Source organism: Pelophylax lessonae, assembly GCF_965119305.1.
Source record: "Pelophylax lessonae genome assembly, chromosome: 2".
Taxonomy (NCBI): Eukaryota; Metazoa; Chordata; class Amphibia; order Anura; family Ranidae; genus Pelophylax; species Pelophylax lessonae.
The window spans coordinates 421,222,895-421,367,073 of record NC_138769.1 but is presented as its reverse complement, the minus strand read 5'-3'; the positions used below and the strand labels follow the sequence as shown (position 1 = coordinate 421,367,073).

Below are 144,179 nucleotides of genomic sequence, written 5' to 3'. Positions count from 1 at the left end.
CTTCTCTGTCAGCAGGGGGAGATTGCGAGTGGCCGGCGGCCATTGGAGCCGCCTGTCACACGCACTGGCTCCTCGGCTGATGAGCGGGGGCGGGAGCGCTGTAACGTTAAAAAACCATACCCCGTAAAGAAACCATACCCTCGTCACTTCCTGTGTGAAACAGCTGAGCAGCGCAGCAGTGCGCATGCTCAGAGCCCCGGAGACGTAAGTGAACAGCAAAGAAGATCACAAGTGCGCATGCTCAGAGGGTAGGAAAAACTCACGGCACTGTGTGAAATGTCATACTTGCGGCGGTATAATTAAAACAGTTCGGCTGCAACATTAAACATCTCCTCTTCTATCGCTGTGACTTCCCTGATCTCCCCTAATAAATATAAAAGCGGCGGCGGGTGTATGAGATGAAAATGACGCCGATCTCGGCTCAGTGATCCGCTTTTATATTTATTAGGCGAGATGAGGGAAGTGACAGGGGAAGGAGCGGAGATGACTGATGTGTCAGAGGAGCTGTTTTAATGTAACGGTGGCAAGTGTAAGTACCGTGAGAAATCCATACCCTCCGTAGCAGCACCGGAAGTGACGAGGGTATGGTTTTCTCACGGGTATGGTTTTTTCACAGAACAAGCGCGCCGCCGGCGCCGTGCGCTCGCCCCCTAGAGTCTTCCTAGCGAGCGGCGTAGTATTACGTCGGTTTGCGCAGGAGTGGCTTCCTGCCGCAGTAAATCTGAGGTGGGTGGTCGTCAAGTGGTTAAGCTGATACTACTTCCCACTATTTTTCAGATATGTAAACCAAGTTTATTTTGTTTACAGTTTATGGTATTTTTTTGTGCCTGACTATAAGTCCCGGTTCACACTTGTGTGATGCGGGAACGCTGCGAATATGCAGCGTGTTCCTGCATCGCAAACGCACCTCTGGCAGTTCACACTGCCATATGCGATACGCAGGGGATGTCAATTAAATGTTAACGACACCCCCAGTTTGATCGCATATCGCAGTGCGATCTGACAGTTCGCACAGAATCGGATCGCACAAGTGTGAACCACTGTGCGATCCGATCCTGATGCGGCTGGAAAAAAGGGTCCCTGTGCGTGTTTGGTGCGGATACAGTGCGAATTCATCCATACAAAGTGTATGGCTGAAATCGCATCCGCACATCCGATCGCATGTAATGAAGGAGCAGTGCGCTCCAAATTACATGCGATCGTCGCATAAATGTGAACTGGCACTTAGGCCTCATGCACACTGGACGTTTTCACAGCTGTTGTTTTTGGCGTCAGGCGTTTTTTTCTGCAGCCAGTAAACTCCCCAGCATGTTATCCTATGTGTCATGCACACACAGGCTGTTATCAGCAGTTTTTGGCAGGGGCTTAAATTCTGGCTGAAAAAAAACCCCCCAGAACTAGTGGGTTTTAGGATACATTTTTTAGCTGTAGAAACGTTCTAACTGGCAAAAACTGAAAAAAGTTTAAAAACTTGGCTATTCTGCATTTATCAGCGTTTTTGAGGCATACACTTTTGTGGGAGTATAATTTTGTTTAAAAAAAGCTAAAACATGCTACAGTTAAAAAACGCTGAAAAACACCAAAAAACAGCTACTGCATTCTACAGCTAATGCTACTGGCGTTTTTATGACGTCCAGTGTACATGAGGCCTTAATATATGATTACTTTGCTGTTTCTTCTTTATGTTTATATTTTTTACATTTTTACAAATAAACAACTACTACTATTATGTTATGAAAGAAATTGCCTTTAAAATCACATTAAGAATTCGGTTTTGCAAGGGCCTTCTGTAATGCGTGTGTGTTTGCTTCAACAGATTGTATTTTGCCTTGCCTACAAACCCCGGGGAGCAGTTTTTTATGTTTTGCACACTTGCAGCATGGCTGATAAACAAAGCTGGACACCGTTTTGAACAGCCACAAGAATACGATGACCCTAATGCTACCGTTTCCAAAATCCTCACTGAGCTACGGTCATTTGTAAGTTGCATTTTAAAGGATTCATCATATGAGAATTGATTCAAAGGTCAGTCTGCCTAAAACTGGAGCTTTAGCTGTGGGCAGATTCATCCAGTGGCTTTGTTCATTATATCTCTCAAGGACTCCATGCTGATTCGCTCTATTTCCCACTGCCATTGTTTATTACTCCTCTAATACAGCAGGATGCATTATGTATTATAAAATATAAACTGCATTGGAATACTAGGACCCTGCTGTAATGGACAGACCTGGTAGCTTAGATTCATTGATTTTGCTGCCAAGGCATATAAAAAGTTAGACGTAACCACTAAAGCACTGAAAGAAAGGAAATGCTTGGGCTGTAATTCTTTTCCTTCTGGTCTCTCTCAGGGTGGCACAGCTGACTTCCCTCCTTCCAAACTAAAGGCAGGCTATGGAGAACAAGTGTGTTATGTGCTTGATTTCCTAACAGAAGAAGTTTTAAAGCACACAGGCTTTACCTGGAAAAGGTAAGTGATATATGATGTGATGATCGCATCTCTTATTACCCAGACCTTAATAGATTCATTGCACTGAAATAACATACGGCAAAGCAAGTGATACCAGACGAATTAAAAAATCTGTTATTTTTATTGATTGGCTGCTCTGGAGTATTGCACACTACTGGAACAGAATGAAGTAAAATAAACTTGTATAGGTGAAAATAACCCTTCATGTAGTCTTTGTGGACACCAAATTTTTGTTGCTTTTAGGCTGACTGTGCCAGCCAAAATTCTAAACATGGGTGTGCCTGTTGGCACCACTTGGCTCCACAAAAGTTGACTAAAAAATCATGTGGAAAGTTGTAGGCCAGTGACTGCATCCTATCACCTGCACTCATTGTTCAAGTATTCAGACAGCCACGAATGCTGTGGCTGTCTGAATAAATCAGCCAGCAGGAGAGATTTCTTTATCCACACTGTTTGGGTTTCTATGTTGAATCAGATTTTGCACTCTCCAGTTTTAGTAAATCAACCCCTATGACTAGCCCTATTCATTACAGTGATTTACCCTGAAATGAACTCGTTTACTTAAACGACAATGAGGAAAATGTAAAGCTAACCCAAACGACAATGAGGAAAATGTAAAGCTAACCCAAATGACAATGAGGAAAATGTAAAGCTAACCCAAACGACAATGAGGAAAATGTAAAGCTAACCCACACTAACTTATCTGGGTGCTGACAAAATGGCCTTGTTACTTCACAGTGTGCAGTGGTACTTTGCTGTTACTTTTAATGCCTTAAAGGATTAGTTCACCTTTTGTAACATGTTACTTGTTACACCCATATTCAGAGTGTATAATGTTACTAACACACCAGCCCCCACTCCCCGATCCCCCACACTGACAGCTAGCGGGGATCTTCTCCCCCTGCTAGCTGTCACAATTTAGGAAAAACGCAGCCAGGCTCTGCCCACCTGGCTGCGTCACTTATTCACTGTCCTCTGTGAATGGAAAACTACAAGTCCTGACATCCTTTGTGGCCGTTGGCTTGTAGTTTTCAATGAACTACCATGGCGTTGTGGAGTGGTGTGGTAGTTCATTGAGTCTTCCTGTCAGATTGTATCTGCTTGCTCATACAGTATGCATGGGCACACAGATACACTGACATGTCTGCAGAAGACTTGCATGGCGCCAGCGATCTGCTGATCACTGGTGCAATGCCTTAGGCTCCAGAAACCAAAAATAATAAATGCACATTTTTTTTATTTACCTGCAAAAATTGTGCATCCTTTTTTTATTTTAAAAGGTGAACTTATCCTTTAAAACTGCTTTTGTCACTTGACCTGCAAAAGTACAATATTGTATGTTCCATAATGAAATTCTCATTACAAATTTAAATAGCCATGATTTAGTTCACTGGGAGAAGAATGGTAACTATTTTTAAATAACTTAGTTTTCTTTATGAATTATATAGGTAAATATCCAGAAATGGGGCCTAAAAAGCAACTTGATTGATCATAATGGAATTTCTTGTGCCGTGTGTTTTTTTTTTTTTTTTTTTTTTTTTCTTTTTATCTTTTTTAATGCTGCGGTACCCTTTTTATTCTATGTTTTTTTTTTTTTTTTAAATTGTGGCTTTTCCATTTCAGGCCTACATACCCTTCAGAGGAGTTAGATGAAGAGGTTATAGTGGAGGATGATGCAGAGTTAACATTAAATAAATTTGAAGATGAAATTGTTGTGAGTATTATGAATTTAATAAGTATCGGCATAGTAAGCTTCCACTCGGAAGTGGTTAAGCTGAACTGATCCCAAAATGTGGAGACTATTAGAAGGACAACATGTATTAAATGTAATTGTTAGGCAGTAGGTCTGAATAAAACCCTTCTTAGATAAACTGTAATAATTGGGCCAATGTTTTTTTATTTTGTTTTTTTTTTGTTACTGAAGGGTCAGTATCTGTTTTTTTTTTTTTTTTTTTTACAATAGTTTTTTATTAAATTTCTTCTCATTAAAAAAAATAAATAAAAGAAATACAAACAGGTAGGATGATAAGAATACATTGGTACCTTCTGTTTTATAGTCACAACATATAATGTAAGGTTGCATATATAAGAACATTGCCAAAGAGGAGTCACAATCCAACCTGAACAGTGAATGTTAGTCTTATTGTAAGAGCATTGACCGCCCTGCCCAGACAACCCCCAATGGGAACAAACTGTGTCATGGGTGGGGGCAATGCAACCTATTTCAACTTAATACTGTTTAGTATAGGGTGGGGCGGACAAAAAGAGTTTCACCATACAGAGAGCCGAAGTCCCGAAGCAAGCGTTTAAAAAACAACAAAATTATGGAGGGAATAGAAATTTTGAAGAAAAGGGGTAGGGAGTAAGGAAGGAAAGAGAAGGGAAGGGAGGAAAAAAAAAAAAAGGGGGGGTAAGAAAGGGTATCGGGGGAAGTAGAGGAAAGAAGAGGTGTAGGGGGTGGAGGGAAGAGGAAGAAGGAAGAGCGAAGGAGCTGATCAATTTAGGGTTGTAGTGTAGGACCTGATGGAGGTAAGGGGGGGCACTGTGTGCAAGATGTTTTTAGACGTCTAGCCTTCCCACACCCCCACTTAGGAAAGTAGTTGATGTTCAGAGAAACATGGTATGACTATCTGGGCAGTCTGTATCCCGCATTTTCAAGTGCAACGGGTGAAGTAAGTTGATCACGGGGAGTCAGTTTGAAGCCTTCGATATTCTGGCGTGGATTGGAAGTAAGTCCAACAAGACCAGGTGTAGGTGAATTTGGAGGGGTTATCCTGCGCGGTTCGGATTAGTTCCTCCAAGTCTGCTACTTTCCGGATACGGGAGAGCCAGTCACGGACAGTCTGCACGCGTGTAGAGCCCCAGAAGATGGGTACGCAGAGTCTAGCCGCATTTACAATATGCATGGCCAATGACTTGAAATACAGTTTCCTGGGGAGGGAGGTGTGTTGGAGTAAGAATTGGGCTGGGGTATAGTCTAACTGAAGGGTGGAAACTGAGGTTGTAATATGATAAACCTCAGACCAGTAAGTCTGGATCAGAGGACAGTCCCACCATATGTGTAACATGGAGTCTGCTTCCGAGCCACATCTTCAGCAGAGATTGGAGGCTGAGGGAGAATACTTTTGGATTTTCGTCGGGGTCCCTTACCAGCGTGATAGGATTTTGTATTCGTTTTTTTGGGTTGTGATGTTTGAGTCCTTTGTGGCCGTAGGTATAGATGCATTCCCATTCTGTTTCTAACAGATTTAAGGCTAAATCTTTTTCACAGGAATAGCACATTTTGTTTATTTTAGGTGAGTGGGTACTAAACATTTGCGAGTAGTTAGTCGAGATCAAATGTTGTTGAGGCGTTGATCTATCGCAGATGGATTAAAAGGGGTAAGGTGGCGACTCCACTGCTTTAAGTAATCCGGGCATTTGAGAAAGTGATGGATTTGGGTGTAAGTCCATAGAGGAATGGTTTGTCCTATCATGGTAGAGGCCAGTGATGTGTGACTGAGTAGAACGCCCCTAAGAAAGAAGTGTTTGGCAAGAATACAGCGATGAGGCCATATACCAGCAAGGAACTGTTTGGTCATCCCCAGGGGTTTAAGGTGAATAGCGGTCAACGGACCTGTGGAGGAAGAGAGAGGGATGGCTTTGCACACTGTTTTGAAACATTTTACTGTTGGTCCTATGATTGGGTGGTCATAGGTAGTCTGGGTAATATGTTTGGGATTAAGCCAGAGTATTGATGCAAGGGGCAAGTGTGAAAAGGAATCCTTCTGTCTAACCCAAGCCTTAGTAGAGCAGTGGACATTCCAATGTACTATCCTGGAGAGATGGCATTCCCAATGGTATTTTTGAAGGTCTGGGAGTCAAATTTCCCCCTTTGGATTATGGCAGTATCTGTTTTTACTGTGTGTATATACTGTCTTTTTTTCATTTACAAATAACCATTTTAACATGACCAATGTTTCTTAGAGCTCTAAGAGTTAGCTATCAAATCTTTAACTGGTTGCTATGTTCTATTGACCGTCCTATTTCTTAGCCCTGCTTTATCACCTGGTTCTCGGGTTGGTTGGAGTTTTCCAGTGATACAACATTTATTTTACTAGCTACTGTATAAGAATGTCCTATATTTTTTCATGCTACCATTTACATAATCTAATGTTTGGATTTGCTATTCATAGGTAACATGAAAAGTAATAATACTTAGGTAAAAAGTACTAATACTTTGGGGAATATTTATAAAGCGATGATCACTTGACTGATCTTGTTACTGATGGGTATAAAACATATTCACTGATGTGTTTGCTCACATCTTGGTTGCTGCAAATCTGGTTTTTCTGTTCTTCAGTAGCAAATCCAGGTCTTATTATCAGTGTTGGAACTGTTAGGCCCAGGCTTTATATTGACATTCACCATCTGGAGAGGGCAGACCACCAAATGTAGCATATACTGTATTCACTTATTGATTCCAAAGGAGGACCTGAAACACAGTTTACTGCTTGCTACTTTACAACTGCATTGGTGGAGATCTGATGTCCTCCAAATGTGGCTCTTCATTTCATCAACATTTGCCCCGTACAGCCAAATATGTGGAAGGTGAATTAATTTTGCTTGTTGTATAAAATATGTCCACCAGTGTGTGTATATTCCCACCAGTGTGTGTTTTATGAGCTTTTGCTTCAAATGGAGACTAAAGCCCCTTACACAGGATTAGAATATCGTACAGTACAGTCTTTCATCCAAAAATACATTACATCACTACATTTCTATTCTGTCGTACGAGAATTTTCTTACTTTAGTAACTTATTCGTTTTTGATATGGAGACTAGCATGCAAAAAGAAACAGACGATCATTCATCCGATAATGTCATTGTGTGTACTAGGTTAAGGTCTACTCAGCAGAATGCATAATAGGGCTTTTTGCCCACTTTTATTCACCCAAACCTAAAAGTACCAGTGCTATTTAGTATAACAGCAAACAAATGTATCTCAGCTCCCTGACTATTTTGACACTCAGCTCTGTCTATTTCTGATTAGTATAGAACTACCCCAGTCTCAGACCCCCTGCCGGACTGGTTCCTTCAGTCGCCAGACTGGACCTGCTGTCTGTTCACATACAGGCTGGTACTTGCTTGGCTCAGACACACCAGTTTTTTTGGATTTGGACTACCTCAGTCCCATCAGAAACTTGGCAGCCAGGCTGTGTAAAACCAGTCAGGCCTGGACATGCGCTTCCCATCCCTCTTAGATTGTAAGCTTCAACAAGCAGGGTCCTGATTCCTACTGTAATAAATTGTATTGTAATTGTACTGTCTGCCCTCGTGTTGTAAAGTGCTGCGTAAACTGTTGGCACTATATAAATTTTGTGTAATAATATTATTAGTGTCAGGCTTCAATATTCAGTATATTTGCACTGCACATATTACATAATCCTTTTTTTTTTTTTTCACTTAAGCCGAATCCAAGTACATAATCTGTTGTTATTTTTTTTTTTTTCCCCAGGAAGAAGAATCTGACAATGACGAGGAGCACTTAGTAGATCTAAACATTCTGAAATCACAAAGTAATAAAATGGCAAGTACACAAGTACTGTTTTGTTTGCAACCAACCAAATAATATAAGCTCAATGCAAATTAAGGAAAATTACTAGCTTTTCTGAAAAAAACAAAAAAAATGAGTATTGGTCTAGTGATGTGGGTGGACCAATTCTCCCTGACTTGAAAGGGCAACAAATTGCTTGTCTGGTTATTAGAAAATGAGTGAATCGATATAGCTACACACTCCCATCTTTAGAAATTGAGGTAAAATCATTAATAGGTTAAGTTTAGCGATCCTATCTATTTTCATATTAGAAAATATTGCCAAGATGTTTTCTTTAACTATAAAAGAGAAATTTTAAGCTAGAAGAAAGGCGCACTTGAGATATTACCCTTCCTCACTTCCTCAGCTATGCTGAATGAATTGTTTAGGTTCCTGTTTCTAATATCATTCCTTGTATGATTGAAATGTTTATCCTCCTGCGTTACAGTAGTAATTCCCCTTGTGGTGGGACTTTAAAGGCACAAATACATTTGATAGACTATAATCTAGTCTATCAAATGTATTTGTGCCTTTAAAGTCCCACCACAAGGGGAATTTCTACTGTACTTTCTATTAGGGATGTGGCACATTCTGGAGTGACCCAACATGAGCACACACTATGCATCCTCCTGGGTTATTGCTCCATGAGTCGCTGGCTTGAAACTAGTGGGGTGTTCTAATATCTCAAGTTGCATTCTTGTTTTTGGTCAGTGACTTAAAAAGCATTACACGGAGCGGATCAAAATTATAACCAGGCAACTCCATCAAAGACAACCTTCAGATTTCACTCAGCACATGTTCCTTCTATTGGACAACATTGCTAAAACCAATACGAACCAAGACTTGAAAGCTGGATGAAAGATGAAGATATTATTTGTTTCTTTTTAACTGCACAAAGTATTAGAGAGGGTGTCTACCTGTTGTAAATAAGTCTATTAAAAAAAAAAATAATTTCATTCCTTTAGAATGTTGGGGAAACATCTAAACCAGAGGAGATTTTGGAATCTAAAACCGATGCAGCAGAGTGGTACCTGGAAGTGGAACGAGTACTTCCACAGCTGAAAGTCACAGTGAGAACTGATAATAAGGTGAGTTGTTATTTTTGTCACTTGTACTCAACAACAGTACAGAGTGTGGTGGTGAGTTGTAGAATCTAATACACATATCAGCTAAAGCTTGGCTATAGATGGATTGAAATTTTGTAGGTTCAAAAGGGCCTCCCTAAATTTCGACTCGTCTCTAGCTGTTCCTGTTTGTCAGAAGTCGATCCAATGATCAACTACTCGCGAATGGGCTCAATCAGTGTATTCTGTCAACCAAAAGCCTGGTATACATACACTAATAGCTTTTTTTTCCGCTCAACCCAACAGATTAAACAAAATAAACCTGAAAGCTCTGGTCAGAGCCACTGTACTAACAGTCCGACCTTAGTGCAGCGATCTCCCCTGCTGAGCTGTTGTGTTCTGACAGGGGAACAGCCCATGTTGAGAGCACTGATCGCGAGGCGGTCGGTTGCTAGTTTTCCAGCATGCTCATCTGACAGAAGCTGGCCAAACAGTCGGCTTGTGTCGGGCTGACTGCCATACACATGGGCCTAATGTTTGCCAGTTTTTTTGAACCGGCCGATATCTCCCTACATTTGGCCCCTGTGTACTAGGCAAAAGAGTCCCCACAGGCGGAATAAAATAGCACAAAGGAGGATAAATCCGTTTTGTTCTTTTTTTTTTTTTTTCAATCAGCCGGTTGGCTGATCAAAAAAAAACTGATCCATGTATGGGCTGATAATGAAAGCTGATTTCTGTCTGCTAAGGTTTAATGCATTTTACTGCACTTTATATTTTGTAATATATGAGGACTGTTTATGTTGGATGGTCTACTGTACAATATTTAGGATCTTCTTTATAACCTTTTCAGTTTGTTTCAGTTTATATTAAGGTGGAGGCTATGACATCACAAGTTTTAGCAGTAAGAACAGTCTTTAATGTATCAAACATAATGTATTTCACCTTGTAACAAAAAAAAAGATTTTGTTTCTTTTTTTAGGATTGGAGGATTCATGTCGATCAAATGCACCAACACAAAGATGGAATTGAAACATCCTTAAAGGAAACAAAGGTAGGCTAAGTTTAAAGAAGAGCTCCAGGCTCCCCCCCCAAAAAAATAGCAGCTACAAATACTGAAGCTGCTGACTTTTAATATTAGTGTACTTACCTGTCCAGGAATCCAGCGGTGCCCTCTCTGTCGGCTCTCAGGTGCTGGCGCTGCCATCTTACTAAGGGAACATGGCAGTGAAGCCTCGCGCCTTCTCAGCCAGCCTCCTAATGCGCATGCTTGAAGCGCGATGTGCTTCGTGAATGGGCTGGCTGCGGAGGAAGGAGGGTGAGGGCGAACTTGTGGGAGTGGGTACTTGGTAAAACCAGGTACCCCACTCCCCCTCAAAAGGCACCAAATGTGGCAGTCGAGGGGGGGAGGCTTATAAGTGAAGCTTCCTCTTTTAGGTGGACCTTCACTTTAATATTAAGCAGCTGTTGTGCAGGGGCAAATGACAATAGACTCCAGGTTTCTGTCTCTGCACTTTTGGTTTCAAAATTTTCACTAATCCCCTCCAGGGGCATAGTCAGGGTATCTAGATGAGGTCCTTTTGATATTGCCTTAGTTGTATTAACTTTCATCGCATAGGAAGATTGCGGGATTGGGGGGCAAGACAAAGGAGGATTACTGTACTAAAAGAAGAGGACTCAGCACAAGGGACACATCCCACTGACTGTAAGTTATGTTCCTTGTGCTGATTATTCTGTTTTTGATTTGGGCTGCACTTAGGCTTTAAGACTTCATATAATGCAGCTCATCAAATTGTGTTCTGTCAAGCAGTAAGTAAAGAAAACTGTATTAATCATTACTTGATTTTATGGTCCTCTGCAGCAGCATTAAAGGGTTAGTTAAAACTGTGTTGATGTAAAGTTTTATAAATAAAAAAAAAAAATACAATAAACAGAAAAGCCAACTAATAAAGCCTTCTGCCATATATGTGTTCTGTGTATAAGAGGGGTGTTTATATAACGTATATGTACATCTAGGAAAGCCTTAAGGTAAATTTACTGCTGTGTGGCCCTAATCCCCTATTGGAAATCTAGTTTTTGAAATAAATACACATTATGTTTTGCACATCAGTTTGCACTTGCTTTGTTACCAATGTTTAACTGTCTGGTCTGTCTAACCAAATTTTGCTGTGTTAGTGGAGAATAAATAACAATACCAATTTAATACTGACCCAGAGGTTCTATATAATTTTCTCTTGCTGCTCATTATAACTGCTGGTGAGCAAACATATTTTAGAGAAGTGCATTTTCTTCATTAATTAAGTGTTCACAACTTGGCTAGCTTAAAGCGTTTGTTATTTTTTTTAAAATGGACTTTTACAAACATGTTATACTTACCTGCTCTGTGTAATGGTTTTGCACAGAGCAGCCCCGAGCCTCCTATTCCTGGGTCCCCTGCTGGTGCCCCTAACCCCTCCCCCCTGCTGAGTGCCCTCACAGTAAGTTACTTCTGTGTCTATGAGACACACAGAGCATGGCTCGGCCCCACGCCCTGCTCCCTTCTCACTGGCTGTGATTGACAGCAGTGGGAGTCAGTGGCTGTGTCTCAGCCAATGAGGAAGAAGAAACCTGGGAGAGCTTCTGCTCTGGTGCACATTGCTGGATCAGACTTCGTCGAGTAAAAGGAGGGAGCTGCACACTGAAGGTTTTTTACCGTCATGCATAAAATGCATAAAGGTAAAAAAAAACTTCCAGCCTTTAGAACCACTTTAAAGGAACCCTTTTACTTTTCTCATGCATTGCAAAATAACAAAGTCATATAACGTTTACCTCCCCAGCAGCATTGACTCCCCTTTCCTCATTCTCCTGCCACTCAGCTTCCGTTAGTCGAGGAAAAGCCCTGCATATTATCCAGACTGACTTCTTAGAGCTTACATAGGGCTAATGAGGACTAGCTTGCTCCCTTCTATGTGACAATGCTGGAGAAATAATCAGTGCTGTTACGTGGGAGAAGGGTCCCAGAAGTACCAGGTAATGTCTTTCACTTCCTGATGGTAAACCGAGCAGTGGGGAAGCAAAGATAAAGTGAGTTTATGCTGTTGGGAGGAAGGACATTTGGTGACAATGTTTCCCAGTGCATGCGCAAGGTAAAGGATCACATTAACATTCCCCTAGAATCCCCTGACTTCACCAACTTCACAGTGACATTGAAGAGAGGGCTCTTGTGTACAATTTTGTTTTTGCTATAAGGATTCTAGTTCTACTTTAAGCGTTATCATGTGAAAAATCCTTTACCTGTTTCTTTCTGTGCTCAGAGGGTTACACATCTTTTGAAGTTTATCAGAGCCTAGCCATAACTTTCAATTGAAGCATTTTCACCTTTTTCCTCATATGTAAAATGCCTCAAAAAGGGAAGAGGAGATAATGTAAATTCTGTAAACATATATTTTTGAATTTCTACACTGTTTACCATAAAGTAATTTTAGCGTGACTTTCACATATTTTCATGCTTGCATGTTTTTAGTTTTGTGTTAAATGTAGAAACTGGTAAATTAGCCTTTAGAGCCCAGTAGGTTGCATGAGTAATAACAGTATTCTATATTATTAAGAATGTCTCTATTATGGTAATCATTTTTTGCACATTTGCTTATAAAAACATTATCCCTTATAGCAATGATAGTGGTTAAAGCGGAGTTCAAGGCAAAATGAAACTAGGTCTAAACCAATCGAGCACTCCACCCCCTCGTTTTTGGATACCCTTTTTTTTTTTTTGTCCTTTTCTTCCTTTTTTTTGCTCATTCTCAGGACTTCTGTCCTACCTCACAGTGGCAAGATAAATCATCTCCGCATTTACATCGCCCCCCCCCCCCCCCTCCGCGGCCTTCTGGGACCTGTGTGTGTCCCAGAAGATGATGGGGCCATTCAGAAAGTGCAGCATCACTCGCGCATGAGCAGTAGGAGACCGGCTGTAAAGTCTGAAGGCTTCACTGTAGGTTTGCTTTAGTTGCAATGCCGGCACCTGCACCCGAGCGGATGGACAAATCGGCTTCGGGGGACCGACATCTCGGGATCCCTGGACAGGTAAGTGTTCGTATATTAAAAGTCAACAGCTACATCATTTTTAGCTGCTATCTTTTACATTTTTTTTTTTTATAGGCTGGAACTCCACTTTAACTGTAACATCATCCTATGCTTTTTGATGTTTATTTCTAATGTTTTATCAGGGTTTTCTGGACAAGCTTCACAATGAGGTCAGCAAGACCTTGGAGAAGGTGACTAGTCGGGAGAAATATATTAACAGCCAGCTGGATCCTCTGGTTCAGGAATATCGAGCAGCACAAGCCCAGCTGAGTGAGGTGAGCTTCTAAGTTTATTATATTTATCTTTAGGTGATTTTCGGAAGTATTCCTGAGCCCATGCAGGGCAGAATATAGAATATTTGACACAGTCCTGACCTCAGTATCTGAGGAAAGGGTTTTAGGAGTAATTATTTCAGAAGACTTAAAGGTGGGAAGACAATGTAATAGAGCAGCACGAAATGCCAGCAGAATGCTTGGATGTATAGGGAGAGGTATAAGCAGTAGAAAGAGAGAAGTGCTTATGCCGCTGTACAGAACACTGGTGAGACCTCACTTGGAGTATTGTGCGCAGTACTGGAGGCCATATCTCCAGAAGGATATAGATACTCTAGAGAGAGTTCAGAGAAGAGCTACTAAACTAGTACATGGATTGCAGGAAAAAACTTACCAGGAAAGGATAAAGGACCTTAACATGTATAGCTTGGAAGAAAGAAGAGACAGAGGGGATATGATAGAAACATTTAAATACATAAAGGGAATCAACTCGGTAAAGGAGGAGAGCATATTTAAAAGAAGAAAAACTACCACAAGAGGACACAGTTTTAAATTAGAGGGGCAAAGGTTTAAAAGTAATATGAGGAAGTATTACTTTACTGAGAGAGTAGTGGATGCATGGAATAACCTTCCTGCAGAAGTGGTAGCTACAAATACAGTGAAGGAGTTTAAGCATGCATGGGATAGGCATAAGGCTATCCTTCATACAAGATAGGGCCAGGGACTATTCATAGGATTCAGATATATTGGGCAGACTAGATGGGCCAAATGGTTCTTATCTGCCGACACATTCTATGTTTCTATGTTATGCAGTGATGTCCATCACAGAATCATGCCTGTTTTTAATACAGTGATGTCTAAGGGCCCAAAGATCACAGGTGTCCAATATTATGTTTCAGCCTTGTCCCTTTCCAGATTCCCAGAATCTTTTGATGATATGTAATGATGATATATTTGTCTTTGCAATTGAACATTATTCTGAAATTATTTGCCAATTTCTATACACGGCTTTTTACAGATTGGTGAACCTCTGCCTATCTTTACTTCTGAGACACTCAGACTTTCTAAGATGCTCTTTTTATACACAATCATGTTACTGACCTGTTGCCAATTAACCTAATTAGTTTCAAAACAGACTTCCTGCTCTTCCCCGTCAGTACAACCTTCTTTGCCAGCTTTTTGTTGCCCTGCCCTAACTTTTTTGAGACCTGTTGCTACCATCGGTTTAGAAATTTCCTTTTTTTTTTTTTTTTTTCCCTTAAAATGATCCATTTTCTTAGTTCAACCATTTGATATATTTTCTATTGTGAATAAACTATGGGTTTAATAGATTTGCAAATCGTTGCATTCTGTTTTTTATGTAATCTTTACACAGCATTCCAACTTTTTTGGAACTGAAGTTGTATGACCAGGAGGGCTTTTAGCCATACTTCTCATAATTGGAACAGAAAATCTGTTTTTCTTGTTTGGGTAAATTCTAGGGCAGACCTTATGTGTTTTTCTTTTCTTCTTAGCTAAAAGAACAATATCAGCAATTAACAACAAAAGTAACAGAGAAGACGCGAATTCTGTCTGAGGTAAAGCACTGGAATATTATTTTTTTTTACCTTAATGTAATTTACAGCCATTCATAAACTCTTAATTTATAGGTTAGTCTATTTGTCTCTTGAAGAAGAACTGCAATTAATATAATGGAAAACAAAGTATAAAATAAAAAACCAATGCGCTACCACGTGAGAGGCAATCACTCAAAATAAAAACTATGTATAACGAACTGGATAAAGCAGTCAATCCTTATAGTGTCACCGCATAAAAACAGAATGAAAGGATATGAAGCAGCGCTATATCAATAATAGTAAAATAATACAAAAGTGAAACAATAATAAAATGACATAATATAAATCTCAAGCTTCAACTCATAAGATCATGCATCTACAAATGATACTATGATGAAAAAAGTGCATGTGCAAACAACCAAATCAACAACAAGTGTTAACACATTAAACAATTATATATAGTAGAAAGCCAGAGGTGTGAACCTAAAATGGCTGAGCCTACATCCCGGTAATAATTGAAGAGAAAAAGGAAAAGTGACCCCCTCTATGGGATTTTTAGGGGCTCTACTGTAATGATATATATAGAAATTTTATAAACAAACCATTTTATTGTACAAAATAGTAATAATGGATGCAGTATGAATACATAATAAAAACAAAATGGTTGTGGCAATAAAAATACAGTACAGTATCCAGAAGAGCCAAAAACAACCGAATGGAACCCACCCCCTTGGGATACGGGGTGGATGAAGCCCAACGCGTCACGAATATTAGAGAGATGATTCTATCTTCTTCAAGGGCACAGCCGTTGACAAGTATTCTGAAAGTACGTGTGTGTGTGTATGTATGTATGTATCCCAAAAGGTGTGTGTGTGTGTGTATGTGTGTGTGTGTATATATATGTGTATATATATATATATATATATATATATATATAATCTCCTGTGGAATGCTCAAAAAACATTCCACAAAAAGAAAAATGTGTGATAACACTGTTTAATGGTGATGAGTCAAAAAAGAAAAGTCTGTTGATTTCAAAAATAATGTGATCCAAACAGTGATAAAGTGTGTTCTTTTCCCCACAACCGATATCCAACAACATTGACTGCAATGACCACTCACCTTAAGAGGAATGGTATTGCATTTTTATGGGGGTCAAATGTTGGCTGAAGAGGATCACTCCATAATAGTTGAGCTCATATAAAATAAAATGAGGAAGTCCATAGTGTAGTAGGTAAAATAAGGCTTTATATATATAAATATATATATATATATCTTTATTGGTTAATGTGTTAACACTTGTTGATTTGGTTGTTTGCAAATGCACTTTTTTCATCATAGTATCATTTGTAGATGCACAATCTTATGCGTCAAAGCTTGAGATTTATATTATGGAATTTTAATATTGTTTCACTATTGTATTATTTTACTATAATTGATATAGCGCCGCTTCATATTCTTTCATTCAATTGATATAATGGTAAGTCCGTAAACCTATGAATTGTCAGTATTTGCAGTTTGTGGGATTAAAAACCTATTCTTAAAAGATTTGCAGTCAGAAGTATGGAGAATGTGGAGAGGTTCCACCTTTTCTTCAAATAACACGTTGTCGTACACAATGGTCGTTGTAGTCTTCTCCCCAGGGCTTCCATTACACAGAGCTCACTTCGACAACAGACATTAAAGTGGTTGTAAATTCAGAGGGTTTTTTTTTTTTCTTCTCTTAATCCATTCTATGAATTAAGATAAAAAACCTTCTGTATTCAGCAGCCTCCAGCAACCTCCCTAATACTTACCTAAACCCATCTCAATCCAGCCATGTTGCAGCAGACTCTTGGCTGCCTGAGGCTCTCCCTCCTCATTGGCTGAGACAGCAGTGTGGCGGCATTGGCTCCCACTGCTGTCAATCAAAGTCGGTGAACCAACGAGGAGAGAGAGGGGTGGGGCTGAACTGCAGCTATGTGTCTGAATGGACACACAGAGCAGCGGCTTGTGGTGTCCCCATAGCAAGCTGCTTGCTGTGGGGGCACCCAGCAGGTGGGAGGAGCCAGGAGCACTGAAAAGTGACCAGAGAAGAGGAGGATCTGGGCTGCTCTGTGCAAAACCAATACACAGGGCAGGTAAGTATAACAGGTTTGTTATTTTTAAATTAAAAAAAAAAACTGAGACTTTAGTATCACTTTAACCACTTGCCGACCGCCGCACGGCTATCTACGTCGGCGGTCAGCCCCTCACAGGCAAACTAACGTAGGGCTACGTTGCTTGCTTGTGAGGGTCTAGGGAGCGAGCGCGCGCGCCCCCGGAGGCGCGCTCCCGCGTGGTCACGGACTCCCCCCCCCCCCCCGCGCGTGTGACCAGCGGACCCGATGTCCGCCGGCCACTCGGCGATCGGCGGGGGAGAGGGAGAATGTCAGGCAGCTTGTGTAAACAAGCTGCCTGTCATTCTCCTCGCTGCAAAGACACTGATCACATGGATCTACTATGTAGATCCGTTGATCAGTGTCCTTACAGCTGAAGCCACAGCCAATCCCAGTAGAAAGCACGCCCCTAGGGACACACACAGCCCCTCCCTCCCAAATAAAGTTAACCCCTTCACTACCAGTGTATTTTTACAGTAACAGTGCATATATATAGCACTGATTACTGTAGAAATGTCACTGGTAACCCCAAAAGTGTCAAAAATGTCAGTCAAGGGTCCGATCTGTCCGCCGCAATGTCGCAGTACCGCAAAAAAAATCGCAGATCGCCGCCATTACGCGTTAAAAAAAAAAACAACAAAAATGACAAAAATCTTTCCCTTTGTTAGTAAACGCGATAACTTTTGCGCAAACCAATCAAAATACGCTTTTTGCGATTTTTTTTACCAAACATAGGTAGCATAAAACAAATTGGCCGAAAATGTTAAATTTTGATTTTTACATTTTTTTGGGGGGAATTTCATATAAAAAAATGTGAAAAATATTGTTATTTTTGCAAAATTGACGCTCTTTTTTTGTTTATAGCGAGTGATCAAAAAATCGCACAGGTGACCAAATACCACCAAAAGAAAGCTCTGTTTGTGGGAAAAAAAGGACGCCAAATTCGTTTAGGTACAGCGTCGCACGACCGCGCAATTGTCCGTTAAAGTCACGCAGTGCCGAATCGCAAAATACCCCCTGGTCGGAATGGGGGTAAAATCTTCCGGGGCTTAAGTGGTTAAATGCATTTTGTACAACTTTTTATATCTGAGGATTGGAGCACCAATTCTGTCAGGTGAAATGTCAGTTAAAGCGGGAGACATTTTATGCAGGTGTTGCACCTAGAAAGCAACACCTCCCTGCCTCCAAGCCCTGCACCATTTCCCCCATAGGTGGTATGACTTGTGTAGCAAGCAGTGTTCATTTTGTTGATGAAATTAACACAGTTTTTTAGTCAATCAAAATACGACTAAAACTAAAACAATTCAGATGACTAAAATATGACAAACTAAAATGGCACTTAGTCAAACCACTATGACTTAAACTAAATCGAAATTTGACGTAAAAATGAACACTAATTATATGTCACAAGGGCTAAATCTGTGTCTGTAGTGCATGTTCAAACCTTAATACTATAAATAATGACATGTTATTAGATTTTTACTCCAGGAGTATATAATAAGTTTGGCCATGCCTAGAGAAATGATTAAATAATGTATTCCAATTTACCTAAACCCATTTGATTTTAGTCTACTAAAATATGGCTAAAACTAAAACAATTCAGGTGGCTAAAATACGACCGACTAAAATAGCATTTTAGTAAAAAGATTATGACTAAAACTAAATAGAAGTTTAATCAAAATTTACACTGGTAGCAAGATATCCTGCTCTAGTGTATACAGGGCAAAAGAACAAGGTATTAAAGATTCTTCTTTCATGTGCTTCTTTTTGTACAAGAATAACAGCAAACACCGCAGGATGGTGTTTCAGGTACACTTGGTTTGGCTACAGCCCCATGCTATTTGTTCAGCATTACTTTTTCTATACAGTCTAATCAAAAACAGATACAAATCAGCCTCTTCAATGCAACCAGGTTCATATAAGGCTTCATATACACATGCATCAAAAAATGGTGCTGCTCCTAGTGCTTTCTCAGTGTTCTCTGATACTTAGACTAAAATTGTGCATTGAATTGAAAAACCAGTAAAAAAGGAGATTTGTAACAATATTGGTACCAGAAACACAAAATGAGGAATATTGGCCGAAGTTGTTTCGACCACCCCAATGTACTTGTCTCACTACTCAATGTAAGTTTTCAGGATGTTTTATTACAGTATCTCCAGGTATCCCTCTATACTAGCCGATCATACTATAGAACAGGGGTCTTCAAACTACGGCCCTCTAGCTGTTACGGAACTACACATCCCATGAGACATATACAGACATGACTAGGCCTGACGGGAATTGTAGTTCCTCAACAACTGGAGGGCTATAGTTTGAAGACCCCTGCTATAGGATGTAAACAATATAAAAAAAAACACACACACAGGTTTAGAGAAGTCTAAAACCAGCAGCTTACACTAATATTTATATATCCTGTATCTGGATATAGAGTGGTGCTCTAACCTGGTGTAAAATTCAGAAAATGTCACCTAGTATGATCTAAATCAATACAAATAACAAAAATAAATGAGGAAAATACACAAGTGTGAAAACAAATAATCAAAATCTATGTGCAGTAATCACATACAGATAAAATATAATGCAAACAACAAAGTCCATACATAGATTTTATACTGTCACACACAGGCCCTTCCTCTAGTGCTGGTAAAAGGAATATCTTCTCCCCAGACATTGTGCTGCACACCCGACACTGTGCTCAAAGAAGCTTGCCGGATAGTTCTGACCCTAAAGAGTGAAGCGTGACCCTAGAAGAGTGCTCATGAGAGGCTCTTGTAACACTTATCTTTAAGAGCCTTTTAGGACCACACTTATGACAAAGATGTGTTTCTTTTTAGGTTACTGAAGAGCTAGAAAAAGTTAAGCAGGAAATTGAAGAAAAAGGGAGTAGTATCACTGATGGCGGTAAGTACCAAAACTTGTTAATGTTATACGCAGAACCAAAAAGATTTGGTTAAATAATTTTTTGCTTGAAAATGATAATTCAGTCCATGAAAAAGATGAATTTGGTCTCATTTGATTGAAGTTTCCACCATGGTCTTTTCAGTGAATATGATCATTTATTTATCAAGCTGTTTAGTGCTGTTTATTCCTTAATGAAACTTTTTGTTTTGTTGGTTACAGCAGTGGTCCTCAACTCCGGTCCTCAGGACCCACTAACAGGCCAGATTTTAAATATTACCTTGGGGAGATGCAGACTAGAGTACTGCAATCACTGAGCAGCAAACGAGATCACCTGGGATGTATTTCAGTTATCTTGCAAACCTGGCCTGTTAGTGGGCCCTGAGGACCAGGGTTGAGGACCACTGGGTTACAGCACTCAGCTGGCTCATTCCATCAGCCATGATCTGTCTGCATTGCACAGAGAAGCATATAGACCCAGTGATGGCACCACTAGGTGTAAAATAAATTATGCAATTAAAACTGCATATTGATAAGGGGTGAAGGAAGAAATTGCATAACATACAGAAAAAAATGACTAAAGTGATCGTTCTCAAATGATTCTAAGGTTACATGTATTGCCAGTTTCCACATTAGCACCAGACAGTCATTCGTGTACACCTTTTTTCCCATCTCAAACCCAACTTCAGCAATTGCTATTACACTGAACTAGTGGAAGTCAGATCTGTATATTATTATGCAATATGGCAACCTTGCTTTGTCAATGCATCATTTGGCAATTCCTAGCCCTGTTGTCTGCATGTGTATTTTGACTTTTTTTTTTTTTTAATTAAAAATGGTTCTTTACATACTGTCAATGCAGGGTATTGTTATTTGTATTTCAGCTCCACTGGTGAAGATGAAGCAAGGCTTAAACAAGCTAAAACAAGAAATTGTACAGATGGATATCAGGATCGGTGTAGTAGAACATACTCTGCTTCAGTCCAAACTAAAAGAAAAATCAAACATGACCAGAGACATGCATGCCACAATCATGCCAGACTCATCCATAGGAGACTATTAAATTATAGAACACGTGTGCCTGATGTCTTTTTTATGTTTAACAGGTTTGATTTTTTTGTTTGTTTTATCATTTGACATATATTTATTTTAATTTTGTAAACTGCGTTTTCTTGATTGTATGTTAATAATATCTTTTATATGTTTAATAAATTATTATTTGCTGTATACAGACATGCAAAAATGAATATGAGCACGACTGACTGTTGCTTTGAAAGGTGTGAATTTGTCTAAAAAGCAGGGTAGGCAACCTTAACGAGGTGAAGATCTATCTGAACAACATAGGAGAAGTCAAAGATCATCAGGCACAGTGTCCCCTCCTCACACCTAATTTACGCCTCTAATTGCCGTACTACTGTGTCATAATCGCGTGCTTTGCATGGCAATCATGGGTTTAAATCAGGCTGGTGAGGAGGCAACATATCGCTTCCTCACCATCTGTCAAACATGCTCAGATCACTTTTCAGAGGAGCAGCAGTGGCTGCTGCACTTGTGAATGAGCCCTTCCTTGCATTTGGCAGCGGCACCCTTAGGGCTTGTTCACACAGTTGCAGTTGATTTGTGAATTTACCGTCCTCAATGCCTACCCCCTTTAGCTACTGAAGCAGCAGCCAAAAGGTATACACATGCCGCAACACAAATTAAACCCCCTGTTTCTTCTGGTGGGTGCTACTGCCTGCCAAACATGACCCATTCAAGTAATTGGGGCCACCTTGCAAGGGCCCCCCATTTGCATGCTTCTGCGTGGTCCAATAGGTTTAAGCTGGTGGTGAGAAAGCAACACAATGCTGCCTGCTTTTTTAACCCCTTGTTTTCTGTACTGCACAAGATTGCAGGGCATTTACAGAGCGTTCTGCGTCACTTGAATGGGTCATGCTTGGCAGATGTTACACCCACCAACCATGACAGGGGGCGAATAACTCCTGCTGCTGCTGTGACATGTGTACACCCCTGGCCACTGCAGCTAAAGGGGTGCGGTTGGGGCAGGGGTGATAAAAACACATCTATTCTTAGTCTTAATCTTAGTCTATGGCTTAGCGCAGCAAAGCTGCAGGTACCCAGGTGTGGGTAAACCGCAGTCCATCAGTGTGAAAACAGCCCTATACTATTATGCCCAGTGTGTTTCTTCACACTGACCTGAAGATCTCTTCTTTTCTACGCTGACACCACTCTGGAGACTGCTAACTGGGATAAAGGGTGGAGTGCAGTTGGTATCACTCTGCTGGGAATGACACTCCCCTCCCTCCTCCTATTGCTAAACACTGTGGGGATGGGATATCGTATGCCGATTTATGACATTTGCTAAAAAACTCACAAAAAGCTTAGTTTTAACCACTTTAGCCCTGGAAGATTTTACCCCCTTCCTGACCAGGCCCTATTTTGAGATTCGGCACTGTGTTATTTTAACGGACAATTGTGCGGTCGTGCGATGCTGTACCCAAACTAAATTTATGTCCTTTTTTCCCACAAATAGAGCTTTCTTTTGGTGGTATTTGATCACCTGTGTGATTTTTAATTTTTGCGCTATAAACAAAAAAAGCTACAATTAGGGCGTGTCCTGCTGGCGACGAGGACGGTCGCACTTTAGGAGAGCTCCAGTTCCAGCTACCGCTAAGCGACTTCTAGCAGCGGAGGGGAGACAGTACGGATCCTCCGGCCAGTCTCCTTACACACTACACGCACCGGAGATCATGCCGAAGCGGTTTAAATCCCACTTGGCCCCACAGCGGCTCACCGATTTATTTTCTCCGGCGGGAGGCAAGGGGAAGCAAGATGGCGCCGCACGGGAAGCCAGCATGTCAGACGCTGAGGGCACCTCTTCTGAATCGGACTGCTCTACCTCCTCGGTACGTACCGCGATTAATACTAAGCACGCCGGCCACACAGTACCCTCTCCTCCTGACAGTCCCACCACCAGAAGCCCTGCTAAAAGCAAAAAAAGCTAAGCAATTTATCATACCTGCAGCAGATCTCCCTGGGGACCCTGATGTGCCAGGCTCTGCCTCACAGGCCTCACTAGAGCAGTTCCCATCCTCCTCACAGCCTGTATCTATAGCAGATTTGAAAGTTATGCTTATAACTTTGAGGGACTTCCTGCATGGTGAAATGATTAAAATGATGGCACCTGTGAAGGCCTCTATTGCTGAAGTGCAGCACAGGGTCTCCCATATTGAAAACAAAATGGAGGATGTATTTTCAGCTCAAAATTCCCTGGTGGATACATGCAAAATGCAAGAAGCAGAGATACAGAAAATGAAAACCAAACTAGCTGATATGGAGGATCGGTCTCGTAGGAATAACATTAAATTCCGGGGGGTACCAGAAACCGTTCCCGCCACAGGTCTGAAAGAATTCCTGCAGGAACTCTTACTTACACTGTTGCCACAAGCAACTGCTATGGAGCTTATCATTACTAGGGCGCAGCAACTGCCCAAACCGACATTCCTTCCTGATTCTGTCCCACGAGACGTACTGACCAGGATTCATTACTTTCATATCAAAGAAAGCGCTATGCAAGCTGTATGCAAATCCCCTTTCACGATGGGCAAATTTGCGGGCATCTCTCTCTACAATGATCTTTCCTAAGCTACCATTCAGCACAGGAAAAATCTACTTACAGTCACGAAAGCCTTGAGAAACCACAGTATAATTTACCGCTGGGGGACACCTTCCAAACTCGTAGCGACATATCAGGGCAAGGACTTCCACATCTTTGGCCTGGACTCTGGCTTCAAGTATCTCAAAGACTGGGGTATTCTACCTGCTGATATCCAACCCCCGGACAAGAGAGGGACTCTTAAACTACGCCATACCTGATGTGACACCGCTTCTTCCTCCGCACTTTGGATTAGGCACCCCTCTGCATAATCCTTCCGCTACCAAAGCGGTTGATGGAACCATGTCACGGCTGTGACATACGCTCATCCATGTCTACCTGCTCCTAACTTTCCCCCGTATTATGAGTAGAATCCTCTACTCCCTGAATTTTGGGACTTGCCAAGATTCTTTCTTAAGGTTATATGTAGTTGGTTTCTGATGTTTTTTTTTTTTCTGTTGTCTCCTCTTTTTCTCTCCTCATTTGCCTCTCATATGCTTACCGGTCTGTCTACACTGATTGACGGGCCTGTACCTCTACATGGCCGACTGCATCTATCTCGAACCGCGCAGGCAGATCTTTCGACCCGGAGCTCGTTTTTTGGGACTTACCTGTCATCAATGCATCGATGTATTAACACGCAAGTTGTGTCTTTAGCTTACTTTTTCTCTTTCCATGACTATTAAGTTTGTGTTATTAAATGTTAAGGGCCTGAACAGCCCGTTTAAACGTAAAATGATGTGGTCAGAAGCTCAGAAATTACATGGAGATCTCTTGTGCATACAAGAAATGCATTTCCATGCTTCCAAAGCACCTAAATGTTCAAACGCGCTGTTCCCCCATATTTTCTTTGCAAATGTTGAGGCTAAACTTAGCAATGGTGTGTTTATCGCGATTAAAAACATGGTTGCATTTACTCTTTATGAAGCCATTACCGATACTCATGGGAGGTATGTAGTTGTGATTTGTACCATGAACAATGTGTTATATACCCTCGCTACAGTGTATGCTCCAAATCGGGGTCAGTTAAGGTTTTTGAGTAAACTAGTCAGTAAAATCAAGAAACTTAGTAAAGGCATTTGTCTGATAATGGCTGATTTTAATTCCGTTGTAGACACATCACTGGATAGTACCTCTTCACCTCAGACACAAAAAACGACTCTGCACACCCTTTTACATTCAGAATCCTTTTACTACACCTGGCACTGCCTACACCCAGGTGAAAAAGATTTCACGTTTTTTTCTAATCCACATAAAACATACTCGAGGATAGATAGCTGCTGACTGATCTCCCATCCCTCTGTCAAGTCTCCAATGTCACCATCGGTACAATCACGTGGTCAGACCACGCTCCTTTATCTATTGAAGTCCAGGAATTACAATTAATTTTGGCGCAATAATACCTGTCTTTTTGAGTCCAAGTTACATGTAGACAAACTGACACATAACATAGAAGAATTTTTTGAGACTAACTCCTCCCCAGAAATATCGCCTCTTCTCTGGTGTACACACAAGGCGTACATTAGAGTAGTGTTTCTCAACTCCGGTCCTCAGGGCACACTAACAGGCCAGATTTTAAGTATTATTATAAATAATTGGTGCGCTAAACTAACAAATATATTCACAATAATACCAATAAATTGAAAACATACAGTGGGTACGGAAAGTATTCAGACCCCCTTAAATTTTTCACTTTGTTATATTGCAGCCATTTGCTAAAATCATTTAGTTCATTCTTCTTCCTCATGAATGTACACATAGCACCCCATACTGACAGAAAAACACAGAATTGTTGACATTGTTGCAGATTTATTAAAAAAGAAAAACTGAAATATCACATGGTCCTAAGTATTCAGACCCTTTGCTCAGTATTTAGTAAGTCCCCTTTTGATCTAATACAGCCAGGAGTCTTTTTGGGAAAGATGCAACAAGTCTTTCACACCTGGATTTGGGGATCCTCTGCCATTCCTCCTTGCAGATCCTCTCCAGTTCTGTCAGGTTGGATGGTAAACGTTGGTGGACAGCCATTTTTAGGTCTCTTCAGAGATGCTCAATTGGGTTTAAGTCAGGGCTCTGGCTGGGCCATTCAAGAACAGTCACAGAGTTGTTGTGAAGCCACTCCTTCGTTATTTTAGCTGTGTGCTTAGGGTCATTGTCTTGTTGGAAGGTAAACCTTCGGCCCAGTCTGAGGTCCAGAGCACTCTGGAGAAGGATTTTGTCCAGGATATCCCTGTACTTGGCCGCATTCATCTTTCCCTCGATTGCAACCAGTCGTCCTGTCCCTGCAGCTGAAAAACACCCCCACAGCATGATGCTGCCACCACCATGCTTCACTGTTGGGACTGTATTGGACAGGTGATGAGCAGTGCCTGGTTTTCTCCACACATACCGCTTAGAATTAAGGCCAAAAAGTTCTATTTTGGTCTCATCAGACCAGAGAATCTTATTTCTCACCATCTTGGAGTCCTTCAGGTGTTTTTTTTTAGCAAACTCTTACACTGAGGAGAGGCTTCCGTCGGGCCACTCTGCCATAAAGCCCCGACTGGTGGAGGGCTGCAGTGATGGTTGACTTTCTACAACTTTCTCCCATCTCCTGACTGCATCTCTGGAGCTCAGCCACAGTGATCTTTGGGTTGTTCTTTACCTCTCTCACCAAGGCTCTTCTCCCCCAATAGCTCAGTTTGGTCGGACGGCCAGCTCTAGGAAGGGTTCTGGTCGTCCCAAACATCTTCCATTTGAGGATCATGGAGGCCACTGTGCTCTTAGGAACCTTAAGTGCAGCAGAAATCTTTTTGTAACCTTGGCCAGATCTGTGCCTTGCCACAATTCTGTCTCTGAGCTCTTCAGGCAGTTCCTTTGACCTCATGATTATCATTTGCTCTGACATGCATTGTGATCTGGAAGGTCTAATATAGACAGGTGTGTGGCTTTCCTAATCAAGTCCAATCAGTATAATCAAACACAGCTGGACTCAAATGAAGGTGTAGAACCAAGCAAAGAAATAAATAAACTTTTGTGACTGGAACAATAATGTGAATCCTGTGAACTCAATTCAATAGCTGTGATAACCACGTGAGATGATCCCCACCACCGACAGGTTAATCTTCTTACCAGATAGACTTATATCAAGCGTGAGTTATATACATATATATAATGCCAACTCAATTCCCATGCACCTTCACCCGGCGTGTGTATGCACTGCAAGCCGCTTACCAGATGTCAAATGGGCTTAGCATAGGAAATAGAGTCTCCTCACTCCAGAATATAGGCTGTCAGCTGATACAACGATCCCAGTATAAGTGATGTTATGTCTCCTTATGGTTCCGCAATAGGTACATATGGAAAGATGCAAATGGACCAATAGTGCATTACCCCCAGTTTATTAAGTAAAATAAGGCAATTACACTTACATGTATCCTTTGGATCACAAGCATGTAAGGAAATTTGAGTCTTGAGTGCTTCCGCGTCCGGCTGCAGCAACGGACGTGTGGGATGACGCGAGTGACGGCGCGACACGCCTCCTCTCTGACGAGACTTCCTTCCTATCTCGGTGGTATTATTGTGAATATATTTGTTAGTTTAGCGCACCAATTATTTATAATATCACTTTCATTTACACACCTTGGTAGCAGCTTTACGCACGTTTATCAGCGCACCTTTACTTTTCACAGATTTTAAGTATTACCTTGGGGAGATGCAGACTAGATTACTGCAATCACTGAGCAGCAAATTAAATCACCTGTGATGCATTTCAGTTTTCTTGCAAACCTGGCCTGTTAGTGTGCCCTGAGGACCGGCGTTGGGAAACACTGCATTAGAGGACTTCTCTTACAAATGGCCTCCAAGGCTAAGAAACAAAAAATGGCCTCAATCTCAGAGGTTATAACTAGAATCAATAAACTTGAAGCACAAAATAAGTTACAGGTCACCCCTCATGTATCCGCGACACTACAGCAATGCAGACTGGAACTTAAGCAATTATTAATTTCAGACTATGATAAATACCTCCGCTGCCTTAAGTCTAGTAGCTATTTATACAATAACAAAGCAGGGAAAAAATTAGCTAGACTGATCCAACGCAAACAGGCTAAAACGAGGATTGCTCACATCATAGACCCCAAGACTGGCCTCAAAGTCCACCAACCTGGTTCAAATAGCAAATGCCTTTAAAGCATACTACGAGTCGCTGTACAACTTGAAAGATGACCCTGCCACCCCTCAACCTACACATGAAGGTATCTCTACGTTCTTATGTTCAGTGTCACTTCCCTCGGTCCTGTCAATGTTAAATGCACCTATCACACTGAAGGAAGTACAAACGACTGTACGCTCGCTAGCGCCCAACAAATCCCCAGGAATTGATGGGCTTTCAGCCGAATATTACAAAACTTTCATTGATACTTTATCTCCTAAATTGGTAGATCTAGTTAATGATATTGGTCAGAAAGGTGCAATACCTCCTGAAATGCTTAAAGCTATCATTGTTACGCTTCCCAAACCAGGCAAGGATCCCACCTCTCCACAGAATTTTCGGCCCATCTCACTACAAAATTCTGACCTAAAAATATATGCCAAATTTATAGCAAATAGATTAGCTGACGTTACTCCCTTCTTAATCGCCCCTGACCAAGTGGGCTTTGTTAACCACTTAAGCCCCGGAAGATTTTACCCCCTTCCTGACCAGGGGGTATTTTGCGATTCGGCACTGCGTGACTTTAACGGACAATTGCGCGGTCGTGCGACGCTGTACCTAAACTAATTTGGCGTCCTTTTTTTCCCACAAACAGAGCTTTCTTTTGGCGGTATTTGATCACCTGTGCGATTTTTTTGATCACGCGCTATAAACAAAAAAAGAGCATAAATTTTGCAAAAATAGCAATATTTTTCCCTTTTTTTTTATATGAAATTCCCCCCCAAAAAAATGTAAAAATCAAAATTTTTTAACATTTTCGGCCAATTTGTTTTATGCTACCTATGTTTGGTAAAAAAAATCGCAAAAAGCGTATTTTGATTGGTTTGCGCAAAAGTTATTGCGTTTACTAACTAAGGGAAAGATTTTTGTCATTTTTGTTGTTTTTTTTTAACGCGTAATGGCGGCGATCTGCGATTTTTTTGCGGTACTGCGACATTGCGGCGGACAGATCGGACCCTTGACTGACATTTTTGACACTTTTGGGGTTACCAGTGACATTTCTACAGTAATCAGTGCTATATATATGCACTGTTACTGTAAAAATACACTGGTAGTGAAGGGGTTAACTTTATTTGAGAGGGAGGGGCTGTGTGTGTCCCTAGGGGCGTGATTCTAACTGTGATTGGCTGTGGCTTCAGCTGTATGTAGAGTGATCAACGGATCTACATAGTAGATCCATATGATCATCTCTCATACAGAGGGGAGAATGACAGGCAGCTTGTTTACACAAGCTGCCTGATTTTCTCCCTCTCCCCCGCCGATCGCAGAGTGGCCGGCGGACATCGGGTCCGCCGGTCACACGCGCGGGGGGGTCCGTGACCACGTGGGAGCGGGAGCGCGCCTCCGGCGGCGCACGCTCGCTCCCTAGACCCTCACAAGCTAGTGACGTAGCCCTACGTCACTTTGCCTGTGAGGGGCTGACCGCCGCCGTAGATAGTCGTGCGGCGGTCGGCAAGTGGTTAAAGGCAGGCAGGCTCCGGATCGTACTCGCAGGATTTTGAATTTGATCCATAAAGCCAATACAAACAAATTGCCTAAGGCCCTTTTGGCGTTAGACGCCGAAAAGGCTTTTGATAGGGTCCATTGGGGTTACCTTAAAGCTACACTTCAAAAATTTGGTTTTGGAGGTTTCATTTTATTATCCATCCTTGCCCTGTACACTTCACCATCAGCCCATGTGTTTACTTCAGCGGCTTTATCGGAGGCGTTCTCTATAACGAATGGCACCAGGCAGGGATGCCCTTTATCCCCTATCATTTTGACGATGGTCATGGAGCCCTTTGCGGAGGTTATTAGGTCTAATGTATCCATCTCTGGTATATCTACTGTGACCCGCTCAAACAAAATTGGCCTGTTCGCCGATGACGTGCTCTTAACGGTTCAAGGGGATGGGGCCTCCCTGGCTGGTGTGAATTCGGTCATGGCACATTTGGAGACGTCTCTTATTATAAAATGAATCCGTCCAAATGTCAGATTCTCCCACTAAATGTCTCATCGCGGCTCAAACAATCTCTGCAAAAGATCTTCCCTGGCAATTGGGACCTAGCTAGCATACAGTATCTTGGAATCCATCTCCCACGGCACGTCAGTACCCTGTATAATGTACATTTTAAACCATTATTGCAATCCTATCAAAGCGGAAAGCATTTCTCTTTTCTAAGCATGACCTTTCCTGGTTGGGTCGCATTGCAACATTCAAGATGGTGCTTCTACCTAAAATTTTATACATATTTCGGACCATCCCGATTTTCCTTCCCATTACCTTTTATAAACAATTAAATGTCATTGTTAGATCATTTATTTGGAAAGGCTGTAAACCAAGAATGTCGTTTCACCTGTTATGTAAACATAAGTCTAAGGGGGGTGTGGGTTTGCCAGTTATACAAGCTTATCATGATGTGGCTTTGCTGGACCAAATCCAAGCTTGGGTTATCCCCTCACACGACAAACACTGGGTGTCAATTGAAAAAGAATCAATACGGGGGGGGGGACTTTAAATCCCTACTATTAGCGGTAACTATAGGACCCAAATTACGTGTACCTGACCACCCCTTTCTGTCTGCTTCTATCATAGCCTGGCAAAATTTACAAAAAAGTACCTATTCGACTTGACAGACTCCCATTGCATTTTTTTGCACTTCTAATACCAGATCTGAATGTAGACTATTGGGTGAAAAGGGGCTACGATTCTCTTTCAGAGATACCCAAAGGGGCTACTCCACTGATAACCTTTAATCTACAACGCATACTCCATTTTACTAACACGTTACCCTCCAAATACGTATATGCACCCCAGGAAGCGTGGAATGTATATCAAGGGGAACACATACAGAAGGGTGGTATCTCTAAATTCTATAATCTCCTTACTCTTCCTACTCAAACACTGCGCTCTAAGTCATTGATCAAATGGGAGCAGGATTTGGGACAAGTCTTCACGGACAAGAACTGGAGCAGAGCACTCCACCATAGCCTTAAGGCATCACATTGTGTACTGCATTGGGAAAATGTATTTAAGCTTACATACAGATGGTACTTGACTCCGGCCAGATTGGCGTTAATGTACCCCGGTGCATCTACTCTGTGCTGGAGACAATGTGGCCAAACAGGAAGTTTACTACATATTTTGTGGCATTGCAAGTTAGTGATAAGTTTCGGGAGATCGGTGTTTAAACTATTTGCCACGGTCACAGGATGTATACTACAACCCTCGCCTTGTTGGGCCTGGACATAGACAAAGTTCCTGCAATGTTTCGTACCCTACTGCTGAATATTTTTATTGCAGCGAGATTGACCATACTTAGTAGCTGGAAAACGGACAAGGCTCCTGCTATTGCAGAGGTCGTGTCCCGAGTACATCTCCAATTCTCCCATGAGTATGCATTTGCAAGGACGAATGGTAATGTTAAAATGTTTGAGCGGAACTGGGCTCCTTGGAGCACGAAATATAATCTGTTATAGTTCTATGAGGTAATAAGATGGCGCTTAATAGATAAATGAGGCTCTCCTTCCCTTCTCTTCCTTTCCCCCTCATTAACCATTCCCTTATGTGTCCTGCTGGGTTCTTTCGGGAATCAGGCTTTTCTTCTCCTCTTTCTAGCACCAGTTAAGGCTTACAGTGTTATGGAAGGCAGTTCGCCCAAGTTTTCTACCTTGAATCCATGCATACTATCCTATAATATCCTATACCCTAGGTATATGGTGGTATTTCCAGGTTGATGTATCTAAATCTCTGTACCTATGTTAATGTTTCACCTCAGTATTATATTTTGTTATTGGAATGTAGTTACTTCTGATGTATGGAAATGGCTATGTTTATGCCTGTTTATTTTCTCAATAAAAATTCTAAAATAAAAAAAAAATAAAAACTACAATTTTGAAAAAAAAAAAAAAACAATATTTTTCACTTTCTGCTAGATAACATCCCCCCCCCCCCTAAAAAAAATTAAAAAATCAAAATTTTTTAACAATTTTGTTTTCTGCTACATATTTTTGGTAAAAAACTCGCAATAAGCTTATTTTGATTGGTTTGCGCAAAAGTTATCGCGTTTACTAACTACGGGAAAGATTTATGTCTTTTTTTTTTCTACTAGTAATGGCGGCGATCTGCGATTTTTTGCGGGACTGCGACATTGCAGCGGACAGATCTGACCCCTGACATTTTTGACACTTTTGGGGGGGACCAGTTACATTACTACAGTAATCAGTGCTATAAATATGCACTGTTACTGTAATAATGACACTGGCAGGGAAGGGATTAACACTGTTGGTGATCAAGGGGTTAAATGTATGCCTCATGCTTACTGACACGTGTGTGTGTGTGTGTGTGGGGGGGGGGGGGAGGGGGTTCTGTGAGAGGCACAGAAATCTCAGGTTCAGCTATGCTGAATCCTGTGATCTCTCCCTATCTGTCACTGAGAAGATCCGTCTGCTTTGTTTACATAAGCAGGCGGGTCTTCTCACACTTTCCCCGACGAACGGGGAAGGGAGGCGGCGATCGCCGCCTCTCCTCCTCTGGCCCCACTCCCGCTGTGTCTAAACCACTAGGACCCAGGGGCTGGACCCAGGGGAGCCGACCTGCCGCAGTAATATTACTGTGAGCAGTCGGCTAGTGGTTAGCATAAATAAGTATTAAATATATCAAATGTAATTGCTAATACCTGTAAAGTAAAAAAAAAAAAAAAGAGCCTTGGAAGCAGATGCCATCGGAACAAAATAAAAGCTAGTGTCATTCATCTTTGGCACTGCCTATACCATATTAAAGTGGAACTTCACTCTCAAAATCAACATTGATTATTTTTAATCCTCATGCTGCTAGCATTAATAAATAGCATAGTTGCCAACATTTGAAAAAAATTTCCAGGGACACTTTGCAGCACAGCTATCAATTACTTACCACAGCTATCAATTACCACACCCACTTCCTTGAAGCCTCGCCCACTCCGCTTAATTTCCGCCCATTTATCATCAGATTATAGGGTCTACTTATTATAGAGAGAATTACAGGAAATTGAAAAGGGAATTTCAAACTTAAGGCCAAAGTAGAGTTGGAATAATTCTCCCATTCAGCTGCACTACTTCTGCCTAAAGTTTAATATTCTCATCACAATGCTGCACTAGTAAATATAGCTGGATAAAACAAAAAATGTGTCGGTCTTTATTTCAGGCTGCAAAGCAACAAAATTTCATTATTTTAAGGGGGGGGGGGTGATTCTTTTCTATACCCACTAAATATATCTCATGGAATCATTTTAAAATAGATTGGTAGCAGATTGGATTGGTAGCCAGAACAGGATACGAACCGGATCATCCAGGCCCTGCGGGGGACCCTAGACCCCAAGATGAGGCTGGTGGCCGAGAATGAGCTCAACCAGGTGGGGGCACCTACAGGGCTCCTGGGGTAATACTGTTATTCAGGGGTGTTGCTGGGTAGGAAAAAGACCAGAGGCTTGAGCCTGAAGGTAAATTTGATCCCACAACGTCCCTTTCCGACATTAGAAGAGGGCATGAAGATCAACACCAGGGAGCTTTGCCCGGCGCTGGATTAAAGGTGAGTAACATAAATTAGAGCATTTTTATGGTGCGGGCGACACCTCTGGACCCCTTTACATTACACAGTGTGTTGCACAGGGTGCAAGGTTCAGGAATGCGTTGTACAGGTGCAAGGTTCTGGAGTGAGTTGTACAGGGTGCAAGGTTCTGGAGTGGATTGTACGGGGTGCATGGTTCAGGAATGCATTGTACAGGGTGCAAGGTTCAGGAATTAGTTAAACTGCAAAGACACCAATTAGTTAAACATTGCACACTTATGCCCCATACACACGTGCAGATTATCTGCAGACTTACCAAAACCATATAATATCAAACCTAAACACTTTCAATTTGTATGCAATCCGGCAGGCCCTTGCACTACATAGAAAAGGTAAGTCTGCAGACAAAAGTCTGCAGATAATCTGCACGTGTGTATGGGGCATTAGCTTAAAATCTTGATTAGCAGCATACAGAAGCAGAGGGAACAATGGCGACATCAGATGCATGAGTGCAGCCGAGCAGGACATGCATCATTGTAAAATCTATCCAACACAGCCAGTGATTGGTGGGCAAGCTGGGGGCGGCCACAATGAGAGTGATTGGAGCTGTCAAATTAAAGCACTGATGTCGGGGATTGGCGGGGCCGATATGCGGGGCTCTGCCCCTTAGTTCAGTGCATAGACAAACAGTCGGCATCGGCGGCGTGTATACATTGCTGGCCGGTGAGGAAGGTGGCAGGGGGCAGGACCAATTGTAACTACTGTATGTGTACCCACAGCTGTGTATAATTCAGGTTTATTATGCACCCCTGTGGATGCACATACAGTAGTTACAACTGGTCCCGGCCCCTGCCACCTTCCTCCCCGGTCAGCAGTTTGTCTATGAACGGGACAAAGGGGCAGAGCCCCACATATCGGCCCCACCCACCCCGACATCAATGCTTCATTTTGACAGCTCCACTCACTGTCATTTCGGCCACCCATGACTTGCGCACCAATCACTGGATGGTGAAAAAAAAAATGGTAATGGGGGCAGCCCGATTAACAGGCCGAGACAAGGTAAATTACCCGGGACAGGCTCCTATTTGCTGGGATTGTCCTGGCAAAAACGGGACAGTTGGCAGGTATGAAATAGATATGATATACTTTCCTATTTACTTGTGTAACAGAACCACAACCCACACTGCTTGTGAAATTCCATCAGTATACGGCTTCCTCCCAGTCGTGAAGGTAGATATCAGATTTTCCAGCTGCCCCCATACAAAGCTAGCCGACAACTTAGCTTGTACTGGAACCTTTTCCTTTATTGAACGGTTTCACGCTCAATTTATACACACATGAGCACATCCCCCTCCTGATAAGATTACCACACACACAGGTCAGGGGTTGCCTGATTACATTATCATATGCAGATGAAATTGTATATAGAAATAGAACTAACCTGAACTAATTATCTAGCCATCTGGACAGAACAATGTGTGAGTTCATTAACATTTAACAATGGAACAGACAGGCTTAACAGAATACACGTCTCCCCTCAATACACAAACAATAGCGAGAGCTTGTCTCTGACATTGAAGTTCAATACACATTATCTTATGTAAACACAGAACCCATTTGAAGCAATCCAAACAATTCAGTATCTGTCTTTCACGCCCAGTGACGGTGAGTACCATCACAACTTGTTTTAAACTTTTATTTTCTTACATTTCGTCAGTGGGTGCGTGTTATACGCCGATATTTTTTTTTCCAAAGAGGGGGGGGGGCGGGGATCAGGCATTGGTGGAGGAGAGCGATCACATGACTGGCCATTAAACGTCAGAGAAGAGCAGTCACATGACCGGCCATGAAAGAACGGAGCTACTGAGGTATTTAGAGGCATCGGTTTACAATAACAGTGACACATTGTAGGAAGTATCTATGGAAAGTGGCTGGCAGTGATTTTGTTTTTACTTTAGAGTACGCTGTCAGGGCTGTCCCAGGAGACTGGGGATCTCCTGGGAGTGCAGGGGGGCTGTGCAATGTAAAGGGGGCTTTGTAATAAAAGGGGGTATGTAGTGTGCATGGGGGGAACTGTGCAATATATAGGGGGGCTGTTTAATGAAAGGGGCAGTGTACTGTTATTTTTAAATATTTAAAATGTTTTTTCTCTTACGTCCTCCGACAGTCGCCGCCACTTCATATTCATCACTAATGGGGTTATTGACCTTTGCTCCGCAGGAGTAGCTAGGCAACAAAATTTGTTAATATCAAAGCTTTTAGCATATCCCACCCCTAGGGGGTGGTCCCCTTAGTCAATACCTCCCTGCTTCCTGCATTCCCAACTCAGTTTCTAATGCCTAGCTTAGGAGTAGCAAGGCTGTTTCTGTGCTGGGGCTCTCAGTCTCAGCCTCTTTTCTCTTTTTGATTTTATTTTGAGTTTTTTTCTCTTTCTTTTACTTAGCTGTTATTTTTCAGCATTAGTTAGCTTCTTCGGATGAAGATGATCATGCGGAGCTGGGTCTCGGACTGGCCACCCTGGATCCCAGGGTTCAGGGCCAGGGGCTTCCCAGCCTGCCATCGAGCGTTCAGCTCAGGTTTCCCTGGCATATTGAACGACCCATCCCTGTTCGCTGCAGGGATGCTATCTGTGAGGTGGCTACCTCACTGGAGGCCATTGCGGTTTCGCACCGCAGTTCCACTGCGTCCTGGCTGCGACACTCCCTGTCCTCAGTGCAGCGGTTTGGTCGCTGGAGAAGGCTCCCCACGCCATCCGGAATGGTAAGTGTACATCTATGTGGGGACCTGTCTATTTGGGTGTCAGTCTGGGACTGTGTGACCCTGCATGTCTGTGTAAATGCTGAGCTCCCTGTCAGATTCCTGTGTGGAATAGCTGCCTGTCTGTGGGCTGCGAGGGGGGGGGGGGCTCTCCCACTCTGCTGTGTGAATACATGAAGCAGTCTGGGCTAGACATGCGGTGCGGCGATTGCTTCTGCGGCCCGCCATTTTTTTGCGCATATTTTATGGTGCCCGGTCCTGTGTGGTATGGCGCGGCGTTTTGGCGCCAAACGCCGCCATTTTGGCGGCGATCGATCAGGCCACATGTCGGCGCCATTTTCTCTGTGCCTAAGGAATCCTCAGCCGAGCGGCCATGTTTGTGTAGCCTTGCAGAGGCTTTATAGGGCTGTCAGTCATTGCATCACTTCCTTTTGCTCTGGGACAGCGATCGGTGGCAGCAGCCTGTGTGATCTCTCCAGGTTTTTACCTTTTCTTTTTCCTGTATTCCTTGCCCAGTGTTCTTATCCCTGTGGGGGTCGGTGTATTCAGTAGGGTGCGGTGGGCTACGCTCGCCGCGGTCTTAAAGGGGCAGTACTCTTTTTTTCTACTTTTACTGGGGCATGGATTCTCAGGATTGCAAGTTTCCTCCAACCTTGGTGGGGGGCCAAGGGGCTGCTGCATCCCCCGAGGGGGCTGATCTGGCTACTATTGTGGCGAACTTGGCTGCTCAGGTGCAGATGCTGGTGGCTGATCGATCCACCAAACGGCCCAGAGTGTCTATTTCCTCTGATTCAGAGGGCGATGGGGCTGCTATGGCTGGAGTGCCCTTCTCAGGGTCTCACTCATCTCTAGACCTTGTGGGGTCTGAGGGGGAGGCTGAGGTAGAAGGGGTTGATAATTCTCCCCCTGGCTCGTCTGAAGAGCTTGCACTCATGGATGAGTTGGTTGCTTCTATCAAGCAAACGCTGCATTTGCAGGATGAACCATGTCCTCCTGTTTTGATGTCCTCTTATGGGACGCAAAGGAAACGCAAAACATCGCAGGTTTTTCCTTGCTCTGCGGAATTTCAGCGCGCGGTTGATGAGCAATGGCGCAATTTAAAGAAGCCTTTTGCTGTGCCGAGTAGGTTCAAACTGCGTTATCCATTTACACCCACCACTGATGAGCGTTGGTGTGTGCCGCCTCAGGTGGATCACGCGGTGGCGATTTTGAATAAATCCACTGCGATCCCTGCTGAGGATACCCCGGTGTTCCGGGACCCGACGGACAGGAGATTGGAGTCTCTGGTCCGTCATGCTTATACTGTTGCTGGTTCTATGCTGAAGCCTATTTTTGCTTCCATTATGGCAGCCCAGGCTATTGCGGATTGGACGCAGGTGCTCAGGCGCACCCTGGTGGCTGACTCTGCCCCGCCGACAACTTTGGCTATGGTGGATCAAATTCATCAGGGTGTCATGTATTTGTGTGATGCGGACTTAGATATGGTCCCTTTGGCTGCGCGTCTTTCAAGCGTGGCGGTATTGAACCGTCGCCTGATATGGCTGAAATGTTGGTCTGTTGACCAATCTTCTCGCAAGACTTTAGCTAATTTGCCCTACGCGGGATCTCGCCTTTTTGGCGAATCTTTGGATACTCTGATAAAGGGAATTTCTGGGGGTAAGAGCACTCTCTTACCCCAAACTCACAAGAATAAGTTTGTTTGTGGTAAGAAGAATACCTCGTTTAGGCCCTCTCAGGGGTCCTTTCGTGCCTTGCGGTCGCACTATAAGGGCAAGCCCTTCAAGGGCCAAGGCTCCCAGAAGAAGCCGTGGACGGGTAAGCAGAAGTCCTGCCAGTCCGGGTCCGCTGCCCATAACAATACGGCCTGAAGGGACGCCCTCACCCAGTTCTGGGGTGGGGGGACGTTTGCTCAGTTTTCTTCAACCCTGGCTGGACCGCATTCGGGACAGGTGGGTTCAGGAAATCGTTCGATCTGGATACAAGATCGAGTTTCTCTCTCGGCCGGCGGGCAGATTTTTCCCCTCAAACCTTCAGCTGACTCCGGAGCGCTTGCAGGATCTGCATCTGGCTGTGCGGGACCTGCGGGCCCAGGGAGTGGTAGTTCCGGTGCCTCATCGGGACAGATTTCTGGGGTTCTATTCCAATCTGTTCACTGTGCCCAGAAAGGAGGGCAAGGTACGTCCGATTCTGGACTTGAAAGCTCTGAACCACTTTGTGCGGGTTCGCAAGTTCCGCATGGAATCCCTGCGCTCGGTGGTGGCTGCCCTGGTTCCGGGGGAATTCATGGCCTCCATCGATTTGAAGGATGCGTATCTTCACATTCCAATTTTCGAGGGTCACCAGAGGTACCTTCGATTCGCCATTGCGGAGGATCATTTCCAATTCGTAGCGTTACCCTTTGGTCTCGCTTCGGCTCCGCTGGTTTTCACCAAGGTGCTTGCGCCGGTCCTGGCTTTATTGAGAGCCCAGGGCATCTCTGTCTTGGGGTATCTGGACGATATCTTGATTCGGTCTGCGACCAGTCAGGACCTGGTGAACGACCTGTCCATCACGATGCAGACTCTGCAGGAGTTCGGTTGGAAGATAAATTTACCAAAGTCAACGTTGTGTCCGTCAGTTCGTCTTCCCTACCTGGGGATGATACTGGACTCTGTTCAAGCGAAGGTCTTCCTGCCGGAAGACAAACTCCGGACACTTCAGAACGAAGTCAGGTCCCTCAGGGACAATCAGTGCTCGTCCCTCCGGTGTCTGGGTTTGATGGTCTCGGCCTTCGAGGCGATTCCCTTCGCCCAGTTTCACACACGGGATCTTCAGGCGGAGATCCTGGCCAAGTGGGACGGGCGTCCGCAATCTCTGGATCTGCGGATTTCGTTGAGCCGCCTCACCCGAAGGGGTCTTTTGTGGTGGCTCCAGTCCCCGGCGGTGTCGGGGGGCAAGTCCTTTTCGTCCTTTGTCGTGGACGGTGATCACCACGGATGCCAGCCTGTCGGGCTGGGGTGGTGTCCTGGGCGTTCTGTCCGCCCAGGGAACTTGGTCGGAGGAGGAATCTTCCCTTCCGATCAACATTCTGGAATTGCGAGCGATAAATCTCTGCCTTCTGCGTTGGACGGACAGGCTTCAGGGCCGTCCGGTTCGGGTGCAGACGGACAATGCCACAGCGGTGGCCTACATCAACCACCAAGGGGGCACCAGAAGTGCCCGAGCGGCTCGGGAAGTAGCCGACATTCTGTCTTGGGCCGAGACGCACGTCCCGGCGATATCTGCAGTTCACATTCCAGGGGTGGAGAACTGGCAGGCGGATTATCTGAGTCGCCAGACCCTGGACCAGGGAGAATGGTCCCTTCACCCGGATGTCTTTCAGATGTTGTGCGCGAAGTGGGGTTCCCCAGATGTGGACCTGTTCGCGTCTCGTCGAAAAACAACAAGGTGGTAAGGTTCGTGGCAAGGACGCGCGATCCTCGGGCAGACGCCTCAGACGCGTTAGTGGCGCCCTGGCATCAGTATCGTCTGATGTATGCCTTTCCACCGATTCAGCTGCTGTCGAGGTTCCTTCGCAGGTTGGGCTCGGAACCGCACACGGTGGTTCTGGTGGCGTCCGACTGGCCTCGCCGGTCTTGGTACGCAGACCTCGTGAATCTGGCGGTCGACGCTCCGTGGCGTCTGCCTCTTCGAGAAGATCTCCTGTCTCAAGGACCGATCTTACATCCTGCTTTACAGTCGCTGGCTTCAACGGCCTGGCTGTTGAAAGCCAGGTCCTGAAGGATAGGGGTCTCTCCCCTGAGGTCGTTCCCACTTTGATCAAGGCTAGAAAAGCCTCTTCGGGGAAGATTTACTACCGTACTTGGAAGGCGTACTTTGCCTGGTGTGAGTCCAGGGGGTATTCCCCTCGCTCGTACTCGGTGTCGAGAGTGTTGGCTTTCCTTCAAACGGGCGTGGACCAGCGTTTGGAGTTGGCCACGATTTAAGGGTCAGATTTCTGCGCTGGCCGTTCTCTTTCAACGCCCTGTGGCGTCTAATTCTTTGGTTAGCACTTTTGTTCAAGGGGTGCAACACTTGGCCCCTCCTCGGAGGGACCCTTTACCTCCATGGGATTTGAACCTTGTTCTGTCCGTGTTGTAACATGCTCCCTTTGAGAAGATCAGGGAGATCTCGTTGTCTCTGTTGTCCAAGAAGGTTGCCTTTTTGGTGGCGATCACTTCGGCTCGCAGGGTGTCGGAGCTGGCGGCCTTGTCCTGCAGCTCTCCCTACTTGGTGATTCACTTGGATAAGGTGGTCTTACGACCTAACCCTTCTTTTCTTCCGAAGAGGATCTCGGAATTTCACCTCAATGAGGACATTGTCTTGCCTTCGCTTTGCGCGAAGCCTAAGCATCCAAGGGAGGTGGCTTTGCATTCCTTGGATGTTGTTCGGGCGATCAGGGTTTACCTGTCTTCGACGAAATCCTTTCGCATGTCGGATTCTCTTTTTGTTCTTCCAGAGGGTCCTCGGAAGGGCATGGCAGCGTCGGCTGCGACCATCGCCAAATGGATCAGACAGGCCATTGTGCAAGCCTATGCTTTGAAGGGGAGGGTTCCTCCTTTCCCTGTGAAGGCGCACTCTACCAGATCTTTGAGTACGTCTTGGGCCTATCGTCATCAGGCTTCTGTGGCCCAGGTGTGTAAGGCGGCGACTTGGTCGTCAGTTCACACCTTCTCCAAATTCTACAAGGTGGATGTTCAGGCATCGGCGGATGCTTCCTTTGGCCGCAAAGTTCTTAGTGCGGCAGTGCCTTAGGGTCCCTTGTTTTGGGTCCTTGGCTGTTGGGATGTCTTTATCCCTGGGTTACTTGTTTTCCTGGGTTGTTGCTCCTGTTGAGCACGGTTTTTTCCTGTTGCCCAGTTGGTTCTCTTACTTTGGTAAGGTTCCTTTCTCTGATGTGGGTACTGCGTTGCTTTAGGCGCGGCTGCGTTTTTTCCCACCCCTCATGTCTACACTGCTATGGGACGTCCCCATTAGTGATGAATATGAAGTGGCGGCGACTGTCGGAGGACGTAAGAGAAAACTGAATTTTTGTAAAATCTTTCCTGTAAAATTCCTTTCTCTGAGTCCTCTGACAGTCGCCGCCCCCGCCCCTCTTTTGGGGTTTGTTTGTGTACTCTACTGCTATGCTACTGAAACTGAGTTGGGAATGCAGGAAGCAGGGAGGTATTGACTAAGGGGACCACCCCCTAGGGGTGGGATATGCTAAAAGCTTTGATATTAACAAATTTTGTTGCCTAGCTACTCCTGCGGAGCAAAGGTCAATAACCCCATTAGTGATGAATATGAAGTGGCGGCGACTGTCGGAGGACTCAGAGAAAGGAATTTTACAGGTAAGATTTTACAAAAATTCCGTTTTTTTCCTAAAACTTCCCTCTAAAATTGAAGGTGCGTGTTATATGCTTGTGCGTGTTATACGCCAATAAATACGGTAAATAGTGTTTGTGGTGCGCAGATGCAGTGAAGATCTGCTTTAATGCACAAAAAATACACATGTGATCTTCAATAAAGATTTATTGGGAGCTATAAAAGTGTTTGGGTATTTATAATCAAATTTGAATTGCTGTTCTAAAACTGTTTTTTTTTTTTTTTTTGGTCATGAAAATGGTACAGCACTAATCAGGACTGTGCAGACACATACTCATACTGTAGAGAGCATACATCAGCAGAGTAACAGAAGCCCCTTCCCTTTTCCCTGCAGATGCCAAAATGCAGGGAAAGATCATATGACCACACAACCGCGCTGCAGGTACTTAGAGGATTTAAAAACAAAATACAGTAGCATGATATAGATGAGTAATGACAATTAACACTTCTCTGTTTAATATAACTTTAATACACATTAAAATAAATATATATAGACAAATAAATTCATAATTCAGTGTGTGTTAAAATAAACTCTATAGGAATAAAATACAATTTATGCTTCAAAAATATATGTGCAACATACAGTACAACATAACATACGAATTAAAATAATGCTTTGTAAAAAAAAAAAAATGCAATTTCCTCAATCAGTTTTCAAAGTACCCAGTGATTTTAGTATCAAACAAAACTATCCAACGTAAATATTCGAATGTGTCATAACATGTACTTTTAACCAGTTTTGGACTGGAAGGATTTACCCCCTTAAAGACCAGGCCCTATTTTGCGATTCGGCACTGCGTTACTTTAACGGACAATTGCGCGGTTGTGTGACGCTGTACCTAATTAAAATTGATGCCCTTTTTTCCCCACAAATAGAGCTTTCTTTTGGTGGTATTTGACCACCTGTACGATTTTTATTTTTTGCGTTATAAACAAAAAAAGAGCGACAATTTTGAAAAAAAAAAAAATATTTTTCAAATTCTGCTATATAAAATTCCCCCCCAAAAAATTTAAAAATCAAATTTTTTTAACACTTTAGGCCAATTTGTTTTCTGCTACATATTTTTGGTAAAAAAAAATCACAATAAGCATATTTTGATTGGTTTGCGCAAAAGTTATCACGTCTACTAACTAAGGGAAAGATTTAAGTCATTTTTTTTTTTTACTAGTAATGGCGGTGATCTGCGATTTTTAGCAGGACTGCGAAATTGCGGCGGACAGATCGGACTCCTAACTGACATTTTTGACACTTTTGGGGGTACCAGTGACATTACTACAGTAATCAGTGCTAAAAATATGAACTGTTACTGTAATAATGACACTGGCAGGGAAGGGGTTAACATTATAGGTGATCAAGGGGTTAAATGTGACCCTAGGGGAGTGATTCTAACTGTGGGGGTGTGGCTTGTGAAATAATCATAGAGACCTGTAATCCTATATAGAAGGATCACATTAGCTCTGTGATCATTTCAGGGAGAAGGACGGTCGGCTGTGTTTACAACAGCCAACTGTCCTTCTCTCTCCCTGCGGGGAGCGATCATGGGTGTCAGGTGGAAATCAGAGCCGCCTGACACACGCCTTGGCTTCCCCGCTGACGATCAGGGGGCGGGAGCGCGCCACCAGCGGCGCACGCTCGCCCCCTAGCTCCTCCCGGGCGAGCGATGTAGACCTACCTCATTTTGCCTGTACGAGCCAGCCTGCCACAGTAAATATAACGTAAGCGGTCGGGAACTGGTTAAAATTGGAATGGCGACAAATTACGGTACTTAAAAATCTCCATAGGCGACGCTATTAAAATATTTACCTGTTTAGAGCTACAGAGGAGGTTTTGTGCTAGAATTATTGCTCTCACTCTAACGATCATGGTGATACCTCACATGTATAGTTTGAAAACTGTTTACATATGCGTATTGTCATGCGATAAATCGCGCTGCAATCGCAGCACATCGCAACGCATGATGCTTGTTGCTCAAAATAGAACAGAAGCTTCTTTTAAACGACAGTGTCCCAATTTGCCGCAATTGCATTACGATTTATCACACATCAATTGCTGCAAAATACCAGCGCAATAGGGGTCCCATTAAGAAGTAATGGCATCAAACAAGTGTCCTGCGATTTGCCGCAATTTGGAATCGCGGGCAGAAGCTGGGAGATTCCGGCCATCAGCCGGATCTCTCAGGTGTGAACTTAATTAGTCTTAGTCTCACTGGTTCCTGCAAAGTGTCAGTATCAGAATGTCCGTGGCAAAATCGCAGTCCAGCTATAAGTCGCTGATCGACACCATTACTAGTATTATTTAAAAATATGAAATAAAAAATTCCATAAATATATATACCATAGTTTGTAGATGCTATAAAGTTCACAGAAACCAATCAATATACGCTTATTGGGGGGGGGGGGGGTACCAAAATTTTTTTATTGTAAATTTTTTTATTGGATATTTGTTATAGCAGAAGGTAAATATATATATATATATATATATATATATATATATTTTTTTTTTTTTATGTGTCGGTCTTTTTTTGTTTATAGTGCAAACAAATAAAAAAATGCAGAGGTAATGAAATACCACCAAAAGAAAGCTCTGTTTGTAGGAAAAAAATTACAAATATTTTTTAGTTATAGTGTTGCATGACCGCACAATTGTCAGTTAAAGTAACACAGTGCCATATTGCAAAACATGGCCTGGTGATGAAGGGGGGTACATTTTCTGTAGGTTGGTGAACCCCCTGCTGTGACCCACGGCCAGAGTAAGTTTATACCCAGCCTAAGAGAAGTAGGAGTATAATAAAAAATAATATATATATATATATATATATATATATATATATATATATATATATATATGCATCGATTCCCCCACCACTTCTAATCGCTGATTGCTCAGTTCTCAGCCTTCAGTAAGCAGAGAGCTGTTGTCTGTCATTCACTGGCTCTCTGCACTGCCCCTCCATGCTCACTGGAACACCAGCAGCGGATCGATAACACAAACAAAACAATACAGAGCAAAGATGGCAATACCATCCAATAATGCCTCTGGAGGTTTTCTGCAAGAAAAAACAAAAAAAAAGTTCTATGTATATGTAATGTACAACTTAAAAAAGAAAAACAAACTTTGATAGCAAGACAAGTTCGCTAAAAAGACAGAAACAATCCTCAATTATTTTTTAATACTTCACTCATTATTACATTCCAATACAGACCTTCAATACTGATATTTACATGCCAGTGGTATGCAAAATAAAAAAATTGTATACTCACCTTTCCAGAATTTTCCTTTCCTGGCAGCATACAATGGAAAACTAATTTGCCACATGGGAGGGTGCAAGAAAAATGTAATGGTCAGTAGTGTAAGTATGCACAACAAATTTTTAAAATTTTACTGTCGTGACCTGAGCCGGATTCACCTAATAATAGCGTAGTGAAGGTGTCCTGGGAGGCCATATTGCTGACTTGCAAATAGCCTCAGGAGACACTCGGCAATGCTCTGTCCACAGAGCTTGCACTGCCCTGGTTGAATGTGCTCTTAAGTCTTCCGAAACAGGAAGGTCTTGAGAAGAGAAGGCAGTTAATTGTCTTAATCTAGGAGGCGATTCTATGTGTTGATGCTGAGTGACTCTGCCATAAGCTGTTCCAGAACAAAGCGCAGATTTCAGCTTTCCGTATGAAAAGGTAGCTGCCAAGCAGGCCATCAGACATACATCAACATCCAGGGGATATGGTTCTCCAACTTCACCAAAGAAAGATGGTTAACTGACTTGCTGGTTAAAGTGGAAAGAGACACCTTATGAAAAAAAGCAGTCTGGGGTTTTTAGTAATATTCTGTCTGGGTAGAACGTTAGATGAGACTCCTTGAGCACATAGCCTGCACCTCTGCTCTTACAGAGGTTGTAGCAACTAGAAATACGGTTTTCAGGGCTAGGTTGCAGAGTGTAGCCCATTCTGTGGGATAGAAATGAGGCCTTGAGTTAGCTGAGGGCCATAAGCAAGTCTCACTTAGGGAACAATAGTTTCCTGGCAGGTCTATAACTTCATTTTAAGAATTGCATCACTAAAGGGTTAAGGGTTACCTAAACCTCTGTAAGTGAAGACAGGGCTGAGATTTAAACATATTTGAACCTAGGCCCCTGTCCAGCCCCAGTTGTAAGAACTGTGGAACCTTGGCTGGTTTTGGTGATAAAGGACTCCAGGCTTTTGCTGCGTGAGATCTGCAAATATTACCCATATTCTCTGGTAAGTCTTTTTCATGGAGACCTCTCTGGCTTGACACAAGGTAGCTACTATGTCCACTGAGCATCTTTGACTTAGCCTACGCCTCTCAACTTCCATGCCATCAAAAGATGTCCTTCGGGGCTGGATGGCAAAACTGCCAATGAGTAATGATGAGCCGAACACCCCCCGATTCGGTTCGCACCAGAACACCACGAACAGAGGAAAAGTTTGTTTGAACAAACGAACCCCATTGAAGTCTATGGGACTCGAACCTCGAAAATCAAACAGTCTCATTTTGAAGGCTTAAATGCAAGTTATTGCCCCAAAAAAGTGTATGGGGGTCCGGGTCCTGATCTGGGGAACATGTAGCAATGAAAAAAGTTTTTAAAAACGATCGTTTTTAAAGGAGCTCTGATTTACTGATTTTAATGAGGCTTAAAGTGAAACTATAAAAATGAAAAATTCCTTCAAATATCATGCCTGGGGAGTCCTCTGATTGTGCATGTAAAGTAGTGCATCTCTACGATGTATGTAGCCTGCTGTAGCTATACTGACATTTCTAAAGCAAAAAATGTCATATACAAAAATACATACAGTACAAATTTCAAATCACATGTACTTGTCATACAGGTGCAGAAAAATTGGACCTCGCTTGTTGATGGTGCCTGAACACCGTAACTCCTCGCAGTTACTCTTGGTGGGTGCAGGAATGGGACCTGCTGGTAAGAATTCCATGCAAATTTGAAATCGCATGTGCTATACAAGTGCCAAAAATTGTGCCTTTGCGGAAGGTGGTACCTGAGCACCATAACCAAGGCCTCGCAGTTACTCTTGGTGGGTGCAGAAATGGGATCTGCTGGTAAGAATTCCATGCAAATTTGAAATCGCATGTGCTATACAAGTGCCAAAAATTGGGCCTTTGCCGTATGTGGTGCCTGAACACCGTAACCAAGGTCTCGCAGTTACTCTTGCTGGGTGCAGGAACGGGACCTGCTGGTAAGAATTCCATGCAAATGTGAAATCGCATGTGCTATACAAGTGCCAGAAATTGGGCCTTTGCCGTATGGTGGTGCCTGAGCACCGTAACCAAGACCTCGCAGTTACTCTTGGTGGGTGCAGGAATGGGACCTGCTGCTAAGAATTCCATGCAAATTTGAAATCGCATGTGCTATACAAGTGCCAAAAATTGGGCCTTTGTGGAAAGTGGTGTCTGAGCACCATAACCAAGGCCTCGCAGTTACTCTTGCTGGGTGCAGGAACGGGACCTGCTGGTAAGAATTCCATGCAAATGTGAAATCGCATGTGCTATACAAGTGCCAAAAATTGGGCATTTGCGGAAGGTGGTGCCTGAGCACCATAACCCCTCACAGTTAGCAGGGCACAGGGACATGGCCTGCTGTTAAAAATGACATACAACATTTAAGTTGTATGCACCTGTCATACAAGTGCAGAAAAATTAGGCCTTGGGGGTTGTTAGTGACCTTAACCAAAAACATTGTTGGAAGCTAGCAGAATCAAGGTAGAGGAAAAGGGTAGGCAGCATATGCAGTCTTCAAGGGATTGCAAACCCCTAGCAAATTCAATCTGTTACATCAGCATCAGGGGCCTCATAGCTCTTGTTGATCCAGGACTGGTTCATTTTGATGAAAGTCAGCTGATCAACAGAGTCTGTGGACAGACGCACTCTTTTGTTCATCACAAAACCTCAAGCAGCACTGAACGTCCATTCGGAAAGCACGCTGGAAGCAGGACAGGCCAGTAGCTCCACTGCATATTGAGCAAGTTCTGGCCAGTGGTCCATCCTCAAGACCCAGTAAGCCAGTGGATGCGCAGCTGGAAAGGTCTCCAAGTCTGCTCTTGCGCCTAGATAATCATGCACCATATGATGGAGAGGCTGGCGATGGTTGCTTAAACCTAACAGCCCTGAGTGCTGCTGAGGACAAAAGAACTGTTTAAAGGCATTGGTCAGCCGCCCGCCTTCTCCACCGCTCCTCCTTTGGCTGAACGATGCCTCAGAAACAGGTCTGAAGAATGTTGACCTCCCAGTGTCTAGAAAGTCGGTACACAATTTTTTTTTTCAAGGCCTCCTCAAGATGTTTCATCCTCTGCTCCCTCTGCAAAGGCAGGATGAGCTCTGCAACTTTATCCTTGTAACGTGGATCAAGAAGGGTTGCCAACCAATAATTATCCCTCTACTTGATAGCATGAATCCTCGGGTCCTTTCGCAGGCTTTGCAGAATCAGGAAGCCCATGCAACGTAAGTTGGAGGTGGCATGAGCTTCTGATTCCTCTGGGTCACTAAGGATGACATTGTCAGCAGTAGCAACCTCTCCCCAACCACATACAACTCCTGTAGTTTCTGGGGAATCACAACCATCCCTTGTAGACTGCTGTATGCTATCCTCTTCCTCTACATCCATGCTGCCAAAATCCTCCTCCTCCTCCTCCTGTGTGTTTTGTGGCCCTGCAGGAATGAGATCTGCATAAAGGGGGCCATGTGAGGAAAGGAAGTCCTCCTCTTCCTGCCGCTGTTCTGCCTGAAGTGCCCTGTCCATGATTCCACGCAGCGTGTGCTCCAGCAGGTAGACTAGTGGGATAGTGTCACTGATGCATGCATCGTCCCGGCTCCCCATCTGAGTGACCTCCTCAAATGGTGACAGGACGATGCGTGTATCCTTAATCAAAAGCCACTGGCGTGGCGAAAAAAAGCTAAACTCCCCTGACCCTGTCCTTTTGCCACACTCACTCAGGTACTGATTGATGGCCCTCTGCTGGGTGTGCAGCCGCTGCAGCATTGCCAACGTTGAGTTCCACCTGGTGGGCATGTCACAAATGAGGCGGTTAGTGGGCAGGTTGAATTCTCCTTGAATATCAGATAAGCAAGACTTTCCTGGCCTGCCTCAGGAGATCTTGGAAGCCCGGGTATCTGCTCAAGAAACACTGCACCACCAGATTCAGAACATGTGCCAAGCATGGAAACATAGAAACATAGAATGTGTCGGCAGATAAGAACCATTTGGCCCATCTAGTCTGCCCAATATATCTGAATCCTATGAATAGTCCCTGGCCCTATCTTATATGAAGGATAGCCTTATGCCTATCCCATGCATGCTTTAACTCCTTCACTGTATTTGCAGCTACCACTTCTGCAGGAAGGTTATTCCATGCATCCACCACTCTCTCAGTAAAGTAATACTTCCTCATATTACTTTTAAACCTTTGCCCCTCTAATTTAAAACTGTGTCCTCTTGTGGTAGTTTTTCTTCTTTTAAATATGCTCTCCTCCTTTACCGAGTTGATTCCCTTTATGTATTTAAAAGTTTCTATCATATCCCCTCTGTCTCTTCTTTCTTCCAAGCTATACATGGTAAGATCCTTTAACCTTTCCTGGTAAGTTTTTTCCTGCAATCCATGTACTAGTTTAGTAGCGCTTCTCTGAACTCTCTATATCTAGTATCTATATCCTTCTGGAGATATGGCCTCCAGTACTGCGCACAATACTCCAAGTGAGGTCTCACCAGTGTTCTGTACAGCGGCATAAGCACTTCTCTCTTTCTACTGCTTATACCTCTCCGTGTACATCCACGCATTCTGCTGGCATTTCGTGCTGCTCTATTACATTGTCTTCCCACCTTTAAGTCTTCTGAAATAATTACTCCTAAATCCCTTTCCTCAGATACGGAGGTCAGGACTGTGTCAAATATTCTATATTCTGCCCTTGGGTTTTTACGCCCCAGGTGCATTATCTTGCACTTATCCACATTAAATTTCAGTTGCCAGAGTTCTGACCATTCTTCTAGTTTTTCTAAATCCTTTTCCATTTGGCGTTTCCCTCCAGGAACATCAACCCTGTTACATATCTTTGTGTCATCAGCAAAAAGACAAACCTTACCATCGAGGCCTTTTGCAATATCACTTATGAAGATATTAAACAAAATTGGTCCCAGTACAGATCCCTGAGGTACCCCACTGGTAACATGACCATGGAACATGTGTCAAGTGTCCCTGTCGGAGGGCGGAGAGAAGGTTGGTGCCATTATAGCATACAACCATTCCTGGCTCAAGCTGTTGTGGCGTCAACCATCTCTGAGCCTGCCTGCCGACCGACCGAATCTCTGCACTGTTGTGACTCCTATCCCCTAGACAGACCAACTGAAGCACAGCATGGCATCTTTTAGCCTGACTGCTTGCGTAGCCCCTTGAACGCTTAGGGAGCACTGCTGCTGCAGAGGAGAATTGCGCAGAAGAGGAAATGGAGGAGGAGGAGGTGGCGAAGTAGCCAGATGTGGCAGAACCAGCACCAGCTTTTTGGAGGCGTGGCGGCAAAACAAGCTGCAAGACCGAACCCTGTCCTGCATCCTTCCCTGCTGCCAGCAGAGCTCTACAGTGCACCGTGAAAGAAATGTAACATCCCTGTCCATGCCTGCTGGACTAAGAGTCAGCAGTAATGTGCACCTTCCTGCTGACTGCTTTGTGAAAGGAGGCCAAAACACTACCTTCCACATGACGGTAGAGAGCCGGAATGGCCTTATGCGAAAAGTAATGCCTTTTTGGGACCTGCCACTGTGGTGCAGCACATTTCACAAATTCGCAAAAGGGAGCAGAGTCTACCAGCTGAAAAGGCAGCAACTGTAATGCTAGCAATTTGGCCAAGCCAGCATTAAGACGCTGAGCATGTGGATAGCTGGGACAGTATTTCTTCCTACGGCTCAAATAGTGGGGTAGTGAAATCTGCCTGCTGCTCAAATCAAGTGGTGGTGTACTGCTAGCAGATTGGGTGCAAGTCTCTGTGCCACTCATTGCTATACCATCATCCCTCTCAATGCTGGTATTTGAGAGGCATGAGGTATAGTAGGGTTAGAGATCGCAGATGAGGAGCAAGTTGATGTATGCTTGCTTTGGTCTGGTGCCTCTTTCAGGTGCTGTTGCCAATGGACAGCATGGCACGTAGTCATATGCCTTGTCAAGCATGTGGTGCCCAAGCAGCTGGTGTTCTGACCGCGCTTGATCCGCTTTAGACAGATAATGCAAACAGCAACGCTGCGGTCTACTGAACAGGTGCTGAAAAAAGCCCACACTAATGAACTTTTTGGAGTTCGCAGGGATTTTGCAGCACCTATGGAGCTCTGTGCTGTGACGCAATAGGTTGGCTACTGCTAGGCCGGCCCATGGAGCACATCCTGCCTCGTTGGAGTTGTGTGTCCTCCTCATCCTCCCCCTCCTCCTCTATCCTGTCAGGCACCCAAGTACAGTCAGTGACCTCATCATCCCCTCCCTCCTCGTCACTGGAGCAAACTTGGCAATATGCTTCAGCTGTGGTAACATGACTGCTGGTCTCTTGTCCGTCATTGTTGTCACCCCCTCTCTCTAGGCTCATGTTATTCCCTTCATCAACCTGGGAAACTAAATCACAGCTTTCAAATTGCTGCGCATCCTCCTAGAGCATGTCACTGACACTATGATCAAATAGTTCAGGTGACTCCTCTGTGCATGATGGTGGGGCAACTGAAGGAGTAGCTGTGGAGAAGGAGCCTGTGGAACAGGCCACTTTGGCAGCTGCGGTGGAAGGCAAACTACTGGGAGTGTGGGTGTCGGTGGAGTGGATCAATAAGCTATCCTCATCCTCCTCTTCCTCTAACTCTTCCACATGTTGTGGATGAATAGCACGGGCAGCACTGGAAATAAAGGACGGACGTGCCCCGCCTGCAGAGAATGCACTATGTCGAATGTGAGCACCACTTTTCACAATGGACACAGAGTCTGCTTGCCCTCTTTTAGTGGCCTGTGAGCGTCGGCCTCTCGGACATGATGTTGATACAGATCAATATAGAGTATACGCAACTGACCAATAGATACTCAATGAACTGATATGATGTAATTGATAGCCTTATAGATGAGCTGTGGTGGTTATAGATGTACGCAAGTGACCAATTATCAATCGTCTCTCACTGATATCTGATGTAATCTATAATCCTATAGATTAATAATCTGTGATCCCTATAGAAAGATCTACAACTGAGCAAAGGTTACTGTGGCTTATATCTGCAGTGATCTCTATTCCTACAGGTATGTGACCCCTATAGAAAGATCTACATCTGAGCAAAGGTTACTGTGGCTTATATCTGCAGTGATCTCTATTCCTAGAGGTATGTGACCCCTATAGAAAGATCTACAACTGAGCAAAGGATACTGTGGTTTATATCAGCAGTGATCTATATTCCTACAGGTATGTGACCCCTACAGAAAGATCTACAACTGAGCAAAGGTTACTGTGGCTTAAAACTGCAGTGATCGCTACTCCTACAGGTATGTGACCCCTATAGAAAGATCTACAAAACTGAGCAAAGGTTACTGTGGCTTATATCTGCAGTGATCTCTATTCCTACAGGTATGTGACCCCTATAGAAAGATCTACATCTGAGCAAAGGTTACTGTGGCTTATATCTGCAGTGATCTCCATTCCTACAGGTATGTGACCCCTATAGAAAGATCTACAACGGGGCAAAGGTATGTGCCCCTACAGAAAGATCTACAACTGAGAAAAGGTTACTGTGGCTTATATCTGCAGTGGTCTCTATTCCTACAGGTCTGTAACACCTATATAAAGATATACAACTGAGCAAAGGTTACCGTGGCTTATATCTGCAGTAATCTATATTCCTACAGGTATGTGACCCCTATAGAAAGATCTACAACTGAGCAAAGGTTACTGTAGCTTATATCTGCAGTGATCTCTACTCCTACAGGTATGTGACCTCTATAGAAAGATCTACAACTGAGCAAATGTTACTATGGCTTATATCTTCAGTGATCTCTATTCATACACGTCTGTAAGACCTATAGAAAGGTCTACAACTGAGCAAAGGTTACTGTGGCTCATATCTGCAGTGATCTCTACTCCTACAGGTATGGGACCCCTACAGAAAGATTGACAACTGAGCAAAGGTTACTGTGGCTTATATGTGCAGTAATCTATATTCCTACAGGTATGTGACCCCTATAGAAAGATCTACAACTGAGCAAAGGTTACTGTGGCTAATATCTGCAGTGATCTCTACTCCTACAGGTATGTGACCCCTATAAAAAAAGATCTACAACTGGGCAAAGGTTACTGTGGCTTATATCTGCAGTGATCTCTATTCCTACAGGTATGTGACCCCCATAGAAAGATCTACAACTGAGCAAATGTTACTATGGCTTATATCTGCAGTGATCTCTATTCCTACAGGTATGTGACCCCTATAGAAAGATCTACAACTGAGCAAAGGTTACTATGGCTTATATCTGCAGTGATCTCTATTCATACACGTCTGAAAGACCTGTAGAAAGATCTACAACTGAGCAAAGGTTACTGTGGCTTATATGTGCAGTGATCTCTACTCCTACAGGTATGTGACCCTATAGAAAGATCTACAACTGAGCAAAGGTTACTGTGGCTTATATCTGCAGTGATCTCTACTCCTACAGGTATGTGACCCCTATAGAAAGATCTACAAAACTGAGCAAAGGTTACTGTGGCTTATATCTGCAGTGATCTCTATTCCTACAGGTATGTGACCCCCATAGAAAGATCTACAACTGAGCAAAGGTTACTGTGGCTTATATCTGCAGTGATCTCTATTCCTACAGGTATGTGACCCCTATAGAAAGATCTAAAACTGGGCAAAGGTTACTGTGGCTTATATCTGCAGTGAACTCTACTCCTACAGGTATGTGACCCCTACAGAAAGATCTAAAACTGAGAAAAGGTTGCTGTGGCTTATATCTGCAGTGATTTCTACTCCAACAGGTATGTGACCCTAATGGAAAGATCTACAACTGAGCAAAGTTTACTGTGGCTTATATCTGCAGTGATCTCTACTCCTACAGGTATGTGACCCCTATAGAAAGATCTACAACTGGGCAAAGGTTACTGTGGCTTATATCTGCAGTGAACTCTACTCCTACAGGTATGTGACCCCTACAGAAAGATCTACAACTGAGAAAAGGTTACTGTGGCTTATATCTACAGTGATTTCTACTCCAACAGGTATGTGACCCTAATAGAAAGATCTACAACTGAGCAAAGGTTACTGTGGCTTATATCTGCAGTGATCTCTATTCCTACAGGTATGTGACCCCTATAGAAAGATCTACATCTGAGAAAAGGTTACTGTGGCTTATATCTGCAGTGATCTCTATTCCTACAGGTATGTGACCCCTATAGAAAGATCTACAACTGAGCAAAGGTTACTGTGGCTTATATCTGCAGTGATCTCTACTCCTACAGGTATGTGACCCTATAGAAAGATCTACAACTGAGCAAAGGTTACTGTGGCTTATATCTGCAGTGATCTCTACTCCTACAGGTATGTGACCCCTATAGAAAGATCTACAAAACTGAGCAAAGGTTACTGTGGCTTATATCTGCAGTTATCTCTATTCCTACAGGTATGTGACCCCTATAGAAAGATCTACATCTGAGCAAAGGTTACTGTGGCTTATATCTGCAGTGATCTCTATTCCTACAGGTATGTGACCCCTATAGAAAGATCTACAAAACTGAGCAAAGGTTACTGTGGCTTATATCTGCAGTGATCTCTATTCCTACAGGTATGTGACCCCCATAGAAAGATCTACAACAGAGCAAAGGTTACTGTGGCTTATATCTGCAGTGATCTCTATTCCTACAGGTATGTGACCCCTATAGAAAGATCTAAAACTGGGCAAAGGTTACTGTGGCTTATATCTGCAGTGAACTCTACTCCTACAGGTATGTGACCCCTACAGAAAGATCTACAACTGAGAAAAGGTTGCTGTGGCTTATATCTGCAGTGATTTCTACTCCAACAGGTATGTGACCCTAATAGAAAGATCTACAACTGAGCAAAGTTTACTGTGGCTTATATCTGCAGTGATCTCTACTCCTACAGGTATGGGACCCCTATAGAAAGATCTACAACTGAGCAAAGGTTACTGTGGCTTTTATCTGCAGTGATCTCTACTCCTACAGGAATGTGACCCCTATAGAAAGATCTACAACTGGGCAAAGGTTACTGTGGCTTATATGTGCAGTAATCTATATTCCTACAGGTATGTGACCCCTATAGAAAGGTCTACAAAACTGAGCAAAGGTTACTGTGGCTTATATCTGCAGTGATATCTATTCCTACAGGTATGTGACCCCTATAGAAAGATCTACAACTGGGCAAAGGTTACTGTGGCTTATATCTGCAGTGATCTCTACTCCTACAGGTATGTGACCCTATAGAAAGATCTAAAACTGGGCAAAGGTTACTGTGGCTTATATCTGCAGTGATCTCTATTCCTACAGGTATGTGACCCCTATAGAAAGATCTACAACTGAGCAAAGGTTACTATGGCTTATATCTGCAGTGATCTCTATTCATACAGGTATGTGACCCCCATAGAAAGATCTACAACTGAGCAAAGGTTACTGTGGCTTATATCTGCAGTGATCTCTATTCCTACAGGTATGTGACCCCCATAGAAAGATCTACAACTGAGCAAAGGTTACTGTGGCTTATATCTGCAGTGATCTCTATTCCTACAGGTATGTGACCCCTATAGAAAGATCTAAAACTGGGCAAAGGTTACTGTGGCTTATATCTGCAGTGATCTCTATTCCTACAGGTATGTGACCCCCATAGAAAGATCTACAACTGAGCAAATGTTACTATGGCTTATATCTGCAGTGATCTCTATTCCTACAGGTATGTGACCCCTATAGAAAGATCTAAAACTGGGCAAAGGTTACTGTGGCTTATATCTGCAGTGAACTCTACTCCTACAGGTATGTGACCCCTACAGAAAGATCTACAACTGAGAAAAGGTTGCTGTGGCTTATATCTGCAGTGATTTCTACTCCTACAGGTATGTGACCCTAATAGAAAGATCTACAACTGAGCAAAGTTTACTGTGGCTTATATCTGCAGTGATCTCTACTCCTACAGGTATGGGACCCCTATAGAAAGATCTACAACTGAGCAAATGTTACTATGGCTTATATCTGCAGTGATCTCTATTCCTACAGGTATGTGACCCCTATAGAAAGATCTACAACTGAGCAAAGGTTACTGTGGCTTTTATCTGCAGTGATCTCTACTCCTACAGGTATGTGACCCCTATAGAAAGATCTACAACTGGGCAAAGGTTACTGTGGCTTATATGTGCAGTAATCTATATTGCTACAGGTATGTGACCCCTATAGAAAGGTCTACAAAACTGAGCAAAGGTTACTGTGGCTTATATCTGCAGTGATCTCTATTCCTACAGGTATGTGACCCCTATAGAAATATCTACAACTGGGCAAAGGTTACTGTGGCTTATATCTGCAGTGATCTCTACTCCTACAGGTATGTGACCCTATAGAAAGATCTAAAACTGGGCAAAGGTTACTGTGGCTTATATCTGCAGTGAACTCTACTCCTACAGGTATGTGACCCCTACAGAAAGATCTACAACTGAGAAAAGGTTACTGTGGCTTATATCTGCAGTGATTTCTACTCCAACAGGTATGTGACCCTAATAGAAAGATCTACAACTGAGCAAAGTTTACTGTTGCTTATATCTGCAGTGATCTCTACTCCTACAGGTATGTGACCCCTATAGAAAGATCTACAACTGGGCAAAGGTTACTGTGGCTTATATCTGCAGTGATCTCTATTCCTACAGGTATGTGACCCCCATAGAAAGATCTACAACTGAGCAAATGTTACTATGGCTTATATCTGCAGTGATCTCTATTCCTACAGGTATGTGACCCCTATAGAAAGATCTACAACTGAGCAAAGGTTACTATGGCTTATATCTGCAGTGATCTCTATTCATACACGTCTGAAAGACCTGTAGAAAGATCTACAACTGAGCAAAGGTTACTGTGGCTTATATCTGCAGTGATCTCTATTCCTACAGGTATGTGACCCCCATAGAAAGATCTACAACTGAGCAAAGGTTACTGTGGCTTATATCTGCAGTGATCTCTATTCCTACAGGTATGTGACCCCTATAGAAAGATCTAAAACTGGGCAAAGGTTACTGTGGCTTATATCTGCAGTGAACTCTACTCCTACAGGTATGTGACCCCTACAGAAAGATCTACAACTGAGAAAAGGTTGCTGTGGCTTATATCTGCAGTGATTTCTACTCCTACAGGTATGTGACCCTAATAGAAAGATCTACAACTGAGAAAAGGTTACTGTGGCTTATATCTGCAGTGATCTCTACTCCTACAGGTATGGGACCCCTATAGAAAGATCTACAACTGAGCAAAGTTTACTGTGGCTTTTATCTGCAGTGATCTCTACTCCTACAGGTATGTGACCCCTATAGAAAGATCTACAACTGAGCAAAGGTTACTGTGGCTTATATCTGCAGTGATCTCTATTCATACAGGTATGTGACCCCCATAGAAAGATCTACAACTGAGCAAAGGTTACTGTGGCTTATATCTGCAGTGATCTCTATTCCTACAGGTATGTGACCCCCATAGAAAGATCTACAACTGAGCAAAGGTTACTGTGGCTTATATCTGCAGTGATCTCTATTCCTACAGGTATGTGACCCCTATAGAAAGATCTAAAACTGGGCAAAGGTTACTGTGGCTTATATCTGCAGTGATCTCTATTCCTACAGGTATGTGACCCCCATAGAAAGATCTACAACTGAGCAAATGTTACTATGGCTTATATCTGCAGTGATCTCTATTCCTACAGGTATGTGACCCCTATAGAAAGATCTAAAACTGGGCAAAGGTTACTGTGGCTTATATCTGCAGTGAACTCTACTCCTACAGGTATGTGACCCCTACAGAAAGATCTACAACTGAGAAAAGGTTGCTGTGGCTTATATCTGCAGTGATTTCTACTCCTACAGGTATGTGACCCTAATAGAAAGATCTACAACTGAGCAAAGTTTACTGTGGCTTATATCTGCAGTGATCTCTACTCCTACAGGTATGGGACCCCTATAGAAAGATCTACAACTGAGCAAATGTTACTATGGCTTATATCTGCAGTGATCTCTATTCCTACAGGTATGTGACCCCTATAGAAAGATCTACAACTGAGCAAAGGTTACTGTGGCTTTTATCTGCAGTGATCTCTACTCCTACAGGTATGTGACCCCTATAGAAAGATCTACAACTGGGCAAAGGTTACTGTGGCTTATATGTGCAGTAATCTATATTGCTACAGGTATGTGACCCCTATAGAAAGGTCTACAAAACTGAGCAAAGGTTACTGTGGCTTATATCTGCAGTGATCTCTATTCCTACAGGTATGTGACCCCTATAGAAATATCTACAACTGGGCAAAGGTTACTGTGGCTTATATCTGCAGTGATCTCTACTCCTACAGGTATGTGACCCTATAGAAAGATCTAAAACTGGGCAAAGGTTACTGTGGCTTATATCTGCAGTGAACTCTACTCCTACAGGTATGTGACCCCTACAGAAAGATCTACAACTGAGAAAAGGTTACTGTGGCTTATATCTGCAGTGATTTCTACTCCAACAGGTATGTGACCCTAATAGAAAGATCTACAACTGAGCAAAGTTTACTGTTGCTTATATCTGCAGTGATCTCTACTCCTACAGGTATGTGACCCCTATAGAAAGATCTACAACTGGGCAAAGGTTACTGTGGCTTATATCTGCAGTGATCTCTATTCCTACAGGTATGTGACCCCCATAGAAAGATCTACAACTGAGCAAATGTTACTATGGCTTATATCTGCAGTGATCTCTATTCCTACAGGTATGTGACCCCTATAGAAAGATCTACAACTGAGCAAAGGTTACTATGGCTTATATCTGCAGTGATCTCTATTCATACACGTCTGAAAGACCTGTAGAAAGATCTACAACTGAGCAAAGGTTACTGTGGCTTATATCTGCAGTGATCTCTATTCCTACAGGTATGTGACCCCCATAGAAAGATCTACAACTGAGCAAAGGTTACTGTGGCTTATATCTGCAGTGATCTCTATTCCTACAGGTATGTGACCCCTATAGAAAGATCTAAAACTGGGCAAAGGTTACTGTGGCTTATATCTGCAGTGAACTCTACTCCTACAGGTATGTGACCCCTACAGAAAGATCTACAACTGAGAAAAGGTTGCTGTGGCTTATATCTGCAGTGATTTCTACTCCTACAGGTATGTGACCCTAATAGAAAGATCTACAACTGAGAAAAGGTTACTGTGGCTTATATCTGCAGTGATCTCTACTCCTACAGGTATGGGACCCCTATAGAAAGATCTACAACTGAGCAAAGTTTACTGTGGCTTTTATCTGCAGTGATCTCTACTCCTACAGGTATGTGACCCCTATAGAAAGATCTACAACTGAGCAAAGGTTACTGTGGCTTATATCTGCAGTGATCTCTATTCCTACAGGTATGTGACCCCTATAGAAAGATCTAAAACTGGGCAAAGGTTACTGTGGCTTATATCTGCAGTTATCTCTATTCCTACAGGTATGTGACCCCTATAGAAAGATCTACAGCTGAGCAAAGGTTACTGTGGCTTTTATCTGCAGTGATCTCTACTCCTACAGGTATGTGACCCCTATAGAAAGATCTACAAAACTGAGCAAAGGTTACTGTGGCTTATATCTGCAGTGATCTCTATTCCTACAGGTATGTGACCCCTACAGAAAGATCTACAACTGAGAAAAGGTTGCTGTGGCTTATATCTGCAGTGATTTCTACTCCAACAGGTATGTGACCCTAATAGAAAGATCTACAACTGAGCAAAGTTTACTGTGGCTTACATCTGCAGTGATCTCTACTCCTACAGGTATGGGACCCCTATAGAAAGATCTACAACTGAGCAAAGGTTACTGTGGCTTTTATCTGCAGTGATCTCTACTCCTACAGGTATGTGACCCCTATAGAAATATCTACAACTGGGCAAAGGTTACTGTGGCTTATATGTGCAGTAATCTATATTCCTACAGGTATGTGACCCCTATAGAAAGGTCTACAAAACTGAGCAAAGGTTACTGTGGCTTATATCTGCAGTGATCTCTATTCCTACAGGTATGTGACCCCTATAGAAAGATCTACAACTGGGCAAAGGTTACTGTGGCTTATATCTGCAGTGATCTCTACTCCTACAGGTATGTGACCCCTACAGAAAGATCTACAACTGAGAAAAGGTTACTGTGGCTTATATCTGCAGTGATTTCTACTCCAACAGGTATGTGACCCTAATAGAAAGATCTACAACTGAGCAAAGTTTACTGTGGCTTATATCTGCAGTGATCTCTACTCCTACAGGTATGGGACCCCTATACAAAGATCTACAACTGAGCAAAGGTTACTGTGGCTTTTATCTGCAGTGATCTCTACTCCTACAGGTATGTGGCCCCTATAGAAAGATCTACAACTGAGCAAATGTTACTATGGCTTATATCTGCAGTGATCTCTATTCCTACAGGTATGTGACCCCTATAGAAAGATCTACAACTGAGCAAATGTTACTGTGGCTTATATCTGCAGTGATCTCTATTCATACACGTCTGTAAGACCTATAGAAAGATCTACAACTGAGCAAAGGTTACTGTGGCTTATATCTGCAGTGAACTCTACTCCTACAGGTATGTGGCCCCTACAGAAAGATCTACAACTGAGAAAAGGTTGCTGTGGCTTATATCTGCAGTGATTTCTACTCCAACAGGTATGTGACCCTAATAGAAAGATCTACAACTGAGCAAAGTTTACTGTGGCTTATATCTGCAGTGATCTCTACTCCTACAGGTATGGGACCCCTATAGAAAGATCTACAACTGAGCAAAGGTTACTGTGGCTTATATCTGCAGTGATCTCTATTCCTACAGGTATGTGACCCCTATAGAAAGATCTACAACTGGGCAAAGGTTACTGTGGCTTATATCTGCAGTGATCTCTATTCATACAGGTATGTGACCCCTATAGAAAGATCTACAAAACTGAGCAAAGGTTACTGTGGCTTATATCTGCAGTGATCTCTATTCCTACAGGTATGTGACCCCTATAGAAAGATCTACATCTGAGCAAAGGTTACTGTGGCTTATATCTGCAGTGATCTCCATTCCTACAGGTATGTGACCCCTATAGAAAGATCTACAACGGGGCAAAGGTATGTGCCCCTACAGAAAGATCTACAACTGAGAAAAGGTTACTGTGGCTTATATCTGCAGTGGTCTCTATTCCTACAGGTCTGTAACACCTATATAAAGATATACAACTGAGCAAAGGTTACCGTGGCTTATATCTGCAGTAATCTATATTCCTACAGGTATGTGACCCCTATAGAAAGATCTACAACTGAGCAAAGGTTACTGTAGCTTATATCTGCAGTGATCTCTACTCCTACAGGTATGTGACCTCTATAGAAAGATCTACAACTGAGCAAATGTTACTATGGCTTATATCTTCAGTGATCTCTATTCATACACGTCTGTAAGACCTATAGAAAGGTCTACAACTGAGCAAAGGTTACTGTGGCTCATATCTGCAGTGATCTCTACTCCTACAGGTATGGGACCCCTACAGAAAGATTGACAACTGAGCAAAGGTTACTGTGGCTTATATGTGCAGTAATCTATATTCCTACAGGTATGTGACCCCTATAGAAAGATCTACAACTGAGCAAAGGTTACTGTGGCTAATATCTGCAGTGATCTCTACTCCTACAGGTATGTGACCCCTATAAAAAAAGATCTACAACTGGGCAAAGGTTACTGTGGCTTATATCTGCAGTGATCTCTATTCCTACAGGTATGTGACCCCCATAGAAAGATCTACAACTGAGCAAATGTTACTATGGCTTATATCTGCAGTGATCTCTATTCCTACAGGTATGTGACCCCTATAGAAAGATCTACAACTGAGCAAAGGTTACTATGGCTTATATCTGCAGTGATCTCTATTCATACACGTCTGAAAGACCTGTAGAAAGATCTACAACTGAGCAAAGGTTACTGTGGCTTATATGTGCAGTGATCTCTACTCCTACAGGTATGTGACCCTATAGAAAGATCTACAACTGAGCAAAGGTTACTGTGGCTTATATCTGCAGTGATCTCTACTCCTACAGGTATGTGACCCCTATAGAAAGATCTACAAAACTGAGCAAAGGTTACTGTGGCTTATATCTGCAGTGATCTCTATTCCTACAGGTATGTGACCCCCATAGAAAGATCTACAACTGAGCAAAGGTTACTGTGGCTTATATCTGCAGTGATCTCTATTCCTACAGGTATGTGACCCCTATAGAAAGATCTAAAACTGGGCAAAGGTTACTGTGGCTTATATCTGCAGTGAACTCTACTCCTACAGGTATGTGACCCCTACAGAAAGATCTAAAACTGAGAAAAGGTTGCTGTGGCTTATATCTGCAGTGATTTCTACTCCAACAGGTATGTGACCCTAATGGAAAGATCTACAACTGAGCAAAGTTTACTGTGGCTTATATCTGCAGTGATCTCTACTCCTACAGGTATGTGACCCCTATAGAAAGATCTACAACTGGGCAAAGGTTACTGTGGCTTATATCTGCAGTGAACTCTACTCCTACAGGTATGTGACCCCTACAGAAAGATCTACAACTGAGAAAAGGTTACTGTGGCTTATATCTACAGTGATTTCTACTCCAACAGGTATGTGACCCTAATAGAAAGATCTACAACTGAGCAAAGGTTACTGTGGCTTATATCTGCAGTGATCTCTATTCCTACAGGTATGTGACCCCTATAGAAAGATCTACATCTGAGAAAAGGTTACTGTGGCTTATATCTGCAGTGATCTCTACTCCTACAGGTATGTGACCCTATAGAAAGATCTACAACTGAGCAAAGGTTACTGTGGCTTATATCTGCAGTGATCTCTACTCCTACAGGTATGTGACCCTATAGAAAGATCTACAACTGAGCAAAGGTTACTGTGGCTTATATCTGCAGTGATCTCTACTCCTACAGGTATGTGACCCCTATAGAAAGATCTACAAAACTGAGCAAAGGTTACTGTGGCTTATATCTGCAGTTATCTCTATTCCTACAGGTATGTGACCCCTATAGAAAGATCTACATCTGAGCAAAGGTTACTGTGGCTTATATCTGCAGTGATCTCTATTCCTACAGGTATGTGACCCCTATAGAAAGATCTACAAAACTGAGCAAAGGTTACTGTGGCTTATATCTGCAGTGATCTCTATTCCTACAGGTATGTGACCCCCATAGAAAGATCTACAACAGAGCAAAGGTTACTGTGGCTTATATCTGCAGTGATCTCTATTCCTACAGGTATGTGACCCCTATAGAAAGATCTAAAACTGGGCAAAGGTTACTGTGGCTTATATCTGCAGTGAACTCTACTCCTACAGGTATGTGACCCCTACAGAAAGATCTACAACTGAGAAAAGGTTGCTGTGGCTTATATCTGCAGTGATTTCTACTCCAACAGGTATGTGACCCTAATAGAAAGATCTACAACTGAGCAAAGTTTACTGTGGCTTATATCTGCAGTGATCTCTACTCCTACAGGTATGGGACCCCTATAGAAAGATCTACAACTGAGCAAAGGTTACTGTGGCTTTTATCTGCAGTGATCTCTACTCCTACAGGAATGTGACCCCTATAGAAAGATCTACAACTGGGCAAAGGTTACTGTGGCTTATATGTGCAGTAATCTATATTCCTACAGGTATGTGACCCCTATAGAAAGGTCTACAAAACTGAGCAAAGGTTACTGTGGCTTATATCTGCAGTGATATCTATTCCTACAGGTATGTGACCCCTATAGAAAGATCTACAACTGGGCAAAGGTTACTGTGGCTTATATCTGCAGTGATCTCTACTCCTACAGGTATGTGACCCTATAGAAAGATCTAAAACTGGGCAAAGGTTACTGTGGCTTATATCTGCAGTGATCTCTATTCCTACAGGTATGTGACCCCTATAGAAAGATCTACAACTGAGCAAAGGTTACTATGGCTTATATCTGCAGTGATCTCTATTCATACAGGTATGTGACCCCCATAGAAAGATCTACAACTGAGCAAAGGTTACTGTGGCTTATATCTGCAGTGATCTCTATTCCTACAGGTATGTGACCCCCATAGAAAGATCTACAACTGAGCAAAGGTTACTGTGGCTTATATCTGCAGTGATCTCTATTCCTACAGGTATGTGACCCCTATAGAAAGATCTAAAACTGGGCAAAGGTTACTGTGGCTTATATCTGCAGTGATCTCTATTCCTACAGGTATGTGACCCCCATAGAAAGATCTACAACTGAGCAAATGTTACTATGGCTTATATCTGCAGTGATCTCTATTCCTACAGGTATGTGACCCCTATAGAAAGATCTAAAACTGGGCAAAGGTTACTGTGGCTTATATCTGCAGTGAACTCTACTCCTACAGGTATGTGACCCCTACAGAAAGATCTACAACTGAGAAAAGGTTGCTGTGGCTTATATCTGCAGTGATTTCTACTCCTACAGGTATGTGACCCTAATAGAAAGATCTACAACTGAGCAAAGTTTACTGTGGCTTATATCTGCAGTGATCTCTACTCCTACAGGTATGGGACCCCTATAGAAAGATCTACAACTGAGCAAATGTTACTATGGCTTATATCTGCAGTGATCTCTATTCCTACAGGTATGTGACCCCTATAGAAAGATCTACAACTGAGCAAAGGTTACTGTGGCTTTTATCTGCAGTGATCTCTACTCCTACAGGTATGTGACCCCTATAGAAAGATCTACAACTGGGCAAAGGTTACTGTGGCTTATATGTGCAGTAATCTATATTGCTACAGGTATGTGACCCCTATAGAAAGGTCTACAAAACTGAGCAAAGGTTACTGTGGCTTATATCTGCAGTGATCTCTATTCCTACAGGTATGTGACCCCTATAGAAATATCTACAACTGGGCAAAGGTTACTGTGGCTTATATCTGCAGTGATCTCTACTCCTACAGGTATGTGACCCTATAGAAAGATCTAAAACTGGGCAAAGGTTACTGTGGCTTATATCTGCAGTGAACTCTACTCCTACAGGTATGTGACCCCTACAGAAAGATCTACAACTGAGAAAAGGTTACTGTGGCTTATATCTGCAGTGATTTCTACTCCAACAGGTATGTGACCCTAATAGAAAGATCTACAACTGAGCAAAGTTTACTGTTGCTTATATCTGCAGTGATCTCTACTCCTACAGGTATGTGACCCCTATAGAAAGATCTACAACTGGGCAAAGGTTACTGTGGCTTATATCTGCAGTGATCTCTATTCCTACAGGTATGTGACCCCCATAGAAAGATCTACAACTGAGCAAATGTTACTATGGCTTATATCTGCAGTGATCTCTATTCCTACAGGTATGTGACCCCTATAGAAAGATCTACAACTGAGCAAAGGTTACTATGGCTTATATCTGCAGTGATCTCTATTCATACACGTCTGAAAGACCTGTAGAAAGATCTACAACTGAGCAAAGGTTACTGTGGCTTATATCTGCAGTGATCTCTATTCCTACAGGTATGTGACCCCCATAGAAAGATCTACAACTGAGCAAAGGTTACTGTGGCTTATATCTGCAGTGATCTCTATTCCTACAGGTATGTGACCCCTATAGAAAGATCTAAAACTGGGCAAAGGTTACTGTGGCTTATATCTGCAGTGAACTCTACTCCTACAGGTATGTGACCCCTACAGAAAGATCTACAACTGAGAAAAGGTTGCTGTGGCTTATATCTGCAGTGATTTCTACTCCTACAGGTATGTGACCCTAATAGAAAGATCTACAACTGAGAAAAGGTTACTGTGGCTTATATCTGCAGTGATCTCTACTCCTACAGGTATGGGACCCCTATAGAAAGATCTACAACTGAGCAAAGTTTACTGTGGCTTTTATCTGCAGTGATCTCTACTCCTACAGGTATGTGACCCCTATAGAAAGATCTACAACTGAGCAAAGGTTACTGTGGCTTATATCTGCAGTGATCTCTATTCATACAGGTATGTGACCCCCATAGAAAGATCTACAACTGAGCAAAGGTTACTGTGGCTTATATCTGCAGTGATCTCTATTCCTACAGGTATGTGACCCCCATAGAAAGATCTACAACTGAGCAAAGGTTACTGTGGCTTATATCTGCAGTGATCTCTATTCCTACAGGTATGTGACCCCTATAGAAAGATCTAAAACTGGGCAAAGGTTACTGTGGCTTATATCTGCAGTGATCTCTATTCCTACAGGTATGTGACCCCCATAGAAAGATCTACAACTGAGCAAATGTTACTATGGCTTATATCTGCAGTGATCTCTATTCCTACAGGTATGTGACCCCTATAGAAAGATCTAAAACTGGGCAAAGGTTACTGTGGCTTATATCTGCAGTGAACTCTACTCCTACAGGTATGTGACCCCTACAGAAAGATCTACAACTGAGAAAAGGTTGCTGTGGCTTATATCTGCAGTGATTTCTACTCCTACAGGTATGTGACCCTAATAGAAAGATCTACAACTGAGCAAAGTTTACTGTGGCTTATATCTGCAGTGATCTCTACTCCTACAGGTATGGGACCCCTATAGAAAGATCTACAACTGAGCAAATGTTACTATGGCTTATATCTGCAGTGATCTCTATTCCTACAGGTATGTGACCCCTATAGAAAGATCTACAACTGAGCAAAGGTTACTGTGGCTTTTATCTGCAGTGATCTCTACTCCTACAGGTATGTGACCCCTATAGAAAGATCTACAACTGGGCAAAGGTTACTGTGGCTTATATGTGCAGTAATCTATATTGCTACAGGTATGTGACCCCTATAGAAAGGTCTACAAAACTGAGCAAAGGTTACTGTGGCTTATATCTGCAGTGATCTCTATTCCTACAGGTATGTGACCCCTATAGAAATATCTACAACTGGGCAAAGGTTACTGTGGCTTATATCTGCAGTGATCTCTACTCCTACAGGTATGTGACCCTATAGAAAGATCTAAAACTGGGCAAAGGTTACTGTGGCTTATATCTGCAGTGAACTCTACTCCTACAGGTATGTGACCCCTACAGAAAGATCTACAACTGAGAAAAGGTTACTGTGGCTTATATCTGCAGTGATTTCTACTCCAACAGGTATGTGACCCTAATAGAAAGATCTACAACTGAGCAAAGTTTACTGTTGCTTATATCTGCAGTGATCTCTACTCCTACAGGTATGTGACCCCTATAGAAAGATCTACAACTGGGCAAAGGTTACTGTGGCTTATATCTGCAGTGATCTCTATTCCTACAGGTATGTGACCCCCATAGAAAGATCTACAACTGAGCAAATGTTACTATGGCTTATATCTGCAGTGATCTCTATTCCTACAGGTATGTGACCCCTATAGAAAGATCTACAACTGAGCAAAGGTTACTATGGCTTATATCTGCAGTGATCTCTATTCATACACGTCTGAAAGACCTGTAGAAAGATCTACAACTGAGCAAAGGTTACTGTGGCTTATATCTGCAGTGATCTCTATTCCTACAGGTATGTGACCCCCATAGAAAGATCTACAACTGAGCAAAGGTTACTGTGGCTTATATCTGCAGTGATCTCTATTCCTACAGGTATGTGACCCCTATAGAAAGATCTAAAACTGGGCAAAGGTTACTGTGGCTTATATCTGCAGTGAACTCTACTCCTACAGGTATGTGACCCCTACAGAAAGATCTACAACTGAGAAAAGGTTGCTGTGGCTTATATCTGCAGTGATTTCTACTCCTACAGGTATGTGACCCTAATAGAAAGATCTACAACTGAGAAAAGGTTACTGTGGCTTATATCTGCAGTGATCTCTACTCCTACAGGTATGGGACCCCTATAGAAAGATCTACAACTGAGCAAAGTTTACTGTGGCTTTTATCTGCAGTGATCTCTACTCCTACAGGTATGTGACCCCTATAGAAAGATCTACAACTGAGCAAAGGTTACTGTGGCTTATATCTGCAGTGATCTCTATTCCTACAGGTATGTGACCCCTATAGAAAGATCTAAAACTGGGCAAAGGTTACTGTGGCTTATATCTGCAGTTATCTCTATTCCTACAGGTATGTGACCCCTATAGAAAGATCTACAGCTGAGCAAAGGTTACTGTGGCTTTTATCTGCAGTGATCTCTACTCCTACAGGTATGTGACCCCTATAGAAAGATCTACAAAACTGAGCAAAGGTTACTGTGGCTTATATCTGCAGTGATCTCTATTCCTACAGGTATGTGACCCCTACAGAAAGATCTACAACTGAGAAAAGGTTGCTGTGGCTTATATCTGCAGTGATTTCTACTCCAACAGGTATGTGACCCTAATAGAAAGATCTACAACTGAGCAAAGTTTACTGTGGCTTACATCTGCAGTGATCTCTACTCCTACAGGTATGGGACCCCTATAGAAAGATCTACAACTGAGCAAAGGTTACTGTGGCTTTTATCTGCAGTGATCTCTACTCCTACAGGTATGTGACCCCTATAGAAATATCTACAACTGGGCAAAGGTTACTGTGGCTTATATGTGCAGTAATCTATATTCCTACAGGTATGTGACCCCTATAGAAAGGTCTACAAAACTGAGCAAAGGTTACTGTGGCTTATATCTGCAGTGATCTCTATTCCTACAGGTATGTGACCCCTATAGAAAGATCTACAACTGGGCAAAGGTTACTGTGGCTTATATCTGCAGTGATCTCTACTCCTACAGGTATGTGACCCCTACAGAAAGATCTACAACTGAGAAAAGGTTACTGTGGCTTATATCTGCAGTGATTTCTACTCCAACAGGTATGTGACCCTAATAGAAAGATCTACAACTGAGCAAAGTTTACTGTGGCTTATATCTGCAGTGATCTCTACTCCTACAGGTATGGGACCCCTATACAAAGATCTACAACTGAGCAAAGGTTACTGTGGCTTTTATCTGCAGTGATCTCTACTCCTACAGGTATGTGGCCCCTATAGAAAGATCTACAACTGAGCAAATGTTACTATGGCTTATATCTGCAGTGATCTCTATTCCTACAGGTATGTGACCCCTATAGAAAGATCTACAACTGAGCAAATGTTACTGTGGCTTATATCTGCAGTGATCTCTATTCATACACGTCTGTAAGACCTATAGAAAGATCTACAACTGAGCAAAGGTTACTGTGGCTTATATCTGCAGTGAACTCTACTCCTACAGGTATGTGGCCCCTACAGAAAGATCTACAACTGAGAAAAGGTTGCTGTGGCTTATATCTGCAGTGATTTCTACTCCAACAGGTATGTGACCCTAATAGAAAGATCTACAACTGAGCAAAGTTTACTGTGGCTTATATCTGCAGTGATCTCTACTCCTACAGGTATGGGACCCCTATAGAAAGATCTACAACTGAGCAAAGGTTACTGTGGCTTATATCTGCAGTGATCTCTATTCCTACAGGTATGTGACCCCTATAGAAAGATCTACAACTGGGCAAAGGTTACTGTGGCTTATATCTGCAGTGATCTCTATTCATACAGGTATGTGACCCCCATAGAAAGATCTACAACTGAGCAAAGGTTACTGTGGCTTATATCTGCAGTGATCTCTATTCCTACAGGTATGTGACCCCTATAGAAAGATCTAAAACTGGGCAAAGGTTACTGTGGCTTATATCTGCAGTGAACTCTACTCCTACAGGTATGTGACCCCTACAGAAAGATCTACAACTGAGAAAAGGTTACTGTGGCTTATATCTGCAGTGATTTCTACTCCAACAGGTATGTGACCCTAATAGAAAGATCTACAACTGAGCAAAGGTTACTGTGGCTTATATCTGCAGTGATCTCTACTCCTACAGGTATGTGACCCCTATAGAAAGATCTACAACTGAGCAAATGTTACTATGGCTTATATCTGCAGTGATCTCTATTCCTACAGGTATGTGACCCCTATAGAAAGATCTACAACTGAGCAAATGTTACTATGGCTTATATCTGCAGTGATCTCTATTCATACACGTCTGTAAGACCTATAGAAAGATCTACAACTGAGCAAAGGTTACTGTGGCTTATATCTGCAGTGATCTCTATTCCTACAGTTCTATAAATATTTTAGAATGTTGCAGAAACTGACCGATGAAGAATACTGTGACCTCACACAGGAATCTTGGCCCTCCCTACACTACTACTCACTCACTGGCGCTATACTGTCTGATATGATGTAAAGAAATCAATCTATCCCTACCTCACACAGGAACCTTGCCGTTCCTACACTGCTAAAAATTTCTCTCTGCACTGTCTGACTCCAAAAAAACTACTCTCTCCCTGTCTGAATCGCGTGCCTGTCCCTGTCTGATCGCCTGCACAATGACACTACACGCTGCGACTGCACGAGCAGCCTTTATGTAGTGTGGGGTGTGTACTTGGCCCCTGAGCAATGATTGGCTAAAGGCAGCCTGCCTTTAGTCCAATCATGGCAGAGATCATTTGATTGGCCAAAGCATGAGGTCAGGGTGTATGCTTTGGCCAATCACATAACGCGGTGCATGCGCGGTGCACGTGCAGTGCATTAGGGGAAAGTCTAATTTCCCACGAAGAAGCACATTTGTGCGTCATTCGACGAACGATCGAATTGGCGATGTTCGAGTTGAACTTACCTTCGACTCAAACTCGAAGCTCATCCCTACCAATGAGGGAGCCAATCTGTCATCACTAGCAGAGGCAGTGGTGACTCAATGCTCAACTGTAGGAGAGACAGACACTGGAGCCTCTTCAGCCAAAATGGTATAGTTGCAATTAGTGATGGACGAACATCGGCCGGGGCGGCGAAAGTTAGCCGCAAACTTTCTCAAATGTCCGCGAACCGAAAGTTCGCGGCGGGCCCCACTGACTTTAATGGGAGGCTAATTTTAAAAACCTTTAGGTCCTATTTGCAGCCACAAAAGACTTACTAGCTGTGCACAAATAGTCCCACCACATGGACAACGTCATAACAGAAGTATTGCAATTGGAAAAGTTTACCTGACAGATAAGAATGTTGTATTCTGTGGCTGAAGGTACATTTGGCATTCACAGGATAAATGAGTAAGTGTCGGCCAGTATAGGCCACAAAAATTAGCCCGCATGGGTTTACCTGACAGCTAAGAACGTTGTATTCTGTGGCTGGAGGTACATTAGGCATTCACAGGATACAGAAGTAAGTGTCGGCCATAAAAGGTCCCAAATATAAGGCATTCAATGGACATGAAATGCCTTTTCTGCCGCTGTATTTACCGAAGACAAGGACCATGAATTGTTGTGGGTGGATGGCGGTCTGGCGGATATTTGTGGCCTGTCATGAGGAATTTCAATGAAACATGGTCTACTGGTCACATGTGTTGAATTCCTTAGAGATCCATGCCTCATTCATTTTTATAAATGTGAGGTAGCTAACACTGTCATGAGCTAGGCGAGTGCGCTTATCGGTCACGATCCCCCCTGCTGCGCTGAACGTTCTTTCGGAGAGGACACTGGACGGGGGGCAAGCCAACAGTTCCATTGCAAATTGTGCAAGCTCTGGCCAGAGGTAAAGCCTGCCCACCCAGTAGTCCAGGGGTTCATCACTCCTCAGATCGTCCACATCGGCCGTTAACCTGATGTAGTCGGACACCTGTCTTCTAGGCTTTCCCCGATGCTGGATCCAGAGTACAGCTGTCGATGGGTCAGCTGAAAGAAGGATCTCATATCTGAAGTGACCAACACATCTTCAAACCGCCCTCTTCTTGCAGGCGCTGTCTGATTGCTACCTGCAACTGTCTCTCTGTGAGTGGAAATTCCTCTGCCAGTGCACGCAAAAGCAGAATGCAGCATTTCTCGCAGCAAGGCCTGGAAGTGCTGCATTCTGACCGCCCTCTGTGATGGTGGTAACATTTCCGCCATTTTTTGTTTGTACCGGGGGTCTAAGTACATTGCCACCCAGTACTGGTCCTTGCCCTTTATACTTTTTTTATGGGGTCCCCCTTAAAACACTAGAGCATGAAGGCCGCCATTCGCACTAAACTGGACGCGGTGTAGTGGCCTGGCTCCAGCTCGTCATCCAGGATAATCTCGTCCTCGTTCTCCTCCCCCCATCCACGGACCACACCAGGGATCAAAGACAGGTTTACAGCATGCTCTTCTTGCTCCTCCTCATCCGCCCCGGCACCATCCTCCTCTGATTCCTCTTCAGACTCCTGTTGCTGACTTGCCTCAGATGGAGTAGCACTCCCTGGGAATTCATCCAACAGTGCGCCTTCCTCATCTTCCTGCTCCTGCTCCTCGGTGGCTTGATCAATGACACGACGCAATGCACGCTCCAGAAAGAAGGCGTAAGGTACGATGTCACTGATAGCGCCCTGGCTGTGACTGACCAATTTGGTGATCTCATCAAATGGCCGCAGAAGTCTTCATGCGTCGCGCATGAGCAGCCACTGGCCAGGTGAAAAAAAAACCCCAAGCTCCCCAGAACCTGTCCTGCCGCAGAGTTCGTACAGGTAGTCGTTAACTGCACGTTTCTGCTGGAGCAGCCTATCAAGCATATGCAATGTTGAGATCCATCGCATCGGGCAGTCACAAATAAGACACCTGACGGGCAGATTGTGTCACTGCTAAATGTCAGCAAGGCAAGCCATTGCTGTGTAAGATCTTCTGAAATGGCCGAGATTTTCCTGGCCCCCAGGGTATTTGGCAACGAATCGCTGCACGACCAAGTTCAGGACAAGTGCCATGCATGCCACATGTGTTATTTTTCCCTGTTTCAGCGCGCTCAGCAGATTGGCACCATTGTCGCACATCACTTTACCAACTGTCAAATTGTGCAGTGTCAGCCACTGATCTGCCTGTGAATGCGAAGCTGAAAGGAGTGTAGGACCAGTGTGGCTCTTGGCTTCCAGGCACAACAGATGCAGCACAGCATGGCAACGTCTCACCTGGCATGTGGAATAGGTTCTGGGGATCATGGGTGGCGCAGCGGAAGAGACGGTAGCAGCAGAAAAGGAGGAGTCAGCCCAGGAGGAGAGGGAGGATGGAGTAGGAGGAGGAGAAGAAGAGGCAGGTCTGCATGCAATCCGTGGCGGTAAAGCCAAATCTACATGGGTGCCACGGTTAACATGCTTGATAATACTTTTTAAAGTGATTTTGTCACTGTTTGTAGTACTGCTGCAGAAACGCTCAACACACCAGTCACAATGCTGCACAGTGCACAATACAAATCCACTATAATATGCTTTCTACAAACCCGATTCCAAAAAAGTTGGGACACTGTACAAATTGTGAATAAAAACAGAATGCAATGATGTGAAAGTTTCACATTTCAATATTTTACTCAGAATACAACATAGATGACATATCAAATGTTTAAACTGAGAAAATGTATAATTTTAAAGGAAAAATAAGTTGATTTTAAATTTCATGGCATCAACACATCTCAAAAAAGTTGGGACAAGGCCATGTTTACCACTGTGTGGCATCCCCTCTTCTTTTTATAACAGTCTGCAAACGTCTGGGGACTGAGGAGACATGTTGCTCAAGTTTAGGAATAGGAATGTTGTCCCATTCTTGTCTAATACAGCTCAACTGCCTTAGGTCTTCTTTGTCGCATCTTCCTCTTTATGATGCGCCAAATGTTTTCTATGGGTGAAAGATCTGGACTGCAGGCTGGCCATTTCAGTACCTGCATCCTTCTTCTACGCAGCCATGATGTTGTAATTGATGCAGTATGTGGTCTGTCATTGTCATGTTGGAAAATGTAAGGTCTTCCCTGAAAGAGAGGACGTCTGGATGGGAGCGTATGTTGTTGTAGAACTTGGATATACCTTTCAGCATTGATGGTGCCTTTCCAGATGTGTAAGCTGCCCATGCCACACGCACTCATGCAACCCCATACCATCAGAGATGCAGGCTTCTGAACTGAGCGCTGATAACAACTTGCCCTTGTCCTCTTTAGTCCGGATGAAATGGCGTCCCAGTTTTCCAAAAAGGACTTTAAATTCTGATTCGTCTGACCACAGAACAGTTTTCCACTTTGCCACAGTCCATTTTAAATGAGCCTTTGCCCAGAGAAAACGCCTCCGCTTCTGGATCCTGTTTAGATATGGCTTCTTTTTTGGCCTATAGAGTTTTAGCCGGCAACTGCGAATGGCACGGTGGATTGTGTTCACCGACAATGTTTTCTGGAAGTATTCCTGACTCCTGAGCCCATGTTGTGATTTCTATTACGGTAGCATTCCTGTATGTGATGCAGTGCTGTCTAAGGGCCCGAAGAGCACGGGCATCCAGTATGGTTTTCCGGCCTTGACCCTTACGCATAGAGATTGTTTCAGATTCTCTGAATCTTTGGATGATTTTATGCACTGTAGATGATGATAACTCAAAACTCTTTGCAATTTTTCTCTGAGAAACCCCTTTCTGATATTTCTCAACTATTTTTCCCCACAGCATTGGGGGAATTGGTGATCCTCTGCCCATCTTGACTTCTGAGAGATACTGCCACTCTGAGATGCTCTTTTTATACCCAATCATGTTGCCAATTGACTAAATAAGTTGCAAATTGGTCTTCCAACTGTTCCTTATATGTACATTTAACTTTTCCGGCCTCTTTTTGCTACCTGTCCCAACTTTTTTTGGAATGTGTAGCTCTCATGAAATCCAAAATGAGCCAATATTTGGCATGACATTTCAAAATGTCTCACTTTCAACATTTGATATGCTATCTATATTATATTGTGAATAAAATATAAGTTGATGAGATTTGTAAATTAGTTCATTCTTTTTTTACTCACAATTTGTACAGTGTCCCAACTTTTTTGGAATCGGATTTGTATATTAGAAAGTCTATTATAAGTGATTACACCCCTATAAAGTGCACTGCACACCTATAACAAATACCAGTCCTTAAAATTACTTTTGTGGACCTTAACAGAGCGATTTGTGTCACTGACAGTCTGTCCCTGCTGCACACAGCCAACCTCTCCCTACACTGACAAAAAGCAGAATGTGAAATGGCCACCAGGTCAGGTCTATTTATAAGGTAGGGAGTATGTCCACGTGCTGAAATGTTTCAATCGGCTGTCCCGTTCCACCTGATGGCTGTGTCATGGGTCAAAGTTCTCCCCAATGTAAACTAATATGGCCACCGCAAACAACACCATATGTTCGCAAAATCGGCGGGCTGCGAACAAGCAAACCGACCGCTGGGCGAACCGCAAGGCCATTTCTAGTTGCAATTATCGATACTGGAAGCTCCACTGAAAGCCTAACCATTCTACCTTTCCACTGCTGTCTAGGAAGTGAACTCTTGTTTCTCTTATAAAAGGAGTGAATGACAGAAGGGCTTTGAACATTGCTCTCAGTTCAAGAGCATTTAATACTATGCCTCGTAAGCTGAACATCCCATGACCTTGTGCAGCCTGCTCTTTGAAATGAGTCCCCCAACCTTTCTGGCTGGGGTCTGATGTGATAATGTTTCATTTGAAAACAACAAATGGTCAGTTAAAAAGAACCAAGGATACTCAGGCACTCTTCAGCTGGAAGAGACTTTGTTCCCAAAGCACCTTTGACTTTCTCTATCGGAGGACGGATCTTCCCTTGTGAAAGTTCTACTGAATGTTTCTGTGTATCCAAAATGCCCCCAAGAACCTCATTCTTTAGGCTGGGCAGAGGAAGTTCTTCTTTCAATTAATTAACTATCAAGTTTTTCTAGATTGTGTAGCAGAGCATCACGATGCTGAAAAAGCATCTCCCAATTGCTGGCTAGAAGGATGCCATCTCAGTAATGGTCTATTCTCATCCCTCTCGCTATTGCAGACAGTAGGACCTTTGTGAAGTGAAGGTATATTCTGACACCTGCACTCTATATACTATGTTGTATAATAAATCATTCTAATTAGTGATTATTGTCTCCAGAGTTGCTGGTTTCCAAGAGGCCCCAACTGTTTTAATGAGGTTCTTCTGTAAGGCTCCTTTCACTCTGATGGACAGATTTGGTCCGCCTGTCAGTTATTCAAGTGGACCCAATTGGACCATCTATGGCTCTCTATGGAGCGGCGGATGTCAGTGAACATGTGTCTGCTGACGCCCGCCGGCATCCGTCTAAACCTGTCCCGATCCTTCTCCATCCATCTGGCGGATGGGATCGGATGACAGTTGGATGGGAACGGACAGGCAGTCTGTTTCCATCAGACAGCCCATAGTGAACAACGGGCTGTGTTTGGGTCTGCCCTGCAGCAGTGGAGTGGACAAGGACCTGTCATCCACCTGCTCAGTGGGGATCAGCAAAGAGATCTCCTGCTGAGCAGGCAGATCCACTTGCAGACTCCACCAATGTAAAAGGGACTTAAGGCACGTTCAGTGGTAATTCTATGTTTCTCTTTCGTTCATTGATGGACACAGCTCCTGATTGTAATAACCACTGGGTTAAACTGCCCCCTACAGGAGTAAGACACTAGGCAGAAAAGAATTCTGGCTACACCCATGGGCAGTTCCAGGGGGTATACTCCCTCTCTCTGCTATAGCCATTTTTTTCTGCCTAGTCAGGAGTAATGACCTTGTTCCTTGGTTCCTTGCTGGGATCTCTAGTCCTGGCAAAAACATTTTAGATAGAAAATTTGTTTCTCCTGGATTTTTTCCTGTGAGATCTACAATCAACTGCCGGACTGGGTGATGGGCTGGATAATCTACATCCAGTGGTCGGCTCAGTCTGGCCAGTGAGCTCAAGCAGACCTCCGCGCTAGGTCGGCCGCAACATAGCCCCACTGAACGGGGGCTGCCCTGCAAGTTAAATGCCTTACGAGGTCGCATACAACTAAGTCTCGGCCGAGTCGCAGCATTTCTCCTGGCCGACAGCCCCCCCATTTCGATTGAGAGAGGCTCTGTCTGGAGCGGTGCCCGCCTGATTGCTGGTATGGTGAGTAACTGTCACCCTCTTCCCCTGAAGGTTTTGGGGTGGACGTGAGCCCCTCCTTGGGACAGTCAGACCCCTGGGTTCCCCTCCTTTCTGCAGGCACCCCCTCTTGCCAAGCCCCTCATCCTGCCCCCCCCCCCCCCACGCTGGGATTATTTGGGTGGTCTGGCCACTTTTCTGGGATGGGGGCAGGGCCGCTAACTGGCGATGGGGTCCGGGGGGGTGAGTCGCTGGCAACCGGATGATCGATCGTGCGGAGGGGAGGTTTGTACCTGGTGGGAGCTCCTGCCAGTGCCCCCGTCCTGCCTAGATCTGTCTATGAGGCCTGGTCTCCCTCCTGGGTCCCTGTAAGCCTCGTGGTGCCGCACGGGGCCATTTTGTTGTAGCCTGTTTGTTTCTATACACGGTGGCCATATTTGTGTAGTCTGGTGGCCATTTTCTTATGGTTTGCCATTGGAAATAGCAGCAGCCATGACAGTGGAGCCCTGTGGGCAGCAATATCGGTGGTGAGAGCCCTTCCTCATCCCCTGGTGCTAACTCCTGGAGCATTTTACTTCCTGATCACCGCATGTGTAGTGCAGATTATCCAGGTGGCTGCAGGGACCTGTTTCTGCTGGGTGGTGAGTCTGGTGGGGATCTCTCCCTCTCTGCCGAGGATCATTTTGTGCTTTGTGCCTGGCGACAGGGTGGTGCTGCCAGCGCAGTGGGTGTTGTCCCTTAGCAGTGTTTTACACTTTTTGTGGGTTCCCCCTGGTAACTCATGGAGTCTTTGGTGCACATTTCCCCACCTGATCCCCTCTCTGAGGCTGTGGGGCCCTCCGGGTCCCAACCATCCATCCATGCACTGATGGCGGTCCTGGAGTCCCGGGTGGAGGTGGCTTGCGAGCGACAGGCTAGCAAAAATCACCCTCCTTTCCCTGCCTCATCTGTCTCATCAGATCCTGAATCTAATTTGGCTGCCGTGCACGTGGGTCACCCTGCTGGGTCTGCAACCACGCGCCTGAAATCCTCTGATAGTGAGGATGATTCCTCCATGTCTGCGACCGCGCACAGAAATACCTGGACCTTCCTTCTCAGCTCATAAGTAGTTTATTCGTCCCTCAGGGTCAACTGACAGGGGCTCGAAGCCTTTCAGGGCCTCTTCTGGAGGATCCAAAGCCTGGTAAGCCGAGAGCGGGCTTCTCTAGACCCATGGACAAGGCTCCTTCTTCATGAAGGTGCGCCCTTACCCGTATTGGGGTTGGGGAGATGTCTTCGCTGATTTCCGGACCCATGGACTTCCCGGTTGCAAGACAAGTGGGTCCACAAAGTCATTTGGTCCGGCGTTACCCTTTGGTCTCGCATCTGCTCATCGGGTCTTCATGAAAGTGTTAGCCCCAGTGCTAGCTTTGCTACACCAACAGGGGATCGTGGTACTGGGCTCCTTGGATGATCTCCTTCTGTGAGCGGAGTCTCCCTCTGCTCTGGTGGAGAATCTGGAGTTCACAATACGAACTCTGCAGGAGTTCGGCTGGATTCAGAATTTTCAGAAGCCTGCTCTGGTTCCATCCACAAAGCTGGACAATCTGGGCCTTCCTCTGGACAAACTGCAGGCTGCAAATTACCTCCTGCTGTCCAAATGGTCATCCCTCCGGACCTGCATGCGGGTGCTAGGCCTGATGGGGTCTACCTTCGAGGCAGTTCCGTTTGCACAGTTCCATACGAGGTCCCTGCAAAAGGAAATTCTGACCAAATGGGACAAGACTCCGCAGTCCCTGGACAATCAGATCCGGCTGAGTCGGGGCACGAAGGAGTCCCTGATATGGTGGCTTCATTCTCCAGCGCTTCGGCTGGGAAAATCCTTCCTCCCCTTCTATTGGACAGTGGTCACCACAGATGCCAGCCTGTCCGGCTGGGGAGGCATCCTTGGCAAGCAGTCTGCTCAGGGGATCTGGACGCTGGAAGAGTCCAGACTCCCGATCAATGTCTTTGAACACCAAGCGATCAGACTGTGTCTGGATCATTGGACAGATTGCCTTCAGGGTTGTCCAGTGTGCATTTATTCAATTGGACAATGCCTAGGCCGTGGCTTATATCAATCACCAAGGGGTCATAAGAAGTGTCCTGGTGGCTCTGGAGGTAGCTGGCATTCTAAGATGGGCAGAAGGTTTAGTTCCAGCCCTCTCCACGGTACACATTCCCAGGGTGGAAAACTGTCAGGTGTTGGACCACGGGGAGTAGTCCCTTCATCCGGAGGTGTTTCATCAGCTGTGTCTCTGATGGGGTACTCCCGAGGTGGATCTGTTGACGTCTTGGCTCAACAGAAAGGTGCAGGGGTTTGTGGCTCAGTCAAGGGATCCTCTGGCGAATGCCACAGACGCGCTGGTGGCCCCGTGGGGTCAGTATTGTCTGATTTAAGCCTTCCCTCCTCTCAAGCTTCTGCCAAGACTTCTACGCAGGATCGAGGCAGAAGGGATTCCGCTCATCTTAGTGGCTCCAGACTTGCTTCTCCAGGCTTGGTACGCTGATCTGATGTGGCTGGTCGCCGACGTTCCTTGGCAGCTTTCTCTCAAGGAGGATCTGCTGTCCCAAGGACTGATCTTCCATCCTGCTTTACAGTTGCTGGCTTTGACAGCTTTGGCTGTTGGGACGCCAGGTGCTGTAGGATAGGGGTTTATCCGAGTCGGTGATTCCCTCACTGTTGAAAGCTAGGAAATCTACCTCTAGGAAGATCTACCAACGTACGTGGAAGAAGTACATTGCTTGATGTTAGTCTTTTGGGGTTCTACCTCGCTCCTTCTCGGTGGCTCGGATCTTGACCTTCCTTCAACGAGGGGGGGGGGGGTTGAACAGAAATTGGCCTTGAGTACCATCAAGGGCCAGGTGTTGGCTTTTGCGGTCTTCTTCCAACGACCTTTGACCACACACTACCTGGTGCATACATTTCTTCAGGGTGTCCTCCAGTGCGGGCTCTGTTGCCGCCTTGGGATCTTAACTTGATTCTTTCTGCTCTACAGAAGCCTCCCTTTGAAAATATTTGGGAGATTCCCTTGCTTATGCTATCCCAGAAGGTGGCCTTTTTAGTGGCTATCACCTCTGCACGCAGGGTGTCAGAACTGCCAGCGTTATCCTGTCATTTACCTTACCTGGTGATTCACAGGGATAAGGTGGTTCTTCGCTCCTATTTGTCTTTCCTTCCAAAGGTTGTCTCTGATTTTCATTTGAATGAAGACATGGTGTTGCCATCCCTGTGTTTCAGGCCTAAACATCTGAAGGAAACCGCTTTCGATGCCTTGGATGCGGTCTGGGATATTAGGGTGTACCTGGCAGCTACGGAGTCTTTCAGGAAAACAGACTCTCTCTTTGTGCTCACGGATGGACCCCGAAAAGGGTTGTCCGCTTCCTCTGCTACCATTTCCAGATGGATCAGACGACAGATGGTGGTTCAGACCTATTCCATCAGGGGTCAGGTTCTTCCTTTCCCTGTCAAGGTGCACCCTACTAGATCGCTTAGTGCCTCCTGGGCTTTCCGTCGTCAGTGACGCATGTTTGCAAGGCGGCCACCTCGTCGTCGGTGCACACTTTTACAAGGTTTTGGAAAGTGGATGTGTTGGCATCTGCAGATGCTTCTTTTGGTCGCTAGGTTTTGCAGGCTGCTTTTCTAAGAGGAACTGATCCTCTCTGAGAGTGTGTTGTTTTTTTCAGGTGGGCTCCAATTGTTTTGTTGAGCTCCTGTTGCCTGGTTGGCTAATGTTTAGCCTTGGTAATATTTTGGTTGTTTCCACCCCTCATGTTTAACCACTTACGGACCGCCTACTGCAGTTTTACGTCGGTACTTTGACGTTTTTTTTAAACTGCGGGCGGTCGGCTTTAACATAAGGGTGGTCCCAGTGGCAGATTCGCCGCGGGATCACCCTTATGGGCAGCGGGAGAGGTGCCCCTCCCGCCGCTTTCCAGTCATTCTCCCTGCTTACCGGACCCGCCGGTAGCGGGGAAAACGATCTGGTCTGCTGTCCCCTCAAGCAGAAAGTCGAGTGAGGGCAAGATGGCCCTTACTCGATTCTATGGCCTTGGAGGACCGGAGAGATGCCAGACGTCGCTTGCTAGCAACGGATTTAAAGATCTTGAAAAAAATTACTTTTTTTTTTAGTGTAGATGTGAGATCTGAGGTCTTTTTGACCCCAGATCTTACATTAAAGAGGTCCTGTCATGCTTATTTCTATTACAAGGGATTTTTACATTCCCTGTAATAGGAATAAAAGTGATCAAAAGTTTTTTTTAAAAAAATGTAAGTGTAAGTGTAAAAATAAAAAATAGGATAAAATAAATGGGAAAAAAAATAAAAAATTAAAAGCGTCCCGTCCCCGTTAGCTTGTGCGCAGAAGCGAACACATACGCAAGTTGTACCCACATATGTAACGGTGTTCAAACCACACATGTGAGGTATCACCGTGATTGTTAGAGCGAGAGCAATAATTTGAGCCCTAGACCTCCTCTAACTCTAAACTGGAAACCTGGAGACATTTTTAAATTGTCTATGGGGATTTTTAAGTACCAATGTTTGTCGCCATTCCACGAACGTGTGCAATGTTGAAGCATGACATGTTGGGTATCTATTTACTCAGTGTAACATTATCTTTCCCATTATAGAAAAAAATTGGGCTAACTTTACTGTTTTTTTTTTATTTTTTAATTCAAAATGTGAATTTTTCCTCAAAAAATTGCGTTTGTAAGAACGCTGCGCAAATACGGTGTGATAATATTGCAACAATCTCCATTTTATTCTCTAGGGTCTCTGCTGCTAATATATATATATATATATATATATATATATATATATATATAAATTAGGGATGCACCGAAATGAAAATTTTGGGCCGAAACCGAAACCGAAAATGCAGGATGCCCTTGGCCGAAAACCGAAACCGAAAATGACTTTTTCCCCCAAATAATTTTAAATTGGATAGAACAGGGGCATACACCAAAAACAGGCAGCGACGTTCACCTGTCGCTGCCACCCTGTCACAGTATATGTAGTGATGGGTTGGCAAGAGGTTAATTTAATTACCAATGGTATTTGTATTATGCAGCATGAGGGGTTAATGTATTGCCACTGCTGCATTAGTGACCAACCAGTGGCAGTTAATTAACCCCTTTGTGGTGCCTTAGTGCAACCAGTATCAGTGTTAATTAACACTGGTTGCACTGATACTGGTTGCACTGATACTGGTTGCACTAAGGCACCACAAAGGGGTTAATTAACTGCCACTGGTCGGTCACTAATGCAGCAGTGGCAATACATTAACCCCTCATGCTGCATAATACAAATACCTTTGGTAAGCTTGCCTCAGTGGAAGTGAATGGGTGTTATGTCAGATAATGGAGTCCGGATGGATGATAGAAAAGTACAATGAGCGGATTGGCTCCCTGATCGATGACAGAGCTCTTTCTCTGCCTCTGTCTCTCTCTATGTCCAGCACATGTCTCTCTATGTCCAGCACATGTCTCTCTATGTCCAGCACATGTCTCTCTATGTCCAGCACATGTCTCTCTATGTCCAGCACATGTCTCTCTATGTCCAGCATGTCTCTCTATGTCCAGCACATGAAGAGTGTATCTTGCTCCGCTCGCTCGGAGCGTCCCCCCTCCCCCCCTGCACGAGCCTCTCCTGCTGCCGAGAGATAAGACAAGAAAAAAAAGTAAACAATTCTCGAGCGTCTCATGCAAAGGAGGCTTCTCCGTGATGAGATCACAGGAGGGGGATTTCCGCCTGGATAAATCTGATTGGCAAAGACTTAATAATCCACCAATGAAGTGAGGGAGGGGCGGGTCTACTCGACCACAATGGTTTTCGGAGGAAGAAACTTCATGTACATCTGCCGCTGACAGGGAAGTAAAGTGAAGCTCACAGTTACAACTATTAGCGGCCGCTCGCCCGCCCGGTCTGTTAGTTGATTAATGCACAGATCGCAGTTTCGGCATTTTTAACCCATTTTCGGCCGAAATGGGATAGGCCCATTTTCGGCCGAAAATTTCGGTGGCCGAAATTTCGGTGCATCCCTAATATAAATATAACGTTTGGGAGTTCTAAGTAATTTTCTAGCAAAAAAAATGATTTTATCTTGTAAACAACAAGGGTCAGAAAAAGGCCCGTCCAGAAGTGGTTAACACTGCTTTGGGACATCCCAATGGTTTTGTGGTTTTGAAGATCAGGAGCTGTGTCCATCAATGAATGAAAGAGAAAATAGAATTTTTGACTTACCGTAAAATCCATTTATCTTATGTTCATTGATGGACACAACACCCACCCCTCTGGAGTTATTATTCTCCTGCTTGTAACAAAACTGAGTGGCTATAGCAGAGAGAGGGAGTGCCCTTGGGACTGCCCATGGGTGTAGCCAGAATTTTTTTTTGCCTAGTGTCCTACTCCTGTATGGGGCAGTATACCCCAAAGGTTATGAATATCAGGAGCTGTGTCCGTCAATGAACATCAGAGAAATAGATTTTACGGTAAGTCAAAAATCCCATTTTTTATTGTAAATGTGAAAAAACAGTAAGGAATGAACAGGTATAATTTTTTTAAAAACAATGGTGTCCTGAGGTTTAGGTGTGTCTGTGAGACTTTTGATCATTGCACTGTAAGGCTGGCCATACATGTACAGATTTTTTTTAATAGATTCGACCATCCATGCTAAACAGCATAGATGGAGAATCTCCCCTGTTGGCTATTGTATGCGGACAGCCACCACACGCTGTAATCTGATCAGATAAAGTCACTTTTCAGCTGACAATTTTCCTCCTGAAGCCTACGACAAAAGTCAATTGAAAAAAAAGTTGATTCACTGAAGTTGGACAGGTGTATGGAGAATTTTGTGGTTACAAGGTCTGTGACATATGTATAGAGCAAGCTGGTTCCAGTTTTAAGTAGACTTCTTCTCAGTGTGCCCAAGGTGTTTTACAATACTCTCAATGCCTCGGCTCTCAGCACAGGTTTTCTTTAAAGGACAGCACAGACATTTTTTTTACAATGATCCATATGGTTAATATACTGTACATTTATGTAGTTATTTCACAAATAAGATAAAAGTAAAAGCCATCCTTACCTTTTGCATTTGTGATATTAACAGAGGTCAAAGCTATAAAAATTTCATCTGAAGTCCGGATCTCACAAATATAGTCTCCATTATCCTTAGCAGTGAGATTGGTTAAGTGCAGCCTGTATTTTTCCAATGTTTGTATTTTGCTTCTATAATCTTCTGCAATTACAGGCGAGGAACTGTTCACTGATGCCACAGGGACCTCTGTTGTATTTTTTCTTAAGTACAACCTAACTGACATTTCAGCATTCACAGTTTTACAATATCTGCATGAGCATTCAACATTGTCCTGCTCGGTTGCTGAGAAGAAACAAAGCATCAATAAAAAAAAACTTTTTATGGGTAACAAATAATCCCCACCGAACAAAAAAATATCAACATTTGACAAAAAATGTGATTCAGTAAGTCACAACTACAAACTTCTTATCCCAAATCATTTAAGCATGTCCACTGTTAATTACTTTAGCCATTTTTATTTGCTTGAATATTAATGGTACATATCCAATTCTGCTGTATATAAGCAGTATTTGGCCTATTTAATGTCATGTTAAGCTTTTCTTTATATTTGCACAGACTTGAAGCATTTTGCCAAAAAAATTGGATTTTTGTACTCTCCATAAAATCAATTTCTCTGACTTCATTGATGGACACAGCACTCTATTAATCATGACTATAGGGTTATATTGCCTTCTGCAGGAGTAGGACTAGGCAGAACAAAAAACTTAGCTACGCCCATGGGCCGTCCTCAGCTGGTATATAACCCTCTGCTATAGGTATTCATTGTAGTAGCAAGCAGTATTAGAAGTATCAAAACTCCATAGAGGGGTGAGTACTATGTCCATCAATGAACTCAGTGAAATGGATTTTACAGTGAGTACAAAAATCCCATTTTCTCTTTAGTTCATCGACGGACACAGCGCTCCTTAATCATGACTATAGGGACATCCAAAGCAGTGCCAAAAGGGAAAATAACCCAAGGCTAAACACAAGAGCCCTAACCGGGTCACAGAAGCTCAACCAGGACACACAGGAGCCCCATCTGAAATAAAAATTTTAAGAAAAACACCCCTCAAGAGGGAACAGCCCCTCTTAAACAGCAGCCTGCAAAGCCTAGCAGCCAAAAGAAGCATCCACAGATGCCAAAATATCTACTTTGTAGAATTTGATTAAAGTATGCACCAACGACCAAGTGGCCGCTTTGCAAACCTGAGATATTGACGCTTGATGATGGAAGGCCCAGGAAGTACCAAGCCCCTGAGTAGAATGCCCGGTGATAGGAAAACAAGGAACCAGACGTTTAAAAGAATAGGCCTGAGTCGCCATCTGTCTGATCCATCTAGAGATGATAGCTGAAGAAGCGGCCAGCCCTTTCCTTCGTCCTCGTGTAACCACAAAAAGCGTGTCTGACCTCCGAAAGGACTCCATGGCTGCCAGATACACCCGAATCGCTCAAACCACATCCAAGGTATTCAGAGCACATTCCTTGGGATGAGCCGGCTTGGGACACAAGGAATGCAACACAATGCCCTCATTCAAATGGAAGTCCGAGACAACCTTAGGTAGGAACGATGGACAGGGACGAAGAACCACCTTGTCTCTATGGACCACCAAATAGGGATGACAGGATAATGCCGCCAACTCTGACACCCTATGGGCCGATGTAATAGCCACCAAGAAAGCCAACTTCTGGGACAGGCAAGGGAATCTCCCTAATATTCTCAAATAGAGGTTTCTGGAGAACAGAGAGCACTACGTTTAAATCCCACGGTGGCAAAAGAGAGAAGCTGGCGGAACCAAATTTCAAACTCCCTGAATGAAGGTATGAACTAAAGAGTGTGTGGCTAGGTGTTGCTGAAAGAGGATTGCTAAGTAGGGATTGATTCAATGTTCGAGTCGCACTGTCAGGACTATTGGGGCTAAAAAGGAGTCATAGAAGACCCATACAGCCTAGCAGCCATTTTGTCATGGGGCGAATGAAAGTTCATTGTCTTTGAGACAATTTTAAAGTCTCAGCAAAGACTGTTTTTTTCTTCAAGCCATAAATAAAGAGGCCCCTTTTTGACATCACAGGTTCTAATGAGGGTGATGTCATTTTTGTCTGTCTGTATTTTAACAATGAACAAAAACATCAGTATATTTTTTTTTTAGGGCTCATTTAAAAATATGCCTGAGGAAACATTATTATGTGTAACAATTGTATTAGCAGCATTATTTTTTATATCATTGATATAGTAGGTATGAACTTTAAAAATATATAATGTTGGGTAGATATGTATACCATTTTCTTTTCTTATGTGTAAAGAACTAAATTATGTCTTGAACCAGATGACTTCACTTTTAAGGTATTTGAAGAAGGTTTGTGGTCATTATGGTCTCAGACTTATCCAAGCAAACGTATATCTTAAAGGGAGCTTCTATTCTTGACAGAAACTGAGGTGGTAGACGACTTAAGTCTCTTTCCTAGACTTAGGTCAAAAGGTTATCTTTGAGAAAATAATTAAATTAAATTCAATGTCCCAAACTTGTATGTAATCCAACAGTGCCCCCTATTGAACGTTCAAAGTTGTGTTAGAGTTATAGACATTTAGTGAATAAGCCTCCTTTTGAGGTATGTTTTCATATGGAAAACAAAATCCCCGCCTACATTTCCCATAGGATAAAGGTTTCATGTCAGTTAATGATGGGGGATGGGGGGGGGGGGGGAGAGAAGGGAACAGACCATGAAGGTAGTAGGTGCTCTGATAAAGTTCTGAAGCTGATGGGAGAAATTTGAAGCTGAGGCTACACAAACGTGACATCTCAGACAACAAGATTAAGTTTGTTTGTTAAAGTATATATTTCTATTTTTCCTACAGGCAATTCAATTGCCATATATATATATCTGACTGACCCATTTTTGTTTCTTATTAGCATCAAGATTTGAAATTGGATCATTCTAACTGCAGTTTGATTGGTCTAAATTTCTATCTTGGGAAATTTTAGGCTGATGTTAGTAAATGGGGCAGTTATGATGTATTTTTAATAATAGATTAACTTAATAGAAGTTTATTTTACCAAAGCTATCTGGACTTTTAACAAGTCTCAGTGCCTGGTGTAACAATTTTTGTCCATGCATTTCTTTTAAACATTGAGTTGTGAACATCTGTTGGCTGAGAGAAGTCACGTGTCAAATCTGTTAGATTTTGTTACCATCTTTTGTGTACTCATGGTAGGCTCTTGATCATATTCTAGAAGTTATGGGTTTTTGGTTACCTTGATATTCTATAATAGTATTCTTTGAGTACATTTCTCACATTACCTGTGTGATACATTTGATTGAATTTTGTTCCATGTTTGTGTTTATCATCTTTTTGACATTATTCTGCACTGAATTATTTAATAAATATATATATTTTTGCATAAAATTGTATTCTTCTCATCTTCAGGATAGTGCCACTTAAAACCATCTCGTATTTTTGTTGATTTATGGAAAGAAGTTAAGAATCTCCTTATTTACAGTTCTTTGCATAAATAGACACTGTATATCAAAGCAGTATAAACAACTAGGGGCGCCGGACTAGTGGTGGGTATGGGGGGGGGGTATTGTTTTTCACCTACACGTGTGGCGGTGTAGAGGCGCCGATTGGCAGCCTTCTGGGGGTCATCGGGGCGCAGAGCAATGCGCCCCGACACTCCCCACTTTTGTGATGTCCTGGCTGCGATTGGTCCAGACTCCAGCCTGGACCAATCACATAGGAGGACATGATTACCGGGGACCTGGTGACGTGAATGCGTGGGGGCGGTGCGTGCGCCAGTCCCGCCCGCCTGCTAGCAGAGAGGAGAGCTTCCCGTCCGCCAGCAGAGAGGACTCAGAGGAGAGCCACGCGAGAGAGTCCGCAACTCAGCATCGAATTCCATCCCTTCCGCATGCGAGAGTGACTCCGACTCCCGCCGCCGCCCCGGGGCCCGACGCAGGTCACCGCCCGGGACTGTGAGTGAGCTGAGTCGACCGACCGAGGTAAATGTTCAAGTGATGCCTCGGGGGGGGGGGGGGGCGGCGGCCCAAACACTGTCACTGACACAGTACTGTCTACTTTGAAGGGGGCACGCACGCTGGTCTCTGCATTGAAAGGGGGCATGTATACTGGTCACTACATTGAGGGGCATGTATACTGGTCACTTCATTGAGGGGCATGTATGCTGGTCACTACATTGAGGGGCATGTATGCTGGTCACTACATTGAGGGGCATGTATGCTGGTCACTACATTGAGGGGCATGTATGCTGGTCACTACATTGAGGGGCATGTATGATGGCCACTACATTGAGGGGCATGTATGCTGGTCACTACATTGAGGGGCAAGAATGCTGGTCACTACATTGAGAGGCATGTATGCTGGTCACTACATTGAGAGGCATGTATGCTGGTCACTACAATGAGGGGCATGAATGCTGGTCACTACATTGAGGGGCATGTATGCTGGTCACTACATTGAGGGGCATGTACTGCGGTCACTACATTGAGGGGCATGTATACTGGTCACTACATTGAGGGGCATGTACGCCGGTCACTACATTGAGGGGCATGTATGCTGGTCACTTCATTGAGGGGCATGTATACTGGTCACTACATTGAGGGGCATGTATACTGGTCACTTCATTGAGGGGCATGTATGCTGGTCACTACATTGAGGGGCATGTATGCTGGTCACTACATTGAGGGGCATGTATGCTGGTCACTACATTGAGGGGCATGTATGATGGTCACTACATTGAGGGGCATGTATGCTGGTCACTACATTGAGGGGCAAGAATGCTGGTCACTACATTGAGAGGCATGTATGCTGGTCACTACATTGAGAGGCATGTATGCTGGTCACTACAATGAGGGGCATGAATGCTGGTCACTACATTGAGGGGCATGTATGCTGGTCACTACATTGAGGGGCATGTACTGCGGTCACTACATTGAGGGGCATGTATACCGGTCACTACATTGAGGGGCATGTACGCCGGTCACTACATTGAGGGGCATGTATGCTGGTCATTACATTGAGGGGCATGTATACTGGTCACTACATTGAAAGGGGGCATGTATACTGGTCACTACATTGAAAAGGGCATGTATGCTGGTCACTGCATTGAAAGGGGGCATGTATGCTGGTCACTGCATTGAATGGGGGCATGTATACTGGTAACTACATTGAATGGGGGCATGTATACTGGTCACTACATTGAAAGGGGGCATGTATACTGGTCACTACATTGAAAGGGGGCATGTATACTGGTCACTACATTGAAAGGGGGCATGTATGCTGATCACTACATTGAAAGGGGGCATGTATACTGGTCACTACATTGAAGGGGGCATGTACGCTGGTCACTGCATTGAAAGGCGGCATGTACGCTGGTCACTGCATTGAAAGGGGGCATGTACGCTGGTCACTGCATTGAAAGGGGGCCTGTACTGTGGGGTTTGTGCTAGGGGGCCTGTACTGTGGGATTAGTGCTAGGGGATCTATACTGTGGGGTTTGTGCTAGGGGGCCTGTACTGTGGGGTTTGTGCTAGGGGGTCTGTACTGTGGGATTAGTGCTAGGGGGTCTGTACTGTGGGATTAGTGCTAGGGGGCCTGTACTGTGGGGTTTGTGCTAGGGGGCCTGCACTGTTGGATTAGTGCTAGGGGGTCTGTACTGTGGGGTTTGTGCTAGGGGGCCAGTACTGTGGGGTTTGTGCTAGGGGTCTGTACTGTGGGATTAGTGATAGGGGGGTCTGTACTGTGGGGTTTGTGCTAGGGGGCCTGTACTGTGGAGTTTGTGTTAGGGGGCCTGTACTGTGGGGTTTGTGCTAGGGGGTCTGTACTGTGGGGTTTGTGCCACTCTCAGTCAGTGTATCCCCTAATAGGGTGTCTCTCACAGTATATCCCATAATAGGGCCCCTGCTCCCTATTATGGGATATACTAGTACTGACCCCTTAATATGTGATATATTGGGAGAATTTGTTCACGCAAGCAAAATAAAGGGGACAAAATGGGTGGAGTCTATAAGGGGTGGGGCTTCTGAGAAATGGGAGGGGTCAAAATGGAAGGGCGGGGTCTTGCGCACCACCATCTTAAAACTTCACCAGCCGCCACTGAGTATAAACATTCTGACAGCACATACGTTCGACTTGAACATCGGGTGTTCGCTGAACAGATGAACTAACGGGGTGCTCGGCGGGAAGTTTGCCCACCGACGAGCGTCCCGTAATGCACTGTGATCTCCCAGTGCATTGATTGCTAATTGGCCAAAGCATGCACCTGACCTGTATGATTTGGCCAATCACAGCACAATGTAATGTGAGAGCCATGATTGGCCAAAGGTAGGGTGCCTTTGGCCAATCATGGCTCAGGGGCACCCCACACTATATAAGGCTGCTTACAGGACAGCCCTGTGTAGTGTGTTAGTGGAGATTAGGCAGGGTAGACAGTGGATTGTGTGTTCAGTCAGTTTAGTGCAGTCAGTGTAGTGTAGTGCTGTGCTGTGCTGTGATTCTTGCGTAAAACAGTGGTGCCACTGAAGTGTTGGTGTATACAAGATGTCTTTGTCACCCCACTGATCCCAATTTTACTTTCATTGATATTTAATTTTTTTTTGCAGCATCAGGTTCTGTTGTGGCATTATTAGTACTCCCCCATCTGTGTAGCAGGTGCTATTCCTTCTACGTCAGCAGTGGTTTTCTTTTTTTTTTGTGGCGCAGTCACACTAAATTCTTGAGGCATAATTGCTGTCCCCCCTTCTGCGTCTCAGGTGCTATTTCTTCTGTGTCAGCAGTGGTTTTCTTCTTTTGTTGTGGCGCAGCAGCACTAATAATATTTAGGGAGTAATTGCCTTCCCCCCTTCTGCGTCGCTGGTGCTATTCCGTCTGCGTCAGCAGTGGTTTTCTTTTTTTCTGCAGCTGCACTAAAAACATTTAGGCCATAATTTCTGTTCCTCCATCCTGCATGAGCAGTGGTTCCCTTTTTTTTTTTTTTTTCTGGCTTTAATTTTTTCTTTATTAAAAAAAACTATATTATATATATATATATATATATATATATATGAGAAGAGAGCCCATGTTTGCGACGAGGCTCCTTCCCTTTCCTAGACTGTGGAAGGAAGGTACTCTCCCCCCCGTGAGACCCTTAATGATGTCATACATTGTAGCCCCAAACAGACAGTTACCTGAAAAGGGCAGTTCGATGAGAGCTTTCTTAAAGGCTTGGTCTGCAGACCCATTTTTAAGCCATAGAACGCGCCTAATCACTACTGCTGAAACGGAGAGCTTGAACAGCACGGGAGATCAACGTAAGCAGAGGGAACCTGCTCATTCCCCAGACCCTGGTGCAAAAGTTTGGTCCATTCAGTTAGTGTCTGAGAAACCAGGGCTGAGGCCTGGACCAGTCGCATTGACGAACCTACCATAGTATACATACTGCGTGCCACCGACTCCGCTTTCCTACCGGCCGGGTCCCTAAAGGATGGGGGAATCCTCTATTGGGATCATGGTTGCTTTATTCAACCTGGAATCAGGAGGGTCTACCACCGGTGGACTGGTCCGTTTTTTTTTAAAGTGATTGCTCAAAACGGTAACGTACTCCTTCTAAACAAATCTGTCAAAATAAGAAAGATATCGCAACACCTTGGCTGTACGTCTTGTGTGTCCTGAAAGGGACAGCCACGTACCTGGCCACATTAGCCACATCATCCATCTTTAAAACCTCGTACTGCAGTAATAAGTGTGTTCGCCAGCATTTGCTGCTGCGACCGTGGAGGAGTCATCCTCACTATCGAACAGATCAGGGAGCGTGATATCAAGTCCCACTGGACAGGCCACGTCCACGGCAGCAACAGACTCAGAATCAGATGGGACAGACTGAGCAGGATAAGGCAGAGGACGATTCTTGCTAAAGCTGGATACACACTATCCAACTTTTGTGGTTAGATTTCCTTCAGATTTACCTTTTCTATGTAGTGCAAGGGCCTGCCAGATTGCATACAAATTGAAAGTGTTTAGGTTTGACCTCATATTATATGGTTTTGGTAAGTCTAAAGGAAAAAGTCTTCAGAAAAGACACGTCACTTCCACCCCGTTATACAAGGACTGTAGAGCCGCTGTCAGGGCATCAATGGAGAGCTGGGGTTCCGAAAGACCTGGCGCCTCCATGAGGGGGGATATCAGTCAGAAGGTGTGACCTTGAGGCTCCATAGCATAAGGGAGACCCCGCAGCAACAAAAGTTTTGGCACCACTATGGACCCCCACACTCAGGGCACTTGCAGAGAGAGGAGCGCTCTATGTTTGGACCCAGCAGCTCGCCATGTGTGCCAGCCGTCCCTAGATTCATGGAAGAGGAGGGCCCTGAGCCCAGGCACTGCCAAGCAGCTTCAGCCATCTCCAGCGTCACATCGGACCAAGGGAAAATGGCCGACGTGACGTCATGGACTACACAAACATGGCCGTCAACCGAAGACCAAACAGAACTAAGGGAAAATGGCCGCCTTACCATCACGGACTATGAAAACATGGCCACTGGCCACTGCCAAATGCTGCTGCAGACTGTCTGAGAGGCACCCAGGAGTCTCCGCTGCGCCCTCTGCACGTGGACCCCAACCAGACCTCCAGGTACTGCACCCCATACTGCCAAGGCAGAGCATACACAACTACATGAGCCTCACAGAGGGGGGATAGAGGGAAGACGCCCAGGTGTCTCCGCTGTGCTCTCTGCACTGGGACCCCCACCAGACCCCAAGTACTGAACTCCATACTGCCAAGGCAGGCATACATCACCAAATGAGCCTCGCAGAGGGAGGATGGAGGGGAGATGGGGAAAAAATCCCAGGTTAATTGAGGGATTAGGATGGGAGGAGGGAACCTCCAGGCAGGTCCATCCATCCCTGGAGAGTACCTGCATCCACCCCACCCCACACAAAGAAGCAGAGGGGGGAATGTACTTACCCTCTCCATGGATGCGGGCATCAATCTAGAAAGAAGCTCTCACCACTGAAGTAGGGGGCTGTTGGTCAGGGGGATGCTGCAACTTATATATATGCGACCCTGCAAGATGTGTAACTTGTGGGCCAGCCTCCGTCCTGTTAAAGCTATGTTGCGGCCGACGTAGCGTGTAGCTGTGGTCTGCACGCATTTGCTGGCTGGACTGGGATGACCACTGGATCTAGATTATCCAGCCCATCACACATCCCTGTAGTTGATTGTAGATCTCCCAGGAGAAAAAAGCATAAATTGCTAGGACCAAAAGATCCCGGAAGGGAGCCTAGGTCTTTACTCCTGACTAGACAGAAACAAACTGAATACCTATAGCAGAGAGGGGGTTTTATACCAGCTGAGGACGGCCCATGGATGTAGCTAAGTTTTTTGTTCTGTCTAGTCCTTCTTTTGCAGGAAGCCACATAACCCTATAGTCATGAATAATGGAGCATGTGCGTGGAAGCTGCCTATTTGCGGCACGGGCTCTGAAGGTCCGGCACGGTAAGCGCGCCAATAACATCATCGGCTGTATGCACTCTGAATATCTCCTCAACTGTGCAAGTTTAGGAGATATTTACAGTACCTACAGGTGAAGCCCTATTATAGGCTTACCTGTGGTACAAGTGGTGTAACAAAATTTACAACCACTTTAATACCTAACATGCTGTCATGCTTGGTCCCCTCTAACCTGAACTCAACCTGACAGGTCTTCTAAAAAAAAAACTAAGCAGGATTCTGAGTTTTATGCCCTATGTTCTGGTGGTTAAAAGAAACTTGCCAGGACTTCTATATGGGAACAGGCATTGCCCACTTGCCAGTGAGCATACAAGCTGTGGAGATTTCAACCTTGATTCATCATTTAGTGAATCACTGACCTAGAGCAAGCATGCAAACTGATGACATTGAAACTGAACTGCATATTTCATTCAGGCCAGTGATTGATTTAGTAGGAATGCAAGGATGACAACCTGGAGTTTGTACTTTCAAAAAGTAGGGAATAACTCCTATAACTAAGAAACATAATATGCAGCGCTATACAGTGTCCAATCACGAGTGAGTTAAAAAATAATCATAAATAAATATGAATAAAGTTCAGTCCAACAGTTACTAAATGTCCTCATATGCTTTCACACTGATTACCAGTGAAATAAGGGGACAATATATAGTGTCTTCCAGTGATCCAAAATGTTCAAAAAATAAATTAAATTAGTCTAAAGTGTAATAAACAAAAAACATTTCATAAAGACGTTGAATACTCTTCCTATGTTCCAGCCAGCTGGATTCAAGACTCACCAGAGATCCTGGCTGCTCAATAAAGTGTCGCAAACACGCATATACAGTATAGCGCCAATCCCAGAAAGGCTCGTAAATTCTAAACTCCAAAGATCTGGAATTCCAGGTGCATCTAAAGGAAGAAAATCATATAGTGTGATATTGTATAAATAAATGATGACAATCACACCCTTAAAAAACGTGCACACCAAACACCGGCCTCCACCCACATGCAGTGTACACTCTCCACTGTAAATGCTGCCATCTAGCAATATAGGTATTGTGGATGGTAACTGCAGGCATCGATCTGGAGTCACTCTGAACACCTCTTACTTCCTCCCAGGGATAATACTCCGTTTACAGTTCACCGAACACCATAGGCAATAAAACAAGAAGTGCTATACAGTGCAATATTTATTGTAAACCATAACAGGAGTACATATGTAAAATCCTAACAAACAATGTTAAAAACAAGCAACCAAAACACTTACATCAAACGCCAGCACAATCTCCGCTCTATGTTTTTGCACAAACGTGCATCCTGGGGCCTCAGAATGCATGGGGTGGAGCTTGTAGCATGATGTCACATTGCTACAACAGAGGTCCGGGTGACGGCATTCATGTACGTGTTTTGGTGGCTTGTTTTTAACCTTGTTTGTGAGGATTTTACATACAGTATGTACTCGTGTTGCGGTTTACAATAAATATTGCACTATATGGCACTTTCTTGTATTATTGCCTATGGTGTTCGGTGAACTGTAAACTGGGTATTACGCCTGGGAGGAAGTAAGAGGTATTCAGAGTGACCCCAGATCGATGCATGCAGTTACCATCCACATTACCTATATTTCTGTACAGTATCTGGCAGCATATACGCCAGTGAATGCGCACTGCATGTGGTTGGAGGTCGGTGTTTTGTGTGCATGTTTCACACAGAGTGATATCAAATGCACAAGGGTGTGATTGTAATCATTTATTTATATAATATCACACTATATGATTTTCTTCCTTTGGCTGCACCTTGAGTTCCAGATCTTTGGAGTCTAGGACTTACGAGTGGAGACACCAACCTTTCTGGTATTGTTGTACTGTATATGCGTGTTTGCAGCACTTAATTGAGCAGCCAGGATCTCTGGTGAGTCTTTAATCCAGCTGGCTGGAAAATAGGAAGAATATCCAAAGTCTTTATGAAATGGATTTTGTTTATTACACTTTAGAGCAGCCTTTTTCAACCAGGGTGCCCATGCACCCTTGGCTGCCTTGAGGTTTCTTAAGCGGTGCCTTGGCAAAATGCCTAAAAATTGCCCAAAAAAGGTATACAAGCCAGCAGATGGATCAAGCCTACCTTTCAGTTACACAAAGCCACAGGCTTGTATTGTGCACTATTTCAACCTTCCAGCCACCGGCGTCCTAACAACCAGTGATGTCATCAGTGTTGAAAAAAAGGGTTGTGATCGCCTGCACAGCATCCTTATTTAACCCTCCTCTGCCCCTCTCCATCCACACTGGGGTCACATTAGCTGATTGATGGAGAGAAGCTGAGGGAGAGGAGAAAACACCAGAATACTAGTCAGTACTCATGTGCAAAAGTGTATTTGCTTTGAAAGAATAAATCACCTCTAATGGTGGGTGTCCTATGTATGTCCATGCTGCTGCATTATGTAAAACTATTAGAATAGTTTTTTACATTTTAGAATGGGGTGCTTTGAGACTGTCCATAATTTTAAAGGGTGCCTTGAGCCTGTCCATAATTTTAAAGGGTGCCTTGAGCCTGTCCATAATTTTAAAGGGTGCCTTGACTGAAAAAAGGTTGAGTAACACTGCTTTAGACTCATTAAGTTGGCTTGCAAAAGCCAACTTACTGATATTGTATTTAAACTTATTATTATTCTTCTTATGTTTATGGCCGCAAAATTTTTGGACACTAACTCCTCCTAGACCGTTCAAGCTACATACTCCAAACTCGGCACAGACCTTCATACTGTTCTGACTCAGTGTGCTATATCTTTTCAGACTGGTTTGAGTTACGGTTTTCCTAAAAATGAAAATTAAAAACCCAAAAAATGCCCATAGACTTTCATTGACAGGATGTTCAGATGACCCAAGCTCCAAATCCCATTAGACTCAATCAAGCTTTGATGCTAATCCATTTAAACTCATTCAAACTCATCTAATCTATCTATCTATCGATCGATCTTCAAACCTTTTCGATCGATCTTCACACCTTTTCGATCGATCGATCGAAAAGGTTTGAAGATCGATCGATCGAAAAGGTTTGAAGATCGATCGATCGAAAAGGTTTGAAGATCGATCGATCTTCAAACCTTTTCGATCGATCGATCTTCAAACCTTTTCGATCGATCGATCTTCAAACCTTTTCGATCGATCGATCTTCAAACCTTTTCGATTGATCTTCAAACCTTTTCGATCGATCTTCAAACCTTTTCTATCTATCGATCAAACATCAAACCTTTTCTATCTATCGATCGATCTTCCAACCTTTTCTATCTATCGATCGATCTTCAAACCTTTTCTCTCCATCGATCGATCTTCAAACCTTTTCTATCGATCGATCTTCAAACCTTTTCTATCGACCGATCGATCTTCAAACCTTTTCTATCGATCGATCTTCAAACCTTTTCGATCGATCGATCTTCAAACCTTTTCGATCGCAAACCTTTTCTATCTATCGATCGATCTTCAAACCTTTTCTATCGATCGATCGATCTTCAAACCTTTTCTATCAATCGATCGATCTTCAAACCTTTTCGATCGATCGATCGATCTTCAAACCTTTTCGATCGATCGATCGATCTTCAAACCTTTTCTATCGATCGATCTTCAAACCTTTTCTATTGATCGATTGATCTTCAAACCTTTTCTATCGATCGATCTTCAAACCTTTTCTATCTATCGATCGATCTTCAAACCTTTTCTATCTATCGATCGATCTTCAGACCTTTTCTATCGAACGATCGATCTTCAAACCTTTTCTATCGATCAATCGATCTTCAAACCTTTTCAAACGATCGATCGATATTCAAACCTTTTCGATCGATCGATCTTCAAACCTTTTAGATAGATCGATCGATCTTCAAACCTTATCGATCGATTGATCTTCAAACCTTTTCGATCGATTGATCTTCAAACCTTTTCGATCGATCGATCCTCAGACCTTTTCTATCGAACGATCGATCTTCAAACCTTTTCTATCGATCGATCGATCTTCAAACCTTTTCTATCTATCGATCGATCTTCAAACCTTTTCTATCGATCGATCTTCAAACCTTTTCTATCGATCGATCTTCAAACCTTTTCTTTCTATTGATCGATCTTCAAACCTTTTCGATCGATCGATCTTCAAACCTTTTCTATCGATCGATCGATCTAAACTTTTCAAACTTTCTGGTCAAGCTTTCTCAAGCCAACTTAAAGTTTGTCTCGACGAACTTTTTTTTCTAGTTTCATTTGTTTTTTGAACATTTTGGATCACTGGAAGACACTATATCTTGTCCCCTTATTCTTGCTGGTAATCAGTGTGAAAGCCTTTGAGGACATTTACTAACTGTTGGACTGCACTTTATTCATATTTATTTATAATTATTTTTTAACTCACTTGTGATTGGGCACTGTATAGCGCTGCGTATAATGTTTCTTTGTCACTAGAAGGTTTTAGTATATTGCCTTTTTTCCTAGTGGCTATATATTATTGGGGTGTTTAGTGCTGACTATCTTTTTGTTTAAACTCCTATCACTGCTCCAGTCTCTAAATTCAGCACTATATTGGCAATACATACCATTTGTTTGCCACATGCCGGTCCAGGTGTTTTGAATCACAGAATGTCTTATAATGCATTTGTATGAGTTAGGGTTTCTTGTTAGACTACAGGAAGAACATGAACTGGGGTTGCCAGTATTTTCCTGTATTTTGTGGTTCTCCTCATACCATTCTATAGTGACAGTATCAGCAGGATAGACACGATCTGCATAGCACTTCAGCTTTGGCACATTATGGTCTAGTGTATATTCGATTGAGTGTCCAAAGTCTGTAAAACACATATAGATGAACATGATGTATTAGCAGTCACATTATTACATGGAACATAATCCCTAGATCTCAACGATTTATTGGTTTCCAATACTTCTGTAAGATATTATTTTTTTTTTTGTTTCACTAAACATCTGCAAGGCCCAACCAATTTGTGGATGAAAATTCTGTATACTTTTAAACATATACAAGAATTTTTATATACAGGAAAATCTGGTATATATTTTTTTTTTTTAATATGCAAACCAGATCATTCTCTTTGTTCCTCCCAATGCCTCCCACTCCTAGTTCCTTTGTCTCCCATGCGTGTCTTCAGGGCTTCTCCGGAGCCTCTCTCATCCTTTGGAATTCCCTACCCTAAATTGTCTGACTATCTCCTACTCTGTCCACTTTTATGCATTCCCCTTAAAACTTTTCTCTTCACAGAAGTCTAGCCTACCCTGCCTCCAACTCACAACTGTACATTTTTTTTTCTCTATCAGCTCATTTCCCACAGTTATTACCTTTTGTAACACTTGGCTCTCCCTTTTGCATTGTAAGATCTACTGAGCAGGGCCCTCTGATTCCTCCTGTATTGAATTACATTGTAACTGTACAGTCTGCCCTTGTTGTTGTAAAGCGCTGTTGTACAAACTATTGATGTTATATAAAGCTTGTATAATAATAATAATAATATATTCCATGTGGAGAAAATGCAGGAATTTAATGCTAGAACAGATATAAGCTTGAAACCCGCCATTTGTCTGCTGCTTCATTCCTCTGCTATCAGCATGTGTCATTTCTGACAAATTTCCCTGACACCAAGAGAAAAAAAGGTGACAGGGGAGGGACTTCCAGCAGACTGACAGTCTCCGCTCTGTTCCTGTGTGGAGGGGTGTGTGTCCATTCCCTTCAATCAGCTCTCAGAGCTCTCCTCTCCCCTTTCAGTTCTCTGACCCCTTTTTTCTGAACTCTCAGACAAGCTTATAAACTCTGTAGAGAAGAGAAGACTACAGATAGACAGGTACAACTTATGTAGGAGAATTTTTTCTTCTCCTTGTATCACCTGAGGACAGTCACTTCACTGGTTATATGTAAGGGTTTACAACCACTTTTACTAGGTGTGCATGTGTATTAGACATAAACTTGAGTGTCCTTCAAACCCATCTCTAGCCAAACTTCGAACTTGTGCTCTTTTTTACTCCAGTGAGCTGTGGGCCGTGTAGTTTCTACCCTATAGCTCATGTAAACAAAGAAACGAGTTGTGGGGCGTGAATGACTGGACCCGCAGCTCATATGAGTTAAAAAAAGAGCGCAAATTTGGGTTCGGGTAGAGAGGAGTATGGAGGACAACTGAGCCCATCTCTAGTTTGTATCACAGAGGCTGATGAGAATAGTAGAATACTGAGCTGTGACACACACTTTTTGTACTTATTCTGGTTGAAGTTCAATATTTCTTACCTGCAACATTTAATTTCACTTTTTCTTCTTTGTTTTCTGTTTTTGTTCCTACATAGCAGGAATAAGTGTTTTCATCAACTTCTTGCAAATCTCTTAGTTGAAGGGAAGCATTCCCATTTGCCAGTTCACTTAGGATCAATGAAGTTCGTCCTTTGTAGCTTTCGTTTTGTGTCTCCAATCTGTCCTGATCTTGATAGTAACTGTGCACTAATTTAGCTTCATCATTTGCAATGGTCCAGTGAATGACAACCTCTTCCCCCGGATTAAAGAAACATGGTATAGTGACATATTTATGTAGTTCACCCCAAACTGCTGCTGTAAAGAGAATAAGTAAATGTTCAGACAGTGCTTGCTCAAGCATAAACTGATGGATAATACGGCAACAGTGAATACTGTGAAATACAACTGTAATGGTGAAACCAATCAATATTAATAATTGCTATAAAGTGACAAATATAAAAACATAATACAAAAAAATGTTTTATAGTGAAAAAAATGGATTTTTGTAAAATCTTACCGTAAAATCCTTTTCTCTTAGCTCATTGACAGACATAGTCCTCGGTGATACAGCACCTTCGGGTTATGTTGCCTCCACAGGAGCAGGACTAGACAGGAAATTAAAAAGCTCTGGCCACACCCTAGGGGCAGTCCCAGAGGGTATATCCTCTCTCTCTCTGCCTCAGCAAATCAGTTATGTGAAAAAGCAGTCTTTAGAGATTTTAACCCAACCCAACTCAAAAAACAGAGGGGCGGGGACTACGTCTGTCAATGAGCTAAGAGAAAAGGATTTTACGGTAAGATTTTACAAAAATCCATTTTTCTCTAGCGCTCATTGACAGACGTAGTCCTCGGTGATACACCACCTTCGGGACGTCCCAGAGCAGTATCACAAATGAGGGGTGGGAAAATGAAAATCAAATCCCAATCTAGAAGGCCCAACCGGTGCCAACCAGAAGTTTACAATGCTCATCCTTATGATGAGACTCAACAAAAAAGAGAAAAATTTTTTTCAAACAGAAAAAACCCTCGAAGTAGACCACCGGTCTCCTCAAATTGCGGCCTGCAAAACCTTGCGGCCAAATGAGGCATCCGCCGATGCCGTCACATCAATTTTATAGAATTTTGTAAAGGTATGTACCGACGACCAGGTGGCCGCCTTACATACCTGGACCACTGACGCCTGATGGCGAAAGGCCCAGGAAGTACTGAGCGCTCGAGTGGAGTGCGCCTTAACAGGAAACGGAGGACTCTGACCCTTAATAGAATAAGCCTGTACCACCGTTAGTCTAATCCATTTGGCAATGGTCGCGGCAGATGCAGGCAAACCCTTTCTGGGGCCATCCGTGATCACAAAAAGTGAATCCGTCTTACGGAATGATTCCGTAGCTTTCAGGTATACCCTGATTGCCCGAACCACATCTAAGGAATGCAACGCATGTTCCCGATGATGCTTGGGCTGAGGACACAAGGAAGGTAGTACAATATCTTCATTCAGATGAAAATCTGAAACCACCTTAGGAAGAAAAGATGGCTTAGGATGAAGTACTACCTTATCCCTATGAATCACTAGGTATGGGGACTGGCATGATAATGCAGCCAGTTCTGACACCCTGCGAGCAGAAGTAATAGCCACCAAGAAGGCCACCTTCTGGGATAAAGTAAGCAAGGGAATCTCCCTGATGTTTTCAAAGGGAGGTTTCTGTAGAACCGACAAAACCAAATTAAGATCCCAGGGCGGTAAGGGCGCGCGGACTGGTGGAGCCAGGTGCCGCACCCCCTGGATGAAATTCCGCACCAAAGACTTGGTAGCTAAAGGTTTCTGAAAGAAGATTGCTAATGCTGAAACTTGACCCTTGATGGTGCTCAAGGCTAGCTTCTGCTCAACCCCTTGTTGCAAAAAGGCCAATATTCGAGTCACCGAATAGGTACGTGGAGGAAATCCTAAAGATTCGCACCACGCAATATAAGTCTTCCATGTGTGATAATAGACCTTGCTGGAAGTCGCTTTCCTTGCTTTAATAAGGGTAGGAATGACTGAAGTAGACAAACCTCTGTCCTTCAGTACTTGGGTCTCAATGGCCAGGCCATTAAAACCAGCGACTGTAAAGCATGATGGTAAATTGGTCCTTGAGACCACAGACACTCCCTGAGACGAAGTTCCCACGGAACGTCTGCGACTAGCATGTCCAAGTCGGCCAGGCCGGCTTGAGGAGGCCAGCCTAGAATTTCTAGGACCACTGGCGCTGATAGAATTTGAACCAGGCGTCCCTAGAGGTATCTGGCCCCCGACCATCCGAGAAAGTCTGGTCGTTTTCTGTTCCCACACATTTATCAGATACCTGATAGTTATCAGGAAGGGTGATCTTTTCTGGTTGAACCTCAGGGACCGAAGTCACCCGACTAGAGGCTTCTTGGCCTATCTGGTCAACCAGATCCGATTCCTGCGAGGTATAGGGACTAATCTTAGGAAAAGGTAAAGGAAAAGATCTATTCAGGGAACGGTGACTACCGCTTCCTGTAGTACTTAAATGTTGTAAGGGAAGAATCGCACCGGTAGTAGTAGTTGATGCTCGATCTAATGTCCTGAATACCGGTGAAAACGTCCCCCCACCCTGAAACCGGGTGGGGGCGCACCTTCAGGCTGTGTACTCCATTGCTTCGGGTTTGGCTGGGTTGGTCCTCTGCTTGTCCGACCAGCCCTTCTTGAACCCTCCTGGAGGAGTCTTGCCTTTCCCGCTTGTACCAGCCGGGCGCCCTTTATGGGCGGTAAAGAAAGGTCCTCGCTTGTTGCGAGGTCCCTTAGCTTTAGCAGCCTGTGGCAAAAAAGTGCTCTTGCCCCCAGTGGCATCCTTAATGATTTCATCTAGGTTGGCCCCAAATAGACGATTCCCCTGAAAAGGGAGATTTGTCAAGGTCTTTTTGGAACCTAGGTCAGCTGACCAGCATTTTAACCACAGCACACGTCTGAGGATGACCGCTGACATAGATGCATGCCCTAATAAGGGAGTAGTGTCCAAGGCTGCGTCACAGATAAACTGTAGCCCTTGTATAATCTGTTCCATCAAATCAGATGTCTCCTGGGGAATATCTTTTCCCCTAAGGTCTTGGCGTACCATTCTCGCCCATTCCGTAAGTGTCTGGGAAACTAGACCAATAACAATTACTGGTCTAAAAGCTGACCCTATCAGAGAGAAGATGGTGCGGGACTCTGCTTCCATCTTTCGATCCACCGGATCCTTAAAGGACGAAGTGTCCTCCACTGGGATAACCGTGGCTTTATTCAGCCTGGAAATAGGTGGATCCACCACTGGTGGTACCGTCCATTTCTTAATGATGGATTCCTCAAACGGATAGCGTCTAGCCATACGCTTGGAAATAGTAAAAGGTACGTTTAGAATGCTCCCATTCTCCTTTAATCTGATTACCGAAACACTTGGGTACAGGAAAAACCTTCACCGTTTTGATGGGCTTATTAGTACCAAAAGGAATCTCTGTTTCAGTTGCCTCTGCCGGTAAAACCTCAAGTTTTAAGGTTTCCCGCACTGCCACAACTAGTAGGTCCACCAATGCTTCTTCCTGAATTATAGCGGGAGAAGAAACGTCCTCCTCACTGTCTGAGGGGGCTTTACCTGAGGTAACAGCCCTTGCAGAGGAACCTGCAACTGCAGTGACCATCTCTGAATCTGAGTCAGAGGTGTCAGATAGTATAGGGGTAGGCGGGGGTCGCTTCCTTGACCCCCGTCCCCGACAGGCCGCCTCCACCCGAGCCACCATAGACTCCAAGATTGCTGTAAATGACTCTACACTCTGTGCACCGGCGGGTCCCGTGGCCCCCTCGAGGGAAACAGGTGGGGGAATATGTGTGGCAGGGTCCATGATAATTCCAGTCACTTCCTGGATAATATAATTCAAAAATAAAAAACTTTTTTTTTTTTTTTTTTTTTCCAGACCCCCAGCGCCACAAAAAGCCCCTTAGTGTTACCTGCTAGGGATCCCTATCGATCGAGAGAGAGAGAGAGAGAGAGAGAGATAGACCCCCAGGCTCACCACTTGATGCTCAGAGTTTAACTGCAACAGGTTACAGCGCTGTCTTGACAAACAGGAAGTCTTTTGGCTGGCTGCCCAGGAAGAAAGGAGGCGGCTCCGCCCCTCTGCATGCCTTCCGGCGCCTCCCGGCGCCTCCCCTAGCTCCACGAGGTGTTTGGATCACCTCAAACATGGCCGCCCCCATGCTGGAGACACGAGGCTACGCCAAAATGGCGGCTCGTGCGATCCAGCAAAAAAAATGGCGGCGGCCTGTACTGAATAGCGGTGTGCTGCAGGGCACACAACACTCTCTCTGCATGGGGATTTGGCGTGGTTGGCGGTACCGGCCCTGGCGGACCGCATGGCCATTCGGGAGGCCTGCTAATAGCTGGAGATCTGATTAGGAAGGCAGTCTACATGTCCGTGGCTTCTGACTGGTAGGTAGCTTATTCTTATCACCGTAAGATTCCCAGAATGCCACTGATTACAATCTTTTTAACATGTATACAATTAGATTGTTAGCTCCCAAACCAAGCCTCCTGGCTTTTTGCACATAAAATCACACTCAAAGTAGGGGGATCTGTGTCATTTATAGGATAGAGAGGGACTCTATCTTACCATACAGAGAGGGGCCCGCGTTCACCACAAGACCCGTCAGGGGAAAAGGGGGAACATACTACTCACCATACCGGAACCAGGCGGGCACCAACTCCTGACAGTACCCCTCTCCACCGGGGCGGGAGGGCTGTCGACCGATATGGACGCCGTGACTCATGGTCTTTGGCGTTTCAGCGAGACGTTTAACTCGCGGGGTCAGTCCTTTAATGGGACTTTGTCGCGGCCGACCCAGCGCGGAGCTATGGCCTGCACGCGCTCGTAGGCTGAACTGGGGTGACCACCGGATCTCAACATCCAGCCCGTCGCCCAGTTCAGCTTTCTTGCTTGAAGATCTCACAGGAACACTGGAGAAAAAAAGCTGTCTAAAAAAAAAAATCTTGCCAGGACCTAAGATCCCAGCAAGGTATCTAGGTCCTTACTCCTAACTAGACAGAAAATAACTGATTTGCTGAGGCAGAGAGAGAGAGGATATACCCTCTGGGACTGCCCCTAGGGTGTGGCCAGAGCTTTTTAATTTCCTGTCTAGTCCTGCTCCTGTGGAGGCAACATAACCTGAAGGTGCTGTATCACCGAGGACTACGTCTGTCAATGAGCGCTAGAGAAATAATTATTATTGTGCAAAAGAAAAATCTTTATGTGCATAAAGTGCTTTGTGCTCTGTTCCCAGGATGATTCCGGTATGTCCACCGCGTGAAAGAGTGTAATCACTCCGCATTTCCCAGATGTTGGTGACTCCCCTACCTTATAGTAGGGAAAGTTAGCTAGACTTGTAGACTTTCTTGGGGACCTATCCCACTGCAATGTCCTCTGGTGACTTCCACAGATGCAGACTCCCTCCTATTGCGATCCCCGGGATCCAAAAACGTTTTTTTATACAGGTAGACAATAAATGGAGAGGAAGCCCCTTTAGTGTAAAATCCTTTCGCATTTATTCTTTGGAAGGCATTTACAAGGTAGAAAATGGTAAAAAAAAATGATAGTATAAAACCATATAAAAGTGCCACTATTCGTATAAAATGTATGTTTAGAATAATGAATGCTGCCGGCTACCTGGCATGCTTTCCACTCCCAGCTGCTGCTCCCATGCGTCACTTCTGGCCCAGAAAGTGGAACGCACGCCAGGTAACCGGCAGTGTCCATTACCCTCAACATACAAAGGGGTCATTTTATACTAATAGTCGTGCTTTTTTTTTTTTTTTATACTTTGTTTTTATTTGCATATAAAATTTCAATATACAACAGTATTCCACCAATTTGATTTAGATTCACAAATTACATAATAAAATTATGCGAAAAAAAGAAAAAAGGAAATACAGTAATTCATACATTAAATATCATACATTTTTTCCCTTCCCACCCTCCCCCCCCTCCCAGGATTCCTCCCCTTCTTGCCAGCAGTTTCCATTCAACAGTGCCTCACCATGGTAGATATGCTTAACTATTTAATTCAATATATTTAGTTGATTTTTTAAATTCTATCCATTTCCCCCATTTTCTTTTCATATTTCTTGGGATCTCCTCTTGTGTATTACATACATATTCCATATTATAGTTATTATTTATCTTTTTACACCATTCCTTTATTTTCGGGCTCTCCTTTTCTCTCCACTTTTTTTGGTATGGTTCCTTTTGCTATATTCAGCATGGTTGGGACCAGAGTCATATTATATTTTTTTAAAGGTATTGTTGTTTTATGAAATAGGCAGGCCCATGGATCGTCCGGCACTTTTATTTCGGTGATATCTTCAATCAGTTGTCTAACCTCTAGCCAGAAATCTTTTATCTTGGGACAATCCCAAAATAAATGATATATTGTACCTATGTTGCCACAATCCCGCCAGCATTTGTCTGTCTTGCCTGGTTGGTATTTATTTATCACTTCTGGGGTGATATACCACCTAAATAGACATTTATAGTTTAATTCTGTAGTACTTACGTCTATGGCTGTGGATCCAACCATCCCTAGTACAGTCCCAAGTTCCTGTCCTTGCAAATGTGTCCCTATTTCTTTCTCCCATTTTACTATATATGGAGGTTTTTCCAGACTGTGCCATTCCGTCAGCATTTTGTAAATCTGAGACACTCCATGCCTTTGCATGGGAGAGTAGCTCAGTTTCTCGATGTTGTTAAGATTTTTTTCAGACCTAATCGGCTGTGGTAATGAGCTGACAAAATGTTTCAGCTGGAGATATCTCCAATCGTCTATTTTTATATTATTATTTTCTTGTTTTAATTTCTGAAGTGTTTTTATGTGACCTTTGTGTAAGATATCTTTTAATTGAGTGTTCCCTATCCAATTTCCACCTTGTTCTTCTTCCCCGGGTGGGAAGTATTTAGTGCCATTTAATGCTATCATTGGTGAATTGTATTCCCATTTCAGTTGTTTGTTTATCCCATCCCATATTTTATATACTACCTTTGTCAGTTCATGTGCTCCCTGTGTTTCCCTATATTTTGGTGGGATCCATATTGTTTTGTGTAGGTGATTATTATTTTGTGTGCATTCTATCTCTACCCATCTTTTTTCCCTCCTTTCTGTTTTTGTCCAATCCACCATTCGTGTAATAATTACCGCCTTATAATACCTTTCTATATCTGGAGTTGCTAATCCTCCTTGTGTTTTGCTTCTTGTAAGGATCTTGTACTGTACTCTGGGTTTTTTCCACTGCCATATATACTTTGTCAGTAAGGTTCTGATTACCCTAAAAAAAGTTGCGGGGATGTTTATTGGCAACAGAGAGAAGGTGTATAAGATTTTTGGCAAGATAAACATCTTAACAACATTGTTTCTTCCGATCCATGAGATTTGACCATTTGATTTCTTTCTTATTTCTGTTTTATTTCGTTCAATAACGGTATATAATTAGCTTGGTATAATTTTTCAGTTTGAGGTGTTAAGTATATCCCTAAGTATTTTAATTTTTCTTTTGTCCACGTATATGGGAAGTATGTTTTTATTATTTGTTCTTCCTGAGTATTTAACCCTATATTCAAAATCTCTGATTTTATTGGATTTATTTTAAAGTTTGACAACTTTCCATAATCTTTTAACTCCTTTTGAATGTTTGGGAGGGTAATCCTTGGATTTGTGACGATGAATAACAAGTCGTCAGCGTATGCTGCGACTTTGTGTTCATCTTGGTTTACCATCACTCCTTTTATGTCTACATTTTGTCTAATTTTTGCCAATAATGGTTCCAGGGTTAACACGAACAATAGGGGTGACAGGGGACATCCCTGTCTCGTCCCATTACTCATTCCAAATTTCTCTGATAGACTTCCGTTTATTTTGATTTTTGCCGTGGGGTTGTTATATAATGCCTCTATCCATTGCCTCATTCTTAACCCAATCCCTAAATTTTTTATGGTTTCTTTCATGAAGTCCCAGTCCACCCTATCAAAAGCCTTTTCGGCATCAATTGATAATAGGATGGAGGGGGCCTCATGTTTTTTTGTTTTTTGTAGAAGAAGCAGGGTGCGTATCACATTATCCTTCCCTTCTCTACCTGGAACGAATCCGGTCTGGTCCGGATGGATCCACGTTTTTAGTAATTCTTTTAATCTCGTTGCCAAGATTTTCGCAAATAATTTTGTGTCTGCGTTTAACAACGCAATTGGCCTATAACTAGAGCAAAGGGTTTGATCTTTCCCTTCTTTCGGTATGACCGTTATATATGCCATTAGAGATTCTTCTCTTAGTTCTTCCTTCCCTATTTTATTCAGGTATTCTTGCATTTTTGGTATTAATATTTCTTTAAATCTTTTATAGTACTTTATTGTGTATCCATCCGGGCCCGGACTCCTTCCATTTTGAGTGGTTTTTAATGCTTCTCTTATTTCATTTTCAGTAATTGGAGCTTCGAGAAGTTCCAATTTATCTTCTGGGATTTTGGGCAGGTTTGCTTCCTCAATATATTTTTGGATATTTATTATTCTTTCCTGTCTTATTTTTGAGGTTTCTTCCTTCCGGACGTTGTATAAAGCACTATAAAAGGCATGAAACGCTTTAGCTATTCCTGTGGTTGGATTAACTGTTTCGTTTTTACTGTTTTTAATTTTTTCTATGTAATTTTTTGATTTTTTCTTTATCAGTAATCTTGCTAGGGATTTCCCTGGTTTATTTCCAAATTTGTATCTGTATCTAGCTATCTTATTGAAATGATTTCTAGATTCTTCTTCCAATAGATCTTTTAATTCATCTCTTTTAATTATAAGGTTTTTCTCTATTTCTTTTTTAAATTCTTTTTTATGTTTTTGTTCTAGATCGTATATTTCTCTTATGAGTGTATTGATTTGATTGGACCTCTCTTTCTTTTTTCTTGATGCACTGGATATTAATATTCCTCGGATATACGCTTTATGTGCTTCCCAGAGTGTAGCGGATGATATTTCTGGCGTGTCATTCTTTTGAAAATATAACTCTAGTTCTTTTTCTAGTCTATTTCCTATTTCTTCCTCTAGAATTAGTTCTTCGTTTAACCTCCATGTTCCCATACTTTTGTGGTGGGTCGGTGTCTTAATTGTTAAGGTTAGGGGAGCGTGGTCTGACAATGTGGTTGTACCTATTTCTGTAGTTTCTATAAATTCCAATAGGCGATGGTCAATAAAAAAGTAGTCCAGTCTTGAGTACATCGAGTGTATTGAGGAATAGTAAGTATAATCTCTTTTTTTTGGATGTTGAACCCTCCATGCATCTACTAATTGACTCTGGTGTAACTTTTCCCTTATTTTCCTTAGTTTTTGTTCTCCCAGCATCCTTACACCCGATGTACTGTCGACGCTTGGGTCTATACAAAAATTTATATCTCCTGCCATTATCAGATAGCCTTTTTTAAAGCTCTCTAGGTCATACAGGATTCTCCCCAGATATTCACTTGGTTTTTTGTTTGGGTTATAGATATTGGCTAATGTCAGCTCCATCCCCCTTATTTGTCCCTTAAGAAAAATGTATCGACCATTCGGATCTGTTTTCATTTCTTCTAGGGAGAATTCTATATTTCCAGCTATTCCTATTGCTACTCCTCTTGCACGCTCTATTGGTGAGTCCCCGTAATACCATTTAGGAAAGTGTTTAGAAAAAAGTTTTATATTCGAGTGGAGAGAGATGTGCGTTTCCTGCAGAAAAACGATATTTGCTGCTTCTCTCCTCAACTCTTCCAATATTTTATACCTTTTTATATGGGAATTTAATCCTCTTACATTGTATGTTATTATTTTTAGTTGTTCATCTTTCATTTTTATTTTTTCTGCTCGGTCCAGCTCCTCCTCGAACACGGAGGCGCTGGATCGATTTAAATTCTGCTGACAGCATACTACCAATGTTGTTGGTCTGACAAACTTTTAAAATTTCTTTTCCTTTTGGGCAATGGAGAGTTTCCCTGTCCCTTCCCTTCCTCCCATCTCTCTCTCTTCCTGGTTCATCTTCCCTGTCACCTTCATACCATCCGGGCAGGTTTGGCTCCTGTATATCAAGTTTTTTGCAAAATTCTTGAGTTTCCTCTGGAAAAGTGAGTTTTGCTGATCGTCCATCTCTTTTTCCTATTAAACTAGCTGGGAAACCCCAATTATATCGGATTCCTTGTTTTTGCATCTCTTCTGTCAAGGGCTTTAAAATTCTTCTCCTCCTCAATGTTTCCGGTGCCAAATCTGTAAATATCTGTATCTTGTCATTTTCTGTATTTCCTGCATTTAGTAATGATTTATTCTTCTTTAGGTTTTCCCATATTTGTGCTTTATCTGTATAGTTTTGAAACCTGATTATCACATCTCTAGGTGATTCTGCTGGGACTCCTGTCGGTTTTCTTATGCGATGGGCTCTTTCAATCAGTAATTGGTCTTCTTCCCCTCTACCTAATACTGGGTTTAAGATTTTTTGAAGTTTTTCTCCTAAATTTTCTTCCTGTGCTGTATCCCTTAATCCTCGGATCCTCAAATTTTTTCGTCTTGCTCTGTTCTCTTGATCCTCTAGTTTATAAGCTAGATCTCTGGCTTTTTTCTTGGTCTCATTTATTTCTTTTCTCATTCCCTGTATTATTTTTGTTTGGTCCTCTTGTTTTTTCTCTAGTTCTTCTACCCGTCCCAGGGCGTGTCCCAGATCCATCTGGACACGTCCTAGGTCGGTCTGGATTTTAACCAATTCGATTTTTAATGATTTTTCCAATCCTGCGAACATTTCTCGCATTTCACCTTTTGTAGGGGCATGTTCTTTTGTTTCTCCCTGCTCTTCCTCTTCTTCCTCATCATTTTCAGTCCTTAGGCTTAACTCTGAGTTTGCTGAACTGATTGGTGATTTAGCTACTTCAGCTTTTTGACTTTTCTCCGCTTTCTTCTTGTCTGTTCCTTGTTGTTTTTCCTGAGATGTTTTTTCTGAGGAGTTTTCTTGTGTCATAAATTTCCTTATTGTGTTAGGGCTTGAGGTCACCCTTGGTGATTTTGCAATAGCTCCTCCTCTTGTGGATTTACCCCTCATTGTGTAGAGAGTTGTTCCGAGGTTCCTTTATAAAGTCTCACAACTCCATATGTTGGTACTCAAAAATTAGGTATACCGTATTGATATTCAGTATAAAAATGGATTTTTGTAAAATCTTACCGTAAAATCCTTTTCTCTTAGCTCATCGACAGACGTAGTCCTCGGTGATACACCACCTTCGGGTTCTGTTACCTCCGCAGGAGCAGGACTAGACAGGAAATTAAAAAGCTCTGGCCACACCCTAGGGGCAGTCCCAGAGGGTATATCCTCTCTCTCTCTGCCTCAGCAAATCAGTTATGTGAAAAAGCAGTGCTTAGAGAATTTAACCCAACCCAACTCCAAAACAGAGGGGCGGGGACTACGTCTGTCGATGGGCTAAGAGAAAAGGATTTTACGGTAAGATTTTACAAAAATCCATTTTTCTCTAGCGCTCATCGACAGACGTAGTCCTCGGTGATACACCACCTTCGGGACGTCCCAGAGCAGTATCACAACTGAGGGGTGGGAAAATGGAAATCAAATCCCAATCTAGAAGGCCCAACCGGTGCCAACTAGAAGTTTACAATGCTCATCCTTAATGATGAGACTCAACCAAAAAAAGAGAAAAAATTATTATTTTTTTTTTTTTCAAACAGAAAAAAACCCTCGAGGTAGACCACCGGTCTCCTCAAATTGCGGCCTGCAAAACCTTGCGGCCAAATGAGGCATCCGCCGATGCCGTCACATCAATTTTATAGAATTTTGTAAAGGTATGTACCGACGACCAGGTGGCCGCCTTACATACCTGGACCACTGACGCCTGATGGCGAAAGGCCCAGGAAGTACTGAGCGCTCGAGTGGAGTGCGCCCTAACAGGGAACGGAGGACTCTGACCCTTAATAGAATAAGCCTGTACCACCGTTTGTCTAATCCATTTGGCAATGGTCGCGGCAGATGCAGGCAAACCCTTTCTGGGGCCATCCGTGATCACAAAAAGTGAATCCGTCTTACGGAATGATTCCGTAGCTTTCAGGTATACCCTGATTGCCCGAACCACATCTAAGGAATGCAACGCATGTTCCCGATGATGCTTGGGCTGAGGACACAAGGAAGGTAGTACAATATCTTCATTCAGATGAAAATCTGAAACCACCTTGGGAAGAAAAGATGGCTTAGGATGAAGTACTACCTTATCCCTATGAATCACTAGGTATGGTGACTGGCATGATAATGCAGCCAGTTCTGACACCCTGCGAGCAGAAGTAATAGCCACCAAGAAGGCCACCTTCTGGGATAGAGTAAGCAAGGGAATCTCCCTGATGTTTTCAAAGGGAGGTTTCTGTAGAACCGACAAAACCAAATTAAGATCCCAGGGCGGTAAGGGCGCGCGGACTGGAGGAGCCAGGTGCCGCACCCCCTGGATGAAATTCCGCACCAAGGATTTGGTAGCTAAAGGCTTCTGAAAGAAGATTGCTAATGCTGAAACTTGACCCTTGATGGTGCTCAAGGCTAGCTTCTGCTCAACCCCTTGTTGCAAAAAGGCCAATATTCGAGTCACCGAATAGGTACGTGGAGGAAATCCTAAAGATTCGCACCACGCAATATAAGTCTTCCATGTGTGATAATAGACTTTGCTGGAAGTCGCTTTCCTTGCTTTAATAAGGGTAGGAATGACTGAAGTAGACAAACCTCTGTCCTTCAGTACTTGGGTCTCAATGGCCAGGCCATTAAAACCAGCGACTGTAAAGCACGAAGGTAAATTGGTCCTTGAGACCACAGACACTCCCTGAGACGAAGTTCCCACGGAACGTCTGCGACTAACATGTCCAAGTCGGCCAGGCCGGCTTGAGGAGGCCAGCCTAGAATTTCTAGGACCACTGGCGCTGATTGGATCTGAACCAGGCGTCCCTAGAGCTATCTGGCCCCGACCATCCGAGAAAGTCTGGTCGTTTTCTGTTCCCACACATTTATCAGATACCTGATAGTTATCAGGAAAGGTGATCTTTTCTGGTTGAACCTCAGGGACCGAAGTCACCCGACTAGAGGCTACTTGGCCTATCTGGTCAACCAGATCCGATTCCTGTGAGGTATCGGGACTAATCTTAGGAAAAGGTAAAGGAAAAGATCTTTTCAGGGAACGGTAACTACCGCTTCCTGTGGTACTTAAATGTTGGAAGGGAAGAATCGCACCGGTAGTAGTGGTTGATGCTCGATCTAATGTCCTGAATACCGGTGAAAACGTCCCCCCACCCTGAAACCGGGTGGGGGCGCACCTTCAGGCTGTGTACTCCTTTGCTTCGGGTTTGGCTGGGTTGGTCCCCTTCTTGAACCCTCCTGGAGGAGTCTTGCCTTTCCCGCTAGTACCAGCCGGGCGCCCTTTATGGGCGGTAAAGAAAGGTCCTCGCTTGTTGCGAGGTCCCTTAGCTTTTGCAGCCTGTGGCAAAAAAGTGCTCTTGCCCCCAGTGGCATCCTTAATGATTTCATCTAGGTTGGCTCCAAATAGACGATTCCCCTGAAAGGGGAGATTGGTCAAGGTCTTTTTGGAACCTAGGTCAGCTGACCAGCATTTTAACCACAGCACACGTCTGAGGATCACTGCTAACTTAGATGCATGCCCTAATAGGGGAGTAGTGTCCAAGGCTGCGTCACAGATAAACCGTAGCCCTTGTATGATCTGTTCCATCAAATCAGATGTCTCCTGGGGAATATCTTTTCCCCTAAGATCTTGGCGTACCATTTTCGCCCATTCCGTAAGTGTCTGGGAAACTAGACCAATAACGATTACTGGTCTAAATGCTGACCCTATCAGAGAAAAGATAGTGCGGGACTCTGCTTCTATCTTTCGATCCACCGGATCCTTAAAGGACGAAGTGTCCTCCACTGGAATAACCGTGGCTTTATTCAGCCTGGAAATAGGCGGATCCACGACTGGTGGTACCGTCCATTTCTTAATGATGGATTCCTCAAACGGATAGCGTCTAGCAATACGCTTGGAAATAGTAAAGGTACGTTTAGAATGCTCCCATTCTCCTTTAATCTGATTACCAAAACATTTAGGTACAGGAAAAGCCTTCGCCGTCTTGATGGGCTTATTAGTCCCAAAAGGCCTCTCTGTTTCAGTTGCCTCTGCCGGTAAAGCCTCAAGTTTTAAGGTTTCTTGCAATGCCACAACTAGTGCATCCACCAATGCTTCTTCCTGAATTATAGCAAGAGAAGAAGCGTCCTCCTCACTGTCTGAGGGGGCTTTACCTGGGATAACAGCCCTTGCAGAGGAACCTGCAACTGCCGTGACCATCTCTGAATCTGAGTCAGAGGTGTCAGATGGTATAGGGGTAGGCGGGGGTCGCTTCCTTGACCCCCGTCCCTGACAGGCCGCCTCCACCCGAGCCACCATAGACTCCAAAATTGCTGTAAATGACTCTATACTCTGTGCACCGGCGGGTCCCGAGGCCCCCTCGAGGGAAACAGGTGGGGGAATATGTGTGGCAGGGTCCATAATAACTCCAGTTACTTCCTGGATAATATAATTCAAAGTAAAGAAAAAAACTTTTTTTTTTTTTTTTTTTTCTGACCCCCAGCGCCACAAAAAAGCCCCTTAGTGTTACCTGCTTAGGGATCCCTATCGATCGAGAGAGAGAGAGATAGACCCCCAGGCTCACCACTTGATGCTCAGAGTTAAACTGCAACAGCTTACAGCGCTGTCTTGACAAACAGGAAGTCTTTTGGCTGGCTGCCCAGGAAGAAAGGAGGCGGCTCCGCCCCTCTGCACGCCTTCCGGCGCCTCCCCCAAGCTCCACGAGGTGTAGGATCACCTCAAACATGGCCGCCCCCATGCTGGAGACACGAGGCTACGCCAAAATGGCGGCTCGTGCGATCCAGCAAAAAAAATGGCGGCGGCCTAAACTGAATAGCGGTGTGCTGCAGGGCACACAACACTCTCTCTGCATGGGGATATGGCGTGGTTGGCGGTACCGGCCCTGGCGGACCGCGTGGCCGTTCGGGAGGCCTGCTAATAGCTGGAGATCTGATTTGGAAGGCAGTCTACATGTCCGTGGCTTCTGACTGGTAGGTAGCTTATACTTAACCCATAAGATTCCCAGAATGCCACAGATTACATCTTTAAAACATGTATACAATAGATTGTTAGCTCCCAAGCCAAGCCTCCTGGCTTTTGCACACATAAATCACACTCAAAGTAGGAGGATTTGTGACATGTTATAGGATAGAAAGGACTCTTTCTTACCATACAGAGAGGGGCCCGCGTTCACCACAAAACCCGTCAGGGAAAAAGGGGGAACATACTACTCACCATACCGGAACCAGGCGGGCACCAACTCCTGACAGTACCCCTCTCCACCGGGGCGGGAGGGCTGTCGACCGATACGGACGCCGTGACTCATGGTCTTTGGCGTTTCGGCGAGACGTTTAACTCGCGTGGACAGTCCTTTAATGGGACTTTGTCGCGGCCGACCCAGCGCGGAGCTATGGCCTGCACGCGCTCGTAGGCTGAACTGGGGTGACCACCGGATCTCAACATCCAGCCCGTCGCCCAGTTCAGCTTTCTTGCTTGAAGATCTCACAGGAACACTGGAGAAAAAAGCTGTCTAAAAAAATCCTTTAAGAAAAAATTCTTGCCAGGACCTAAGATCCCAGCAAGGTGTCTAGGTCCTTACTCCTAACTAGACAGAAAATAACTGATTTGCTGAGGCAGAGAGAGAGAGGATATACCCTCTGGGACTGCCCCTAGGGTGTGGCCAGAGCTTTTTAATTTCCTGTCTAGTCCTGCTCCTGCGGAGGTAACATAACCCGAAGGTGGTGTATCACCGAGGACTACGTCTGTCGATGAGCGCTAGAGAAAATTTGTTTGCATTCAAACTGGAGGGAGACACAGAAAGGCCGAGTAACCTCTATTTTGACTCCGTATTAACAGGCAGCTATAAAGGATAGAAGTATGAGGCACTTCCAGCCTTCCACCTCCCTACTCAGGTCCTTATACAAGCTGGGGTGAATCTCATCCTTAAATGTTAAAAATGAAAAAAAGAAAAAGAGCAAGAAAGAAACTCATGCTGTATGGCATAACAAAATGCTTGGGCAATGCCAGGTATTATTTCACAGAGAAAGTGTTAATTATTTTATACAGCCCCGAGGTCTTTGTTTATACCTGTGTTCTTCTTATGAGTCTCTGTGTAGGTCCTTCATTCCTTCACCTACTAAATTGGTATACATACATATGTACCTGCATATGATGGTCCGGCTGCCGAGGTACCATGTAGTATAAACGTGTGCTGATTTAAGGTATGGAGAAACTGTTGCAGCTGCTAATTCAATAAAAGACACTTATGTGAAGTTACTGGTTTAAACAAGGAGCAGCTAGGTCAGTCTCAGGTGTGCTGGCTTTATATTTTACCATACTGTTTTGTTGTATATTCTCTCTAGGAAGTCTTTATAAGTCCTTCTAATAAACAGTAGGATGACAGTAGAGATGATATAGAAAGAGGGTTTACTCCTCTGTAACTCACGGTTTTTGTAGACTGTCCTCTTTTAAAATTTCTTTCTGTTCGTCTGTAGGCTGTTTGCTCTCCTGTCTCCTCAGCTTCCCAGCCCTCAGGCATCAAGGCATCGGCATCTCCAGATAGACTATGCGGGATAGGGTGAGACGGTGCAAAAATGGTGAGGAGTCTATCTCTCCTTTTCAGCTACCCTGTTGACTTCACATCGCTCACAGGACTCAGGTGGACCGGGCAGCTCTCTTGAGGTCCGCTCCCTCGGGACCCGCTTCTTACTGTCCACGTCCGGCTTCCCGCGCTAGCGGTTAGCATAGAGGCCTCACCTATCGCCGCTGTAGCTGCCCACCTGTGTCGCCGTGCAGGAGACAGGGCTCGCCAGCGTCGGCGTCAGTGTGCTGCAAAGCGAGAGGAACTCCTCCAGGTATCGGTGCTGCACGGAGCGTGGTATCAAACCATGGAGGGAGAAGTCAGGCAGGGGGGGGGGGGTCAGCGAGGTTCACCGCTCACAGTGCCCGCGCTCATCCCCGGGAGCTTAGGCGTCTAGAGTCTGGCCGAAGGTGGGTCGGGAGCGGTCAGGATCCTTAGTTCCTTCATGTAGGAGATAGCCTTCTCCCCCTTCAGCCTACGTGCGTGCCGTTAGGCTCCTCCCCCTCATGACGGCCCATGCTGTGCTCTGAAAGTGATAATAGTCGTGCTTTAAGTCATTTTGAATGTTTTAGATGTAGCCCAATTAAACTGCATATATATATATATATATATATATATATATATATATGGCCCTGGCACAATGATCTCCCTGCTGGCACAGTAAAAGAAGTGTGTAAGCACTTCTCTTATGGCCAATCTGGTAAGAGGGAGATCTTTCCAAGATCTTGCTGATGCGCACTAGGTGATAAGGGTGTGCCCAGGCACACCTGACACACCCTGTGCGCATGCCTATGCTTTCTTTGTTGTCTGAATTAAAATGGTAGTGTTTGGACTATAGCTTGTGTCTGAAAATGGACGCCTGGCATTACAATTACACAAACACATTAACAGCAATTTTCAACATTGTCCACTTCAAATTCTGATCCATACCTTTTACTTTTAGTAGCACTTTGGAACGTTTACTTTCCTTTGTTGACACATAACAGGAGTATTCATTTTCATCACTTTTCTGTAGCTTCTTTAGTTGGAGTGAGGCATTTCCATTCTTGATTTGATCTAAGAACAGTGAGGTTCTTCCTGAATAGCTTTTGTCTTGATCATTTAACATGTCTTTGCCATAATAATAGCTATGCACCTTCTGCTTTTCGTTGTTAATAGTCCAGTGAATCAATTCATCATTTCCAGGAGTAAAAGAGCAAGGTAAAACAGCAACTCCATTTAATTCCCCTACAACTTCAATGGTACCTGTCAAACAAAGAATAATTCAAAATATACTTAATTGAAAAAAACCTAAAAAACTTTTATCATAGATATATAGATGTAGAATATTTATTTGTATACTGTACATTATATATTTTTTTTTTTTTAAGCCTTTTGACTACATTTCATTTTTTTATCTCTAATTTGGTAGACATTTTAAATGGCGGAAACATTAAAATGTTAACAATGAAGACAGTATAAGAGTGGGGGGCATTTCTGAGTTGAGTATTGTAATATTTTGGATACTGTTTATACACCTCCATATATTGCCCTGGTAACTTCCAACGTGTCCAGTCATTTAGTACATTAATATGCTCTTTTCTGGTATATATGATGTTGGAATTATGTTTTATTTAAATGTCATATAGTCATGCTTATTTGAATGATTGGAGTTATGCTTTAACTTTTTAATTTAACTGAAAATCTCTCTCTTTGTAACTTAGACATTTTTGCTGTTGAGGATGTAAATTTCGCTCCCATTGTTTTTGAGTTGTGAGAATATTTTTTGGTCACACAGTATTTTGCTATTCTGAGATGTTTCTTTCCTTTTATGTATACACTTGTTTCCTACTATGTATATGTTATGTCCATTGTACTTAAATATTATATGTATATTTTTAGTTGGTCTGGGAAAATGTCACATCCCCTTTATGAACTGTATATAAGCTGTCCTGACCTGAATCCAGTCGAAAACAGACTGAAAGACCATACCTTTCTTGAAGTCTTATTTCCTAGTGCTCGTAAATTCTTTACAGGTTGAAGGAAGCCTGGCCAGCAGAAGTATACCTACCAAGGGGTATTACCTTTCATATGGCTCATTGATATAATATATAGAGAGAGTCTCTGCCCTAAGCAGGAGTGTCCCACTCAAAGGCAGAGTGCCTTTGGCCAATCATGGCTCGGGGGCTAAGTCCATGCCCCAAACTATATCATGGCTGCTGCTTATACGCCCCCCTCTACTTGGTTATCCTATGGGATTTGTTTGGGATTCTATGCACAATTCCAGTTTGAAGGATCTGCGGGGCGGGGGGTTGGGTGGTTAGCAGTTGACTTATTATTTTATTTTTGTTGTTTTTTCACGGTACGCTTTATAGCATATGCAAAATGCGATAACCCTATTTAATGCGATAATCTCTACTACTTAGGATTTTAAGCAACTCTGTGTACTATATTGGGAGGTGGGTGGTCTTTTGCCGGGATGGATCTAGGGCCTCTGGTGGTTGTGAAGATGCACCAGTACTCCTATGAATATTTTTTTATTTTTACATATGATGGCTAAGTTCTCAGTGCTCTCCTGGAATATTCAGGGCTTGAACACCGCAGTTAAGCGCTCCCTTGTATTCACTTACCTTAAAAAATACTCCCCACAGATATGCATTCTTCAGGAGACCCATTTGGTGGGTTCTCGCATTCTCGGTCTTAAAAAGACTTGGGTAAGCTGTCACTATCACGCTACTTACTCCAGTTACTCTAGGGGAGTAAGCATTTTGGTGCATAGGTCCCTTCCTTTTCAACTCATGGATGTTCGGACTGATCCAGGCAGAAGATATGTTCTCATGTTCACATGCAATTATCACTTCTACTACATATGTACTGGTGGGGGCTTTATCTGCCTCCTCCAGCTGTTACCTTTCTTTACAGTATTATGCAGCTCATGTTACAGTATGGGCTTCAGAATGTACTGATAGTGGGGGATTTTAATTTGGCTTCGTGTACAGCCCTAGACAAACTCCACCCATTTGCTAGATGGTCCCCTGATCTTTTACAGTGGGCCTCCACTTTTGCATTGCTGGATGCCTGGCATCATTTCAATCATTCAGACAGGAATTACACCTGTCAGTTCTCTACGTTCCGTACCCTCTCCCCCATAGATCTGGTATTTACTACTCAGGCTCTGTTGCAGAGGATATTGAAGGTAACAATTCTCCAGAGGGGTATTTCAGATCATAATCACCTTGCTTTTGGGTCCTCCTGCTGGACATGGTCTGTGGGGCACTGTCTGGGCACTGGATAGTAGACCCTAACATTCAGGAGGATATGCCTGAAGCTCTGTGTCATTATCGGTTAGCTAATGAGGATATCTCAGATCCCTTTCTGGTATTGGATGACTTTAAGAGGTGGATCAGAGGGGAAAATATATCCCGTATTGCTGGAACTAGGAAGAAATCTGTGCAATCTTTTGAGGAACAAGAAGGAGACCTTCTCTGTAGAGATACTGACTATGTTGCTGATCCTACTCCTCTAACCTATGGGTCCTGGCAGTATGCGATACGGGCAGTGGAACTCCATAGACTTAAAATGACCAAAAAATCTATGCTAAATGTAGCCCAATGTATATTTGAACATGGAGACAAAAATGGCAAGATGCTGGCATGGTAGTCTCGGGGACACTTCACCACTAATCATATTGGTAGAATCCGAGATGAGGGATGGGTTCCCCTGGTTGGGCTTGACAAAATTAATCATAGATTTCTACAGTATTATAGCTCATTGTACTCTACTAGGGTGGACTATGAGGAATCAGACCTTAAAACGTATTTGGATGGGGTAACCTTCCCTACTCTTTAGGCTTCACAGGGAAATTTCTTTGGAGGAGGTGCAGATAGCTATAGCCCAACTGCAGCCAGGGAAGGCTCCCGGTGTTGACAGAATTCCGGTTGAATTCCCCCTATCAAGATCTATTGGCCCCCAGACTCACAACCCTGTTTTCCAGATTTTCTCTCCAGGGGTCTTTGCCTGTTTTCCAGATTTTCTCTCCAGGGGTCTTTGCCTGCGTCTGTCAGAGACAGTGATTGTGTTGGTGCCCAAGCCTGGTAAGAACCCTGAGGAATGTACTTCTTACAGACTGATTTCCTTACTTAATGTAGACACAAAGAATCTAGCTAAGATCCTTGCTAATCGGTTGTCGCAGGTACTGGATGAGCTCATCCATGTGACCAGACTGGGTTTATGCCCGGTAAGGGCACCGACATCAATATGAAACGTCTCTTCCTTAATTTGTCCACCACACATGACAATGGGGGCACTAGAGTCATTGCCTCTTTGGATGCCAAAAAGGCATTTGACTCCCTTGAGTGGGGGTTACCTCTGGGAGATATTAGGCAGATATGGGTTTGGTCCTCAGTTCCTAAGTTTGCTGCGTATGCTATATATCGAGATTCCACCACTTGTATTCGCACTAATGCGAGGATTTCCACAAAATTTCCCCTTCAGCAGAGTACGTGCCAGGGGTGTCCCCTTTCTCCCTCCCTTTTTTCTCTAGCTTTGGAGCCACTAGCCATCTTGATATGGGCTTCCCGGTAGGTTGAGGGGCTGCGGGTCGCTTTATGCAGGCGATACTCTCTTATATCTCTATGATGCGAACTCCTCCTTGTGGGCCGCCCTGGCACTCTTCGAAGAGTTTGGTCGTTTCTCTGGGGTCTGCATTAACTGGTCCAAATCTATACTTATCCCTTGTCACAAGTAACAGTTACGAGCACTCAGTTGCTATGGGTTGATAATTTTAAGTACTTGGGCATCCATATCCAGTGTGACCCCTTTAAGTTCTATGACCTTAATATTCATCCTGTGCTTGTACAATTGGCAAGTGTTTGTCATGGGGTTCCCTTCCGTTAAACCTACTGGGGTATATTAATCTTATTAAAATGGTCTTTCTCCCCAAATTGAATTATATTTTTTGTAATTACCCCGTGTGGATTCCAGGCTCCTTCTTCCGAGTGCTGAACCGCTGTATTGGTACCTTCATATGGGCTGGATCCTCCCCACGGCTGGCAAAGTCTACTCTGTGTCTCCCTATAAGATGTGGAGGGTTGCCATTGCCTAGTCTCCTAGTGTACTATTGGGCAGCTGGTGTCCGTCCGTTGGTGGTCCGTCCGTTGGTGGTCCGTCCGCTCTCGGGCTAATGAGGCTGTATGCATGGAGGCAGCCCTCCTGGGCTCTCTCAATGAGCTCCAGAACCTAGTGGATAGGGAACCCAAGGCTTTTGCTAACTTAACATGTCCGACCAGGACGACTCTTCGAGTATGGGAGGCTGCTAGGAAGAGATTTTATAAAGTTAACCGATGGTCACCCTTTCAACCTCTATGGAGGAATCCTAATCTCTCACACTTTTGGTCTATTCCTGACCCCCTGGGTATGGGCAGACCAGGGTATAAAAGTTCTCAGACATAATGCTGGCAGGGGTATTATTATCTTTTAGAGATCTCTCAAATACATTTCAATTGCCTAAATGAATGCACTTCCGCTACTTATAGCTGCGACTTGCTGCCAGGGCCCAGTTCCCACAGCCCATTACCCTAGGTATGGACCCAATTGAGGAGCTTCTGGTGCAGGAATACTTATCTAAGCCCATCTCTTCCCTTTACTTTTCTCTGATTAGTGTAGACTCCCCTAAAATGGAGAGGCTGTGGGAGGCTTGGAGGGCGGACATCCCCTCATTGGACAGAAAGGATTGGGACGACATCTTTGAGGATAGCTCTAAGTTAGTTCTCTCTTCCAGAGATAAACTAAAACAAACTAAATTCCTGCATAGGATTTATTATACTCCCCAAAGGTTGCACAGAATTTATCCACAGAGGGATTCTATTCGTAGCCGATGTCACTCGGATACTGGTACATACTTTCACATGTTCTGGACTTGTCCGAGGGTGGCACGGTGCTGGGCTCAAGTCTTTGAAGTCATAAAATGGTTGTCTCCAGCTGTCCATGGTGCGGTCTCCGGAGCTAGCACTACTAGGCATACAGGAAGATGATCAGATGCCTCGATACACTAAGCGTTTGATCGCATATCTCTTGTATTGTGCCAAGAAAGCGATTTTGCTTAAATGGAATACAGATCCCCCCCCAACTGTAGTCTTCTGGGAAAACTCAATTAATAGTGCCTTACCATTGTATAAATTGTAAATTGTGTTTATTGTTCAAATATATTACATACTTGAACAGAAACTGTCCCAAGAAGTTTGACAGAATCGGGCAACCCTGGACAGCGTGATGAGTTTGTTGTTCCTTACTAAGCTTTGCCATTCATGTTTCTTGATTGACAATCTAGGATGCATTACATATCCTTTATGCACTCACTGTTGCCTTAAATTGTGATGATGAAGTATTGTACCATAGGTGTAAAAATACTCTTTTTTTGTATATTGTGAAAGATGATGTCACGCCGAGTAAATAGATACCCAACATGTTATGGTTTAAAATTGCGTACACCCGTGGAATGGCTCCAGATTACGGTCAATAGAAATCTCCATAGGCGACGCTTTAAAACGGTTACCGTTTTAGAGTTAGAGTGTAGCTCTTTTTTTTTAAATTATTGCTCACGCTCTGGCGATCACAGCGATACCTCATGTGTGGTTTGAACAGTGATTTCATTTGTGGCTCGACTTCCATATTCGTTTTCTTTCGTGCACGAGCTCACGGCGACGGGGGCGGCTAACATTTTTTTTTTCCTATTTATTTTATTTTTTTTAAAAAAAAAAACATCCCTTGTGACAGCAATATGCAGTGACATGTACTCTTTATGGAGGAATAGGGGGTCTAAAAGACCCTAGACCCCTCCACTACACTTCCATGTATTCAAAACGCCTTCTATGTAGGATCACAGGTCTCTGTGATCATTTCACAAACCCAACCCCCATACAGTTAGAAACACTCCCCTAGGCTTACATTTAACCCCTTGATCACCCAGTGTTAACTCTTCCCTGCCAGTGTCGTTATTACAGTAACAGTGCATATTTTTAGCACTGATTACTGTAGTAATGTCACTAGTCCCCCAAAAAGTGTCAAAAATGTCAGTTAGGTGTCCGATCTGTCCGCCGCATTGTCGCAATCCCGATAAAAATCGCAGATCGCCGCCATTACTAGTAACAAAAAAAAAAAACAACAATAAAAATGACATAAATCTTTCCTGTAGTTAGTAGATGCGATAACTTGCGCAAACCAATCAAAATATGCTTATTGCGATTTTCTTTACCAAAAATATGTAGCAGAAAACAAATTGGCCTAAAATGTTAAAAAAATTTAATTTTTGTGAAACATATTGGTTTTTTTTTTTTCCAGAATTGTCGCTCTTTTTTTGTTTATAGCACAAAAAATAAAAAAAATCGCACAGGTAATCAAATACCACCAAAAGAAAGCTCTATTTGTGGGAAAAAAGGACATCAATTTTATTTGGGTATAGCGTCGCACAACCGTGCAATTGTCCAATAAAGTAACGCAGTGCTGAATCGCAAAATATGGCCTGGTCATTAAGGGGGAAATTCTTCCCGTCCAGAAGTGGTTAAATAAACTCTGTCAACCTTTCAAAAAAGTGACTGGTGCTCCTGCCCCACAAAATGTCAAGTCAAGTGGTGAAATCTCATTCTCTCTTTCAACATATGTTGAGATAAGCTTTTAGTCACAGGGTAAGTACACTGTGTTCAATTTGTCAGCTGATACATAGATTAGCATTGTAAATAGCAGCAGTAAAACAAAACCTTTGCATACCACTGCAAAGTAAGAAGCAGAGCCTGCTGTCCACTCCCAGCAACACCTCTTAGTGTCTGTATGTTAGATACATTGTTTAAGCTCCTTGTGTGTTAAACTTCAGGCAACTATACAGTAAAAGACAAAAATTAATGCAGCTCTACAATCATTATTACATAATAAAAATGATTAAGCAGTGTGTATTTGAATTTAACTTGATCCCAGTCTCTAGTCTCTTGCAGCCCTAAACAACAGAACCCAGACTCAGAGAGGGTGAGGCAGCACAAAGAGCCAGTTACGCTGCAGTGTGCTAACAAGGGACATGCTGATAGAAGGAGATAGCCAAGTGACAGTACCAAACTCAGAAGTCTGCTTCTTCCCCTTTTCTGTCCAATCATAGGCTAAGGAAGGGATAAGACCTGTAAGCGTTAGGGCTTGTTCACACTTGACTAAATTTCTGACCCTTAACAAATGCTCCTATAGCGTTAACGTGATTTAGTACGGGCATTAGACTTGCGTTAATGAGCTTCAGTATGGGCATTAGACTCGCGTTAATGAGCTTCAGTATGAGAATTAGACTCACGTCGATGAGCTTTAGTATGGGCATTAGACTTGCATTATTGAGCTTTAGTATGGGCATTAGACTCGCGTTAATGAGCTTTAGTATGGGCATTAGACTTGCGTTAATGAGCTTTAGTATGGGCACTAGACTCGCATTAATGAGCTTTAGTACGGCATTAGACTAGCGTCAATGAGCTTTGCTATGGGCACTAGACTCGCGTTCATGAGCTTTAGTATGGGCATTAGACTCGCATTAATGAGCTTTAGTACAAGCATTAGACTCGCGTTAATGAGTTTTAGTACGGGCATTAGACTTGCGTCAATGAGCTTTGGTATGAGAATTAGACTCACGTCGATGAGCTTTAGTATGAGAATTAGACTCACGACAATGAGCTTTAGTATGAGAATTAGACTCACGACGATGAGCTTTAGAACGGGCGTTAGACTAGCGTCAATGAGCTTTAGTATGGGTGTTAGACTGGTGTTTTACAAGCGTAAATAATAATACGTAAAAAATGCTCCCTAAATGTCATATGTGCGTTTTTTATGCAATTCATACATGTTAGAAGGCATGTTAAAACCACTCCACAAACGCCTTTTTTTTAAAAGGGAAGTGACTATACAGGAAATAAACAATTTAAGGTGTGGCTTCTTGGTGAACGTTTCATTTATTATTCCTCTCCTTTGCAGAAAATGATTCCCAGCTGTTTGCATAAAGTAGTTCACACATTTCAACCCATGCCTCATTCTTTCTGCATGCATCACTGTATCTGGGGGTGCTGGGATCGTATAATTCTGGCCGGTTTTCTACCTCCTGGATAAACAGGGATACATTGATGTCAGCCATCTTCAAGCAGCACAAACAAGAAGTGCAGGACACTCTATGCTCTACTCTATCATATCATTTTGGGACATTATATTCCTCCTGCATGATTTTATTTTTTTAAACAAATTTTAACGCGCCACAGCCGCTGCTCAAATGCTTGCCATTGTGTTTGCATAGCATTATCATAGACTTGAATGGGAGGCATTGAAAGGCTTCAAATGGCTCCAGACTCAACATGAGGTTTCCATTTTGAAGCGACACTAACGCTGCATGTTCTTCCACCTCCTAATCCTTACTACAGGCTAGTAAAGCTACCAATCTCTGGTCCACTAGTAAAACCAATCATTGTTAGTAAGAAACTGTAGGAATTTTTTATATTCTATCCTTCAAATTCACATACTTTTTCCATTAAGAATTTTGATTGTGATTTGTTAAGTAAGCTTTTATTCAATTTTTTTTATGACTTAGATTAACCAATATTTACAAGTCATTCATGTATTAATCCAGGTGGGACACTGGGTGGTGGATGGGGCTAATTAAGGCACATGTAGCGCACGGCAGGGAATTGTGGGTGTAGCAAAATTGCACTACAATGAAAGAGGCTTAAAATTTAAACCTATGTACAAAGTGCAGCTGAGAACTTGCTGGAAATGGGTGTGTGTGGCTGTACTCTGGATGTACATCGGTGCTTGTGTAAACATGAGTATAGTATAAGGGCCTATGCAGAAAATAGCTGATGCACCCAGTTCTAGCCTGTGGCCAATGCCTTGTACTGGCTACACATACTTAATGTGGGCCTTGTTCTTTAGATCTACCTAAATTTGATAAAATCCAAACTCGAAATAAGGCCAGCCATACACTGCAAATTTCTTTCCCGTAACCAGAGGTTACAGGAAAAAAAAATGCATAATTCCCCCATCAACACAGACAGTGCTGGCAGGGGAATCAGCTATTGTCTTCTCCTGAAGGGAAAAGCCGGTGATAATCGGTGGATGACAGTGAAAATCGTAAGAGAATCCGGCAAGCTGGTTGTACCCAAATTGATCGATCGATCAACTTGGTACATTTAGCCTGTCCTTTAACGGTTCGAATCTCGGCCGGTTCAGCCGGAATTCGAATTGTGTATGGCTGGCCTAAGACAAAATGGTAAGAAACAGAAGTTCAGCATCAATGCACACAGACATCTCCTGATCTAGCGGTTTTGTTCAGAACAGGACATGACCTATTGTTTATGGTGCCTTGTAGTAAGATGGAGGAACAGTTAGACAAAAGACAGTTAGTTGCTACTGTTTCCGCTCTAAGACGCTGGAGCCATCCCACGGCGATCTTCTGAGTGCCCAGGATTCAGATAAATTGCTCTTTTTTTTAAATCAGATATTTTTTATTGAGAAATTTTTCATCAAAACAACATACAGAAACAAAACCAAAACACGTTCACACAAAACAGAACTGAGCCATTACAGAATAGTGGATGAAGCCAGGAGATAGAGTGCACAGAATATTCAGTATAGCACTTCAGTATCAGCATGCATTATAACATCACTCAGCACGGGGTGTTAGTGCAGGAACAAAACAGAATCAATAGAAAATAAAGAAAGATCTAAAGCTTCAATGTCATAAAATGCTGTGACTAATGGTACCATTATAACACATAAAGCCCACAATGCATTTTTGTGTTTACATGGAACCTTGCCCCATCAGTGTCACCCCACAATAGTAATGTGTTAACGTACCACAGGAGGAAATAGAACAGTAATATCCCGGGGGTGAACCAAGAAATCAGTGGGGACCTTGCAGAAGCATCAGGGCACATTAAGAAAGAAAACAGACAGCATGTGGTACTGGGGCTCAAAACAAAAACAAATGAAACCAAAAAGAAAACAAAAACAAAGGTGGTCTGCCTAAGGCTCCTTCCACACGACCGCTCCGATCAGATCCGCCTGTCAGTTTTTTAGGTGGATGCTCCATGCATCCCTATGGGGCAGCGGATGTCAGCAGTGAAATGTCCGCTGACACCCGCTGCCATCCACATCCGATCATGTCCGTCAAATCCGGATGGATGGAAACCCTATTTTCCATCCGTCCAGGGGATCGGATCGGATGGGATTGGATGAGAATGGACAGGCGGTCCGCTCTCATCCGATTCCCCATAGAGAGCAGTGGGGCTCTGACAACTCCTCTGCACACAGAGCGGAGAGGGAGCTGTCACCTTCCTGCTCAGCGGGGATCTGTGTTTACGATCCCCTGCTGAGCAGCACGGATCCGCCTATGGAGGTGGACTGCGTGAAAGGACCCTAAGGCTGATCTCTGCAGAAGTAATGCAGCTTTTAACAGTAACAACTGTGTGACAATGCGTTACCCCCACACCTTCCCGTCTAAGCATGGATAGAAGAGCACCCCCTGCCTACATTCTCAGTATCTAAGAGGGAGGTCGTCACCCCACCTAGAATCCTATTCGTCACTAATTGTAGAGGAGCTAGCCCAGGGACATCAAGCTACAGAGCCCATATACGTTCAAATTTCAAAACATTACCCCTGTGTTTATAGGTAAGATGTTCTCTTGACAGAATCAGATTCACCTCATTCACCCATTCCGAATACGTGGGAGCCACAGACCATATCCACTTCCTTGCCAGCAATTTCCTGGCAAGGAATAAAACTCTGAGGATAGCAGTGTGCACACCAGGAGCATATAATTCTTCATCCAACCAACCCAGGAGACAGAGCTTTGGGTCCATAGGAAGAGCAAGATTCCAAATAGTATTCACGGACTGCATAACAGCCGTCCAGTAACAGGTCAATTTGGGACATTTCCAAAGCATATGCAATAAAGTTCCTGTGTGCACTTTGCATCAAGGACAGAGGGGAGAATCCCTTCTGTGCCAGCTATGCAGATTCTGCGGGGTACGATATGTGCGATGGAGGATAAACAGTTGCGTGAGTTTTTGGGATGATGACAGTGATACCTTCAGGACATTATCAAGGATACCCACCCATTCCTCTACTGAAATAGGGCCTAAGTCCTCCGTCCACCCATCTCTACACTTAAAGGTCATAGCTGTAGAAATCTGAGCCATGAAGGAGGTATATAATGAAGAGATCTGTCCCTTTTTAATTACCGACTTTACCAATCGCATAAGCAGAATCGGGTCACACAAATCGCTCTTTAACTCTGTAGCCCCCCCCCCCCCCACACTTGCTCTCTCCAGTGCAGGCACCTTTCCATTTTCTGCTTTTTTTTTTTTTTTTTTGTGCCCACCATAGGAAAGCCATACTGAGAAGAATGTGGTTGGGTCACCAAATACTTCTGCATTCATAGTAATGATGTAAAGATGCTTTGAGCATGACATGACACAATGACATAAATATGATACAATCATAGCAAAAGGTTTATATTTAATCATACTTACCGTTAACAAATAAGAAAAGTCTAAAAATTTGAAGCAATAGTAAAAGTTTCATTGTAGGTGAGGCCACCCCTCCATTCATTCATAATGGAAAGATTGACCTATAAGAAAAACAAAATAATCTGCTACAATAGTAAATAACAGTAATAGTTAATAGTAAATAACATTTAAACCAAAATTAAAATGTACAAGTATCTCAGTGAGCATGTTTTAAGTAACTGCTACACTGCCATGTGTACTTTATTCCAAGGTTTTTTTCTTTTATAGATTTACACATTTTCGTAATTGCATTAAAGAATATGTTACCCCGACATTTCATATTCCTGATGTGTGTCCATTGTTCCATGTACTTGTGTTAAGCAGTATCCGGTTCTCTTTGTATTGCTACCTTTGTGTGAAATACTTGGTGATCCTGCCAGTCCCCCTGCTTTTCTATTTGAAACTGACCACACTAGGCATGAGATCACAGTTTTCCCAGCTTGGTCAGTTTTCTGGCTGTGCTAGGAGCTTGCCTGCCCTCCAAAGACATTTGCTGGCACACCCCCTGCACAGCTACTCACTGGGAAAATTAGTGTACTGCTGACACACATGAAAACATTTTGCCTTTCATTCCAATTTTAACTGAATGGGTTATTGTAAAGGGTTGTAAGGGGTGTACTATAAAGTGCCATTAAACAAAGACTATGAAAAACTCATTACGGTCAGGAATGGGTTCACCTGATAATGGCACTTTTTTTTTCACGGAGCGGATGACATTTGTGTCATCCGGTCCGTATGTCCGCATATCACCCCATCCGTTTGCGGATGATATACGGACATAATGTATGTCTATGGGATTGCGGATGTCAGCGGATGACACCGCTGACATCCGATTTTGCGTCCTTTCCGTTTTTTAAACTGAAGAATAATAGGGTTCTGTTCCGTTCCAAAAGACGGAACAGAACTGAAAGGACGCAAATCGGATGTCAGCGGATGGTCATCCGCAATCCCATTGACATGCATTATGTCCGTATATCACCCGCAAACGGATGGGGTGATCTACGGACATACGGAACGCCCGTGTGAAAGAGGCCTTAGGTTGTAGTTCCAGTATCCACCAGCATGTGTCTTTCAGCAGCCAACAGTTCCTAGCAATTAGTCATCACCAGCTAACGCTGACTGCTGGGAGCATATTTAGTCCCTCCTCTGCTACTCCATCTTGCCTTGGTGTTTTTCCATGTGCCCCTAATCTGTGTGCCTCGTGACCTGCTACTCTGTTCCTGTTCCTTCTCCCGCCAGCTTGTTCCTGTGTACCCTTTCCCTGTCCTGGCTTGTTCCCTGCCTGAGATATTGTGTATGGCCTTGGCTCCAATACTGACCACTCCTTTACGCTGACCTTGCCACCGGTAGATTGTTAGCTCTGGTTTAGTTTATTTATTGTGATCACTCTCACCCATTAGTCTTCACTGGTTTATGTTCTTGGGGTTTTGGTATGTGTGTTATTGTGACAGGAAGTCAGGTAAATCTGTGGATGTTGTCACAGACAGGAGATACACTTCTGCTTGGGTTAGACAATTCACCAATTACTATAGGGTGTCGGCTGCAAAGGCAGCAGGAAGGTGTAAAGAAGTTGAAAACCATTCAGCTGTTCGGAATGAGGAAGTTAAGGCCTCTATAATTTGTCCAAAGAAAGTCTATTGATTGCTGCCTCCTGACGCTGTGTGAGCTGGGGAGAGGAGGACAGTCAGATGTGTGCCTCCCGACGCTGTGTGAAGCCTGGGAGAAGGATTGCTGCCTCCTGACGCTGTGTGAAGCTGGGGAGAGGAGGACAGTCAGATGTGTGCCCCCTGAAGCTGTGTGAGCATGGGGAAGACCTCCTGAAGCGATGTGCGCTGAGGAGGGTAAAAAGTGTGAAGACTACTCAGGGTGAGGTCTTGGACTATTTCTATGTGGAAAGAAATAAATGCACTGTTTGCTATGTGAAGAGACAAGCAAAGGAATGGTTGCTATGTGAAGAGACAAGCAAAGGAATGTGTTCTATGTGAAGAGGAAAAGGGACATGTTCAATGGACATTTGTTATGTGAAGAGAAAATAAATGGACTATTGAGTGTCTGCTGTAGGATCAGCAAAGTTTGCCCAACAGTAGGTTGGAGACAGACTTCCGTAGGTAGGTTCCTGTGTGTGAGAAGGTAGCCGCCCACAGTGGCAAGGATTTATTTTGTGTTTTATTTTATTTTGGATATTTTTGACGCTTGCACTTGTGTGAAGAAAATTGCAAGAATAAAACCTTACACTGTTGTTTGCAACCACTTCTCGGCTATCTCTCTGTGTAACTAATCCCCCCAAGGGGTCATCCACACCCGCCACCGAGCTAATCCCTCACAGTTATATTACTGATTTACTGGCATTATCCTTTAAGCACTTGAGCTCCACAAGGTTTTACCCCCTTCATGACCAGGGTATTTTTTGCTATTCAGCACTGCGCTACTTTAACTGGCAATTGCGCGGTTATTTAACACTGTACGTGAATGAAATTGAAACCATTTTTTCACACAAAGAGAGCTTTCATTTTGTGGTATTTGATCACTACTGGGTTTTTTATTTTTTGCAATATAAATGAAAAAAAGAGAAAATGTAAAAAAAAAAAAAAATATTTTCTACTTTGGTATCACTACTTTAGTATTTAATAGTATCACTGTACTACTCTGGGGGGGGGGGGGGGGGGGGCTGGTTGTTCAGTGATTTTTTTTTTTTTTTTACATTTTTTTTGTGGTTACAATGAAGGTCATTGTAACAGCAAAGTTATCAACTGTCATGAATAGGTTAACTATTCATGACTGCTGTGATTACTAGTGATCTTTGATTGGCTACAGCTACCATGGGCCAATATAGCACAAATTTCTTATATCGTATTTGTGCCTGGTGTTCTTTTTGCAAGTCCACACATTTCCACTTAAGCCTGTTTCGCTGGATACCAGTGCTCGGTATCCATGACAATTACATGCTATACAGTGCCTTTGAAAAGTATTCATACCCCTTGAAATTCTCCACATTTTGTCATGTTACAACCAAAAACGTAAATGTATTTTATTGGGATTTTATGTGATAGACCAACACAAAGTGGCACATAATTGTAAAGTGGGAGGAGAATAATGAATGGTTTTCAACATTTTTTCAAAAAAATATGTGAACAGTGTGGCGTGCATTAATATTCACCCCCCCCCCCCCCCGAGTCAAAACTTTTATGCCAAAAAGTTACATTTTGGTCTTATCTGTCCAGAGCACCTTCTTCCACGTTTGCTGTATCCCCCACGTGGCTTCTTGCAAATTGCAAACGGGACTTCTTATGGCTTTCTTCTTGCCACAATTTCCATAAAGGCCATATTTGTGGAGTGCACGACTAATAGATGTCCTGTGGACAGATTCTCCCACCTGAGTTGTTGATCTCTGCAGCTCTTACAGAGTTACCATGGGCCTCTTGGCTGCTTCTCTGATTAATGCTCTCCTTGCCTGGCCTGTCAGTTTAGGTGGACGGCCATGTCTTGGTAGGTTTGCAGTTGTACCATGCTCTTTCCCTTTTCGGATGATGGATTGAAAAGTATTCCATGAGATGTTCAAAGCTTGGGATTTTTTTTATAACCTAACCCTGCTTTAAACTTCTACACAACTGTATCCCTAACCTGTCTGGTGGTTCCTTGGCCTGTTTGTTCAGTAAGGTTTTCTAACAAATCTGAGGGCTTCACAGAACAGCTGTATTTATATTGAGATTAAACTACACACAGGTGGACTCTATTTACTAATTAGATGACTTCTGAAGACAATTGGTTCCACTGGAATTTAGTTAGGTGTATGAGAGTAGAGGGGGCTGAATACAAATGCACGCCACAGGTTTCAGATACTTATTTGTAAAAAAAAAATGTAAAACCATTTATCATTTTCCTTCAACTTCACAATTATGTGCCACTTTGTGTTGGTCTATCACATAAAATCCCAATAAAATAAATTTGCGTTTTTGGTTGTAATATGACAAAAATGTGGAAAATGTCAAGGGGTATGAATACTTTTTCAAGGCACTGTATAACAGTGTGCATACGCACAAAGCCACTAAAGCATTTCTGCTGTGTAGAATAAAATATACCTGGTTGATCTTGTCTTCAGCTGTCCCTCCCATCTTCTCTGTGTCCCCATTGAAGTCTATAATTGTGTAGACCAGGTGTTGTCATCTACTGAGCGTGCTCAGTTTCAGCTTCCTTCTAAGCTCTTCATTTCCTCCTTTTCAAATCTTTGCAGCCCAAATGACTATATAGTCACACATGTTGGGAAAACGACACTGGTAAATGACACTCCCCTCATTCTCTCCCTCTCTATGTCCTCCTACTGCTAACATTGTCATGCGATTCTGTGTGATTAAAATCGCATCTGAAATCGCACTAGTGTGAGTCTGAAGAAGAGACACTTAAAATGGGATATGATTGCAATAAACAGATATTTAAATGAGGACTCTAGCATTGGGAGGAAACTTTTTAACATGAGGTCTGTATAGAAGACACCTGACCACACAATGAAGTTGGAGAAGCAGTTCAGCCTTTAACTGCATAAAGGGTTACACAGTTACATTGTTAATCTGGTTGAAAAAAGGAACAAGTCCATCCAGTTGAACCCACAGAGAGAAAAAAAAACAACAAAAAAATGCTGTTAGAGTGGTAAGGAGGGTGGTGTCAACAGGGAGTGTAGAAAAAAAATTCAAAAATTGTTTAGGTGTTTCTATGAAGAATGACAGTGATGTGTAAACACGCATGCATGTGCGCACACACACAGACACTCAATTTTAACCGAATGGACTGGTGTCTTAACCCTACCAACTATATAACTACAACACATTTGCAAAGCAGAAAGCAGAGCCTGTGTTTATGGTGAGCAAATATGGCTGCCCTGATGTGCATATTTCCTTATAAACTATGCACAGAAGAAAAACATTAACACATTTTGATCAACGTATTTTATAAAGTGTTACTAAGCCCACAACAGTAAAATCAGTGTGTATATGCAGTAAAGCATGCTTATTATCCTCACTGTGAAACCTAAGAATCCTCTGCATTGTGTAAAAAGGCTTTTTGATCCTGTCTTCTCTGATCCTCCCCTTCTTTTACTGTCCCTGATCTATCTCCTGATAAGACAGAGCCTTTTGAGTCACTCTGCACATGCTCAGTTTGGTGTTTATTGCTAGGGTGTTATTTTTCTTTTTTTTGGAAGGGTTCAGGTGATCAGCACAGGGCCAATCAGCACTGTACAGGCAGAGGGTCAGGGGTCCTGCAGCCTCATGGGACAGCCAGAGTAGAATGAAAACTCCACTTATGAGATTTAACCAGTGCTCGGCCAGACATTGATAGAAATCACAAGACTGCTATTTACTGCTGATGAGAAAAAGTATTTAGCAGTCTATATTTACTAAACTAATTACATTTCCATGTTCTGTGTACTGTGGGAGACCAGATAGAGTGAATGCATGGTCCTGGGTTCAGTAACACTTTAAGCTTTTTCACTTGTATATAATAAAAAAGTATACAAGATTGTACTGTCCCTCTAATTACAACTTTTAACAAAATAATTGACTTTCTCTCAAACTTTGGTAAAGAAACAATTAAGGTAGTTTGTACCCAGTTTACATAGTTACATATTTAGTTTGGTTGAAAAAAGACACAAGTCCATCTAGATTAACCAATAAAAAAAATAATACAATCCCATATACACAATCCTATACCCACAGTTGATCTAGAAGAAGGCAAAAAAAACCCAGCAAAGCATGATTCAATTTGCTACATCAGGGGAAAAAAATTCCTTTCTGATCCCCCGAGAGGCAATCGGATATTCCCTGGATCAACTTTACCTATAAATATTAGTACCCAGCTATATTATTTACATTAAGAAAATAATCCAGGCCTTCTTTTTTAACCCTTTCGCTGCCAGGCCCTGTGCTCCACTTTTAACCACTTTGGCGCTGCTCACTAGAGCTCTACTGCGGCAAAGTGGCTCTTGTAGGTCTGACAACGTAGACCTACATCGGCAGACACTCCCCCTTCTCAGCGATCCCGATCGCCGCTGCTCTTCCCCGATCGTCGGGGAATCGAGTCTGGAGATCCGCCCGCTTGTGTAAACAAAGCGGGCGGATCTCCTAAGTGACAGGCAGTGTCAGATTGCAGGGTTCAGCATAGCTGAACCTGCGATCTGTCCCTGTGTCACTCAGTCACCTCCCCACACATGTCAGTAAGCACCAGGCATACATTAACCCCGCCCTCTCCAATAAAATTAACCCCTTCCCTGCCAGTGTCATTTTTACAGTAACAGTGCATATTTATAGCACTGATTACTATAGTAATGTCACTGGTACCCCCAAAAGTGTCAAAAATGTCAGTCAAGGGTCCGATCTGTAGGCCGCAATGTCGCAGTCCCGCAAAAAAAAAAAAAAAAAAATCGCAGATCGCCGCCATTACTCGTTAAAAAAAAAAAACACCAAAAACGACAGAAATCTTTCCCTTAGTTAGTAAATGCAATATCTTTTGCGCAAACCAATCAAAATACGCTTATTGCCATTTTTTTTTACCAAAAATATGTAGCAGAAAACAAATTGGCCAAAAATGATAAAAAATTTTGATTTTTACATTTCTTTTGGGGGGAATTTCATATTAAAAAATGTGAAAAATAGTTATTTTTTCAAAATTGTCTCTCTTTGTTTATAGCGCAAAAAGTAAAAATCGGGCAGGTGTTCAAATACCACCAAAAGAAAGCTCTATTTGTGGGAAAAAAAGGACGTAAATTTCATTTGGGTATGGTGTTGCATGACCGCGCAATTGTCAGTCAAATTCGCACAGTCCCGAATCACAAAAAGTGGCCCAGACGTAAGACAGCAAAATCCTCCGGTGGTAAAGTGGTTAAACTTAGCTGGCCAGGCCATTTTTGCAATTTTTCTATTGCTTTTTTGTTTCCCTTACAGCTTCCAGAGTTTGTTAAAGACCTCCCCCCCCCCCCCCCAAGACCATATATTTTCTAAAAGCACATGACCAGTAGAATACAAATAAGGTGCTAGGTGCTAGTGCTACTGATTTTTAGGGCACAGTGATATTTGGGCAAATGTTTATCAAAACAAAATATTTGCTAAAAATGCACTAAAATTATTATTAGCAGATAAAAACACAGCACATTTTACAAAAGTAATGCTAAATATAAAAGCTAACCTGTATTGAGTTAATAAATTACTACTATTTGTAAATTTTAGATTGCGCCTTTTTGCGAAATGGTGAAAATCGAACAAACGCAAAAATCGAAGTATCCAAATTTCTCAAAAAATCTAAAGATTTTTATTGTTCCCTTACAGCTTTCAGAGTTTGTTTAAGACCCCCCAAACCATATATTTTCTGAAAGCATAGGGCCAGTAGAATAAATGGAATGCAATACTGATTTTTGCGCAAATGTTTGCTAAAACAATATCTTTGCTAAAAAATGCACTAAAATCATTATTAGCAGATACAAACACAGCACATTTTACAAAATCCCTGCTAAGTTCCTTCTTAATATGAAAGCTAAACCTGTATTGAATTAATAAATAACAAATATTTGTACTTTTAAATTGCGCCTTTTTGAGAAATAGTGAGAATCGGAAGTACACAAAAATTTCTCTAAAAATCTGGAGGTTTTCCTTTTCTAGTTTGTAAAAGACCCCCCAAACCATATATTTTCTGAAAGCACGTGGCCAGTAGCATAAAAAGAAGGTGCTACTGATTTTTAAGGCACCGCGATATTTGCGCAAATGTCTATCAAACCAATATTTTAAAAATACACTAAAATCATTAATAGTGAATTAATACATGGCAAAATGTACAAAATTCCTACTAAAAATAAAAGGTAAAACTGTATTGAGTTAATAAATAACAAAATATTTGAACAAATATTTATACATTTTAAAATTGCACCTTTTTGTGAAATAATGAAAGCTGAATGTACGCAAACCTGTAAAAAAAAAAAAAAAAAAAACGATTTACTCAAAAAATCCAGGTTACCATTTTTCACTTACAGTTTTCAGAATTTGTAAAGTCCCTTCAGGCTCAGTTCACACTGGTGCGATGTGGGAAACTCTGCGAATCCAGTGTGGGTTCCCGCATTGCACCTGAATCGTGTTTACACCCATGCAATCTGATTCTGGTGCGGACAAAAAAATAGCGTCCTGCACGAGTTTGGTCTGAATGCAATGCAAATTTCAGCCATACAGTTTGTATGGCTGAATTTGCATTGCACAGACATTGCATGTGATCTGCACAGCAGTGCAGTGCGAATCACATGCGATGTCTGGCATCGCACCAGTGTGAACCGGCCCTCAAACCAGACATTTTCTGAAAGCACATGACCTGTAGAACAATAAAAGAGCTACTGATTTTTTGGGCCTTGCAATATTTGCGCAAATGTTCATCATATCACTATTTTCACTAAAAATACACTAAAATCATTAATAGTGCACATAAACACAACATAACTTGCAAAATTCTTGCTAAATTACTACTAAATCATCGTTCACATGTGGCATGGGGAAGTAGTTTTAGGTGACAGGGAGCTTCGGGAGGTGGAGAGGCTGGGGACAGGGAAGCGGCAGCAAGGCCATGGGGGGGGGGGGGGGGGGGGCGGTCATATTTTAGGTTAATAACTCTGATCACTGGATTGCAATCCGCTGATGAGAGTTAAAGAATTGTTCAGCAGAGTCTGCTGAATAATTATTTTATAAGTTCATGGTCATTGAAGTAACCATGAGCTTACAGCAGGGGGAGAAATTAGGTCCATATGGCGTACGGACCTAGCCAGCTGCAGGCAGTGCTTTAGGACCTGGCAGTAAAAGGGTTAAAGCAGTCTACTGAACTGGCCAGTACCACCTCTGGACGGAGTCTGTTCTACATTTTCACAGCTCTTACTGTGAAGATGCCTTTCCGTATTTGGAGATTAAATCTCTTTTCTTCTAGATGTAAAGAGTGCCCTCTTGTCCTCTGTGATGACCTAAACCACTTAAGCCCCGGAAGATTTTACCCCCTTCCTGACCAGGCCCTATTTTGCAATTCGGCACTGCGTGCATTTAACGGACAATTGCGCGGTCGTGCGACACTGTACCCAAATGAAATTGACCTTTTTTTTCCCACAAACAGAGCTTTCTTTTGGTGGTATTTGATCACCTGTGCGATTTTTACTTTTTGCGCTATAAACAAAAAAAGAGCGACAATTCTGAAAAAATAACAATATTTTTCACATTTTTTTATATGAAATTCCCCAAAAAAATGTAAAAATCAAAATTTTTTAACATTTTAGGCCAATTTGTTTTCTGCTACATATGTTTGGTAAAAAGAAAATCGCAATAAGCGTATTTTGATTGGTTTGCGCAAAAGTTATTGCGTTTACTAACTAAGGGAAAGATTTCTGTCATTTTTGGTGCTTTTTTTTTTTTAACAAGTAATGGCGGCGATGTGCGATTTTTTTTTTTGCGGGACTGCGACATTGCGGCGGACAGATCGGACCCTTGACTGACATTTTTGACACTTTTGGGGGTACCAGTGACATTACTACAGTAATCAGTGCTATACATATGCACTGTTACTGTAAAAATGACACTGGCAGGGAAGGGGTTAACTTTATTGGTGATGCAGGGGTTAAGTGTGTCCCTAGGGGCGTGCTTCTAACTGTAAAGGGGTGTGGCTAGTTATGTAACCACAGAGACATACGATCCTACATAGCAGGATCGTATGATCTCTGCAGTTAGATCAGGGAGAATGACAGGCGGCTTTGTTTACATCAGCCGCCTGCCTTCTCCCTCTCCACGGGGAGATTGCGAGGGACCGGCGGACATCGGGTCTGCTGGTCACACGCAGGGACTTGTTAGGAAAGGAGTGGGGGCGGGAGCGCGCCTCCAGCGGCGCGCGCTCGCCCCCTAGAGGCTCTCAGGCTAGCGACGTTGTACTACGTCACTTTGCCAGTACGCCGCAGTAAATAGTCGTGCGGCGTTCGGCAAGTGGTTAAAGTGAAAAACTCAACACCAAGTTCACTATATGGACCCCTTATGTATTTATACATGTTGATAATATCCCCCTGAATCTCCTCTTCTCAAGAGAGAATAAATTAAGTCCCTCTGATCTTTCCTCATAGCTGAGCTCCTCCATGCCTCTTATCAGTTTGGTTGCTCTTCTTCTGCACTCCAGTTCCCTGAATATCCTTTTTGAAAACTGGTGCCCTAAACTGAACTGCATATTCCAGATGATTTCTTACTAATGATTTATACGGGGGAAAAAAGGATATCTCTCTCTCTGGAGTCCATACCTCTCTTAATACAAGGACTTTGCTTGCTTTGGAAACCGCAGCTTGGCATTGCATGCTATTAAGCTTATGATCTACCAGAACATCCAGATCTTTCTCCACCATGGACTCCCCCAGTTGTACGATGCATACATATTCTTAGCCCCAAGTGCATAACTTTACATTTATCAACATTAAACCTCATTTGCCACATAGTTGCCCAAATAAACAGTGCATTGAGGTTGGCTTGAAAGTTGGAGACATCATGTAAGGATGGTATTCCACTCCATAGCTTGGTGTCATTCAGGGGTCAAGTCCTGGGAAAAAAAAGTGTGGGAACTCACCCAAGATCCCCCCCCCCCACTAACATTGCAAAAAAGTACCTAAAATGGTCGTATACTGTGCTAAACAGTGCAAATATCAATATTTAAACTACAAACATATAGCTAGTGCTGTTAGCAATGTGTTTAAGTTAAACAAAAGCCTTATTTCTCCATTTACACGAAGGTCAGGATAATAAAGCCCAGCCACCAAAGAATTCCTCCTTACATCAGAGTCTGCAGGATTCCCCCTTACAGTGCAAGGGAACTCTGACATAAAGGGGAATTCTGCAGATCATGATCTAAAGGGGAATGCTGATATAAAGGGGGGCTCTGGTGACCAGAGACCACCTTATATCAGAGTCCACTGCGTTCCCACTTACATCAGGGTCTGCAGCATTGCCCTTCACATCAGAGCTCCCCTTCACATCAGCGTCCACAGAGTTCCCCTTGCACTGTAAGGGGGAATCCTGCAGACTGATGTAATGGGGAATGTCGGGAACTCTGACGTAGGGGAGGCTTTGGTGACCAGAGACCACCTTCCGCATAGTGAATGCTCTAAGGAAGGGGGGGGGAGGGGTCCTGATATAAGGGGGAACCTTTATAGGAGTGCCCCCTTACATTATTGTATTCACTCCCCTTTACATCAGTAACCCCCCCCCCTCTGACCTCGGACTGGCAGCGCTGTCACTGACGCTCCCACTCTTGACTCCTCTCCAGACGGCCCCTCAGAGACTGCAGACATGATAAAAGACAAGAGATGGTCAGAGTCTTAGATTACGGACATGATACAAGAGGTGGTCAGAGGCTGCGGACATGATAAAGGAGGTGGTCAGAGGCTGTGGACATGGTACAGGAGAAGGTCAGAGGCTGTGGACATGGTAAAGGAGAAGGTCAGAGGCTGTGGACATGGTAAAGGAGAAGGTCAGAGGCTGTGGACATGGTAAAGGAGAAGGTCAGAGGCTGTGGACATGGTAAAGAAGAAGGTCAGAGGCTGTGGACATGGTAAAGGAGAAGGTCAGAGGCTGTGGACATGGTAAAGGAGAAGGTCAGAGGCTGTGGACATGGTAAAGGAGAAGGTCAGAGGCTGTGAACATGGTAAAGGAGAAGGTCAGAGGCTGTGGACATGGTAAAGGAGAAGGTCAGAGGCTGTGGACATGGTAAAGGAGAAGGTCAGAGGCTGTGGACATGGTAAAGGAGAAGGTCAGAGGCTGTGGACATGGTAAAGGAGAAGGTCAGAGGCTGTGGTCATGGTAAAGGAGAAGGTCAGAGGCAGAGAAGGAGGCAGCATGGAATGTGTGCCTTGGAGAAATAAGGATGTGGCAAAACTGCACTAACAGTGGGAGGGTAGGCATCTGGTGTATGTATAAAGATTACAAAATGCGGGTGTCAGGACTAGGTAATGTACAGAGTGCAGGGGTCAGGACTAGGTAATGTATAGAGTGCAGGGATCAGGACTATGTAATGTACAGAGTGCAGGGGTCAGGACTATGTAATGTACAGAGTGCAGAGGTCAGGACTATGTAACTTACATAGTGTAGTTTTAGGAGTAGGTACTGTACAGTTTGCAGGAGTCAGGGGTACGTACATAGTGCAAGGGTCAGGAGTGTTTAATATACATAGTGCAGAGGTCAGGAGTGGGTAATGCATAGAATGCAGGGGTCTGGGATATGTAATGTACAGAATGCAGTGGTTAGGCAGGGGGAAATGGCAAAGGCAGCACACGAGGGTATACAAAAATATTACCCCATCACGTTCAGTGGCCAAATGCATCCCACTCCACTGAATAGGGACGCCTCACAACCATGTACAACAAACGCAATTGCAGCGAGGTGGTGCAGATTTTTAAGGATTAACTTAGATGGTGAGAAGGCATCATAATGCTTCCTTGCCACCTGGCAAACACCCTCTGAAAAGTGATCCATTGTGGGTCACTCTTCAGAGGGCAACACTAGCATACCCTAATTTACAGCAATGCCCCTCAGATGTGTCACTCCAAACGTGCTTGGTATTAGTCCCGGTTCACACATATGCGATGTGGGAACCCTGCGAATCCACTGTGGGTTCCCGCATTCAACTCGCAAGCATATGCGAATCATATGAGAATCACTGGGGGTGTCAATACAAAGTTAATGACACCCCCAGATCAGTTCACATATCGCAGTGTGAACTGTCAGTTCGGACATGAATCGGATTGCATAGGTGTGAACACCCATGCAATCCGATTCTGGTGCAGACCCAAAAAAGGGTCCTGTGTGAGTTGTGTCTGATTGCAGATTGTATAGCTGAATTCGCATCGGACAGACACTGCATGTGATTTGCACAGCAGTGCGCATCACATGCGATGTCTGTCATCGCACATATGTGAACTGGCGCTAAGACAAGAATTCAAATGCAGCATTGTTAGTCCCCCCCAGTACCTGGTCTGGGTGCCATCTTTTACCTGGGGCCTAGGTGCAGTGCTTGTCCTGCAAGTGGTTCCTCCTGGAGCTGGGAGCCCGGGAACAGCTGAGCAACGCTGGTACACCTGGGTCCTCTCCCTTCCTCCTGGGCACCACTAAGCTGGACAACTGGGAACTAGGGGGGGGGGGGTAGGTAGAGCAGGCGGGGACTCCCAAATCCTGTCCGCCAATTAGATAATCCCCCGCTGTGCGATTTTTTAGAAAAAAAATGTTTCTGGGCACCCTGTGTTCAGTAGGAGTGGGGGGACAGTAAGCGGACTATTTTATCACTTTCGGGTTTAGGTGGATCAATCCGCCACAGTGCTCCCGGCCTGTAGAGGTCTATTCATATTGAAGAGCCCAGGCTTCAAATGTGTATCGCGCTGCAGCGGATAATTCCGCCTAAACCCGAAAATGATAAAATAGTCCACTTACTGTTCCCCGCTCTGAACACAGGGGGCCAGGAGACATTTTTTTTTCGAAATAGCTGCACAGCGGGGGATTGTGGTTCCCCCTTTGACAGTGGCCCTGCCTTCAGGACGCAGCTGCTAATGGGAACGGCGTTCCTGCTGTGGAAAAAGTACAGGAACGCCGTTCCCATGCGTTCCTGCAGGACGCAAGCCCTGGTGTCATCTCTAAACACTGAAAGGGTACCATTAATCCCAGACCCTAGATTATTTATAAATATATATAAAGAAAAAAAAAGTAAAGGTCCCAACACTGTACACTACTGATAACCTTAGACCATTCAGAGTGTAAATAATTAAACACTAGTCTCTGACATCTATCTTTTAGCCAGTTTACTATCTACCGTATTTAACAAACTGATCTTTCCAAGCCTGTAGACTTTAGCTTACACATTACCTGTGTGTGGGGAACTGTGTCAAACGCTTTTGCAAACTCCAAGCCTACTATGTCCACAGCCACCCCTCTGTCCAAGGTTTTACTTACCTCCTCATAAAAAGAAATCAGGTTTGTTTGACAACTTTTGTCTTTCGCAAATCGGTTTAGGGTTTGAAGATATAAAACAGTCCAAATGCTTCCTTAAGTTGTAACACCATACCCACCTTTTTAGGTTTGCCTAGTCATTTGAAAAGTTTTACATGTTTACCTTAAGATCTTTGGACTTTGATAAATCACAGTTCAATCTGATGTGTCACACTGTGTACTGCTCTCCATAAATTCCACAGGGAATCTCATATACCCTGTAAAATCACTATGGTAGCAGTGCATTAATCCCCAATGCAAAGAAGACCAGAATATGTCTTGCATTAAATAAGATTTGGTGATATATTATCAGACACAAGTGTTTCTGTACGATTCAAATATGGCACATTATATTATTAAAGAACCATAGGGAGACCACACAAAACTCAAAAAATATAAGTACTCATTTATTGTAAAAGACAAAGTAAAAATGCATGTAGAGACGCACAAAAGCCTGTCATGAGAGAAATATGGAAGCCATTTGAAGCCTTTACTGGCCTCTCCTCCTCAACATGCTGGTTGCCTTGGCTTCAACATGTACAGCATGTTACCCTAAACAAAGATTGATCACTTATTCTGCGCTTACCACAGCCTTGAGAGTCAGATGACAGCCAGGCCACTGGCATTTTCTGCAGTGACAGCCTACACATTTTACTTCTGGGGAGCTCTCCTAAACAAGCAATTTTAGGCAACACGTTATAGAACATGTAAACCTAACATTTCATTCTCCTGATATGTGCCTGCTGTACCATTTACTTGTATGAAAAAGTATCACGTTCTCTTTGTATTGCTTCCCTTGTGTGAAATCCCTGGTGTCCCTGTCAGTCCCTCTGAGTTCCTGTTAAAAACCGACCACACTAGGCAGGAGAACCAAGCATGGTCAGTTTTCTAGCTGTGCTGAGAACTCAGCCTGCTTTCCTCTAATGAAGGTAAATGCAGACACAGCAAAAAGAGGCGCAGCATGGAGGAAGGGTCTCAGCCCCTGTCTGAATGAGCCCTACAGGCTTCAGAAGTGTGTAACAAACTCAGTGGAGGTGAGGTACTTTTTAATAATTTTTTATTTTGTGCAAGGTTGTGTAATCTACCACAATGAAGACAAATACAATTTCAGGACATGGCGTTATGTACAGCCAATGTTTGTTTTTCTGCTATTAATTTACAGAATAGGACTATGAGTATTCAGCAAGATAGGTTCATTGCTGAAAAGGTAAGCTTAGTAGTAGGTTCAGGGCTGCTGATAGGGGGGGACCACCGGTCCTCTTGTAGGGGGCCCAAGCACTCAGGGGGGCCCACACAGGAAAGGGGATTAGTGATGAATGCCATTTACAGAAATCTTCCTCCAGCAGCTGAAAGCTGATCTCTCTCCCTCTCCCTGCTGCCAGCTTT

General features: G+C 43.5%; 2 protein-coding genes across 2 annotated transcripts in view; one reads left to right on the top strand and one right to left on the bottom strand.

The window, feature by feature from the left end:
* The window catches only part of IFT57 (intraflagellar transport 57), a gene marked incomplete at its 3' end in the record, with an annotated part of 25,452 nt that extends 4,361 nt beyond the window's left edge, over positions 1-21,091 (top strand). Inside the window, exons 2-11 of the mRNA XM_082247810.1 lie at positions 1,817-1,979; positions 2,349-2,467; positions 4,091-4,181; positions 7,964-8,047; positions 9,007-9,129; positions 10,085-10,156; positions 13,305-13,436; positions 14,948-15,010; positions 19,965-20,031; positions 20,913-21,091. Of these exons, the coding sequence (XP_082103936.1) occupies positions 1,817-1,979; positions 2,349-2,467; positions 4,091-4,181; positions 7,964-8,047; positions 9,007-9,129; positions 10,085-10,156; positions 13,305-13,436; positions 14,948-15,010; positions 19,965-20,031; positions 20,913-21,091 (1,093 nt within the window). The remainder of the gene's footprint in view (positions 1-1,816; positions 1,980-2,348; positions 2,468-4,090; positions 4,182-7,963; positions 8,048-9,006; positions 9,130-10,084; positions 10,157-13,304; positions 13,437-14,947; positions 15,011-19,964; positions 20,032-20,912) is intronic.
* Positions 21,092-74,989: 53,898 nt separating this feature from the next.
* On the bottom strand, positions 74,990-142,775 carry HHLA2 (HHLA2 member of B7 family; the record flags this gene model as incomplete). Its single annotated transcript, XM_082248102.1, has 7 exons — positions 142,758-142,775; positions 128,749-128,846; positions 117,160-117,474; positions 99,484-99,798; positions 97,793-98,041; positions 83,748-84,041; positions 74,990-75,213 (listed from the first exon to the last, which is right to left on the bottom strand). The coding sequence occupies exons 2-7, from the start codon at positions 128,825-128,827 to the stop codon at positions 74,990-74,992; spliced, it is 1,476 nt and encodes a 491-aa protein (XP_082104228.1). The 5' UTR covers positions 128,828-128,846; positions 142,758-142,775.
* Between the last annotated feature and the right edge of the window lie 1,404 nt (positions 142,776-144,179).